This window comes from Plectropomus leopardus, chromosome 23 (genome assembly GCF_008729295.1).
Source record: "Plectropomus leopardus isolate mb chromosome 23, YSFRI_Pleo_2.0, whole genome shotgun sequence".
Classification (NCBI taxonomy): Eukaryota; Metazoa; Chordata; class Actinopteri; order Perciformes; family Serranidae; genus Plectropomus; species Plectropomus leopardus.
The window spans coordinates 2,789,088-2,897,334 of record NC_056485.1 but is presented as its reverse complement, the minus strand read 5'-3'; the positions used below and the strand labels follow the sequence as shown (position 1 = coordinate 2,897,334).

General features: G+C 38.0%; 4 protein-coding genes across 5 annotated transcripts; all 4 read right to left on the bottom strand.

Annotated features, from left to right (window-relative positions):
* Positions 1-11,073: 11,073 nt before the first annotated feature.
* Positions 11,074-27,994, bottom strand: rab1ba (zRAB1B, member RAS oncogene family a). Its single transcript, XM_042512621.1, has 6 exons — positions 27,218-27,994; positions 19,843-19,915; positions 19,634-19,729; positions 15,939-16,034; positions 14,881-15,012; positions 11,074-12,792 (listed from the first exon to the last, which is right to left on the bottom strand). Exons 1-6 carry the CDS (start codon positions 27,229-27,231, stop codon positions 12,598-12,600), a joined length of 606 nt encoding a protein of 201 aa, XP_042368555.1. The 5' UTR covers positions 27,232-27,994; the 3' UTR covers positions 11,074-12,597.
* Positions 27,995-28,763: 769 nt separating this feature from the next.
* On the bottom strand, positions 28,764-41,790 carry LOC121962387 (tyrosine-protein kinase receptor TYRO3-like). The gene is made up of 13 exons (XM_042512648.1): positions 41,776-41,790; positions 39,558-39,711; positions 38,181-38,513; positions 37,710-37,902; positions 36,419-36,510; positions 35,768-35,881; positions 34,928-35,008; positions 34,750-34,842; positions 33,411-33,532; positions 31,792-31,901; positions 31,363-31,522; positions 30,426-30,562; positions 28,764-29,280 (listed from the first exon to the last, which is right to left on the bottom strand). Exons 1-13 carry the CDS (start codon positions 41,788-41,790, stop codon positions 28,944-28,946), a joined length of 1,941 nt encoding a protein of 646 aa, XP_042368582.1. The 3' UTR covers positions 28,764-28,943.
* Positions 39,635-46,559, bottom strand: LOC121962365 (ephrin type-A receptor 5-like). Its single transcript, XM_042512619.1, has 4 exons — positions 46,085-46,559; positions 43,907-43,968; positions 41,776-42,393; positions 39,635-39,711 (listed from the first exon to the last, which is right to left on the bottom strand). The coding sequence occupies exons 1-3, from the start codon at positions 46,182-46,184 to the stop codon at positions 41,791-41,793; spliced, it is 765 nt and encodes a 254-aa protein (XP_042368553.1). The 5' UTR covers positions 46,185-46,559; the 3' UTR covers positions 39,635-39,711; positions 41,776-41,790.
* Positions 46,560-49,749: 3,190 nt separating this feature from the next.
* Positions 49,750-103,909, bottom strand: ehbp1l1a (EH domain binding protein 1-like 1a). 2 transcript variants are annotated; one of them, XM_042512808.1, is made up of 25 exons: positions 103,651-103,909; positions 92,457-92,514; positions 91,419-91,514; positions 91,278-91,331; positions 90,571-90,749; positions 89,821-89,966; positions 87,872-87,940; positions 85,772-86,005; positions 82,136-82,300; positions 79,877-80,086; positions 78,967-79,098; positions 75,996-76,214; positions 75,755-75,814; positions 75,574-75,676; positions 58,619-58,712; positions 57,228-57,394; positions 57,061-57,109; positions 55,971-56,477; positions 55,815-55,869; positions 55,340-55,383; positions 55,128-55,239; positions 54,913-55,012; positions 54,528-54,601; positions 53,374-53,488; positions 49,750-52,302 (listed from the first exon to the last, which is right to left on the bottom strand). In XM_042512808.1, exons 1-25 carry the CDS (start codon positions 103,752-103,754, stop codon positions 52,209-52,211), a joined length of 3,240 nt encoding a protein of 1,079 aa, XP_042368742.1. In that variant the 5' UTR covers positions 103,755-103,909; the 3' UTR covers positions 49,750-52,208. The 2 variants fall into 2 exon arrangements, with proteins under 2 accessions (XP_042368742.1, XP_042368741.1); XM_042512807.1 differs by lacking the exons at positions 49,750-52,302; positions 53,374-53,488; positions 54,528-54,601; ... (6 more) ...; positions 57,228-57,394; positions 58,619-58,712 and adding exons at positions 67,782-67,912; positions 68,001-71,903; positions 72,071-72,520.
* Positions 103,910-108,247: the final 4,338 nt, after the last annotated feature.

The window sequence follows — 108,247 nt, the reverse complement described above, 5'->3', positions numbered from 1 at the left end:
TCCTACCGTCATTCATGACGAGATGGAGTACTCCATGAGTGTCGATGACAGTCTGGATGGAGGGCAAAGCAGCTCCAAGATGTCACAGATTGAATCGTCCCTCAAAAAAAAAAGCCTGCACACAAATGTGCACAGCAGTTATCATATCATCTGAACATCCATCTTTAAACAGCTTACAGTTACTTGCTTACAGTTAGAACTAAATCTGCATCTACACAGACTCAACACTCACAATCTCCCTTCTTTCCTGCATATACATTTCAACTGAATGCACATGTCTGGCCTTTCAACTCTGTAGTACACAGTGACATCATTAGGCCTGGGTATCCAAAGCTTCAGCCCCAAATGTATTAAAAAAAAGCCCTGCATCTATCTATCTATCTATCTATCTATCTCTCTCTCTCTATATATATATATATATATATATATATATATATATATATATATATATATATATATATAATAGGCCCGAGGGACTGGTCTGTATTTAATAATTTATTTATTTAAAGAGGGGCTTGTTTTGTTTTTTTATTTGTCCTTGAGTCTCCCTGAGTGATTTGGGGAAAATGCACGAAGCATTTGTCCCATTAGGTGTCTCAAAATCTATTCAAATTTTAAAATTCAGTAAAACTGTATGTTTTTACAGTTTCTGGCTATGATATATGGTGTCATTTTGGCTATTTTTATTGAGGCAGGCCCACACATTTGGAAGGCATGTTTTCTTTTAAAAAAATCACAAAAAAATGTTTAAAAAAATAAAAAGAAAAAATCACCCAAAATGTTTAAAGAAAAAAAAATTACCAACTTTTTTAAAGAAAAAATAATCATCTCTTAAAAAAAATAATAAATCAGTCAAGAATTCTAAATGGAAAAACTTAAAAATGCTAGAAAGGCCCCTGATAGTACATACCCACATTTGCTTTTAACAGAATTCCAGTTTATTTATATATTTATATCTTTTTCATTTTTTAAATACTACATATATTATGTATCATATTTTTATATACATTTTTAGATTTCATCTAGGTTACTCTAGGTGGACAGCAATTAACATTAATACCATATTAATCTTTACATGTGATCAAAAATTTAAATTTAATATGTGAATGATTTTTTTAAGTGTCTTATGATTGACCAAACATTGACTTTTGCCTGCCATGTTTATGCATTTATGACGTCAAGTCGGCAACTCCCGTTATAAAATAAAGTTATCAATATTAGTACGCTCGCTGGCATGCTTCATAGTTAATGCTTGCCTGCTACAGCTAATAGATGCAGATACTAAAATGTGCAACTGCTAAAAGTAAATGATAGCTACTAGGAACAAAATAACTAAACATATATTTTATTCTCTCAATTGTTGACACTGTTTTCCTGCTTTCCGCCATTTTTGCTGCACTGTAACGTCACGCAAACGTCACAACTCGGCAACTCCAGCATCATAATTCATAAATACAGTATTTTCAAGGACCACATAATGTCAGCATTAAACTGATGTTGATTTAACTTTTTTAGGTGGTTTAAATACATTTTGCGACCTCAAATTGAGCGCTGTCATCTACTGTATGTAACACTGACACTGACTTTGGATAAGTAGCCCAGATAACTTTCATGCTAACCCGCTAGCTTCCAGTGGCTAACTCACCTGGATAATTGGGAAGGAAACGACGGTCGGAGTTTCTCCCGAAGTTCTGTTTCCACAGCTTGTCTTTAGCTCGGCAGTTTTCTCCTTCTCTTACTCTCTAGACACACGACAGCTCCACCGAGTTTATACTTCTGTAAAATTACAATATCAGGCCACACACACCTGCACCCTGCCTGGTATGCTCCCCTAATTGAGGAGGAACCAGCTGCTGCGCACGGCCCTGCCTGTGAGACGTTTACGGAATCTCAGTAAACTGCAGTGTCACACTGTGAGGCATTTAACGCCTGTAAATTACAAATAACACTAACAGAACCAAAATTAAAACAAGTGTTAAGATAATAACAACATAGCTAGCAATTTTTGGTTCTTAAGATGTTCTGAGAATGTTTCAATGCATTGTTTCAGTACTGTTTTCAGTGGCAAGTTTTCTTTTAGTTTTTAAAATGTTCTTAAAGTTAGGTTAACATTTTTTTTTTTTTTTTTATCACATTACAGGAATGTTTCATAAAAACGTTCTGTATTCCCAGGCCTTAGTAACATCCCATAAACATGTTCTGAATGTTGCTTTGAAAATGTCCTTCCTTTGTTCTCATGTAACATTGTACAAACATTTTGCAAATATCACTCTATGAACAGTCACCTCTCATCATCACCAAAACATCCTCAGAATGTTGCAGTTAAAACATTACATCTCAATCAGCATTTAAGGGGGGACATTATCTAAAATGTAGCTATTGTGCTAATTCCGGCATATTTACATTGATGCGCTGATATGTTGCTGATATGCTGATTAATGTGCATTGTCCTAATTCAATAAATTTAATTTAGGAAAAAATAAACATGCTTAAAACATTCTTTGAACATTAGATTCAAATATTTTTATTTAAAACATTAGGGCAACTTGTAGGTAATGTTAGCTAGTGTTGCCAATTTTTTGCCTTAACAGCCCGTTAATATCCTGACATGATTCCAAAATAATAATAATATCCAATATTCATTAAGAGCATTGCTGCAACACTTTAACAGCTGCTCTGCACGTTTCCAGCAGCTGCAGGTGTGCATGCAGCTGCTGGAATATTAAAGCCTGCTAGGAGCCTCTCACTGTAGTAACAGCCAGCATGCAGACTACAGCATGGTAAAGCTGCAGACTCCACTGAGTGGCTCTGAGCCTTGCTCCCAGTTTGCAGCGCCCCCATTGTGCTAAAAATATCTCAAGGTCACCAAGCACCCCATGCCTCCCCAGCAGGGGAGCAAGAGAGAGACAGAGAGATGGAGACGGACAGAGACAGAGACAGAGAGATGCACATCACCTTTTCAGCACCTAAAGGAAATGTTGAACAAACACTGACACAGCCTTCAATTTGTCCACATTCAACAACTCCACAAGGATGTTCCACAAGCTGCACCTCAACACACAATCTTAAATCAGACACTGTATTTTAGATAAGAGCAGGTAATGCTTGTATCTTTTTAATATGTAAAGGTTTGCCTGCAGAGTGGATGCAGAGGGCAGCTGCAGTCTCACCCCGAGCAGCCGCAGGGTTTTTATCTCCAAGCCAGAGCCGGACTCCAAGCAACAACTGACAATATTCAGTGTCAATTATCTCTTCATTTGTCCTGCCAACATTTCTGTTTCTGACTCAGAGATGGAGCAGCCGTCTGCACCTACAGAAGACGTGTCCGGTGTGTGTGGAGTTATTTAGAGGTCCAGAGGGAGAGGCAGGGGCACAAATCAAGGGCGCCCGCCATGTGGATGACAGGCAGCAGAGGAGATGGACAGTCTGGTAGTTGGAGTGATGGATTCTGGGGAGGGACCTGTTTCCTGTGGTGACTCACGTGGACTGTATATGCACCCGCATGGAGAGCATGGTGATATGTACATGTATATGAATGCTTTCTGTAATGCGTGGCAGTCCGGGTCATCACCAGGCCTGGGTGGCCCTGGATCAAATTGAAAATATAAAATAAAGTTATTCTTATTATTATTAATAATGTTAATAGTAGTAATAATAATGATTATGCTAAAATATATAAATAGAGAAAAATATTTTTTTTCAAAATAGAAAAATAAGAGTTGGCCCAAGAGACTGGTCTTTATTTATGAGAGGACGGGATAGCTGTTTTTTGTTTTTTTTAACCCTCCTGACCACAAACATATTTTTATTTACAGTGTCTGGTTATGATAAATGGTGAATTTTGGGGGATTTTTTTTATTTTTGTGGACCTGGGTTTGGAATGCGTTCTTTCTTTAAAACCACCCTAAAAAACAAACAAACATAGCAACAAAGGACAAAAAAACATTGGCAAAAAGTTTTACAGAAAAAAAGGTCAGAGGTTTTTAAAGAAGGCCATAATAAAAATAAAAATAAAAATCCCTACTTGACCCCCCCCCCCCCTTTTTTTTGTACCACCCCCTCTCATCTTATAATTAACAAACAGTCCCTAAAAATGATAATAAAAAACAATCCTAGATCTAATACTTTTTCATTCCATCCATCCTTGACTAAATGTACTTTGTTTGATTTCCCCACTTTCCCCACAAATACAGACTATTTTTACAGCTCCAGCCAATACAATTTTAATGATAGCAGTTGTAAAGTATTGTGTTTCTACTCAGTAATACTAATAACTAAACTACTGATGTTTTTAACATCACATTTCAGAATTTAAGTTAATAAAAACAAGTTTCTCAGGCTAAATAAGGTACCAGAGTGCATAAAAAAACACCAAAATAGAGCTTGTTATTCAAAAAAGAGGGAGGACTGAGCGAAGCCCTCAATGTCCTCAAATCCTTAGGAACAGCCCTAAATGTTTCCTCTGGATCCAACATCAGGACAAATATATCACTCTCTCCCAAGAACATTACTTGGAAGAAAATTATTTTTGTGTTGATTCTAAATGGGATTGTGTAAACCGATGTTCTTTTAGGCTTAAGCAAACAGGTAAAGTTGTCGCATTTGAGCATTTTGGCGCTTCCTAGTGGCAGCATCCTAAAAGACACTGTGGCAGACAGCAGAGGATGCTGCTACCTCACATCAATGTACCAAGAGACAGCAGCAGCAGCAGCAGCAGCAGGCATTGAATCCCTTACTGTGGCTTAACATATTTTAAAATTCCTGAGGACCAGTTATTTCCTCTAGTTTTCAGACTTTTTGAAGTTTCTATTCTTTGTCATTGAAAGTCATCCTGGAAAATGAGCAGATAAATTTAATTCAAAGGAACCATGGGTATCTAGAGGAACCCCAATAGTTCAAGGAATAAGTATGTTATCTTGTTAAAACAAGACAACATCGCCAGTTACATATAATTTATATAATAGTGCAGATGATGATAACATTTTCTATCAGTGCCACACAATACAAAGTCTACAGTATGCGTCTTTCTGTGTGTCATGTAAGGTAGCACCTATTGTCAGTGTAGTGCTGTGGGGCAGTTAGTGGAATGCACTCAAACAGGCAGGAGGTCAAGAAGCTGCAGTGCAGGCCTGTCAAGGACAATGTCTGTGAAAGACAGACTTTAGACTGTCAGGAGGCCAGTGTCCATTACAGAATTGCTCAAAACTTGAGCGATATTTTTAAAATGTCAATAAAACACAATTGCGAGATGAGTGCGTTTCCATTGAGTGATTTTATGTTATTTCTCTCACGGTAACATTCCAAGAAGCATGGTGATGGATGTTCAAAACATCAGCACCTCAATAGCTGTCATTATTTCCAATGACATTATTTTCAAAGGGGACGTAGACATGTTATGGAGCCATAATGGAAAGACGGGCCCCTTACACGTGGGAGCGGCCAAATATGAGGGATTTCTGGGAGGTGATAGGCCACGATTTCACAGGGGAATTGTGGATTAAAAACTTTCCTTACTCAATTAATACTCTAAAAGCTGATTTTCACTTCTACCAAAGTCATTTTCTGGTGAGACATCTGTACTTTTAATCGTAAATAGCTTTATCATTCTATTAAAATATTACGGTTAAAAGTGGGTTCATTTTAAATATTTCAGATACTTTTACTTTTAAATAGTGTAACACATTGTACTGCTTTTTTAGAAAATGGAACATTAGCTTCATCCCCCTCCTCCATCCTCTTGGTGTAGTACGTCAGTGTTCAAGAACCCATGATATTGATACTGTTAAGTAACGATACCAGACCACTTCTTGTGTTGACGTTGATCTTTTCATCATTTTATTATATATATATTTATAATATGTACAGAAAAAAAAACATGATCAAACTCAGCAGGGAGACAGCACCAAAGTGAACAAGCCAAACAGAAAGAAGACAGAAGGTGAGTGACAGGCGAGCTCCTGCCCGGTGCTTTTTATTAACAAACAACACCTAGTGAGTGCCTTTAATAAGCCATTGAACAGCGATGGATGAGTGTGCAAATGACATGGAAAATACCCTCTTTCACCCAAATAATACAAAAAAAAAAAGAACTGAAGAAGAAAAGTCAAGTGTTGTTTCGTCAGAATCACATTCATAAGCAAAAGCCCCACCCTTCATGTGTTTAACCCCACCCTGATCAGATTCCCTACCCTACTCAGTGTCCCCACATACTTCCATGGACAAGACAACACAGTATAGTATTCCATGAATACATTAAAATCAGTAGAATATCAAGACTCGTTGAAATAAAGATTTAAAAAAAAGGAAATCAGTCATCAAACCCCAAAACATCCAGTATATATATGTGTGCATGTGTGTTTGTGTGTGTGTGTGTGTCTTGAGTGTGGAGTTTCAAATGATTGCTTGTTCTGCATCTACTCAGTGAGACTGGCGTGATGCCAGGATGCCAACATGTGTCCAAAAAGCTCGGGAATGTTACACACGGCCCTGCCCCGCTCTACACATACACACAATCTTGTACTTCTGACAGTGTGAGGACCCTCACCCTCACCTTACCCATCACAACTTAACGCCTTACCCCAATGCTTACTCGTGCTGCACCTGACTCAGAATCATGTCAGTCAAATCAGATTCTGCTGTTAAATACGAATATTTTACAATTCCTTTTGTTTTTCCAAATTAAGTTTTACAGTTTGAACAGGCTCAGAAGGACATCAGGTGTGACAACAGCATTCATGTGTTATAGTTAACACGCAAATGCACGACGTCTTTTACTGACATTTAATATCAAACAAAAGCCAGAGATTGTGTTGTATTAAGTTGCTGTGAAATGTAAATCCTCTACTTCTAAGCAAAATCTCAGAGTTTTATAGGGTAGAGTGGCAGAATGGTGCGTTGCAGTCTCTACCAAATTGTAACATGACAGTCAAGGACACTTACTCCAAAGGAAAGTCTGGGGACCAAAATGTCGCCAGAAGTACACTGCAAAGCACACTAACTAGTTAATAAACTATAAATATATTAAAAACGACTGCTCAACTTGAAGCTATCTCAGTCAAGTGAGGGGTCTCTGACTGATGATTCAAACCTCCAACTTACAGGGGGCAGTCCTAACGCTTAACCTAACCAAACTGTGACCTGAACCTTAAAGACAAGTCTTAATGCTCAAGCAGAACTTTAAAGAAGTGAGGAGTGGCAGAAATGTCCCAACATTCCAAAAATGTCCTCACCTCTGTACTTAAAATGTAATGGTCCTCACTATGTACGAAGTACAACCATACATACACACACATTTACTGCTGTTTCCTTCCCTCCCCCTTTAAGTCAGATTCCAGTCCTGCACAGCAAACTACAGCATTCCAGTTTAGCTTAGCAGGGCTGAAAAACACAAGGCTAAAAATACATCAGTGTAAAATGATGCCAGACACACATACACACACACACACACACATACACTTTTCTCCAAGTGATGCCAACGTGATCACGAGTCACTGACGTCACATCAGTGCTTCACTCCGATCACTACAGAATCTAACTGAGCATCAATCAGCCATGAGGCTTCACAGAGAGAAGGCTGTGGTTCTCAGCAGAATATGGACTCATCTAGATTTAGTTTTCAGGAGAACTGTGACGCCTGGGTTGCTGTTGTACCTGACAGGTTTTTTCTCAAGAGAGAGTCAGGAGTGCAACCAAAGCCTGGGTTAGACTCCCTGCTCTGAGTGGAAGGGCCGGTCAGGGAGGATCTCGAGGAATTCATCAGGTTGCAGTGACACGGTTGTCTGGAGGGGAGAGTTGGGAGTTCATACCCGGTCAGCAACCAAAGACCAGTCAGTCCCTGAACCTCCAGACGCCAACAAATGCAACACAAGTGATGAAACAGGTCTGGAATTGAATGCCATTAACTTCTGTTCAGCGTGGATCTCCCTGCTGCGTACAGCAGACCACAATAACCGAGGCAAATAAAAGCGTGAAGAAGGCCCTAATGCTACTTTAATACAGTATGTTCATACAAACATGTCTCCATATTTTCCAGTTCTTTGTAAAACAGGGTAAAAAGTTGCGGCTCAGATTGCTGAGGTCTCACAGAATTTTCACTTCAGTGTAGAGGCCCCTCTGTATGGACGGGGCGATGCTCTTTAACTCACATTCCTCTCAGTTTCCCTGGAGATACCGCTGAGAGCTACCACAGCTACGAGAAGCAGAGAGCGGCTCAGAGCTCTGGGCATGGAAACAACCTAATACCTATAGCTGAATTCGCTGTTACTATGCCAACCGTTCAGTGAATGACCACCGGCCTGTGTTCGGTTAAAACAGAAGGTGGAATCTGTTCACACGTTGAGCGACCGCTCGCTCCAGTTTGTCTAAAGTAATAAGTAATAGGTATAAAACCACAGTAGGAGTTGGCATCAAACGTTTGGTCAAATACTCAAATTATTCTTTGATCAGACAATTTCTGATCAAAGAATAATTTCGCCTTTTTGACAAAAACATGATTCCACCGATAACGACGGTTTAAGCTCTTGAAAAAGATGGTACTTGAGAAAAGATAAGTCTGACATCTAGAATGAAATTTGACACTCAAGTATGAGCAAACTTTGAAAAGCTTTGACAGATCATTGATCAGTCCTTTCAGAATTTTGCAGACTTTTCTGGTTTTGGTGTATTAAATTCCAGATTTCACAGCAGTTTTGACAGAGAAAAAATACATTTGGTATTATTTGAAATAAGCAATGTTTTTATGGGTCTTTTTTTAATAATGATTAATCAGTCGATTGTTAATTTTACCAATAATCGATTAAGGAAAGTTTCTACAATTTGCTAGTTTTTGGCAGTAATTTTTGTAGGAAAATGTGAGACGTTTGCGTCGCACGTCTGCATCTTTACAGCCAAAAACAAGGTGGTGAGTTTGGTGACTTGCAGGAGACTACAGTGAATGGTTGAATTTACTGAAAGTTGTGGTGACTGGACAAAATTACAAGGTCACGCAGAATTGCCTTAACTGTAGCAATCACAACATCATAAAATCCTGAAAGGACAAATTAAACACATCTAATTAAGTTTCTGAGGACGCATCTAGAATCTCCTAAGGATAGGGGATTATGTCCACAGGATTATGGACATGTCCTCAATAACAGATAGGTCTGGACTTTCCGTGCAAAATGCACAGGCCTTCATATACTTCATAAAAGTGCTTGTTGGATCCTCTGACAGCACCTGAAACCACATTTTTTTGACGTTGCTGGACAGTAAGTGAAAGGCCTAGTTCATCTGATGTCGACTGAGATGATAATAATTCTTGTGAAAGACTCAAAAGTAAAATGAAGAACTACACAAGTGGCACAAACTGGAACGCTAAAGCATCAGATTAAGACCCCCAAAATGCACAAGGACATAAAAGACAGGCATGAATCACGTGTCCTAACTGGACGATCTGAGGGAAGGAACAGCAGCTTTTTGGAAGAGCCCACCCCCCTCAGCCAACAGACACACCCACACTGACATCTCCACCTCAGCTTCATCTGCACACAAGCAAGAACCGAATGACAGCCGGCACGCACTGAACATGAGAGTTTACGCTAATTGTACAAGTCGCCTCTATCAGGAGTATCAATGATAAAACAAAAAAACAATAAAAGCACAACAATAATAAAACAGTAATTGTAAGATCAATGCAGAATATTGCCAATCACTTCTGTTTCTCAGCACTCAAACTGAGTGTGTTTCTCACGCTTCCTCATCAGTGTTTTCTGCCCTTGGACTGTGATATTTAGTGTCATTCCAGGAGCTCAATGTTACAGCTTTTCCTCAAATTGCTTTCTTTTTTTTGACAGGAAATGAAGACTGAAAAAGAAAAAACTAACACCATATATTGCAGTTCTCACAGCCACCGCCTCCATCCCAGCTCTACGACTGGATGCGGAGTTAACTGCCTGTGCTCCTCTCCTACCTCAGGTGTTGAGCAGGAAGCTTGGTCAAAGAACCTCTCAGTTAATGCTTCCAGAAAAACTAACGACAGTCTGTCTTTGTAGATCTTTCTCCTATGTGTGATCTCATTTTAGCTTCACACGAGGGGCCTGGTTAATGAGAGAAGCCTTTAAAGCCCAAACCAATTTATTTTAGTGGAATCGCCACAAAGGAAATCAGCACAAAGCTTTTCTGTAGTTTAATGTCTGGGAATTTTGACCTGTGAAGTTGTGCCATTGGCCATTCGCAAACTGTCTTGGTAATTCCTACTTTTTAGGAAACAGAGGGCTGAGGAGTCAAAGACAGAGGCTTTAAAAACAATAAAAATGTGTCTCTTGCGTAAACTGTTAACTTACAGCTAGCAGCCGAGCTAGCTAGCTTGTTAACCATAACTGATAAGAAGTTAGCTCTCACAAGTAGTCACTATGCAAACTAGCTTGTTTCGAGAGAATGCAAAATGCTTTGACAATTATTCTAACTCACAACACTTCTTCTGTCATCCCTGTACAGCCACTTAATGTGTGTTCAGACAGAACGTGAGGTGAATTTTAGCACGTGCAAAATTGCATATAAAATCAATGGAAAGGCTTCAGTAGCCATGAACAGATACAAATTCACCTGTCACAAATTTTTTTAAAAAAGTGTGTCCGTGTGTCCATTTCTAGCTAGCTTACAGCTAAAGGTGACACAAAAGAAAAGAGTGTGGTTTTAAAAGGTACGGAGTGAGTGAGAAATTAACCCTTTGAAACCTGAGCTTCAAAAAAATGGAAAGAAGGCAGTGAGCAACTAAAACATCCAAAGAAACATGAAAATAACTTTTTAAAAAAGTAAGAAAAAGAGAGAATTACCTGACCATATATAAAAAGAACTAAATGACTTAGTTCTTAAAACCCATAATAATTCTGTAACATTATTTCAAATATGCAGTTATGACAATTACCAATAGCTTTTACACAGCCTGCCCCATAGTTTCCCCAGCTTTTCTAAAATAATTTTTAAAATACATTTTTTTTTTTTTTGCAATTTGTAGAACATTTCTTACAAAGTTGCTCATTGCCTTTTTCTCATGTTTTTTAAAGAAATCACACCAATCAGCTCAAGGTTCAAAGGTTAAAATATTTGTGAAAGGTGTCTGAAAACAGGACAAGAACAGTGATGTCTTTTGAGGTTTCAAAGGGTTAATATAATTTATGCACTACATAAACGATCCTAGGCTGCCGTTATTTATCATTCCACGATGTAAGATGGGTGAGTGATGGAATCGTTTAAAATGTGTTTTCATAGTGTTTGGCTCAGGTCACTATGTGGGGAATGTCGGGAACACCCCGACACTCACAATGTCAAGTGCCCCGACTGTGAATCTGATGCCAAGTGGGGCTGACTGCGTGATGCCACTCTGATTTTCATTGGCTGTTTGCCAGCCTCTGTTGTCCTCATGTGCTTGTAGTTGGTATTTCTTTTAAAGAAGACAGAAAATGTGATCAGCACTTACTTAAAAGTCTACCATTTAAAAGTAAAATTAAAATAAATAAAATTTTGAGGGGAAAAAAGGCCTCTGTGCCCACCAGCAACAGGATACTGTTAAAAGAAGATACTTAATTGCATCCTGTGTGTCATTTGATGGGGATGGTACTTGATTAAAAAAGATTATGTAAACATTTTGTAAAACTGTGTAATTTTCTGGTTTCCATCATTTTTTCCAACCTAAACCTGTCACTGCTCACAGCTCTGGTACATTGGTTGGGGTCAAATTCATTTCAATGAAATAACGTGAAAATCCTCCTTATTCTGTCTGAACACACCGTTACAAATCTAAAGTGTTAGCTGATGAAGAGGACAGATGGAGGGAGGCTCACTGAAAGGGCTTTCCCTGCTTCTTCATCAATAAATGGCAATGATGAGACACCGTTCAGAAACACTTCCTACTGTCCACAGAGCGTCTGCAGTGTGTGACTCGACACCCTGTAGCACGTGTGTTTGTGTGTGTGTGCGTGCGTGTGTGTGTGTGTGTGCAGGTAAAAAAATTCCATAAATGAAAAGTTTGGACTGGGGCGAGGCCCTAGGATGAGATCAGCAAAGACAGACAGCCTGAGGAGAGACAGGTTTGGCCAAAAGGCTGCAATCTCTTTAACCTCTGCCACCCCACTAAAGTGTGTTTGCGTGTGTTTGCGTGTGTGTGTGTGTGTGTGTTTGTGTGTGTGTGTGTAGAAAGAGATGAGCTCACTGGTATCTAAACCTAATCTTCAACTGCCTCCATTCCACTCTAAATCAATACCAATCTTCCTCCATATCTGTTTTCTTTCTGTCCTCTTGGCAGAAAGTAAAAGTAGCCTCTCTGTCTCTTTCTGTCCCTCCCTCACACTCTGGCTGTTTGATGGGTGAACAAACACTTGTAAAGTTTTCTGATCTTAACACTCTTACAGTTTACTCCTCTGTCTGGCCAGCCCTCCCTGGTTGTCCGGGCGGGCTGCTGGAGGGGGGGTCAGGGAGTGGTTGAGGGTTACAGGCTGTTATGGAGGGATGGTGAGGTGTGGGAGTGGCAGAGAGGATGTTGGGAACACAGAAGGAGGAGAGAGGGAGATTTCAGTGGAGATGGTGAAGGTGATGGTCGAGGTGATGAAGGCAAGGGGTCTTTTAACAGCAGCCCCCTCCGGACTGCCTGACAGGGGTGCTCTCAATTTTTAAGTTGGGCTTGTCTCCGCCGGCCGTGGCCCCAGGGCCCATGCGCTTCTTGATCTCTGCCGCCATGGTCATGAAAGCCTGCTCTACGTTGGTGGCGTTCTTGGCGCTTGTCTCCAGGAAGGGGATGGCCAAAGAGTCTGCGAACTCCTGAAAAGATGGAAGAAAGTTGGAGTTAAACTGCGCTCAGAACATACAGACCTGACATCGGAGAATGCGCAGTGACGAAAGCACCTGCTGTGTCGCCTCACGTCACCGTGTCTCAGCCCAAAATTTGCACACAAATACACTAAACCAACTGCCAACCAGAAAGTGCGTTCTGCGCCTGCGAGGGGAAATACCCTCAGCAGACGGCAGTTGTACTTATTCATTATTCAAAAAGGGACACTGGAAGACAGCTTTGACGTTTGTTTACCACTTAGCACATTTACAGCATAATGCAATGTTTCAACACAAATCATCTGGAAACAGTTTGGCTAAAGAGCTCAATGACTAAAGAAAAACAACTGTGTTTCCACCTCAATCCCTAAACTTAAGCTGTTTGTTTACTTTATCACTTCCTATTGTCCTCTCGTGTGCTGAGTTCAACAGCCAATCATTGTGACTGCCTTCATCAAGATGCTGAATCGCCAGAAAAAAAGCCAACAAGGAGCAACAATGCAGGACACGCCGAAGCGACAAGTGCCACGGCAGCTCACCAGCAGCTCACCGTCGGCTTGATGTGATGGGCCTTAACAAACCAATGGGCAGGGTAACATGGACCACAAGAATCTCAAGGAAGCTTATCATTTTGATGCTCTTATTTTCTTCAAATTGAACTGATGATGTGATCATGTGCGGCACAAATACATCTGTTGATAACATGTTTGGCTGCTTACATGAATACTGTTGTTAGAAAGCTAACAATAAAACAGATTGCGCCATGTTTACTGTTGCTATGTCCACCTGCTCTATCTGAATAAAGGTTTCACATTCTGTAAATATGGTAAACACATCCACACTTACAGGCAGAATTTCTGCATATCAACAATTAAATCAGTTACACTGCAGAAATGAAACACTTTCCAGTTGAATAACGAGGGGTATGTTATTCATGAAACTAAAGAAATCCTACAATTGTGTGACTTTACCCCAGTTTATTTAATTCTCAGTTAACCCTTTGAAACCTGAGTAAATTGGCTTCTTTTTTTTCTTCTCTTTTTAATGGGAAGAAGGCAAAATGCAATGAAAGAGGAAATGGCCCAATAATGAGCCAGATATTGGTAAAAGGTACAAATAAATTACCTGGACATTAGTAGAAAGCAATAAATAAATACATTAATTAATTAAATAAAAAAGATAGTAAAGATAATTTTAAAATGCATATTTATCCTGTAACATAATTTTAAATATGTTTATATGTGTATATTATATGAATAATTATAATTACTAATAATAAATGTAGCTTTTCCCAAGCTTTTTTCTTTTTTCCTAAATTTTTAAATTTAGGAATTTCCCATATTTTTTTTTTTTAAAGAAATCACACGTTTGTTTTAGGTTTAATACTACTGTGATTTTTAAAAACATTTAGCTACTTGTGTAATTTCTCTGGGTTTGACTGCCCCGTTATGTCAGGCATAGATCAAGGGCTGTTTTGATTGTTACTCATCATTTGTTTATGTTTTGAATAGAGTTTATTACTCATAGGCATTCATTTTGGGTTGCCAGGTTATGGAAAATCCCACCTCTCTATACTCATCCTCATCTCCTCTCTATAAAAACTCAAGTGTGTACCATGTTGGAAATGTGTAGAGAAGTGAAGTTCTGTTTCTGACTGATCACATAGCAGCACTTTCTGATCTGAACAGCTAACCAGCGGTGTAATTCAGTCCGCTTTACTGAGGTTTTACGGATGAGAAAATGTGCCACCAACAGAAAGGGCTGTCTCACAGCAAGGTAAAGGGGTGGAAAAATTTTAGATCTATATTGATTTTCTCAGGTGAGCCTTTTTCAAGTGGCTTAAATAAGTTTTGCTGTAAACCCTATTCCACAGCAGCAGACTGCCTGGCTTCTGTAGTGGTACTTCTACAAACAGAACACGTGCCAACTGATATCTCTATGTAACACACTGACTAGGAAGACGTATCTCATAACACTTAAAGAAAAAACAAATTATCCCTCTGGCTCATCAGAAGAACTGTTCCTCCCTCATTGAAGCCAATAACAAGCCATTGCTGGATGCACAGAGAGCAGTCTTACCTTGGCTGTTGTGTAGTCCACCACCTTCTTAGTGGTCAGGTCACACTTGTTGCCTACCAGGAGCTTGTTGACGTTTTCGCTGGCGTAGCGGTCGATTTCCTGAAGCCACTGCTTCACATTGTTATAGGACTCCTGCACCATGACAAGAATAATAGCATGACTAACCCTGGAGCTGACTGCACATAACTTTATAGGTTTTTAACATCAGCAACTGGCCAGTAATATTTATACAGTTAGAGGGAACTGTAGTTAACAGCTGCACAATCGAATGAGATCCCATACTAGCACCCTGCAGTAATTACCACTTTCTAATGGGTCTAATGTTCACTATTTCACTACTAGACAGTGTCAAGATAGTGATTTAACTCTTTAAAAATGTCGGTTTTATTTTGTCCCAATTATGAAATCTGAATTTTTTTTAATCGTTGCAGCTGTGTTCATGCATATGACATACATTTTGGCAAAATTGTGTATTTTTGTTTAATCTGTGAATTTCAGCTCAGCTGCAACAATAAGTCTAAAATACACTGTGGAAAATAAACTGTTGCATTCAGACTGTTAAGTGTAAAAAATGTGCCTTTGAAACCCATTCAAACTGCAATTTTTGATGTTGGTTAAAAAATGTACTCTATGAAAGTAGAAAATAATATTAATGTCTAACATTTTTTAGCCTGATTTTGAAAAGCATATTTTGTGTGCAGAGCAATACAAGTGTGTGTAATATTAAAGCGGGTTAAAAAGAAAATTTGTTTATAAAGTGAAGTAAGTTTGTTCATTTCTAGTTGATTCCTAAGAGCCAAAATCTTATTCAAATGAGTATACTGATTATTAATTGCCTCTATATTTCATGCTGACATTGTCTCTTTATTTCATTTCCTCGAATAAAACGAACTATTGCCAACCAAATGTGTGCTTGTGTGTAGAATCAAACAATTAACAACCTCACACTCACTAGTTTAAGTTGAGCAGGGTTGGTGCTGAACCTCCAAAAACTTTGAGTACTGAACTTAAATTCAGCAAAGTGACAAAACTAAAAAGTGCTATCAGAGCTGACCTACCTGATCTGTCACATCATATACAACTATGATGCCGTGGGCTCCGCGGTAGTAACTGGAGGTGATGGTACGAAACCTCTCCTGCCCTGCAGTGTCCCACTGAGAGAGACACAAAAAGAGAGCAAGGGAGAAGCAATTAGAGACCAACAAAACACACTGCAATTTCATAAAGAATGTAGGTAAATGGGGTGACGGTGGCTGAGTGGATATAGCAGGTGCCCCATGAATGAAGGCAGTGTCCTTGCCACAGCGGCCTCTGAGTCGACTCCCGCACAAGGCCCTTTGCTGCATGTCTTCCCCTCTTTCTCCCCCTTTCACGCTATTGATCTGTCCTATCTAATAAAGGCTAAAATGCCAAAAACTAATCTTAAAAAAAAAAAAGAATGTAAGTAAATGTATTAAAAGGTCATAACAATGCCCTCCTCAAGACCTGTGAGACACATGAAAGATCTCATATATTGTTTGTTCAACACAGAGGGGCAGTCAGGGATGAAGCTGTGAGATATGGATCTACTGTATACACGTGAAGCGTTAGATTGAATGTTGGAGATGGGGGTCGGTAATTTTCATTGATATTGATATCATTATCGAGACTCCATAACGATTTGAGTCTTTATCTGAAGAACTGTTTTTTCTTTTATTGCTTAACAAGTGACTGTTTGTGAACAAAACAAACATATTTCCAGCCTTCAATAAACATGGAAGAAAATGTTTTGTTAGCTCCAGAAACTTTCATTTTCACACTGAGGTGTTGGTTAATATCTACTGTCACTTTCAGTCAACGTTTCTTTTCTTGATGTTACATTTGAACAAACTGTTTCTGACCCAACCTTGATCACATCACAATGAATCCTTATGAAACCTCATTTATTTAGCTAACTAATGCAAACTCTAACATTTGATTACAATTGTTAACCGACAGGACTTGCTACAAAGTTTTGATGAGCTTCCCACTGTTGCTGTGACAGGATGAATATGAAGACTGTGCCGGCTGTGCAGCAGCTGACGGAGCTGAAGGTGTTTTTTCAACCCGAAGACAGCCGAAGGTTCTGCATTTAGGATTAATGTGACGCACAGTGTTGATGTGCTCGGCCATGAAGGTTCCTCCTTATCTTTTGCTTTGGTAATTGTAACCAAACTTTAGACACACGGTCAAAGCCTCGCAAGCATCTGGCCACCAGGTTTCTTCTTCGCTTGGTTTGATACCCGTTGACTAGCAATTCAACGGCAATGAAAAATTTTTTGGACAACTGATATAAACGAACCAATGATTAGATTTAAATGACCTGAGTGGACTCGAGATGTAAAGACCACGGGGTCAACAGCTATATCGATAAGCTCAAACATTATTGATTTTCCAGTTTTTAAAAAGCAGAACCAGGTCCTTACTAAAAACCAGGTTTGGATCCTAATCTCTATTATACAGTAAGCTTTACTTTTTACTTTTTTCTGTGTAGCAGTGAAAACAATTGAAAAAAAATGGAATCAGATGGAATAATTAGTGAAGAAAGACAAAAGAAAACCTAAGAGCAGCAGAGTAGTGCGTCTCACACCACTCTGCTGCTGTAATGATGAAATTAGAGATGTGTAAATGCTCATTATGCTGAAATTACCACATTCATTTACAAGCTAATAGAGCACAGCTAATGTCACCCACCTTAGTGTTTTTATTAGCGCCCTTTGTCTGGTGCTGCTGCCACAACACTCAGCAATGATTGAAAACTGCCTTTTATTTGAGAAATCATTTAATAATATAACAGGATTTCATGTTAAGTATTTATGGAGAAGAAAAAGGAAATGCTTTGATGTAGAGCAGATGAGTGTGAGTCTGCCTCCCTGGCCAGGTGCTTCTAACAGCACTATCAGCTCTATTTCTGTGCCTGTGAAGGACACGCTGGATTCTTTTGAAGCTTTTTTCAGCCCTCAGTGATTTAAAGTGAGCATTCCTCTGCTGCTGCATGAGCGCGTGGACGTCATCTGACAGCACAAACACAACCTGATTCACTAAACTCAGTTCGGTGACAGTAAACCCAGATTACCAAGTCACACTTAATGAGGGAGGTCTTTCATTGCCAACTCTGACTGAATTATTAACCCCACGATGGCCTCCGCTATTGTGTCAGCAATAAGACGGAAGTGTTTATGTTTTTGTCGTAGACTTGAAGCCAGTCAACACCTGGATGTTAGCGTTAACAGACTGAAACTGTAACAGCAGTATGAGGATTTATCCGCTGTGAGCTGGTAACAAACTAACAGCTCTTCAGTTTAGAGAACATAGAGATTTCCAAGCCGCAGTAGTGCTCCATGGGGAAAAAATGTGACTAAATAGTCACAGTCTGGAGCTCTGCAAAAGCCTTGCTCTCTGTGTGTGTCTGTGAGAGATATATCGCCCACCCTTAATGTGACATAGTTAGGGATGTTACCGTTACTGGTTATCATGATTATCAAAGTTAGTAATATCATAAAAAAAATTAGTTATCATGATAACTGTGTGTGATTACCATGCTTTGAAATCACAGTAGATACTGTCAGCAGGGTCCAGAATTAACACACGCCAAGTGTCACATGTGAGTAAATAATTTATTCGCCACAAACATTCATGCCAAAATAGTCATGTATTATACTATGCTGAGAAGATGCGTTTTGGTGTCATTTGGGGGCGCATGGCTGCGAAACCTGGCCGTCTCACGTGCCACTAGTTCTATAGCACTGTTTAACTAACGACGCATCAGCTGATCCACTAAACCATCACAGACCATCAGCCGCTGATCTGCTGGTAGCTAACGCTGCGTGCATACTTCTCAGGGTTATGAGACATTAAGACGAAGGCCCCGCAGTTTCAACCAAGACGTCAAACTCTTTTCGCTTCTCACATCAACAGCAACAGCACAGTAGCTCCATTTCTTACGTTCTTACCTTTCACAATAAAAGCCCTAGACAAATACACTGCCTCACAGCTTACCAGAGGCTGTGGTAATAAGCTGTTCAACATATTTAGTACTTCAACTTCAGATTCTGCTCTGGCCTCTTCTTTAAGTTTGCATTCAACATAATAAATTATTATCTCAATTATATTTACAGAAACAACTGTATATGCCAAGCAAAAAGCGCAGCACATTTCAACAATATCACGATAATATCTATTATTAATTTTGGTCACGATAATCATGATGTGAAAATTTGATATGGTTTTATCTCTAGACGTAGTATACAGTAGTTGGTCTGAGTGTAATTTTTTCATGACATTTACATTTTTTAGTTTGTAAACAGTGGAAACACAAAGAAGAACCAAGTAAAAGCCCTACAAGGTTCTTAACAGTTCAGGCAATTTACTGAGCGGAAATCCATTTATGTCGTGGTGTGTTAACAGTGATCCATAAAAACAAAGAAACAGAATGAGACTGTGCCGTGTGCTTGTAATTCTGTGTGTATATGTATGAGCAGAGCTACTGTATGTCAGCCTAATCAGCTGGCTGTCTGTGGGGTGGCACAGTCTGTTCTATTAACTACAACAAGATCCAGTTACAGCTCTGTCTGAATGCAAAATGTGCGCACACACTGCACACAGTGTTTTCATAACAATGGTTGGATCGAAGCCCTAGCTCAGGTGAGTGTTACAAAGGGTGCTCTGTGTTTGTGTGTGTTTGAGCGTGTGTGTGTGTGTGTGTGTGTGTGTGTGTGTGTGTGTGTGTCCTCACAATCTGCAGTTTGATGGTCTTGCCATCCAGCTCGATGGTGCGGATCTTGAAGTCCACTCCGATGGTGCTGATGTAGCTCTCTGTGTAGGTGTCGTCCTGCAGGGAGGGAGGACAGGAGTGGGTCAGGCCAGCAGCACAGTGAGGACAGACTTTTGAGGTGAACAGAAATGGAGGAGAAATGTTTTGGAGAGGGAGACAGAAGTGCTTACAGCAAAGCGCAGCAGCAGACAGGACTTTCCCACTCCAGAGTCTCCGATGAGCAGGAGCTTGAACAGATAGTCACTGAAAGAAAAACAGTAAAGTTCAGAACAGGAACACATTTTTAACCCTTAGTGCCTGCTTTAAAATTACACATACTCATATTGCTCTGCGTACAAAAATGCCCTTTTTTAAAATCAAGCTTTAAAAAAATAATGTACACTAATATTATTTTGAACTTTCATTCAGTTTTTTTTTTTTTTTTACTAACATCAGTCCTAATCATATATATCAAATATTCATTCATTTTCAGAATTTTAACCCTTTAAATGCCAGGCTTTAGTCGTGATGCCTCTATGTTTTTAGATGAAAAAAAAAAGAAATTAATTAATTTCAAGATGCTACATGCAAAGTAGATTATCTTTTATTTTTATTATCACTACCTGACATATGTCAATGATTAGCAGCAATATTGATTTTTACACATTATTTTTTCTTGTGCAGTGTCAAATATTAACACAAGAGGCGCTTTTCAAAATCAGGCTATAAAAATATTATACAATAATATGATTTCTACTTTCACAGAGTATATTTTTTCTATCCAACATCAGTCCTAATCATAAATATCAAATACTGATTAATTTTCAGAATTTTAAGCCTTCAAATGCCAGATGAATATTAACACCATATTTTAGGAGCTGAGCTGGAAATTCTAAGATTAAACAAAAATACACTACCTTGCCATTAAATTTATTCCATATGCATAAACACCGCCAAAATGATCAAAAAATGAAGAATGCAAAGCGTGTAAAATGTCCCTAACATTCCCTAACTGCATGTACAGTATCACAGAGCTGCTGTGTCGTGTGCTGACTGTGTCAAACAGTGACTGAAATCATTCTCCTGACACACTTCTTCTCCCAGATCACGCTGGGATGAGATACCTGAACAAGAATAAACTTTTCTGAGCATAAACACAACAAATCCCATGTGACGATCAAAACTATCAATGTGTTAGTTTGTCTCTAAATACGTTGTGACTTTCATACCCTGCCTTTGGCTCTCTGCTGCTCTCTGCCTATTGTTCACAAAGGAAAATCTTGAAAATCAGCTCACAAATATAATATATAATTTCTTTTTTTTTTTTTTTTTTTTTAGATTTGAATCAGATATGGCTGTTAAATATGAAGATTGACTATTCATTATTTTTTTCCCCATGCACTGCCTGCCTAACTTTGTCTCTTACAGAAACACTGCATCCTGAATCCAGAGTTTGCATCAGATTAAAAAAAAAATCATGCACCCCTTAATACTCCGTCCCCGGAGCTGCTGTTTGCTCTCATCTTTAAGTAGTCTCCAAGCAGCAGGAAATGTGAGACACAACCAAGCTGGCTTTTCTAATTAGCTTGTGTCATGCAGTGGTACAGGATTGAGTCCAAGAACCCAAACATGAGTTAGCATTTTTGCATTTCAAGTTTCCTTGTCTTGATGTCAATGGTTTTTTCAATGTTAGATGCCTGAAATAAGGTCTGTGGTTAAAAGCTTAAGAGATTTTCTCATTTCATGTCTCTTGTCAAAGGCCAAAATGCCAAAATCGAGGCCTCAGAACAGGAGTCCACAAATCAATGAGTGACGTCACAGTGGCTTTTTAAAGAATTTCAAATTGAGTGTTATGTCCAGACCGGTGATTTAACTTATCGACTGTTAGTGGGCAGCCCCAGCAATTTCCTAAAACCACTGGCCACTGTAGTATTTTTGGCAAACGTTAACTCAAATAGGAGGAAAAAGTGCATTTCTTGGGGAAGGGATCGATCCACATTTGGTGCTGTAGTATTTGTGGCTGCCGGTCAGTGTGTGCGAGATGGAGTAACACTGGGTAACCCATAGCAACAGTGCAGCTCACTGATGTGTTTTTAATAGTTTCTGAACATCAACAGAGCTCTATGACACAAAGTAATAAATCAGGCTTTGATACAAACTCAGCGCCTGTAAGTAGATATATTCATTATTGATATGGGTCTTATTGTATGACTTGTTGCGATTAGGGGTGGGCGATTTATCGAATATACCTGAGGTATTGCTGCTTGTTTCACGTGCGACATATAAAATTACTGTGTCGCGAACATCAAGTATAAATTGTCATGTCATTTTTATAAGCCACCCGCGTTGGGGTTCTCTCACTCTCTCCTAAGGCTCTCTGCCTCTTACAGACACACACAATCAGCAAGGCTTTTGCAGAGCTCCAACCGTGACTATATTGTTACATTTTGCTACTATGGAGCAGTACTATGATTGGCAAATACTATTAATATCTGAACTGGAGAGCTTTTAGTTTGTTGCCCACTCACAGTGAATGAATCCTCACAGTTAAAGGCGCTGCAGTATCTGTAGTAACATTAACTGTCTGCTAACATCCAAATGTTGAGCAGAAGCTTAAAGTCAACAACAAAAACATCGACACTTAGACCTGAGATGAGCCAGGTCCTACAGAACAAACATGGGTCCCACTTTGATTTCTTTAATAATAACAATTCTTTTCAATATTTCATAATAAAAGCACTTGAAATTCCTTACAGCCATATTTTATTAAATGTTATTATAACTGTAGTGTAATCAGCTTTATTATACTTGATTTAACTTTATTGTAACCACAGTTTATTCAATAATTTTGTATTTTAGTAGTCACCATTAGTTTAAAGGACATTTAAAAAATACAGAGATATATATCGTCTATTGCGATATAACCTTAAAATATCACAGTATTACTTTAGTAGTAATACTAAGTCATATCTCCTAGCCCTAGTTCCTATAACAGACATAGAATACAACCCCAAAGCACCAAGTTTACTAGATGTCCCCTGTTTTATGCTACTTCAAAGGCACTTTGTTTGTGAATGACATAACAGCTTATTTTTCACCAGCTACTCAATCTAAATACTGACAGCCCTGCTTCAAAACCAATTACATTTATAATCATATCTGATGGTTGATTTGATATAAATCAAAGTTGAAGTGAGAAAATATGACACCTAAACAGACAACCTGCTAATCATTTCACTAACAAAGAAGTATCACTCTGTTGGAGTTGCTGAAACAACAGAAACACTCAGTCTGCTTGTGATTTTACAGTGGTGCTACAGAGTGGAGGTTCCTCTCTCTGGCTGAGTGCACACATCAGCTGCAGAGAACACTTTAAGGACAACAGTCAAGCTTAATTTTGTTCTGTCATCAAGTTAGTCACTGAATTAATATTGATTACTAACAGCTAATGTAATCTGCAGCACATGACGTTTATCATTCTAACATGACAGCAAAGGACATTACAAGAAAGAAGTCAAAAATTTCTAGATCTTAATGGTTTTTAAATAAATGTTTGAACCAAACATGAGTAGCAGCTCAACTCCGTCCCCTGCCTTGCTAGCAGTATTGGGGAAACACTGACTTTTAACGTGGAACTGTTTTATTCAGTGTTTTCAGCATCTTTAATCACCTTGTCTGTTTGTTTGCAGAGGAACAGACCTCTGCAGCTAATTTGTCTCCTGGGAAAAATACTCCTGAAGGATGAACACTGAAGAAACTGTAATTGAGATGCAGAAATTGACTGCCATGTTGACGCTGGCAATCTTTTGTTAATATTTTTTTTGACGCCTCATGGCAGAAAATTTCATATTGTATGTTTAAGGTCCACTTAAAAGCTTTTTCTGGACCTTTCAACAGCATCTCATGTTCCTCTTTATCAAATGGCTCCTGCCCCATAAGCCCCAGATAAAAAGCTAGTGAGGAGACGTTGACTATTGATTTTTTTTAATCCAAGTTTTGTTTGCAGGTCAATAATAGAGTCAATAATAAAGTAATTAGTGGGCACAGAGAGTGGGGGGAATGGCATGGTTAACAGGGACCTAGCACATTCTTGTGCCCTGGGGCCCTCCTGCAGGTTAATCCAGCCCTGGGATTGGAGATGGGGATCATTTAAAACTTGACAAGTGCCCACACCTGACCTCCAGCACAGATGGCCTTTAAACCTTAACAAATTGGTTTGATTTCTTTTGAAAAAATGGTAAAAGAGACAATGACCAACTTGGCAAGAAATTGGTAGATTTCTAAAAGCAAAGAAAAATATCCATTTAATTGTAATTTTTTGTTTTGTTTATGTTTTAATTTCTTTTATTTCAACTAGATTTCAAGTAATTATCTTTGCAATTTGCTCAAGTTTTAAGGGGAATATATATGTTGTCTATGTTTTTCTGTTGAGGTGCGATATTCACTCCTACTACCAGTAGGTTCCCAAAATGATGTCCAAACATCCCCCACCCAATCCCTGAGAGGAAAACAACATCACATGCATTTGACACACAGCACAGACAGCTGGAGAGAATTGCCCAATGCCCCTGCTATTCTTGTGTCATAGGAAACTGAGACCTGTCGTGGATCGCAGCCTGACACCCGATCAACTGACAATATCTCCCCAACACTGGATGCAACAGCACTGTTGCAATAAACCCAGTTCACATTTCTGCAGAGCGACAGCTTGTGTTGCTGTGGACTGAACCTGAGGGCCACCAGGACAGCTCAACCAGTTATTATTTATAGGCCATCTTATTAATATACTTAATCTGAGTGATAAGCAGACTATTTAACTGAACCTGCCAGCTAACAACAGTCATTGTTTTAACCTTAATTGCTTTTACTGCCAGTAAAGTAGGGCAGTGTTAGCTTTTCAATGAGTGCCAGAACAACGACAGAGTTTTGCTTTTGATTTATTTAAAAAAAAAAAAAAAAAAACTTTATCTGATAGGTTACCTTACTTTGAGGAATATGAACTGGTTTTCTACCCAAAAAAATATTTTTTTAATTTAAAGAAAGAAGCCTGTGTCCTAAAATATTTTCTAAGATCAAAAAGCCATTCAGCCTGAAAATAGTGGGGGAAAAATTACGTTTAAAAAAATGACTTGGAAAAAGTGCTCAAAAATTATATTAATTCTTAAACATTATTCTTCTTTGTTTTTGATAATTTTGGCTTTAATTTCTTTTTTACCATATTTGGCATATGGAGAAAATAAATGCAATTTTCACTAGGTGCACTGTCACAATCAATGTTGCTGCTAATCCTTGACATATCCTAGGCTGTGATCATCGAAATAAAATCTACTTAGCATGTAGTATATTGAAAAAAAATAAAACAAAATTATACACACACACACACACACACACACACACACATATATATATACACATATCCTTTTTTTCACTAAAAGCATAGTGGCATCATGACAAAAACTTGTCATTTCAAGGGTTAAAATTCAGAAAATTAATGAATATTTGTTAATTATAATTAGGACTCATTTTAATTTTAAAAAATAATTCAATTAAAGTAGAACATAATATTGATGTATAATATATTTGATAGCCTGTTTTTGCATTTTGTATGCAAAGTGGTATGAGTGTGCATATTTGATACTGCACAAAAAAACAATAATGTATAAAAATCAATGTTGCTGCACATCATTCCAGGCTGCTCAAAAAAATCTACTTAGCATGTAGTCTATTGAAAATAACTATTTTCATGTGATTTTAATTTTTTAAAAAAAAAACATAGTGGCATCATGGTTAAAATTTAGCTAATTCCTGAATATGTTATATTTATGATTAGGAATAATTTAGATTTTTTTTAAATGACCCAATGACAGTAGAAAATCATATAAATGTATATATTTTTTTATATAACCTGATTTTGAAAAGTGCATTTTGTGCACAGACAGGTATGAGTGTGAGTATTTGACACTGCACAAAAAAAAAAAAATAATATACCAAAAATAATGTTGCTGCTAATCACTGGCATATCCTGGAATGTGATAGTAAAAAAAAAACTACTTAACATGCAGTATAATCAAAATATATTAAAATTATTTGTCTTTATTTTCATCTCAAAACATAGTGGCATCATGAAAAAAACCTGGCATTTAAAGGGTTAAAAATCTGAAAATTATTCATATTTGATATTTGTAATTAGGACTGCTGCTAGTTAAAAAAAAAAACACCTTTTTTTACGACCTTTTTAAGAGCTTGATTTTGAAAAGTGCATTTTGTGCGCAGAGCAATACAAGTGTGTGTAATAATAAAGTGTGCCCTAAAGGTTTAAATCTAACCACTTATTTATGATGGAGGGGGGTTTGCGTTATCCCCAAGTCACTCAGGGGAGGCTCAGGGAAAAATATTTGTGACTTTGGAGAGGTGCAACAAAACAGTCACACCCAAGCCACCCACCTCCTCTGATAAGTAGAGAACAGTCCCTTACCATGCCGAAGTGTATAGAGGCACACAACATTAAAGCATGTCTAAGGAGAAACAAGGTTATAGTAGTAGTATGTGTAAACACACAGGGGACTAAATATTGTCTGCTAAGGGTGTGGAGGTTTTGGCTAAGCTAGTTAGACAGGGTTCCAGAAGGATTCTACCGTCAGCTCCCGGACAGCCGGTGACACCGCGAGACGTCCGAGAGATTCGGTAACAGGAAGGCGCGTCTCATCTCGTTTCAGGGCTGCGGGTTTGCCGTTAAACATCTGCTACCTGCCCTATCACCCTGCCCTTAGCCCCGAGCAAGGGAGAGAAAACAATGTGGGCATTGCATTTGCCAAATTAACAAACAAAGCCGCATTCAAGACCTGGGAGTTAACTATGTTTTACTTTGGCACCAACCAGTTCAACATATCAGCTGTAGTTAAAAATATAGTTTAATGCCAACTGTGCCACTGCTAATAAGTCTGGCAGTAAACAGGAAGCCATTTCTAAAGGCTGAAATTGACCAAAATAGAACCTGATATGTTGTATTTCTGGCTCACCGAGAACACCAAGCGTCTGAATTATGTACTTTATTATTTGCACCTGTGCCTGTAAAGTCGACACCTATATGTATGTGGAAAACAAACAAGCTAGCTCGTCATTTGAGGCTACAGGTCAGCCATTCCGGCCACGTTACTCCGTTACTTCATGTAACGTTACTCTCAAGCTAACGTTTCCCAATCTAGTTTCGGTATCAAACGATGGCAGCGTTCCCTCGGAGCGATATTTACTGCAGTTTTGCAAACCGGACTGTACATTTTTCCCGTGAAAGGTCGCGTGCTACAGCCGACATGGTGTAAGGCACGAGCTACACTGTCAGCTGACGTTTAAAGAAAACACGTTCGCGAGACTGACAGATTAAAGGAGCTGTCCGCGCCCTGCTCACGAGCCTGCTAGCTGATGTGTGACAATACATTAAAAGCCACTGGAATTAGCCTGCATTATTCATTAAACGTTACACCATAAAATACACTACATAATATCATGAATTCGCTCTGAAAACAGCAATGGGTGCCTTAAGTGTGTTTAATGTAAGGTTAAACTCACTATTCGGGGTTCATGGTTTCACTCTGGCTGTGTTTTTCTGTCGGCGACTCGACTCTTCCTTCCTACTCCGGCAAAAAAGATGACTTGGAGGTCCGGGTATCCGAGGCACTTAGAGGGCTGTTTTACCGTCTCCGTTACTGTCCAGTGGTCGTTCCTCTGTCTTCGACCGTTATTTTTTCATATGTTTTTGATTCTAGCGGACATATCCCTGTTTCAACACGTTAGGCTGTTGTATTTTACTCCTATTTTCTGCCTTTCTGTGTCCGTTGCTTGCTACAGGCTCAAGATGGCTGCGCAGGTGCGGTAGTGACGTAAGATGACGTGTCACTACTCAGAAATCAGGATGAATCGAGAATTAGAGCGGTGCTGGGATTTGTAGTTTATCAGAAAAAGTATGTCAAAAAACAACTACAGTAAAACTTCAGTTAATAGGCCGGGCTATTATTTTCTAGAATCATTTAACTCAACAGGCTTTGTGACAGATGTCTATATGGGACAGGCTTTTCATTCTTTCACACAATACTGTTGCTCATCAGAGATGGGAGATGCAATCAAAATATTGATTTAACCCTTTGAAAAATGGGCAAATTGACTTTTTTTTCCAAAAACATGGGAAGAAGTGGGTAATGAGGAACAAAAGAAGAGATGACCCAGAGGTTAGCAAGAGATCTGTGAGAAATACAAATAATTCCATGAAAGTTTGCAACAACAAAATAAACTTAACAAAAAAAAGAAAACCAGAAAAAGTGAAATAAATAAATATAAATCAAGAAATGACCTGAAAAAAATGCTTAAAAATTATAATTCTGTAAAATAATTTAAAACAAATAATTCTGATAATCACTAACTACTTTTCCCTCGCTCTGAGAACAATTTTCATTAAAGGTTGACTCAATATAAATGTGCCATATTCACTGAAGTATTTAAAATCACAAATAAATGAACATGGTATACTATCATATCAAATGTGTTGTTTTGCTCATCCTGTCATACTATTGTCAACGCTGACAACCTATAGGTTATTATTTACAGTGCATCTGTGGTTCCATACATATCTATGGAAGACCATAGAATGACACAAAAGTAGAAGTGGCAGTTAAAAATTATGAGATGGTGAGCTTTGAATCATATAATTTTGACCTACCTCATTATTATAATTATTTTGACCTCAATCAGTCAAAAGTTTGACTTACAACCTCCTACATTTAATTTAGTATACAAGATCATAAGATCAAGATCATCATTTAATATAAACATGCTCAATTTTCATGTTTTTTTATGCACTCTGGCATTGTATTGACAATAAAATAATGTCAGTGTGTGAATCAGCTGATTTTTAATGTTGATCAGAAAATGGTTCGGAGGGCCACCCCGCACACTGTCACAGCCCAGATTTGGCCTGTATGCCATAACTTTAGTATCACTACCTTAAGGAAATGTATTTCTTTACACTTATTTACTTATGTACCTTATCTAGTTATAGATTTTTTTCTAGTAACAATTATACAAAACAAATGTATGAAAAAATTAAAAAGTGCAAAACAAATTTTCTCTGTCCTTCTTTCGCTCTATAGTAACTTTCATTAAAAGGGGGTCAAACATGATGGTCAGATGAGGGAGGCCTGTGCCCCCCCCCCACACACACACACCCCAAACACACACATACAGAGTTCATTAAAGTTCACTTTCATAAAGAATCTTGTAACTTATAAAAATGCTGTCTTCTTCAGTGGTCATCATCCCAGTTAACTGCTGAGCTAGTGATGTGCTTTAGGTAGCCATCCTCTACCTCCACATCCTCCTCCCTGGCTGCAGCAGGACCCACAGGAGAAGGCAGGTAGACATTTTCCCCTCTTCCCCCAGAATCTGCCAGTGGATCCTGAGAGGAGGCGGCCCCTGCAACAGCAGCAGCAACCTCCAGGCCATAGTTGATGTAGTTCGCCTCCTGGCTGGCCTCCAGCATCGGCAGCTCTGACAGAAGAGCTTTCAGGGTCTCGCCCAGTTCCCTGAAGCAAGGCCTGCGGGTCGGCTCCTTATCCCAGCAGCTATGCATGACTTCATAACTGTGTTTTGAGTGAATTTAAGGGAGAAGAGGAAAGAAGGTATGTATAAATATACATAGTGTACAAGAATAATAATATCTATGGCTTAAAATAAAATAACAAATTGATATTTCCCTTTTTAATTAAAGAAAAGTACAGGGAAAAATAACAACATTTTGTGTAGAAGATATGTTTTTGTCTTTGGCCCCACAGGGGGTCCCAAACCTTGGGTATGAGCATCAGTAGGACGAAAAAATTAAGAAATCATGTATGTGAGAAGATACATGAGATAATCAAGACAATTAACAATTAAATGCATAATAAAACAATAATAATATAATTGATATTTAGATAAAGACACATTAAAAAATAAATTTAAAGTAAAACAGGTAAATATATTGGACAATGTCATATTGCAGTCACATGGTTCATTTAAAAGTCTCTTTAATTAAATTAATTTCTATTGCATCAATTATTTATTATCATGCTTCATATGCATGTGTGTATGTGCATGGTAATGCATGTTTGTGTGTATGTACCTATGTATATATGTGTGTGTATGTATATATTTATGTGTGCATATATAAATATATAAAAATATATATCTATATATATATTTATATATACACATATGCATGTATGTATATGTATATGTAAATATATGTGCGTATACATGATGGATGGGTATGTAAGTATCTAAGTATGCGTGTATGTCTACATGGATGGATGTACATATTTGTGTATGCTTATGTATTCATATGTATATAGTATGTATATGGATGTGTAAATATATTTTAAATGCATTTTATGTTGTCTACCTTGTTTTTTTTATACTGTATGTATTGTGTTGTGAAGGACTTTGTACATTGTAACTCTGGTTTAGAAAAGTGCAATGGAAATGCTGTATTATTATCATTATTATTATTAAAAACACACGATTTGAAACAAGTACTTCTGCAACATAATAGAAGAAATAATCATTAACACTAAATATGATTTAGCTTTATAAACATTATTTTCTAAATATAAAGCTTGCTTGCAGTTTTCAGAGCACTTCTTGCTGAGCTGCTCATTGTCTTTTCACGTTTTTAAAAGCGTTTTAAACTATTCGCTCAGCGTTAAAAACTGATAATGACAAAAAGTCTCTGGAGAAGCGCAGGAACCACAGCTTGTGGTCACAGTCATCAGGTGGTTTGAGCCGGTGTCCGGACAGCAGCAGGTCCAGCAGCTCATGGTTGTGGACTCCAGGATAGGGAGTCCTCCCTCGGGACACAATCTCCCACATGGTTACGCCGAAAGACCACTGACAGAACAGGGACAACACGCTCAAGGTACAGCTTCAGAAGTACAATAAATACTAAGATCAAGAAATGAGAGTCTGAATGTCAATCTAATTATCTAAAATACAAATTACTTTTATTATCAATACCTACAAAAATAAACACAAACCTAAGTGATCCCGCCCGACTGACCCTGCTGATTCTAGCATTGTTGCAGAGAAACAGGACTTAACCTTGTCTGATTTTATTATTATCATTATTATTATTATTATTACAACAAAAAAATTACAATATTTTATTATCTTTGTATTTATATACTTAGTAATTTATAAATGTATCTATTTCTCCATTTTTACCTTTCTTTCTCTCCAAAATTCCAGAATGATGATATTATTATTATTATTATTATTATTATTGTTGTTGTTGTTATTGTATTCATATATTTATTAATGAATCTATCTATTTTTCCCCTTGTTTACCCCTTTCTTTCTCTACCAGACTGCTTCAGAATAATTATAAAACAATAAATTAACAATAATAATAATAATAATAATAATAATAATAATTAGATAAGACCTGTTTTAACTGTTCTTATTTCATGTTATTGATGTCATGTTTATTAGTTTTGTAAGTGATCTGTCTTTTGTCGTGCAATTTCAAAAAACAAAAATAAACATAAAAAAATATAAATACAAAAAAAAAACAAAGCAAAAAAAAATGAAATATGAAATGATAAGAGTCTGATCTCTTCTGTATCACTTCTGTAAAGCAGTGTATCATATAACTGTCTGATACAGTGATGTTCAATGCGGACTGAACTCACCACGTCACTCTTGGTGGTGTACACTGACTCAGACAGGCTCTCCATGGCCATCCACTTGATTGGCACACGGATGGCCACTTTTTGACGATAGTAAAAGCTGCTGTAGATTTTCTTGGATAGGCCGAAGTCAGCCACACACACCCTGAGGTCATCACCCAGCCTGGGAATTTAAAAAAAAAAGTTTAAAAAGTGCATTTGCTTCATTAGCACAGGTAAGGCCATGCTCCATGTTTTTTTTTTATATTTTGTCCCAACAGCCCACAGTGTTTCCTCAGTGTGCTTTCTTAAAATGTTGAGCAGCTTCCTCCCCAGACACGAGCTGTGCTTGAATACCAATGTGTGAGCACAGAGACTCAGTGATATGTGAACAAGGAGTTGTTGATGTGCAACTCCCCCTCTCCTCTCAGTGTCTCCCTCTGATGGACTCACATGCAGTTGCGTGCAGCCAGGTCTCTGTGCAAGAAGCCCTGCGAGCTCAGATAGTCCATCCCTGCTGCAATGTCCACCATGAAGCGCAGGAGACTCTGATGGGGTACAAACTGGAGGAGAGGGGGGACAAGGGTGTATTCTGTGATTTATTCACATAGTATTTATGACTGACAGAGAAATTAGATAACTGAAATGTCAGATATGTTTGTAAGTTCAACAGGTTATTGTACTTAACAAATCTCACATTGCATAAAACTGCTTGAGGTTAGGATGTGGCTCCAACACTACAACAGCAAAGGACCCATTTATTTTACTAAAACCTAAATTTTTCCCTTTGGTTTTTGGTTAATTTTGGCTGTGTTCATGCATTTTTGGCAAGGTTGTGTATTATCGTTTAATCAGTGAATTCCCTAACTCAGCTCCAACAATAAGATTAAAATACACTGTAGAAACTAAATTGTTACATTCAGACTGTTAAGTGCAAAAAATGCTCCACTGAAACCCATTCAAACTGACAATTTTAATCCCAAAGCCATCAAAGCATGAAAGCATGCATTGTATTATTTCTGGGTGTCATTCTGGGCTTTTGACTTGAAATTTGTCATTTTTACTATTTTCCACCTGATGGTGTCATTTTTAACATATTTGTCATATGGAGAAATTACATGTTATTTCCACTATTTGCACTGTCATAATCAATGTAGCTGCTAACCATTGACATATCCCAGACTCTGATAATAAAAATAATAATAATAATAATGTACTTAGGGGGCACCATGACACCAGACAAATCGAGTAAAAGGAAGAGCTTTCAGAGTTAAGGTTTAGATAGAAATGCAACAGGAAAACCCATCTAGACGTGTAAAACAGCCTTGACACGCGCTGAGCGAGAGCAGCATTTGAAACCCTGTGAGTATGCTTATGTGAGGACATTCTAGCCAATAGAGACATGCAAACAGTGTGCAGGGACACAAGCACTGGTCAGTTTGGAGGTGGGAGTGGTGGGACAGGATGGGACCAATGTCACCAATCACAGATGAAATCAATGAGAGGGTTTTTTAAAGAATAGGAAAAAACTGGGAGTGGAGAGAGGACATCTATGTCTTGGTGAATAGAGCAATTAGTATTCAAATGTTGGGCACCATCACTGTCTCTGCCCTATTAGAGACACACAAAAAAAATCTGTACTCAGACATGATTGCAGCTCCCATGATGACCCCCACTAGAATTTCTTAAAGCGGGTTCTTAAGGGTTAATATAGCAACAAATGATGTTGACATACAGTGGTGGAAAAAGTGCTCAGATCTTTTCAGTAAGCACAGTAATACACTGCAAAAATAGTCCTGCATTCAAAATATTACTCAATTAAAAATATAAAAGTATTAGAATCAAAATATTCTTAAAGAAAAAAATCCTCATTTTGATGTTTACCATAGTTAAAGATTTGGATTTTTCCTTTATGTACCAAAAATTAAAAACAAAATTTCAAAATACCTGCCCAGCACTAAAATATCTTATTTACAACCAGTCTGTTTGACCACTGGTATGTTTTTTTTTTTTTTTGCCTTGACAGATATTATTTTAGCATTTACTTGAGTATAATGTTGGTATCATCTCACCATAGGAATTTCACCATATCGTGTAGCAATGAGGAAGCGGCGCAGGTCTCTGTGTTTCATGTAGGGCAGGATGACCAGAGGGACAGGCAGAGGACAGTCCTGCTCTCTCTGCAGCGTAACCCCTGCAGGACAAACACACACATGTGTCAGACTTAGTGTAGTTTTCTCAAATCCGATTTTCTGTCAAGTGATTTAATGATGGCAAAGAAGTATCCCGTTTTCAAATGATTGAGGATTCTAACTTGGCAAAGGGTTTAAAAGACTATTATATGAGGTCATAACTGTTGAGTCGCAAGTGAAGCAGATTCGCCAAAATGGCAACTTTGTTGTAAAATGTGTCAGTGTCTAATCTAATGAGCTATTGGTTTTACAACCAATTTACACATACACAAAAATGTTTTTACAATGAACTCTAGAATGAGAAGCATTTTCTGATCTGATAACACAGCAGGACATCATTTATCTTTCCAAAAGCGAAGCAAATCACTGCTTATAAAATAAATCACCTCTGTTAAGTCACAACATGATGGTTAAAGGGACAGTTCACACCATAATCAAAACTGCATATTATTTCTCTTAGCTGTAGTTCTAGTTATCATTCTATATGGTTTTGGTGTGAGTTGCAGAGTGTTGGAGGTATTGCCCTTAGAGATGTCTGCCTCTCTCTCCAATTTAATGGAGCTAGCTGGCACTCGACTTGTGGTGCTGAAGTGCCTAACAAAATACATTTGAAAAACGCAACTGCAATGTCTTTTTCCTGAAATCATGACCTGGTAACCCAAGATAATCCACAGACAGTGTTGTGACCAGTTTCATGTAGGAACTATTTTCTTTCTGAACAACTTCACCCACTAATTGATCATGATGCAGAAGGAAGCGTGCATCTACACATAGCTTAGGCTCAAGACAGCTGAGGATGTAATTGGTGTCCTCGGCTGAGCTGTAATGTTAGCGAGCTCAGTGGTGCTGTTGAGCAAGCAGTAGATGCAGGTTCTTCCTTTCTTTCGATAGGAAAAAATTTCTTTCTGCCGAATTACACCCACCAACTGTAATGCTGCGCAGAAGGGAGCATGCATCTCCTTTGAGCTCAACTGGCATCACTGAAATATTGTTTACATGTTACAAGCTTCTTGTCCATAAGTAGATGCACTCTTCCTTTCGTGCAGTGATACCAATGCAAACCGAGTCCTAAACTAAACCAAACTGCATGCAATAGATTCTAGTATACAGCGGTCACAACAGTGGATGTATCTGACACATCATTTAAAGAACATGTTGTTATAGTCCAATAGAAGACACCAGACAGTTCAAAATCTGTGAACTATGTAGTAAATCTTACCGAGTAGTTGGACCACATTTTCATGATCAAAACTCTTCATGATCTCAGCCTCTCTCAGAAACTCGTGTAAGTCCTCCTGGCTGTGTATTCCAACTTAATATGGAACAGAGAAAAAATTACCAAAAAAGAAGAAATAGCAGAGTAGAATTCTGATAAAAGGGATGATTTTAGTACTCACCTCTCATGGTCTTCACAGCTACCTTGATGTCCATACCTTCGTCTGGCGTATAGATCCCTTCATAGACTGAGCCAAACTCTCCTACAGAACAAAAGATAAGGACTGAATCTCACTTTTATGCCAAGGTGAAATACTTTTAAAACATGGATAGCTTTTTAAATTAAGCCAATTGGTTATTTGTTTTGAATAATTGGATCCATGTCTATAACAGCAAAGTCTTTACATTGATTTCACAAATCAGTAACCTTGTCGAAGGTGTCCTAAGCTGTAGTATACTGAAAGAAATAAGTCTTGTGGTACACCTACAGACTCATGGTCATATCATAAAAAATATTTAGTTTGATAAAGATTTATACCCTTGGTCCTAACCTTAACTAAAATCCTGGAGTCTGATTACTGCTCATGCTAATAGCATTGTATGAGGGATGGCAATAACAATTTGTTATCATTCGTGGTCTCCAGAGGATAAAACCCAAAGACTTGGTTCTTCTCTGCTTTTATTTGTCGTGCAACCAGCAAGCAAAAGACTTTACTATTTCACTGAAATAGTTTTCTATATATTGGATGGATTGGGACAAAATTTAGTATGGACATTTAAGGTTCAAAGATGATGTTCCCTCATGACATTGGTAATCTCCCGACTTTTCCTCCACTGCCACCATGAGGTTTGGAGTGGAATGCTTTGATTGCAATTGGATGGATTGCCATGAAAGTTGGTAGAGACAGTCGAGGAGTCATCTTGACATGTTTGTGGTATTATTAACCCCTCTGAGAGTTTGTACAACCACAGTGCTGCATTGAAGCTAAAACAGGATTAATGTTAAGGAACCATCAACTGACCTTTGCCTAGCTCTTTGCCCAGGGTGAGCGTGCTCCTCTCCACCAGGACCTCCTTAAGACTTTCCAGCAGCCTGCCGCTCAGTCCCTCCAACAACTGGACCACCCCCTCTACCACTGAAAAAAATCAGGGAAAATCAAAAGATTTACTATTCAAACATCAAAATGAAAAGGCACCCACGCACACACACATACAACAGGCATTATCAGCAACATTTCAGCAGAGGCTGATCTTTTTAAAATACCAATACAAAGGTAAGTAGATAATAAAAATAGTTACTCAGTCATATCCAAATTTGTCAGTAGGTAAATAGGAAAACATCTATAAGTGTACATGTGTATTTGTGCATCCTGTGCTGTTAAAATCAGCTTTTGGTTTCATGACAGTCAAAATGTAGGAGCTTAAAAATAAGTTGAAGTAGGCTTTGATAGGATATTAACCATTATATGATCTGTGCAAAAATGTCTAGAGATTGATTTGAAATCGAAATATAGAAATTTCTTATTTATATAAACTTCAAAACAAGGCAATAATGCCTTTTGATGTTGTAGAAACAAATAACTTTTCAACTTTCATTTTGAGAAAAGAGACATGATGATGATTTGATAAAATAAACACTGAGTACTGACCTATAACTGTTCAGATATACTTACCGTTGGCCTGCTGGGGTGCAGCTTCCACTTCCTGTGGACGTCGGTAGGAAATTTCAGCATTCATCGGCAAAAGCTCTACTTCCTGCTCAAACCTGTAGCATAATAGTGAATTCAGGTAAAACGGGCCACTTTTTTGTAAATGATTTATAAGACTATAAAATATGCTATGGATGAGATCTATTGATGATTTTATAAACTGTCCTGAGTCTTTTAAATATTTATATATTAAAAATGTGAAAAAAAAATTAATTGTTTTGAAATTATAAGAGTTTGAGTGTTGGCGGGTGCCCTCTTGAGCCATGACTCAATGGTCAGGTAAAATGGGCCAGTGCAAAAGAGAACACCACAGTAGCTAATGAGTAACTTTCTGTGCCAGGTCTTAACATGTCATCGAGTCAGGTCATGTGGTCTTATTTTGAATTTTCTTTAAACACGGTCTTTTCCCTTCTTGCCTGTCCTGCCATACTGTCTACAGCACATCATTTAAAAAAACATTTTTAGAATTTTGCAAGATAACATAACAACACCTTTAAATCCGTTGCAATTCTGTGTTTGGCCCATTTTAGCTAGCTAGTCAAGTTAAAATGGGCCAGTACCTAAAGTCGATTCTCACAAAAATCAAAGTTTCTTCTCCAATTTCAGCTTTTCTATTCAAAATAGTGTGTCAAAACATTGTTTTAATTATTTTCTTTGTTGATAATTTTACACATAATTGTTTTATCATCCTTATTGGTGCTGAGTGAAATTTGCTATGTCAGTCTCACTCACCAAGCAGTTTCTCTGAGAGACATCATTCAACGCTCTGCCCCGCCCACCTTTGAGACTTCAGACCAATGAAAACCACTGATAAATGTCAACTAGTGTTATAGCAACAGTACAAGATCGGTTATTGAGATTGTCTATAAAATTTTAAAGAGCTATAATGCTCTAGTCTTATTTTGCCCATTTTACCTGATGGCCCATTTTAGCTAACTCCACACAATAATTTTCATTGAATTATCAGCATATTTGTCTTGGAACTTTATTGATCATCTCCTAATGTTTAAATTGTGTAAGAGGTCGCCCATACACATGAAACAAAAGACAATTGGTCAAACTTACAGTCACTGGAAAATGTAAATGTTAAAGGAAAAAATAAAATAAATATATATGTATATTTTAATAATCATTTAAGGGTACACTTGCTCTAGTTATTTTGATTATTGCCACATCTTTCCCAAATCTCAACATCTCAGCTCCACAGTGGCTTTAAAGTAACCAGAAAAGATGCAGAAGCTGAAGGTCCCTTTACCTGAGTTTATTGTCGTTGCGCAGGACACACACAACAATGAGGATCACAGCCATGATCAGCAGGACGCCGAATAAAACACCAACCGTCAGCCACATTGAGAGGCGGCTCTGTTGCTGAGGAACTGAAGGAGCTATTTCGGGCTCTGAGACGTTGAAGGCTGGGGTCACAGTGATCACCACAGGTGGAACTTTCCCTGTAAGAAAACACAAATGTCTCCTGTTTCTCGGAAATAAATAGTACTTAAATAATTTTGTTAGCTTTAAAGATGCACTCAACAAAGCAATAGAGATGAGTTACTGACTCAGTAATATCAGTTACACAGCAAAAACATCTAAAGTTCTCTAAGATTAGCTAAAATTAGCCAATATTAGCTACTGGTCTTTCCTGTAAATGCAAATTTGCATGCCCCACATGTTTGTGTCTCACTTTCCTTCAACTATCTACTGTGCTGACATCACTCAGTCTACATACATCTGTGCATAGTAACAGTGGCCGTGGATGAAGGTGGCGCCCCCTGCAGGGTGGATACATCATTCCAGGCTTGCACTGACAGTCTGTAGTCGCACTGTGGATTCAGTTCTGTGATGCTGACTGAAGTGTAGGTCAGCCTCGCTGAGTTTGGCAGAAAAACCACATTGTCCTCACATGCCTCCCACCAACTGCCATCGTCTGCCCCCTTCTCACACTTGACACGATACATGACTTCCTGTCTGCCTCCCCGGTCATGAGGAGGATCCCATGTCAGTATCAGCACAGAGTCATTGTGATGATGGGCTGTTAGATTCACAGGAGCAGAGGGCGGCTCTGTGGAGGGCGAGACAGGAAAAGCAGAACATGCTTACACTTCACTAAGTACATGTCAACAAGATCACATCTCCAGGTTCAGTAGAAGGTGAACAACCAGTGGCATTAATCAATATTACAATAAATACATAATCAAACTGCATCATATCCATGATAACAGTAATGCATGATATATAGCAGTTATACGATATACTGTATGCATGGATTACTGAACAGACCTACCAGCACAGGCCCAGAGGCCCAAAGCTCGTGGGCCCCTGACCTTCATTCGCAAAACGTCAGTTAAATTAAAAAGTGCCGACCAGGAGGAGAATCAAAGTTGCCACAAAGAGACACAGAAACAGACACAAACACAAACAAATGGACAGGAACTGCATGGAGACACAAAATAATGACAAAAAAAACCCATAAAGAACACAGAACAACAGGAAGACAGCTGACAACAAAGTGACACAAAGTGACCAAAAAAGACATCAAATTACTTTAAAAAGGCACCAGTAGCCTCAATAAGACATAAAGTTAATAAGACCAAAATGACTATAAAACTACACAAAACAACCACTCGGAAAAACCAAATGACTACAAACATTCACGTTTCAAGAAAAAAAAGGCATAAAATTATCTCAAAGAGACACAAAAGAAGCTCCAACACATTCAAATGTCTTTAAAACTACACAAAACAACCACAAAGAGATACAAAATGACTACAAAGGGACACAAATCCCCAAAAGATCCACAACAACTACAAAGAGATACCATATTTCTACAGCCACCTGTTTGTCTTGCCTCTGTGTAGAAGAGGTGGTGGGGCCTTTTGCATATCTGTGCCCAGGAGCCCATTGTCTCCTAATCCACCCATGCTTTCAAGTAAAAATAACAAAAAAAAGTGATGTCCATTTGTGTCTGCTGCGGTATTGTTGCTGACACTGATAAATTGTCAAATTATTGAATTCCCATAGGAGCTTTAATGTCTAACAGCATTTATTAGTTAAATAATAAGATGACAGGTGTTTATTTCCAATAAACCCACTGGGTGTTTCTTACTGGTGCAGCCAAGGTCATCAGGGTCAGTGGGCAGGCGGCTGAAACCCTGCAGACAGTCGCACCTCTGGGATCCCTCCCCTGCGTCCGCTGTTCTGTGGACACAGTCGGCATCCTCCGCTCTCACTGGCTGCTCTGTAGTGGCCCATCCTGCATGCTGGACGAACAGAGAGAGTGATCGTCTCTTTTCTAAAGCTGATCAGAGTGTTTGTGAAAGCTTTATCACCTCCCACCATGGAGGTTATGTTTTCCGTTCAGCTTGTCTGTTTGTCAGTAGGAACAATGTAAATTACCTTGCTTTTAAACATATAAATATTATTAGCATATTTTCTGAAATTTTTGATTACTTTTTAATTTACTCCTAATATTTTTATCTCTCCTTAAAAAAAGATTTCCAGCTCATTTTCTTTTTTCAGGTTTCAGAGGTTTTCATGCTTATAAAGGGCATCTGAATGCAGTACAAAAAAAACTGATGATGGTCCAGGAAACACAGAATAACTACAAAAAAACACAAAAACTGCCAAAAAAGACATGGAATTATATAAAAAAGACAGAAAATTAACTAATAGACACCCAAATTTCTGTAAAATTACACAAAACAACCACAAGGAAACACAAAATGACTCCAAAAGCTAGAAAAAAAACCCTAAAATTGACACTAAATTACCACAAAGAGACACTAAATGACTACAAAGTGACACTAAATAAAGTATGGCAAAAAAAAAAAAAAAAAAAGTCATAACTGCAGTATTCCAAGGTTTTTTTCTTCTTTTTTTAACAAAAGAAAGAATATGTCAAGATGCAAATCACAGATACCAGTGGGATATTTAGCTGGAGGTTTAATGGGGGCAAATGTTGCACTAATAATCAGATTATTGACATTTTTTGAGCAAAGTCAAAACTCCAAAGAGATTTGGATAAGTCGCATATTCAGCCTCACTCATGTACGGCCTTAAAAATGGTCCTAAACCATCAGTCTGGTGTTGGTTCATTAATGCTCTTGTGTCACAGGGAAGAATGACCACAAAACCTATAAAAATTGAGAATTCTATCTGCTGACCACTGCACAGGAAATGTGTCAAATCGAGGAGAAAAAAGATTATAGTGAAGAGGATGTGAAAGTCATCTTCAGGAAAGTCTATCTAAGAGGATTTTTGCCAAATGTGAAATAATTCTGTGAGATGCATCATCACATGACTTTCAACTTGTTAAACTGCTTGCTGTTGCAGAAACATTGGACTAAAATAAAATGTTGTCATGGTGACGTCTGTGGCAATTAATATAGAAACCAGATTGTTTTTGTTCTACAATGACACAAAACGTTCCAGGATAATTCATTGATGTTTTTTTCCTCATTGTGATTTTTTTTACATTCTGTTCTTCACTGAGGCTCCTCAGTGTTTGGAAGCATATAAAACAAACAGGAATTATTTAACTATGCACCATGTCTGATTTCAGTTAGGAGTTAAAAATATATGTACCAAAGTAAAAACTATGAATAAAAAACATACAAACAAAATAAGTTTATTAATATATTAAAATATGACTACAGCCTAGCTTCTTAATTTAAGGATTAATTAAGAAGCTAGGCCTGGAAAAATTACCTAAATAATAGTTTAGAAATATAAAAAACAATTTAATAGAAATCAAGGAAATAATGTAAACATAAATAAAAAACATAATTTAAAAAATGCTTATGGTTCTGTAACATGATTTTAAATATCTTAAAAACATTTTTAAATCTACTAATTTCTTGGTATTTGTGGAACATTTCCTATGAAGCTACTCATTGCATTTTTTCCCAGTGTTAACACAAAATAAAGAAATAACAAAAAAAAATATAATAATCTTCTTATTATTATTATTATTAACATAATTTTAAACATGCAGATAATGATAATGATTATGATAATCATTATAATTTCCCTCACTTTTAAAATTCTTATCTCCGGACACATTTTCCTCGCTTTTTACAAATAATTTTCTAAATATACTAATGATTTCTTGCAATATGTGAAACATTTCTGACCAGATTGCTGATTCCATGTTTTTGAAAAAATTGCACAAACTTGCTCAGGGTTCACAGGTTTAAAACATACACAAAAACAGTGGTTTTAAAGGATAAATATGTTTTTGATGTATTAAAAACTCAATTTAATGTTAGTTTAAAATACATTTGTAAAATTTTATATATGAAATAACTGAAAAATAATTTCCATACCTTGACAGGTGTCATCTAAGACTTGTCGCCCGGGTTCACAAGTGCATCCCCCTGCAGAGGACCCCACACTCCATCCACAGTGCACTCTCTAACAGGGGGAGAAACCTCCACAGCTCCCTTCACGCAGGAGCCCATCAGGGGACCCGACAGGGCCCCTGTCCCATTAAACAAGGCCAGGTGAGCCACGATGTCGGGGCACCTCCTGTAGTAGAGTCTGATGGATGCGAGGAGCACACACGCTCCTGAGTAGGAGAAGGCCAGCTGGAAGCCTCGGAGGCTGACGGGGCCCAGGCTCAGGGCCACGCTGCGGTTCATGTGGCTGGAGATCTGGTTTGGAGTGACAGTGACGGGGAACGGACTGGAGGTCTGAAGGTCCAAGACTTTCCAGCCATACTGAAATCTTGGGAGAGGTGTGTTTGAGTCAAAAAGGTGAACCTGCAGAGGGCCGAGCTGACTAGACGGCTCCTCTTCTTGGGTGAAAGACAGATCCATCAGCAGATGGTGGGCGTCTTTCCGCTCCATCCACTGACTCATCACTGTTCTCCGTATGCTTTTTCCACAGGCCTGGAGCACCGGCACTCGACTCTGCGTGCCCACTCTGAGACGAACCTCGGTCCACTGTGAGGAAGGGATAGATGCAGGAGAGCATCGGTGAGAAATGGCCCAAAAATTGCAAGACATTAGTAAAAAAAAAAAAAAAAAAGAAGAAAAAAAAAAAACCCAAACACCAAAAACCTTAAGAAAAATATAAAAAAATAAATATAAAATAAAATAAAATAATATTATCCTGTGACATAATTTCCAACAGTCTATAAAATTATAAGAAATGTATTTATGATATTAGATTTTTTATCTTATGAAAAAAAAATCAAAAAAAATCACACACACACACACACACACACACACCTAATTTCCAGGCCATTTATCTGTCCTCTTTTGTTGTTGTTTGTTTTGTTGTTTGTTTTGTTTTGGGGGGTTTTTTTTTCAATAAATTACACATTTTTTTTACAAAGTTAAGCACTGTTTTTTGCCCCATATTTGTAAAAGAAGACAAACCAGTTTTCTCAGGTTTCAGAAGTTTAAACTGCATATGAGCTAGTCATGTTTTCCATGTTAATTAAACTCACATAACTTACATTGCTTGCTTGAAATGTTTTTAACCCTTTGAAACCCAAATCAACATCATTGTTCTTGTGCTGCATTCGAAATGCCTTTCACATGTATTTCAACCTTTTAATGAGCAAATTGATTTTAAAGAAATGATAAATTAGGAAAATGTGACTGTGTGAATGTAGTAGTAGTAGTAGTGGCAGTAGTAGTAGTATTTTTTGTTATTTTTGATATTATGTGATAACATTTTGTTTAATGTCAGGTAATTTTCTTGTAACTTTTAACTTCTTTCCATATTTTGAAAGAAATTGAAAGAATTGCTCAGGTTTTAAGGGTTAAACATTTGCACCCTGAAATCAACTGAAAGCAACTTGAAAATAAATATTGAGCATTTGCAAGAAATAAGTAGATTCAGATTTTTTTTTTTTTTTTTTAAAAAAAAGAGAAGTATATTTATAATTATTTGATTTAAATCTATTTTACAGAATTATTATAATTATAAGCAGCATCAAGCAGCTGTATTTCCTTTTATTTATTTAAATTATTTATAAGTTTATTTAAACTTCCTTACATTTACACTTTTTAATAAATTTTTGTTGTTTTGTTTTAATTTTCTTATTAGCTGCTCATCGTCTTCTTTCCATGATTTTGATAGAAGTCAAGCCAATTTGCTGAGGTTTCAAAGGGTCAAACTGCTAAAATGAACGAGTCATATGTTAATTATATACCACACTATACAGTTACAACTGCCATAAGATACAATAAACACTATAACACATGTGTGTTTATGGAGCTAGAAATTAACATTTGGGTAATGTATGGAGGACCACAAGTGTCAGGAAAATAGTAATTAATTATAAAGTTATTGTATTAAAGTAGGTATTAATATATTTCTTTGTGTCTATAAATAATTAGACTAAATAACAATGTCATTATTTATTAATTAATAAAATTGTTTTGAGTGTACACAGTACATGCCTTATCATGAAATAAACACTCATCACTCAGCCACAAAACTTACTTGTCTCGGGGGATCAGAGGTCCATTCCAGTCTGCTCTGTTTATCAGAGTGGAAAAGTTCCACTAAACAAAGAAAAAAACAAAGTCAGCTTTGTTGAATCACGCTAGATTTAAGATTTGCACAACATCGAATCATTCAGTATGAAGCTGCTCTTGATTTAGTATAAAAATTCCCCAAAGTGTTCTCATCAGGGTGGTGTCTGCTTCCTCTTTTGATAAAACTTTTGATAGAGGTCATTAGATTTTTACGGAAGCCCTGAGAGGCAAATGAGAGAGAAGAAAAATCTGGTTAGTAATTCTTTTTTAGTTTAGATCAGACTCACAAACTGCATCACCAGATTTTTATTTTCTACTTGCCTCTTGGGTAGATTTTCATTTGCCCTTGAAAATGGAAATCTCGTGATGTTGATATTTTGGAGCAATGTGGAATAAGATTTTCAAATATAAGATTTCTCTTTTTAGCCATTTTATTCTCAATGGGTTGAGTAAATATTCAAATAATTGACAAAAATTATTTTTGAAAAATTAAATGATGCATGAATTGTATTTATAGTTCTCTATATTTATACCAATATACCAACTGATTGGTTCAGAGTATATTTTGTTTAAAATATCTTTGAAATAAATATTTTACACTTTAAGTAATTGATTGACATTTCTCTTTTACAGTCATGTAGCTACCTGATGAGTTGTTCAGTGAAAAAAAATTGTATGAATTTGGTTGTTTTTGTTTTCACCTTATGTAGTTTGATTTCTGATTGCATTCCCTTATTTGTTATTTTAGGGCAAAACTGTTTTACAATAGTTATTCATTTTTATTTGTACATAATACTTGTATTCTTAGTTTTTTCAAGATCATGTAAAGATCTTATAAGAAAATGTACTTATATGTTTGCATTCTCTTAAATCTGATTTAGCATTCTCTCATGATAGTTTTGACTGAAACACATTTTGCATCCTCTTGAAAAAGCCATGGTACTTTCCTGTCAGCCCGCTCTGTAAACATGATATTCATTGGGTCCAACCACAGATGGTAGATTAGATATCAGAGCATGCTGGCAGGTAACTATGAAAACCTGAGTAAGTACTTTTTTTGAGAGAAACTGCATGTTTGACTTCACTATGTGTATCTTTCAGTCATAGAAAGTTGCCATTACTGATTAAATTTTTAAACACAAGACATGAGTGGTTTAACAGTATAAAGTAGGCAAAATTAGCTGATATACATTTCAAAGATGTTTCTGACAAAATAAACTCTAAACCAAACAACTGGTTAAAAAAATTTTTATATGAGAAAAATGAAGAACTATAACAATTACAATGCTGCAATGATGTGAAAGTCCTAATAACCCAACAAAGTTTCACTTTTGATACAGTTGATACATTTGAATTGAACTTCACTTATTTATTTATTTATTTATTTATTTATTTATTTAGTGACTATTTATTTATGCATTTCAGACTGTTTTTCTCAATAGTATATAATTTTTATTACTTTTAACATTTTCTATCTATTACTATATTTGTGTTGTTATCCCTTTATTTACCTTTTATCTACTATTTAGAATATTTATTTATTTATTCCTTTTTATCTTCGTTTCCTTAGCTCATGGTTTTAATGAATATTCTTATTTAGTGCTTTAATTAATTACAAAGTCTTTTTTTTCTCATTCATGTGCTTGTGTGTGTGCGAGAGCGCAGGGGTACTTCTGTTTTCTTGTACGAAGCACTTTGTGTTACAGTTTTGCATGTATGAAAAGGGCTATAAAAATAAAGTGATTTTGCTGACAAAACTCATTATCAATTTTGAAATGCCTGCCTTTTGCACAAAATATTACTCTAAATATAATATTCTGTATAATACTTGACAAAAAGCTGTAGTGAAGTGGGCTTTTATACAAATAACTAACTGGTGGGATTTTATTTTACTTTGGTAATGTACTTTTTTTTACTAATATATAATTGTGTACAGAAAGACGACAAAAAGAAGATGAGCATATAATAATATCAGTCATACAGTGTACTTTTTAATCAGACTGAATGAAAAACAGTTTCCTGAATCACTTCCTGACAGTCCACAGGGACGTGCCTCACACTGTAAGTATATGATAATAGTTGAAGTTTCATGTTTTTTGGAGAGATGTTTTTTGGCGTCCTAAATGTAAAAATGAACACTCACCTTCTTCTGCTTGATGCTGTGTGTCACAGCCGGCTTCCCACGTCCACAGCAGGATGACAGTCGTCCACACACACCAGGGGACAGTGTTACTCTCAGCCATGTCTCCAGCTCTTTAGAGGAGTGTATCAATATCCAGTGTTGCCACTTCCTCCATCAGCCCGTCAGCTCCTCACGGAGTCAGCACAGTGACTGATGTCCGTGTTTACATCCACTTGTGATTTGGCTCAGAGGAATGTTGTAATTAAATAGTTGAAATGAGCGTTCCTCCTCTGTTAGATACACCTCCCCCCCAGGACCTTCTGACTTCCTTCATTTCTGTGCTGCTGCTTTCAAGAAGAACACAAAATACTCCAGAACAGACAAAACAAAGAAATACTTAAAAAAAACACACACACACTTAACGGAATGAAAGCCTAGATATATCTCGACATGACAACTAACATGTACTGCATATAACTAAGTTTATGTATTCTCTGAATGTTTTTTATTACTATTTATATTTTTATTGGAAGAACAATGTAAGGCATATCAATCACAGAGCACCCAAGCATTCCTCCATTTTTTCCATGTTGTCTCCCCTCACCGTCCCACCCTCCATTAACAGAAATCGCACTGATGGCAACAATCATGACAAAATGTATTGTCGCCATGACACCAAAATTCTCAATACTATACACACATAAGATAAAAGATAAAATTATAAATACATATTTGGATAAAAAAATGACTGAAAAAATAAAGCCCACAAACAGAAAAAACAGAAGAAAAAAAAAACCTAAGCAAAAAATGAAAAAACAAAAAGGCTCACAGTAAGGGCAAAGAATCAACATCATTTAAAGGTCTCCAAATGTTTTCAAACGAATGAAGGGAACCTTACAGGGAAAAAAATATTTCGTCATATTCTTTGACATAAAAAAATGTATGAAATGCTTTGTTATAATTATACACATATACCTACATTCATATGCAGTATATATTATAAGTTTATGAACAAACTTATAGATATCTATGTATTCAACACATATATATACATATAGATATAGATCTATGTATATATATGTGCGTATATACACATAAAAATCTCTTTACTAGTTCTATAAATTCTAATTCTAATACTGCAGTTAAATTCATTGATAACTTTGTGGCAGCAATAATCATTATTTGTTATTTTAACATGAAACTAGGATGAGGAGTGAAAAAGTGGCCCACACTGACAAACTCACAGAGGATTATTACTAATTATCACCCCTCCCCTCTACAGAGCTTTTTAGACAGACATACAGTCGTGGAGGTTTACCTTCCAAATTCAGCCACTTATGAACATTAGGCCCACTGTCTTTCTTTTAAAGAATTAAAAGTGCGCACATGAGCATTGACAGTAAAGCAGATTATAGCGGATTAAAGTCAAACATTGGTTTAGAATGACTCTGGCTGAATTCAAAACTGTAACATTTTGATGACGTTAAAATGTGATTTAATCCAATCTAATCCTAGTTGTTGCAACCAGTTCAAAGTGATCTACTGCAGCCAGCCTTCTTCTGTATTTTCTTTGATTTTTTCTTCTTGCCCAAAATCCTTTCCATCCAGTATTGGGCAACACTTTCTCACTTCCTCTTTCTATTATTTCTCTCTTCAGAAACGTTGACGTGAAGGAATTTTTGCTTTTCTCATCTATTTTTAAGAAGCATTATTCTGCCACACGTAGTGTAAAAAAAACAAACCTTAAATATGAATTGTCAAATAACTTAAATGTGAATTGATTGAATTTGATTGTAACAGAAATTTGAAATGTTGAATTGAATTGAATTTTGAAATGTTAATCTATGTTTGTCAGCTTTTTCAGTTATACTCTGTAATCCGTTGCTTCTCAGTAACTGAAAATGGTTTATCATCTTGTAATTCAAGGAAAAACATTTTTTTCCCTCATTAGAAAAAGCATTTCTAATTCCATCAAATAATCGCAAAATTAGTCTTTAAAAACAGCATCAACAATTTTTTAAATTACTAACACCAAACAACAGGACTGTTTTCCCTGTGGAGCTTTTTAGCCTCTTTAAGCTCATTGTTTTGGCTTTACAGGCACAGATCTACAGTGTGCTTGATTATCAGCGCACTCATGAACTTTGTTCCTGCAGTAGAAGAAGGAAGCTGTTTCTACAAAGAAAAAAGCAGATCAGCCAAATAATACTTAGAGACAAATTTAGCAACTGTTGTGGAAAAAGAGGAACATTTAGCCTGTGAAGTGGCCACATTATTTTATACATAGTTTAGAGAAACCAAAGCTAAAATATGACAATATGACAGAAAACAACTTTTAAAAAAAACAAAAAAAACCCTCCAAATTTCAAGGCAACAACTTTCAAATTATCTTGAGTAGGACAATTTAACCCTTTAAAACCTGGAATCAACCTCAGTGTTTTGTGCTGCATTCAGACACCTTTCACACAGATTTAAACCACTGGAACCTGAGAGAATTGTTGAGAATTTTCTGAAAAAATGAGGAAAAGGCAATGAGCAATTTGGCAAGAAATGTCTGTTGAAAATGTGTTGAAAAAATGACAAGAAAATGATGTGAAAATTAGATGTGGGGAAATTGTAAGATATTATCCCCCCTCTAAAAAATGTATACAAAACTATATTTATCATTCTGGCAATTATTTAAAATTACAGATAATCCAGCAGTTACAGAAAAATAATATTTTGTTTCTCACACTGTCTTAAGGTCACTTTCTTGTCTCTTGTTTCTTGTCTTGTTTTTATTTTTTAGTAGTCTAGTTTTTAATTTTTTCAGGTAACTTTTTTTTGTAAATTATATCTAATTTCTTGCTATTTTTTGGGCCATTTCATAAGATAATCATTGCCTTCTGCCAAAGTTTTGAAAGAAATCAGGCAGATTTGATCAACTTTAAAGAGTATAAATTTACTAATTGGCTTTGAGTTGATCTCGCTTAATTTTTTCATCTGACATCTGTCAACATACCTGAAGAAGGTTGTATTAGGACCCAGTTGGGGCACACAGGAAACCAGGGACAGTTGGCAATGGTGTTTACTGTTATGACTCAGCGGGTACAGGTCAAGAAGCCAGCAGGTTAATACTCACAGAACGTGCACACAATGGCGAGTGTGGCGACATGGTGAAAATCTCTGGACCACAGGAAACCTGAACACCTACACTGAAGTGTCATCATCGGATGGTAACACCAAACAGCCAGAGCCAAACGGGAGTCAAGGATGTGAAAACAGGCCTCATGGTCGGGGACATAAGGCTGGTTTGTTTACCGGGAATCAGACAAAGCAGGCAGGCAGGGTCGACAACAAGAAATCAGTCTGAAATATAGTGCTGGAGAGTCTTGCATGAGTGGCAAAGACAACAAGAAACTGTGAGGCTGAGGCATATTTGCTGGCTGAGAGTAATAAGGAACAGGTGAACAGAGTTGCCTTGTTGAGGTGGGCGTAGCTACTGCTGAGGAGTGGGAAAACCAGGGTAAATGGGAAAATCCCGACTGAGAGCTGGGTGGGTTGGCTAGTGGGCCCTAAAAATATGAGCCATGTGCAGCGTATAGAAATCAATATCAACCTCCATTCTGAACCATGCCTTTAAACCGAATACCGCACATCAGTTTAATCATTTTACACAATATTATGAAATAAAACTGCATGAGATGTTTAAAGGCATTCAACTCTTTTGTATTTTCCAAACTTTACAAATAGTGCAAATGTAACATAAAAACCACAAATAAAAACAGCAATCCTTTTGACAAGTTGTAACTAATTCACACAGTAGTGGTCAGAGCTGCTGCAACCAGCAAATATGGCAACATGAGAACTGCAAACCTTTGAACGCAAAAGAAAACCTCACGCCTACACGACATCCTTGTACTGGAGTAAAAACACATTTCAGTGCAAAAACAAGAAGAACAAAGAACAACATCCTGCATGAAGAAGTCTCAAAGAAATGTTCTGATGTCAGTGCTATGAATATGAATACAGTCTCTGTGTAGTTTTACGGAGAGGCTAAATGCTGCTATGAACATTCTCTATACAGATGGAAGTAACATGCTACAATAACAACGGCTATAAGCTTTGGTTAAAATACAAACCAATATATATGGCAGACATACTGTATCTGTGTGGCTGCTTTATCACTTGATATGTGTTGAATAAATAGTAAAACTTTAAATTATTCTTATAATTTATTTAGAAGACTCTGCTCTGTTAAATGGTTGTTTTCCTTGACTTTGCATTCCTGTCCACCTTTATCCAGTCTCACAATATGATGTAAACATTTCAACATCTCAAACACCAAAATCAGACTGCATTAGATTTCTTATTTCCAAATATCTACTGTGATGACGAACATCCAAACACCAGCGCAAAACATAACTAAAATTCAGTTCCAATGGGGTCACCATGGGTTGAACATCTGCAATATAACTTTTGCTATAAACTTTGTTTTTTTAAATGTGGCACATTCTTCAGTAAGGCAACTGTGGTGACTAACTATATGTTAAAACAATGATAAAGTTAAGTGTCTCTGCAAATAGACCTTTGTTGGTTGTACATGGTCAACATGCTTTAACCATGACCACAATCATTCCATGACCTTAAAGGGGAACTGTATTTTCCTATGTTTTGTGTAAGTTGACGAGCGGGAACACTCGTTTTTGTTTTCCTCAAGAAAGAGCATTACATCCAGCAGCCATAAACAGGCTGTAATGTAACCACTCTGGGCAAGTGCACTCCATCAAATAACATTAAAATGTTTGTTTTTGCGACACACAGGCTCAGACTGTTATTATAAGAGTTTGACGACATTATGCAAAGGATCCCTACAGAGAAATGAAACATTTTCTCTGATATTTTGCAAAACCATTCTGTTTGTGTAACCAAGTCTTGCTAAAGGAGAAGTTTCTTTCTGAAATCTCGCAGACTTTTTCACGCTGTCGTAATCAGCTAAGAATTAAAATATTATATATATAATATAAAATCTTTTTTTAGATTACACTTTCTGCACTCCAATACAACAAACTCTTCCTGGCACTCTTCTCTCCAACTTTCACTGACGTTTCCACCGATGTTTTTTCTGTAACAAGTCACACCATCCGAGATTTCAAAACTTCTGCTTGACCAAGACCAGCAAAGGTACGGAAAATGTCCTGTCCTGTAATGTAGTCCATACTTATAATAACAACTTGAGCCTGTCAGTGGCAAAAACGCTTTTAGTGGACGTAAACTGACTAAGTGCACCTGCCCAGAGTGGTTACATTGTAGCCTGTTTTGCTGCTCTCTCAATACTGCACCAATTTCAAAAGTTGTTGCCTCCACGAGTCATTTAGACACCAAAAAATGGGAAAAAGGGTCCCAGTTGAACAATACCAGAATTTCCCTTTGACACTATTCCAGCCTCTCTTTTTTCTTTGTCCCGTGGTCGTTCTGGGAAGCACTGACAAAAAGATGTCTCTCTGCTGATTACGGGCGATAGACCCAAAAACAGTCGTATGGATGGTTTAAGAAGGCAATGACAAAGTTTATAACATTCCATTTGGAGCAATCTTGGAACCTATCCCTAACGGACAAACGCTGGTCAAACCCGCGCTCCTATTTTTGGTAGCTCATATCTGCACCAAACATTTCCAGTTTCTCACACACTTTCAATCAAACACACTTTTCATTCACAATCGCAGACTGTAAAAATAGTCACTAAACACACAGACACTGCAAAGCAAACAGTCCAAAGGAAGCAGCTCTCTGAGGCACCGATGCAGGATGGACAAGGCGATTAATTTGTGGAAATTACACTACAGCCCACCTCTACTGTCTTTGTGTTTGGACATAAAATGGAGCCTTGTGCCACATTTTAGGACACTTAAAATGCGAGGCAGACCAAGCTAAAAGCTGATTCAGAGCTTAAACACAGATGACATTTTTTTAGAGTCTCATTCTTTGGGCTAACTGAGTCTCCACTGAAAAGACTTCCACCTCATACTGGTTCAGATGAACCGTCCTCGTGTCAGCTAAATGTCCTCTACCTGCTGACTTTAAAACCATACCATACACGACCGTCCCGTCACTGGTTGTGTCTTCACTCGCTGTCTCTCAGACAAATGACCAGAGGATTACAGCATCACTGCATCACACACTTCTCCTTCTGCTGTTTGGCGTACTTCCTCCTGCGCTGCTCCAGGCCTCGCTCCAGACGCTCGTCCTCCTCTAGAGCTCTGGAGACAAAAGGAGTGGAGGAGAGTCACGGGTATGTGTTATAGGCAGCATTTAGACATTCACATTTGACTGAACTTTTAAGGTTTTACTCGTTTTAAAAAAGGCGGTTGCTAACAAGTGGCTAAATGGGACTACAGTGTTTGTTGGGGACATCTGATCTCATCACACAGGACACAGACACTCATTAAACCCACATGTCCACCTTTACAGCTTTACAGTGTTGCACTCAAACCTGTAGAAATATCTGTTTATAACACACAAAAGTGGTGTTCATCTGTTAAGATTATCATGCTAAACAAAACGTATAAGTCTCATAAACTTATGTTACTTATGTTCACAGAGCTTATTTTTGGCAATATCCGAAAAACCCATAAGGTTTTTGAAAAAGAAACCAGTGCGACGCTAACTTTCTGGTTGGCCTACAAAAATAACTCATCTCTTCACCACTCTATAAAGGTGTTCTTCTACAGAGCTGTGAGTATAAATAAACAAGAGGACGATGGTGAACGCTAGCACAAGAACTGACAGCTTTGTCTGGATGGACAATGAAGTGGGATTGTTACTTGAAGTGTCGCTGGAGAAGCACTTAAACTCAGTAGAGTCAGCAGCACAAACACAGCTTGGTAGTCCGCCATTGTCGTTATTGTTCTCCTACTTGCACATGGCTATTTATCATACGATACGATACGATACGATACCATACGATACCATACCATACCATACCATACCATACCATACCATACCATACCATACCATACCATACGATACGATGCCTATGATACAATAAGTATATCATATATATTTGTCTGTGTATATTTATGTATTGTACATATTTGCCTGAAACGTAATGCGCATGTACCAAGTGCGGCCATAACATCACCATTCTCACAGGATCCGTGCATTACCAGTTTGCATGGCGACAGACAGTGGCGACATTTTCAAAAGTTTGCTTTTTTAGGTTCCAAAATGCCGTTGTCCATCTAACAAATGTCTGATGAAGTGAATTATATTTGTGTGTACAGTTCGTGATGACATGCAGACTGATGTACCAAACAGTTAGTGTGTCTCACCCTCTCTCCTTGGCGTCCATATTGTGGACCAGTTCATCCCTCTGGTTGACCAGTGAAACCAGCTCCTGAAGCAGCAGCTGCTCTCTGTGTTTATGGGCCGAAGTCTTCTGACTCTCTGCAGCACAAATACAACAGAGAGGATCAGAGGATCACAGGTGTGAGGCACGAGAAAGCAAAATGCAGCCCACATATCCTCGGTTGTTTGTAAGCAGGAAACTTGTTCCCTCGCTAGTGTGCAAAATACAGGAGGTGTCAGGGAGGGTCTGACCTTTAACCCTTTGAAACCTAAGCAAATTGGCTTGACTTCTTTCAAAAACATGAAAAGAAGCAACAAAAGAAATTACACAAAAATTACTGGAAAACAAAAAAAAAAAAAAAACAAAAAAAAAACACAAAATGACCTAAAAAGTTGCTCAAATTAAATGATACATTTGAATATATATATATATATATATATATATATATATATATATATATATATATATAAACATGATTTTAAATATGTTATATGTATATAGCTATAATAAATATACTGTAGTTTTCTTGATATTTTTTCCTAGTCTTTAAAATGTTCTAAAATGTTAAAATGTTCTAGTCTATATGCAAAATCAAATTCTTTGCGAATGTTAGCTAAAGTTATCTTGAAATCACGCTATTTACAAGCTTTTATCTTACCTATTTTATTTATGTTTTATCTATTTTCTAATCTTTTATTTGTGGTTTTATTTCCTTTATTGCTTTTGTTGGTTGTCATCTATTTGTTTTTATTATTTTATGTTGACATTTTGCATGCTGTATCTTGCATTTTTTTTGTCCTCGTAATAATTTAAACCTAACCCATCCCTTGTTTCTGCTGCTTTGCCAGTCAAAGCACTTTGAAAACTCTGTTTTTAAAGGTGCTATTTAAATAATGTCATGATTAATATAATTTTTTGTTAAAAGGAGAAGTTGTGTGAGCTGTAAAAATATCCCTCAGTGCTGCAGTCACACACATATTTAAAGGCACTTCTTGTTATGCTGACGTGACAAGCTTTAGACTTTCCATTTTCATCTCATGCAATCTGACACAAGGTCATGACGCAAGGCTACAACATGAACATTTGACCACAGCGTTCGGTGTGGGCCGCACGAGATGTTTAGCGATAAAGTCGTACCTTCTATTGCCATCATGTCCCTCAGCTCTTTGTTCAACAGCTCAAACTTTCTTTCCAAGTCTTGTTCCTCCAGCCTGTCAATCACAACAGATGCATTACAACATGTTTTCAAATTTCCATTTTTTCAGAATAATTTAAGTTTCTCTTAAACCAAAATGGATGAGGTGCCCCTGTGATCATCACTGAATCGTAGAAATTTCAACAAAATCAACAATTCAATGACAACCATACAACTCCCTCTGCTGAAGAACACATGCAATGATCGAAAACTGAACAACTTCTACCAAACAACCTTATGGTGGGATTGTTTGGTCAATTGTGTGTACCGTGCTTTGCATTCAGCACTTTAAATTGTATGTTTCCAGCATGGTTGCGGATGTCTTACAGCAGCTGCAGGTGGTCCTGCCTCCTGATTAAAGCATTCTTCTTGTTGACCAGCGTAAACCATTCCTGGATTAACCTCTCCTCCTCCACCTTGTCACTTCCTGCAGGACAAATCACATGACAAGACATACTGTATAGTCCCTTTGTTGAGCTTCTCTGTTGGATGATTGAGCATTTATCTGTGACCATGAATTGATTATCTATTGATTATCTTACCTGTTTCCAGTAGCTGTCTGAGTTTCCTCTCGACCACACCGGCTCTGTTGTCAATATGATTCTGTTCTGCTTCCAGGGCTTCCATCTGACTCATCACATACTGGCTAGGGTCCTGCAAATATTAAAACACATATACACACACACACGATTACCTACACAGTTAGGGACACGTTGAGATATTGGACCCAGCAATAACACCAATTATAACTGACCTGGCCTTCTGGTCTTCCCTCCTCAACCACAGCCTCTGTTCCTTCTGTGAGACACAACACAAATTAGCTCTACCACCTGTATAAACAGAACAAAGCTTAACAACATCAAACAACAGCAAACGACAACTAGAATTGACCTTTGCCTTTGACAATCAAATTTGTAAGTTCATTCTGGAGTCTAAGTGGACGTTTTTGCCAAAAAAAAAAATCCCCTCAAAATGTTCATGAGATATCACATTCTCAAGAATAAGACAGATGAGGTGACTTTAACCTTTGACCCATGACCACCAAAATTTTATCAGTTCATCATTGAGTCCATGTGAATGTTTGTGCCAAATTTAAAAAAAAAATTTCCTTAAAGTGTTCTTGACATATTGCATTCACAAGAATGAGACAGACGAGGTCACAGTGACCTTGCCCATTAACGTAATATATAATAACACATATGTAGCATCTGTTTTTGAGAAGGACTAACCAGTTTCTGACTTCCTCCGGGAAATTACACTCTCCTCTTGCCCTGATACGACCTGCTGACAAAAAAAAGGTCCACATATATCAAAGATAAGTAAAAGAGAAAAATGTAAAAAAGGATCAAACAGGGGTTAATAAATAAGGCAATGAGGTTCCATACCACTGATATGTCTGCTTCCTCTACTGAGCCACTCCTCCGCTGAGACCTACGCTTCTTGACCAGATCAGCATCTTTGACATGAGAGAAACCAGTCTTGGACAGGAAATGAGTCCTTGGTGGTGCCACTGGAGCCCCAGCGGCCCCAGCACCCTGCAGCCGTTTGGTTCTGGGAGGTGGGACAACATCCTTGGCTTTGCCGTTGGGCTCTGCTGTGCCTGCAGTCCCGTTAGTCTCTAGACTTATACCCTCCTCCTGCAGCCTCTGGGTGCAGTAGCGGACGGTTGCTTCGGGGTCCTCCTCCTGGCTCTCCCGCTCCCCTGCTACTGCATAACTGGACTCGCTGCTGTCCCGGTCTATGTGGAGCACACTGAGCTCCTGGCCTGTGAAATGGGTGCGGATCTGGTTGAGGTAGGTCATGACAATGAGGCGATCAGGCACTGCCAGCATAACCATGTCTGAAGGCTCCATCAGTCTGGAGATGCCAAGTTCAGCAAAGCCGTCAAAGGCCTGCAGTTTGTAGAAAAAAAAATAATGGATGGATCAGATTAGTAATTAACCCTTTGAAACCTGACGAAAATTGGCTTGATATCTTTCAAAAACATGCAAATAAGGCAATGAAAAACTGAATGAGAAATGATCCAAATATTATCGAGAAATTTGTAAAAAGTTACAAAAGTTAAAATTAGCACAAATACAAAAAAGTAAATAAAATCAAAAACAACAAATGGCCTGAAAAAAAGTGCAAAAATAAAACACAATGCTAATAAAAAAAATAACAACAATATTATTAAATACACATTTTCCTTTAACTTACTGTCATATATAATTTTCTGGATTTTTTTTCTTTTTTATGAGAATTTTCTCTGTTTTTTAGGCTAATTTTCAGGCAATTTCTCTTGTCGCCTTTTAATAATTTCTTGCAATTTGTGGGACATTTTATGCCAAATTGCTAATTGCTTTACTTTAAATAGAAGCAAATTGCTAAGGTTTCAAAGGTTTAAATGCTTGTGAAAGGTGTCTGAACAGTGTTGATCCAGGGTTAAACAACACATGATAAAATTATGCTAATCTTATGAAAAAAGCCAATCACCTTCTTGTTGTTGTGCTTGATGTCATACGGGTCCAGCATTTCATAATTACTGCACAAAGAAAAAATTAGTCAGAATGAACACATAACACAGTGTCTGCATTAAGGGGAATAAAATACCTTTAAAAAACAAACAAAAATGCAGACATTTATTTTCAACTGTTTCTTACATTTTTCCTGGGTGGAAGTGATGTAAGATGGCACAAAAGGCAAGGCCGTTCCTCCAGGAGGTGCTGAAGTTTGTGATCTTCACTCCTTTGTGACCCTGTGTGACTTCCTGACACCAGTCCAGCAGAGACTGACTGGATGTCACTAAGCTGGGACTGGGTGAAAAGCCCTAAAACACACACAATGACAATGGGGGATGATTGTAATATAAATTACAGATAAGACACCACCTTATAATCTTGAACTATCAAGTGAGTCCGTGTCTATAACTCCATTATGAACCATAATAAAATTGCTTTTTCACCATGTTGGTGCCATAAGAGTAACACATTTGACATATAACATATTTGGCATTATTGCCAAGTAATAGATTCAGCAGACAGAACGCAATATACAGTAAGCATTGTTTTTGATTTGTGTTTCTGTGTGCCTTATTAATGTAAGTCCCATATTCACTTCACTTTTTAATTTCCTCACCACTCTGTCACTAACTTTTTCTGAGCTGCTTGGTGCTGAACAGGTGGAAAGTGCTTGCTGTTGCTGGAAACTAGGTTGATGAGAATGAAGTTTGTGGGTCAGCAAACTGAGGAGGACTGCAAAGTTGGTCATAATTCTTCACACTGAGCAGGGCTGGAGAATGGGGTGGTTTCTGGGGCTCTAGCCAAGAATGTTTTCTCAAAAGCCCTGATCTTATAAGTACTAAAATACATTTAACTTTGTGTCATTCAGATAATAACAGGGTGGCTCAAGTGTTTGCGTTCAGGTGCAGCTTACACTGACACCCAAATGGCTTGACTCAGTCAATCACGATTGGGTCAAATTAGCCTTGTGCTTCTAACAGTTCTCCCTGTCATTGTGTGTGTGACGCTTGGCGCTGCAGTAGTCTCATGAAAAACAGAAACATAGAAAGAGAGGTTGAGTTTATAAATACGCTGTGCGCAGCTGTACAATCAAATGAGTCAAAGTTGTCGTAAAGTTAAAATGAATGAGGAAAATTGCATGGCCAATCAGAATTCATATTGATTGGCTGTATATGCGTTGAACTGTTGCGATTGCAACATTGCAAAATCCTGGAAGGACTGATTAGAGACAAAATAGGGTGAAGGCTCTACTGGATGATTTTTTTCTATCATGTTTTCCCCAAATTACGTAAAGACTTTTGGGAATTGTATTATCCCAAATGGTTTGAAAAACAGAGCATATAGCGAAGATAAATAGAAAAAAAACTCCCCAGGGGAGCATGCCAACAAACTCCCCTTGGTTTAGGCAGAGCACCAAATGTTTACAACATCTGGATCAACCCCTGACTCCAAGCAACATTTCGCACATTATACAAAGCTGTGAGTACACTAGTGTATATATTTATACATTGTTAACTGCAGCTTTGACATACCTCCAGAGAGGCAGCTGCTTCTGCAGGTCTTTTCTGGGGTGTTGTTGGTTCACTGGCTTGGTGGAGGCCATAAACTTGTGACTTCTCCCTTTGACTGGAAAGACACACAAAAACAAAGCAAAAATAGAAATAAATTCCACAATCTCTCTGATAGCATGCTTGTCAAGAACAACAAAACACTGGTTATCAATGATTTTGCAAATCATGTTGCAAGTGAAAACACAAACATGGACCATGTTAGATAATTAGAAAATACAAGGACATGACCTTCTAATGTGTAGAGAGTTAGTCAGTTATTAGTACACCCCCCCACACACACACACCTTGATGTGCACTGACTAATCTTACCTGTCTTCCTCTAAACAACCAGCATCTACATCTACAGACACAAATCCAAAGTCCAACTCTTCGTCCCTCATTTCCTTCCTTGAGATTGTTCCCATTGGTTCACTGTCTCTATCATCCTCTACATGCAGCCAGTCAACAGGAGATGATGTTACAGTGGAATCAAGGGACCGATCAACCTCTGCTTCAAGGTCTTTCTCTATGTCAGCTTGCTCAGGTACGGCCTCTGCAGCTCTCTCTGAGTCATCTGTGGCAACAGGTTTTTCTGTAAAGGTCCAGCCTTCAATGATTTCATCCAGTGCCTTCTCAGTGTCTTCTGCAGAGTCTTCCTGGTGGAATTCTTCTTCTCCCATTGCTTCTAGTACTTTCCGCTCCAACTCTGATGCAACATCATCTTCCGCTTGGATTGTGATAAAACCTCCTTCAGAGATAACACTTGAATCCAGCAATGTTGAGCCTTCATTTGTTTCTTTGCTAGTGGCAGGTGAATAGTCTTGGTTTCTCTGAGATAATTCCACTTCTAGGGGGAATACATTGTCTACAGGTGGTGTGCTATCTGAGTCAGTTGTACTGAGACGTTTCTTGGCCCGTGGTAATGGAACAGGCAAGCTTGACTGTTCATTTTGTAGTTCTGCTTCATAAACAGTGGTGTCAGTTGTGGTGTCTGGCGGACAGGGAGGTGGTGAGCCAGAAATTGTAATGTCATCTGGGAATGACCCACTGAGACGTTTCTTTACCCTTGGTTTGGGTACAGGCAAGCTTGAAGCTCCTGGTGCCTTCTCTGAAATATGACGATCCTCAATTTCAACATTACTTTCAATAGCCAATTTGCTTCTCCTCAACATTACAGGAGCCACTTCCTCCATAGATGTACAAGGTTGTTCACCCACAGGTAGAGAGGGGGAGCTTTTGCTGTGTTGCACCTTTGATAATTCCTCAGTTGTTGAAGAAACAGACAAAAGACCACCTTGCCTTACTGCTTGTGCCTCTTCTCCATGGGAAGTCCTAGATGTGCTTTCTGTGGGTTTAACTTCTTCTGGGAAGGAGCCACTGAGATGTTTCCTTGCACGAGGCCTTGGGATATGAAAAACTGTTTGTTTGTCCTCATCTGCTTTTGCTACCTCTGATGCATCCTTTGATTTCTCTGAAGATGGGATGTCAATTGAATCAGCAGCTGTGTCACCAACTATATTTGAGTGCTTTATTTCTTCTATAACAGTGTCAACATGGACTGGTTTTACAGACTCCTTATCGGCCTCAACTTTCCCAGATTTGCTTGAGGGCAGTTTCTTGCCACGCTTTGGGAGACGAATCCTCTTGATGATTGAGAGAGAAGTAGTTTGAAACTTCTCTGATGTGATGCTCTCAATTCCTTCAATATCAGAGGAAGGAATTATGTGAGAGGCCTTTATAGATGTATCAGTGTCTTCCTTGGGCCATTCTCTGGTACAAGTGGTTTGGTCAGTAACCTTTAAGCAGACCAGATCTGTGTCTGCCTGTAGAGTGTCACTCCCAACCAAATCTGTTTCTTGAGAATGTTCTGTGGTTGTTTGGTCTTTTCTTCCCATGGGTTGTGGAGGGATCATTTCAGTGACTTTTTGACTGGGTTTGTCAAAGCTCTGTAAAGGTTCAACAGCACCTGAGACATCAGACCTTTTCTCACAAGGTAGAGGAAGAACAGGATCAGTCGTTTTCAAAGAAGAACTGACTTCCTGTTGGTCATTAATTTTTGGAACAACTTTCTCTTTAGTGACACTGTCTTTTCTCCTCAGAGGCTTGCAAGGGGCAGTTTTCTGTGAAGTCTCAGGTGGCAAACTACCATCTCTTCTTTTCACACGAGGAGGCGGGACAACATCCATGGGTATTTGTACAGACTCAGCTTCTCCTTTTTCTCTATAGTCACCTGTGTATGGCGTTAATTGAGCACCAGCACTTTCTTGAGCATGACCAGTCTGAGGTACTCCAAGAGGAATGCTACTGTGCCCTTTCATTATGCTGCAAGATGGGGCAGTGGCAGGTTGTGTGGGGATTATCTCAACAGTAGCGTTGTTCTTTACAGACTGGATTGGAACAACATCAGGTGACAGCTTGACTGACAAACCATCAGATTTTTGTTTGCGATCTGGTGTTAAACTATCCTTCCTTCTGAGTGGTCGTAATGGAGCAGTGTCTTTTTCTTGATCACTCTCTTTCTGTTGAGGTTCTGAAACTTTTTTCCTGGGCTTTCTGCCTCGCTGAGGGACAACAATATCAGCTTGTGGTCCAACTGGACTGATGTCCTGAACCTCTGAGGGTTTATCCATGAGTACCTCTCTGTGTAAATTGGCATCTGTCAGTGACACACTTGATGCAGGTTGCAGGGAAGTGGCAGGAATTTCTTCTGTGATTGTTTGTTGGGGGCTTAAGGAAAAGAAAGGACAAGCTTCAGTATTTGCTGTTCTTAACTTTATTGCATAGTTATACCATGCAACTAATCTCCAACGATTTAATCTGCTTGACCAAAAAGACAGCAACCAAACCTTAGGACACATTGTAAAACAAAACCAACCTTCATTTCCAATATTCTGCTTTACTTATGTACATGCACTCTGTCAATACAACAACATAGTAACACATTAAGGACATTAAGACAAAGCTGCCCTGACACCTATGTAAAGCGCTACAAAAAAGGCAACGTTACCATTCCACATCACATTGTCAACATTTTACAGCCATTACAAATAGCTGACATCCTAATTTCCAGCATAATAAGTGCCCGTAAGCAGAACAAAAGACAATGTTATCACCAAAACTGCAGAACATATACACTATCACACCGTGCAACCAAACACTTAACTGGGTCATTGTGCCCCAGCACTCACCCTTTGTCCAGCTGTGAAGAAGTTGACACTGTTCTAACCTCATCCTGTTCTGTCCTGTTGTGTTGCCTTACTAGCAAATTTTCAATGCACATTGATGTTTGAACAGAGTCCTGCTCTGTGAGTGATCTCTCCTTTGTATACCCCCTATCAAGAGAGGCCTCTTGTTCCTCTAATCGTTCACCATCTTCCTTTGATATTTCAGTGATATCTGCCTCTGTCAGTGGTGGCCATTTCTTCATGTTTGCACAAACCAAGAACCCATCATCACTGCGGGTAGTTGGTGATGGAGACGCTGATCGGTCACCCTCCAAGTCCCACATGTAAGGCTCAGCACTTGTTGGGTATTTAATGTTGTGTATGGCGTGAATGTCTTCAAATGCAGCCTCTGTCTTCTGTGTGGGAGTAGTGTTGTCGATGACATGTGTTGAACACTCTCCTGAAGGGGTCACTGTCTTGTCTTTCCAATCCACAGAAGACACAGCCTCCGCTTGATGCTCCACTTCAGCTAGAGTAGAGTTAGACGGCCCCAAAATGGATGCTACTGTTTCATAACTGTGAGACATGGATAGTGGAGTGAGTAAATGAAACCTGGAACCATGCAAAAACAATGGTTTCAATGAACATGTAGCTAATTATGTAAAGCAGTGAGGACTGGCGAAAGTCAAATACATTTTCGTGCAAATGCAGTCCAGTTTTTACGTTGCCCCAAACTTTGAAGTGTCAAAGTCTGTTTTCAAAGTTACTGAGTTTAATGTATAATTAAGTGGACTATGAAATATCTCCACTGATTTTCCAAAAATGGATGCACACCATGTTGCATGCTTCACACTATTATCTTCAGTCTTACACTTACCCTTTGTGAAAGACACCCACAATAGCCTTTACTAATCCTGATGCCTCTTCCTCTTTTGCTGACAGAAAGGTTTTTTCCTTCTTTTCTGTAATTGTTCCCTCTGCCTCCAATACTTCCCAACCCAAGACCACTGGCTCTGATGTGTCCAATGGTTTCTTCCCTGTTTGGCCTTCCTCTGCTACTGTGCTCTCAATGTGTAATTTGCTGAGGATCCAAATACAATGGAGTTTAAGACATGATCCACAGAACTCAGGCAGCAACACAGTACAAAATGTAATGAAATACAGATGCTGAATTTTACCATGCACTGTATTATCAAGGTATAAAAACTACTGTTTATTGGTCCAAACACTCCATGCTAGGCAAACACTAAACTGACCACTTTCACAGCAAACAATGCAAGAGCACTGAGCTCTACTACTTACCCCTTATCTACACAAAGGTTTACGTTTTGCTTTGCATCGCCTTCGAATTTCACCTCTGTCATAAAAGCATAGTAAGATATATGAAATTAAACAAGACAAAGAAAGGTAAATGTGAACGCCATCCTCACACTTTGATGTCTCACCATATGCAAGTGCTGTGCTTGGGAGGCAAAAAGATGTGGGGGGAACATCAGGGATTCTTGTGTCTTTGAGATATGACTCTGCTGACTGTGCAAGAGGCAATTCTTGTGACGTATGCTTCTCAGTAGAACAAGGAATTGGAATAGTCATTGCATCTTTCTCTGTGGGATTCAACTGTGAAATGCTGGGGAGCCCAGGGACTTGAGTCAGGTGTGGGCATGATGGAGCCATTTTGACCATGTATTTTATTTCATCTTGTTCAAGTTCATCTTTGGCAGGGAATTTTGCAATGAAAAGAATCCTTTCATTCTGCTGCCTCTTAAACAGTGACTTGCTGTGTGTTGTCCTAGGTTGTATATCTGTACATTCAGAGTTAAGCATCCTTGCTGATGGCAAACCTGGGATACATGAAACACATGGAGCAGATGTGTATATGCTGACCATGTTTGGTGTTCTGTTTGCAACTAAAGCAGAAGGAAAACCACATACTCTGGCTTCTTTTGGACAAGATGTCACTAATGTCACCATGCCTTTCATTTTATAGTATTGTAGATCGTCCTGTCCAGCAAGTGATATAATCATTTCTGCCCTCTTCTCCTGAGGCTTTAGCAAGATTGGTGTCGTGTCATTTAACCACCCTGTGCTTGGGGTTGCTGTCATGGACGCAAATCCTTTGAGATTCGATGCACTGGAGCAGCAAGGGACGAAGCTTATCATATTGGGTTCAATCCTGGGTTTGGTTTGAGGTGCAGAGGGGAACCCAGGGATCCTGGCTGCTTCTGGGCAAGATGGTGCTATGGCCAACATCATCTTTGTAATTTCTACATCTTGATTTGGATTGTGTATCACAAAAACTGTCTCCTTTGATAGCTTATCACACAAAGTGTGTGGATCCAGAATCCATTGGAAGTTGGACACCCCTTCAAAGGATGCAAAACCAGGAAGAGTGGATAATTTGGGGGAAATGGGTACAAGACTCAGCATATTATAACGAGGAACAGATGGGAAGCCTGGAATCTTTGATGCTCCTGGGCAAGAAGGAGCTAAAGCAAGCATGTTGTGTGGTTTGTCTATGTTAACTGTTGAGCTGTTAATCCTAAACTGAATGTTCTTTTGTGGACTGTGCATCAATGAACCCAGTTCAGCACCCCATCCTTCGTCCTTGTGCCCTTCAACTGATGGAAATCCAGGTATGACAGAAACTGTAGGGCACAAAGGAAGAAGGCTGACTACATTTAGGCCATAATACACTTTTTGGGGATTTGGAATAGATGGGAAACCGGGAATACTTGACACTTTAGGACAGGATGGCACACAGGAAACCATATTCTTCATTATCTTTTTGTTGTCCATTGATGTGCTAAGTATGACTGTCTTCTTTGGTAGCGTCTTCAGTAATGACCCCTTTTCTGTTACCCATCTTAAACTCATATCTCCATCAACTGATAGGAATCCAGGGATTTTGGAATCTTGGGAGCTTAATGTCAAAAGGCTGATCATATTTGGTGAACAATAAACAGTAAGAGGATTTGGATGAGAGGGAAATCCTGGTGTCCGTGCCTGTTTTGGACAGCATGGCATGAGAGAAACCATTGCTTTCATAGCTCTCTTATCTCCTTCATGTCTGTCAATAGATGACACCTGCTTTTCTTTCAGTCTTGGTTCAAGTAGTGGTTCCTTGCTTACTGTCCACTCTTTTGAAGTACGAGATGATGGAAATCCTGGAATTTGTGACATTTTTGAGCATGAACTTGAAAAGTTGAGCATATTTGTCATGTCAACAACATTATTCATTCTAAGTTTTGGCACAGAGGGAAAGCCAGGGATGAGTGATTTTCTTGGACAGCTTTGTGCAAGAGACACAGCTCCTTTCGTATCTTTGTCCATCTTGTTCTCCAGTAGTAACAAAGACTCATTTTTAATTTGCTTCGCCCATAGTGGTTGATGAATGGTGTCCCAGTCTTTGCTTTCAGCTTTCTGTAATGAAGGAAAACCAGCCATACATGAGGTGGCCGGGCAAGATGGAAGGATATTGACTATACTAAACTTATTACAGAATACCGTAGGTTTAAGAGCAGATGGGAATCCAAGGGTAGAAGCTTCTTTTGGACAGGTTGGGGCTAAAGCTGGCATGGCCTTCATGTCATCATTGTGTGGACTCTCTTCAATCATGACTGCAGTGATTTTTAGAGGTGTCACCCTCAAGGGTTTGCTTTCTCTCAAATGTTCTGTCAGTGATGGAATACCTTCAATACAAGAGGTTTTGGGGCAAGAGTTTAAAAGGCTCATTATATCTAATTCATGATCTGCTACAGCAGATTGTGGGACTGAGGGGATGCCTGGTAGGCAAGAAAGTTTGGGGGAAGTTGGAACCAATGCACCCACTGGTTTCATTTCATCCTTTTCTTTTGGTGACATCATCATGTCAAGTTCAGTTTTCATTTTCTTCTCAAAAAGTGGCTCCTGTTGAGATACCCCAGGTCTGTCATTGGCTTCACTGATATATAGTGAACCAGGTATGTTGGATACATTTGAAGAATCGGGATAAGCACCCCCCATATTTGGTCCATAACAAACTACACTGTACTGTGGTGCAGATGGAAACCCTGGATTTCTGGCCTCTCTCGGGCAAGTAGGTAACAGTAGAACCATGTTCGTCTTGTTCTTTTTTGTTTTTTTCTTCCATACATTTGGTAGAAATTGTCCCTTCATTGTTGATAGTCTCTCCCAGATTGGTTTTTGATCTATAAGCCAGTGTTTTTCTTTAATGGGTAATTTGGACGGCATGCCAGCAATGTTTGTCACACTGGGACAGGCTTCCAAAAAAGTGCACTGTTTGTACTCAATTTCAGGTTTCACATGATATGGCACACATTGTGTATGAGAGTGGGAAGACTTTTTATCCACCATTTCATTAGCCTTTGATGGCTTATCCCAATCAGACTTGCTCTCCAGCAGGCATTCATTTGTTTGTTTAGAAGGAGCAGTGAATTCATATATGCCACTAACTGTTGGGGCTATCGGCAACAGATCAGCCAATCCAGCCTGTGTATTTGTCTTCACTTCATAAGCTCTGTCTAACACCAAGGTAGGAAGCATGACCATGTCTTTTATCATTTCCATTTCTTCCTCTGATGCATTTCGAGTTACCTCTGTAGTCGCCTTTGGTAACTCCTCCCATTGTACGGTCTTGTCAGTAGGACATATTATTGTAGCTGCCTTTGGTAGTTCCTCCCATTGTATAGCCTTGCTTGTCGGGGATTTTTCTAACTGTTGCTCAGCATTATTTATTTGGGTTTCGGATGGGAGTTCTGCTGCACCAGCAACAATTGGGCATGATGGCTGAAGTGCAACCATGTTTTCATTTCTAAAGAAAAGGTAAATACAAAGTTAAAGTCAAAGTTACTGTTGGAAGATGCCAAAAAAGTAAAAATGTATGACAGCATTCCAATACAATACACTGTAATTCTACATATTCTTTTATCACAATACAAGCCTGGTACATTGTACTTTGATGAATTAGTGAGAAGAAGTGCTTTACTGTATATTTAACTTAATTACATATGAAAGCCACATTGGAAATAAAACTGTATATCACTACTCATCATTCTTAAAATGAGTATTTTACTCTCATGCATGCAAAGTCAACAAATGCTGTTCACTCCAAACAGCCCGTATTAAAACAACCCACCACTACAGCTAAAAAGCACCACCACAAACAGTACATCATGTCACAGCATTAGCTTCTGGTTATAACAGCCAGTGCAGTTAAGCCAGCATTGTTACTAAATGAAAAAAACATGTTCAACAGAAGCTTTCCTCACTGTATTCCTACAATACTCAGTGTTGTACAACATACAAATAAAATGTAAAGCAACGGAAAATCACTATTGAACTGTATCTTTCCATGAAAATAATTATTGATTTCTTTAAATATGTATTTATTAATTTATTTATGGTTTCACTAACCTAGTCCTACAAGTATTCCACTGCTGTTTCATTATCATTCTGTGTCTCTGTGGCAAACCATTTTACTCAAATCACTGCAATTCTATTATAAACAGCAATGAAGTCCACCTCAAGAAGATATTATAAATTAAAACCATGCAACACACATCACTGCACCCCGATCAAACTGACAAGAGCAAAGGCCATGTTTCTGCTTCTCTCATACTTACCCACTCTCAGAGAATCTAACACACCCTTGATCCACAGTGTCATGACGGGTAGTAATAACATCCATTGACACTACTGACAAAGTTTTATTTCTCTCCTCTAAGGGCATGAAACCATGACCCTCTGCAGTCACTACAGCAGTCTCTGCTTCTTTGTCAACAGTATCTCCCTCCTCATACAGTGATATCTGTGTTTCTTGAGTATCCTTTTGACCCCAGAGACTGAAACAATGGCAAGTGACACGAAAAAAATTCAATGAATTTGGTGAACCAGAGAATAACTCAAAGCTACACAAAGTATGAAACACATATAACAAATGCAAATTTTGCCATGAATTAATCAGCCAGATAGTGTTGATGTAAAGCAAATGTATTATTGTGGAAATGCATCACATTGTTGCATCACTGTGCAAACCAAGGCAACCCACCTCCTTCTAATAGTCAAGAATAGTGGCATGTCAGGAACGGAGTGCCACATTCTGCAATGCAAGTTTCTGAAAACAGAACCGAAAAGCATGTTTCAAAAACTAACCAGCTGACATCACAGAGAGAACTCCAACTCCAGCTATCCAACTCACTCACCCTTTTTCTAGAGCAGCTATTTCTTCAGCCTCATTCAGTATCCAAAAGCCCCGTTCATCTTTTTGTACCTCCAAAGCTGAGCACACATCAGATTTTGTTTTCTGAGTGTCGAGATCTAATGTGGTTGGACTGGCCTCATCCCATAACATCTCCATCCCATTTACTCTAGAGGATGGCTGGTTCACGTTGATTTCAGAATTTGATGATGGTAAGTTCTTGACTGGGCAGGCTGATGACTTAATTGTCATCTTTTCTTTTACATCCTCTGGTACATCTTGGCTAGGCATTACAAACTGCATGGATTCCTCTCTGACAGAAACAATACAAAGGGAATATTCTTCCAGTGGCTGTTGTTGAGTTGAAAGGTTTTGTCTTTCTTTTCCAATTCCTTTTGCTCTTGGCCACCTCTGTTCCGAATGGTGCACATGTGTTGATGGTATTCCAAGAATCGAGGCTTTCTTTGGGCAAGATGGCACAATATTTACCATACTCGGAAGCCGCTCTTGGTCATGTGTTGGCACTACTGTGAAGCCAGAACTGAGAGCGATATTTAGACACGAAGGTTCAAGTAAATCAATTGCCTTCATCATATCTTTGTGGGAAGGACTATACTTTGTGTAAAATGAACAGCAGTCTTGTGTCACCATTGGCCAGCCCTCAAATTTAGAATCAGAGATAAGTGATACTCTTGAGGGGAAACCAATGATACTTGACTGTCTTGGGCAACATGGCAGCAAATGTGCCATGTCTAGGTTTTTTTCCACAATCCCATCAACAGCTTGGGGTCTTGGCGCTGATGGAAATCCAGGGTTCAGGGTTTGTCTTGGACATGATAGAAGCATACTCAGCATTATTTCTTTGTCCCTACATGACATTTCCCTAACTTTAAAATCTTGGTGAACAACTCTACACCTTCTATCGAATGGGATTTCCCAAACTACATCCCTGTCCACACACCAGCCATCATATTCTTTTGTGCTATTCTTTGCAGGTAGACCCGGAATTTTACTGTGTTTTGGGAAAGTGGATAATGACTTGAACATATTGAAAGCCTCATTCATCTCAGCTTCTAGTGGCTTCTCTCTTGCTTTTGAGGGAATTCCAGGAACATATGAGTGTTTTGGACAGGGTGGTAACATTGATACCATAATTCTAACCACTGCCCATTCTCTAAAATACATCTTGTGGTCATGTATTACTGGCAGCCTTTCTGGCTTGTCAAATGGCCTTTTCCATACAGGCCTTTTGTCGACATTCCATTCTGCCCCGTCATACTCACTGTGGAATCTTGAGGATATTCCACATATTCTGAAATATTTTGAACAAGTAGGCAGCAAACTGATCATACTTGGTATTCCTGCCAACATTTGACATGGTACTGATGGAAAGCCTGGTAAACAAGCTGTCTGTGGGCAGGAGGGTAACATTGATACCATATTTATGATCACATCACTTTCAAAATAAAACATATTTACATTGTGTACATGTAACACATCTGCCGACTTCTCCCTAGGGAGAAGTAGCGGCTGACTTTCCATTAGCCACTCCAATTGTTCAGTGGTGTGTCTAAGTGGCATTCCAGAAACTCTAGATTTGTTTGTACAACTAGGCGATAAATTCACCATAGTTGAGCCATCTGCAAATGTTGATGTCAGAGCAGAGGGAAACCCTGGTACACTGGCATTCTCAGGACACGAGGGTAATATTGCACTCATATTTTCAGCTGTGTTCTTATCCAAACCTAAAACTGCATTTAGAATCTGTACTTCCTTTTTGATACGTGGGCTATCCCACTGCAAACTTTTAGGAGAAAACCATTTATTGCAGCTGGTCAAACCAAGTTTTTGTCTAGTCTTTGAAGGCCAACCAGGGATTTTACTCTGTATGGGGTATGAGGGCATTATATTAACTATACTGGGTTCTTGTCGTGGAGCAGAGGGTAAGCCATATACTTTGGCTTTTTGTGGACAACTTATCAACATATCTACCATATCTTTGGGGTTATGTGTGTGTTTAGGCATGCACTGAACAATGCAAGTTTGTGTTTTCTTCTCTGGTTTCTTGTTATTTAATCGCCTCAAGGCATGCCAATCTCTGTTCTCTGAAGTGTTTTGATCTCGAGATGGCATACCTTGAATTTGACTCTGTTTAGGGCATACGGGTACAAGACTGACAATACTTGGCAACAGCTTCTGGGGTCTTGTGGGCATACCAACGAGGCAAGTTCTAATGGGGCATGAGGGCAACATTGCCACTGAGCTGAACATTTCTCCTCTGTCTAGAAACTGAGCAGCACCTGAGGGAGTAGCAAGAATAAAGACTTCATCTTTACTCAAGGGCTTCTCCATCAAAATGTGCCTGGCTATATCAAAACAGTCACTAAGTGGTTCCTTGGAGGGTAAACCAATGGCTCTAGCTTTTCTTGGGCATGTAGGCAAAATATCAGCCATGCTAGGCTCTTGCCTTGGTGGAAATACAACATTGGGCAAACTGGGTTCTTTTCTTGGCACGGAGGGAAAACCTGGGATGGTTTCCTTCCTGGGGCAAGATGGAAACATATTTACCATATAGTTTATATGTTCTTTATCCTCATATGACTTTTCCTGAACCAGGACAGGATTAATTCTCAATGGTCTATCTAAAATGAACTCCCTCAAAATATGCCAGCTGTCCTGATATGACATAACTCTTTGTCTACCTGGCATGCCTGCAATAATTGTCTGTTTGGGGCATGTAGGTAGAAGACTGGCCATACTTGGAGTAATTGAAGCCATCTGCAATGGTGCAGAAGGAAACCCTGGGACACTGGCCTTTCTAGAACATGTTGGCAACATGGCCACCATTACTTTAATCATATTAGTACCACTGAGAGCTTGTTCCTGAACGCACAACATGTGTGAAACAAAAGCTTCTTTTATCTGCAATGGCTTCTTCCACAGAGAACATCTGTCCCAAACACTCTGTTCATATTCAGTCACTGATTCAACAGAGGCTAATCCTGGAATCTTGCTAATTCTGGGACATAAAGGTAAAAGGCAAGCCATATTTGGCTCGCGTTTCAAAGCTGATGGGAACCCAGGAATACTGGCAGATCTGGAACAGGATGGTGTTAGGTCAACCATTTTTGCAGTGCCTGCATTGCCCTCATGAATGAAACTAACAGAGTCTGTTAGGAGTAATGAAAATCTGGTGCTGGGTAACTTCTGAAAGAGTAATGTCGTGTCATCAGGCCAAACTGTAAGTTGTGACTTGTGTAAAGATGGCATGCCAGGAATCTTGGAATATTGTGGGCAGCTTGATTGTAGCTTAATTGTACTTGGCACCCCCGCTGTTCCTTCACTTTGAACTTCAGGCTGTAAAGTGGACACTGAATGAGAAATAGAACTCCCTGTTGGACACAATTGCCCTAGTTCCACCTTTGATATGAAAACACATTTTTCTTCTGTACGGACTTCAGAGCTTGGTAAAACAAGTTCCTGTTTAACTCTACTATCTCTTTCGCTTAATGGCCTTTCATCCAAAGACAAAGGCACATTTTCAGATCTCCCTTTCTTTATACAATGTTCTGGGTCCAAACCATGTACAACAAAGCTTTTTGTTGAAGACGATGCAAAATCCTCTTTAAATTCTTCTCTTTGTTTTGATAAATGATCTGTTGTGACCTGCTGTGCTGAGAAAAACCCAAAATCTGAGTCCAATCTTGGCGTAACTTGGTCTGAGGCAGGTATTGGGGCTGGATCTGTTATTTTTTTAGTGTCTCTTTGTGGTTTTCTCCACATTGAGTTTTTCGCAATTGACTGTTCTCCAGACTGTGCTTCAGGTGTTTTGTTCATCACCATTGGAGGAAAAGCAGAATTGGCATTTTTGAGACAAGATGACGATGAGGCAGCCATGCTCTCATTTCTGAAGGAGTAAAGTATACCACAGATTGATGTCAAAACAAAAGACTTAAGTGCTATAAAAAATTTAAAAATGCAAAATGTAATGTACTTGCAAGTGTTAACATTGAACTTAGATGCATTTTCAAGACTACTGAATTTGGATTTAACAAAGCACCATGCTACACTTACCCTGAAACCATAGTTATTGCTTCTTTTTTATGGAACGCTCCTATCCTTCGTATCGGTTTTGTGTCAGTGGTTTTAGCAGTTAAAGGCGAGTGCAACAAAGGTTCCTCAAGTGATCTGGAAGAGGGTTGGGAGTTGGTAGGAGACAGGGATTTATGTTGAGTAGACTCTGGTTCGGCTATCTGATTCCCTAACTGAATGGACATCTTGGACAAGTGACTTCTTGGCTTAACCGGTGGCCCCTTTGCTGAAGCAGATGTGTACTCTTGAGTATCAGGGTTTTGCTTAGGTGCAGAAGTGAAGGGAGGAAGTGTTGGCTGGATATTAGGGAGCATCCTTATTTGCTTTGATTCTGTTTGTTCCATCTGCGTTTTTGGCATCTCAAAATACTTTAGCCCTGGGGCTACAGGTGCTCTGTGACTAAGGGGCAGAAGTGAGGCCATGCTCTCAGGTCTGAGGGACAAACAAATGAAGATCAGAGTTACGACGCAGAGAACGTCTCCACCGTAGTAATGCAGTCCATATCCAGGCCAAATTCACAGAGTTCCACTGAACAGCACACAAGCAAATGAGCAACGTGACACTGAGCAACAACTAGCAAACTATAGATGGCAAAAATGTTCAACAATAGATTCAAACCAGAGAGACAAAAACAGTGTTTTGTGATAAATCTTGGAAGGAATAACCAGGTCTTGCCAAGCAGCAGAAGCCTTGAAAATACATTGAAACAACACTGCCATATCACTAGGGACTTTTCTCCATCAAAATATTTCTGACTAAACTGCTTTTGTTTCCGTTTCAACTTCAATGCCATATGCTTATCAATTTCATACGCAGCTGAACAAGCAGCACAATAGCACATTTTTGCAGTGCTGAAACACAGCCACAATACTATAATCTGTAGAAGCTGCTTAACAGAGGGCACCAGGGTCTTGCTTCACCAGATTTTACAGGGAAAATAAAGGAATACATGGAAATTTTAATTTCGCAAAACTGTTACTTTCTATCTTTGAGTGCAACAAAGTTCTATACTAAACCTAGAATTATTTCAGGCATTCCCAGAAGTGCTTTCAAGCCAAGCAAATGATAAGTTTGTTTGTTTGTGAGATAAAGTATCAAAGCCAAAGCTGGTAATCCAAACCTAACCAATTAATGGCAAATGCATGCCAAAACATGCTACACTACATTGGCTACCTTAATGTTTTTGTGACCCTTGTGTAGACAAGGTCATTGTTAAAGCTACATTAAGTGTTATTCTACTACTACTGTAATTTTATTGTTGTTGATGACACCTATTGCATATTTGTCTGTCCTGAAAGAAGGATCGCCCCCTAAGACGCTCTTCCTGAGGTTTTCCCCCACTAAAGGGTTTTTTAGGGGGAGTTTTTCCTTATCCGCTGTGAGGTTCCAAGGACAGATCTCCAAACAGGGTCAAGCAATATGATCTTACCCAATTCGTAAAGCTCCTGAAACACCAAGCTGACAGCTGACAGCTGGTTAAAGTAATAATAATAATAATAATAACACATTTTATTTATAGAGCGCTTTTCAAGGGACTCAGTGACGCTTTACATAGTAGAAAGGATCAAAGAATACAATTAAAAGCATAATAAGATACCCGCTATAGAAATTGATCACATAAATTAAACATAAATGGTAATTTTGAACAGGTGGGTTTCTTGAATAAGTCAGGCCATCGGCAAATATCTGTCGATGGGAATTCCTTTGAAGTCCTTATTTCTTTTAGTTAATTAGTTATTTTGTCAGGTGTATGCTTTGGCAGATATGTGTATATGTAAGTGTGCATACATATATGTATGTCTTTATGTGTATATGTGGGTGTATGTATATGCATATGTTTTATAATTATTGCTTTTGGTTTTTGGACAACACCTTGTGCTTTTGCATGAAAAGTGCTCTACAAATAAAGGTTTATTATAATTTACCTACAATTATAATGAATCAAGTTAAATCATCTCCCGCCTCATCATAGCCCAGCTATACTCAACTTCAGGTATTCTTTGCCAGACAGCTTAAAGAGCTGACATCCCTGTAACACTGCAGTCTGCAAAAAGAGGAAGACTACATACTGCAGGCTGCATTCTCCAACATAGAACCACACAAGCTACCATTTTAATACAATCAATAACTTTGGTCAGTGAAGGGTCAAACAGCATAAACCCACATCAATTTAGACAGAAAACCCGAATTAATAACAGACTGGACCTCTCAACAAACCTTATAATCAGCCAGTGCATTTATCCCTTGACTCTGAATAAAAATATAGACCTATTTCCCTCAGTTGCAATATGTAAGCATGGAATAGACAACAGTATCATATGTGATGTGCAAATGATTTGTTAACAGTTATGATTACTCAGAAAGGCTGTTAGTAACATGTACATGCAGTGCAATTAGTGTTCATTTAAAATAATATTACTAAAAGAAAAATCTACTCCCAAATCCACTATCACTGTTAAATTCATGTGGCAGCAATGAGCTTTGCATTTACTGCCATGGCATCACTGGTCATTAAGTTAAAATTCACAAATAGAATTGAACAAATGCTGTGCACTGCTAAAAGGAAACACAACACAGGAACCAGCTGCAAAACAGATAAAAGGGCTTAGATTTAATGGGTATAACATAGACTGTATGACATTTTATAAGACATTTTGCATTTGTTTCAATTCTGTATTATGAAAACCTTTTTGTTGATTTTTAATTATTCTTCTTTTTTTATTTAAATAATATTGAGACAAATCTATCTCCATGCACATACACTGTATTTGTCTCTGTCCCATCTGGGAGTTACTTTGTGCTAAATAATTCTGTAAAGCACTTTGTTACATTTATTTTAATAAGTACATTGTAAATGAATCAGAACTTTGACAAAGAAATGCCAAATTAAGGTCCTCTTAGAAGTTTTATCGTGCCCTACGATAAAGCCTAACACATTCCCCATTAGTGCATTGTGTTCTCATGACAGCTCCACCTACTGATGAGAGTATGCTCAGTTATTATGACCAAACTGCAACTACAATTAAACTACACCTAAAATTAGCACGAAATTAGAAAAAAGTTACAGGGAAATTACCTGAAAATATGCACAAAAAAGGAGTTTAAAAAACAAAACAATAAAATGACTTAAAAAAGTTCAGAAAATGAAAAAAAAACTGTAAAAACTGTAGCAGTTTTAAATACATAACTATAATAACTATGAACAGTTTTCTTTTTTCCCTCTATTTTCCCCTTCTTTAAAAAAAAAAAAATAATAATAATAATTTCTAGCAATTTGTGGGACATTTCTTGCCAAGTTGCTTACTGACTGATCTGTCCATCCAGGTCTCAAAGGGTTTAAAATGAATACATCCGATGCCACTAATTGATGCCATTAACAGTGTTGGAGGATCCAAGGGTGGATCATTCCTTTATAGCCATGCTAAAAACACCATGTATTAAAAAACACCGAACCCTATAAAAAGCAGCCGTTTATATTTACTCACCCTGCTGATGCTTTCACAACCTCGATTCCAAAATGTGCATCTCTTTTCCGTTCTGAAGCCCTGGACAGCTCTGGCCTCCTGAGCGGTGGTCTGGGATCAGGGCCTGAAAAACATATAAAGTTAGCCATGTAGACATTGCATAAAACTTATTCTACTTATTCTTAGTTGTGTCCACGCTCACTCGTAGGTGTTGTACACTGGTTGTCCTCTTCACTCAGCGTGCTCAACTGTCTTTTGAATTCTGAAACAAAAGAAAATCACAGAAGAGATAATATTTAATAAGCAGGAATTAAGTGTTTGGCTGCTTTATTTAAAACAGCCAGCAGAGGGAGACATATTCCTGTAAACTGGAGGGGTTTAGTCACTCTGTGCTAATTCTAATCAAGCAGGAACAACATGAATCATTGTTCCTGATTCTGTACCTGCATCTTGGTCACTTTGGGAGGTTATGGCAGTTTGGGAGATATGAGGCTGAGAAGGAAGAGGAGGAGAAGGCCCAAAGAGCACAGGAGGAGAGGAAGGACTGAAAGAAGCAGGTGTCTCTACTGCAGGTGTGACCTGGGGTCTCCAGGAAGGGACAAATCCAGAGCCTCCCTGTGGTCTCTGCTCCATAGACGGAGCAGTGGGCACAGAGACTAAAGCTGACAGAGAGGACACAGAGTGGGGCAGAGGGATGATGGGGAGAAAGAGGGAAGAGGGGGAGGAATGGAGGGTGGAATATTAGTGATAAATAGCTAAAGTATGCTTTCCGAAATCAGCTCAGCAGGCATTTTCTCCATTGTTAGTTCATGTAGCAGTCACTAACAATGGGTGAAAGGGAGAGCAGGTATTGCAGTGCATAGAAAAGAAGCAGAAGAAGCAGCGCATGAGAAGCAAAAAGTTGTATTTACAGTTTACAAACATGTCTGTGACAAATTAGCTTCACACACATCCTCCCCCCAGCACGGAAGATCTCTACGATCAGCACAGTTTACAGATTGGAGTCACTGGCCATTACACAAGTTATGATGTTGCATTAAGGTCAGAAAAGTGAAAAAATGTCACAGTGAATTTGACTTTTGACCTTTTTTGATATAAAATGTCATCACACTTGTGCGAAATTTAGTCAATTTTAGCATGTGAATTTTTGGCCAAAAGCATGCTTTGTAAGGTCACAGTAACCATGACTTTTAACCTTTAACCACCAAATTCTAACCAGCTCATTCTTGAATCCAAGTGGACATTTGTGCACATTTGAGGTCTTTTTGAGAAATGGCATCCACAAGAAAAAGAGGAGCTCAAGTTCCCCCTGACCTTTGACCACAAAGTCCAAGTGGACATTTGTGCCAAATTTGAAATAATGCCCTCAAAGTGTTCTTGAGATATCGTATTCACAAGAATGAGACATACAAGGTCACACTGACTCTGACCTATGACCACCAAAATCAATTTGTTCATCGTTAAATCCAATATGGACATGCTACACACATCGCCATCTTGGTAAGAGGATGATATTATTGGCAGAGTAAACAAGGCAGATGCAAAAAGAGATTAGTAGATGTCGAAGACTATTTTTTTAAAAGCTAGGGAAAAAATGTCCAATGAACTATTTTCATAATTATCAAAATTATATATTTCAAATTATTTTACAGAATTATTATAATTAAAAGGGTAAATTTTTACCTTGTAATATTTTGTTTTACTTTCTGTTTTTGTTTTTTGTTTGTTTGTTTTATTTTTAAACTTTATTTTTACTTTTTTGGGGGTAATTTTCAGATAATTTTCTACATTTCACAGATTTCTTGCTAACCTCTGGGTCATTTATTCTTTTGTTGCTCCTTACCTTTTTTCAATGTTTTGGAATAAAATAAAGCAATTTTGCCCAGGTCTCAAAAGGTTAAAATAATATTTTGTATTTCCAACTTTGCTGTTACAGTTTTGTGTCAAAGAAATTAAAAGCCTGTCCCATATGGATGCCCATCTCAAATATAAGCCTGTTGAGTTCAGTGATTTCAGTAAATAATAGCCCGGGCTATTAACTGAAGTTTGACGGTAAACAGAGTGTGTGTTCATGGTAATGACATTCCCGACCCCCAGTGCAACATTGTTGCTCACTGGTGTGTTTTTAATTGTTTGTGGACAACAATAGAGCTCTATGGCACAGAGGAAGAAGATATATCAGGCTTTTATACACACACAATACTTCTTAGTAGGTCAATGCATTGTTGGTTTGGCTCACATGAGATTTGTTGACAAGAGGAAAAGTATAGAATATCACCAGATTTACCATTTAATTTATCAAAGAGACTTTTGTCTTGTAGGATCAGACTGTAAAATGTTTCCTCCAAACCAACTGCTTGTAGCATGAATATACAGCAGTGGCTTACATATAGCATGTGAGTCAATTTCAAATTTAAATCTGAATTCAATGAGCCATAAGTTAATGTCTTGACTTGTCTTCTTATGTGCGAGCACTGTCAAGCTAGATAAGATAGACCTTAACCCTTAGGGACTGTTTGGTGCATTTATGTGCTTTTCATTTTTCATTTGTTGATCATTTTGGCTGTGTTCATAATACACTTTGGAAACTACACTGTTACATTCAGACTGTTAAGTGCAAAAAATGCTAAATTGAAAGATTTTCAAACTGGCATTTTTGATCCCATAGCCATCAAAGAATAAAAACATGCATTGTATTATTTCTGGGTGTCATTCTGGGCTTCTGCCTTGGATTTTTTTTACATTTTTACTAATATAATCTACTGATTTCATTTAAAAACCTGGCATTTCAAGGGTTAAAATGCTCTCTTTTTTTACTATATTTTACATATGGAGAAAATTCATGCTTTTTCCACTGGGTTCACTGTCACCATCAATTATTACTGCTAATCATTGACATATCAAAGGCTGCGATGATAAAAAAAAAAAAAATAATAATAATCTACTTGGCATGTAGTATATTTAAAATAATTCATTTTTTGTGTCTGTTTGTGGTTTTTTTTTCATCTAAAAATATGGTGGCATCTTGACAAAAACCTGGCATTTAAGTGGGTAAAATTCTGAAATAAATGAATATTTGATATTCATGATTAGGACTGACGGTTAAAAAAAAAAAATTAATGAAAGTAGAAAATATATTATTAGTTTATAATAATTTTTTACAGCTTAATTTTGAGAAGTGCATTTTGCGCACAGAGCGATACGAGTGTGTGTAATATTAAAGAGGGCCCGCAGGGTTAATGTTGAATTTGACAAATTAAAAGTGTATATTAGTAAATTAAATGCCAGCACAGGAGAGAAGGCTCTGGGTTTAGATAAGGACAGAAAATGAAAGGACACAGGAGTCCAGCAGGCTGAGGCTGAGTAATGGGAGGATATGAGGCTTGAGCTGGGTTAAAGGTAGCATAGCATTACATGGCGTCTCTGTCTGCAGCACTGCAGGCTGTCCTGGATCACTGGCAGAGGGATGCAGAAACTTAGGAGAGAGGGCAGGCTGTGCTAGAGGGGCCTGAGATTTAGGAGGCCTCCACTCACTCTGCCAGGAAGCTGGGAAAAATAAGGAGAAGGGAAAAAGAAAACAGAGAGGGAGGTTGGAGGGAAAAACACAAGTAAAGGTGCAGTAACAGGTGTAAGAACTGAGAGCCTCTGACACTAAGCGGGTTTCCATTACAGATTTGCACAAAACTGAAGCAATATTCTCAAAATGTGGATAAAACACAAATGGGACTAAGGTTCCACTGAGTGATGTTCTGTGAGGTCTCCTTCGGCAACGACATCCCAGTAACCATGGCGATCGATGTTCAAAACATTAGCAGCTTTATTTCTATTGCAGCCACCACACTAGCTGTCATTATTTCCAATCGAAGGTCACGTGGGGGTGTTAAGGAGCCATAATAGAAAGGCGAGCCCCTTATACGCAGGAGCAGCCACATATGAGGGACTTCTGGGTGATAGTCCACGATTTCACAGAGGAACTGTGGATTCAAAACTTCCAGATGATCTGCTCAACTTTAAAGAGTTATGTGATGCAATAACAGCTCTTGTAGCTCCTACTGCATCATGAGGGAGCCAGTTCCTACTGACAAGCACATAGCCATAGCATCATATGACCTAGAAAATCCCAAATATTGTTTCCATTACAGTTTTGCAAAATATGGCTTTTTCAAGTTGCCTAAAATACCAGCACATACAAGCGTAAACATTTGTGCAATGAACGGGGTTTTTTTTCCAAAATTGACATGTTTCCATTCTGTATTTTATAATGCAATTTCAATTTTCTCAGTTTGAGGGTTGATGGAAACCCGCCTAGGATCTTTCCCTGTACCTGTCTCAGGGGCAGACGGCAGGCTGGTGGGCCTGGTGAGGGCCGAGCCCGGCTCCCCCACAGAGCTGAGGCGAGGTTTGGGAGGTCTGGAAGAAGGAGGCGGTGGAGGTATACAGGGGAAGGAGCTGAGAGGAGCTGAAGATGAAGAGGAGGAGGAGGACATAGAAGGAAAGGAAGGACCAGTCTGTGCTCTCCAGCCACTGGGAAAGGCTGACAAAGGAAGACGGGAGGAATCAAAGAAAAGAAAAAGGGGGTTGGAGAACAAAAGCATGCTAAGACTATTGCTGCATCCACATTACAATCTGAAAGAGTGCAGTTTTTAAGAGACATCATTTTAAAAAGCTGTAAACAAGTAAAAAAATAACGGTGATAACAGCACAATTTCCTGTGCTTTAAAGAGTCACAGGCACAGCTGTGACTAATCAGCATTAATTCCACAAGTTGCTTCCTAAAGATATTTATTAGCAGCAGGAGCTCATGTCTGTTGCTGCGAAGCGTTGTCATTGCCAGGTTGTCAGACACAGACGCCTTGCCACCATCTTCCTTTAGCATCTCTATGTAACACACAACTGACAAACACTGTAACATGTGGCTGATGTTTGACAGTCAAAGTCAGGTTTAAGCAACCTCTTTGGTTAGGTTTTGGGTTAAAATGACTAAATCTGTCACATAATGGACCCAAATACGCAACATGATCAATGCCACCATGTGACAGCTGTACATAAATTGCGCAAAGTTAGGTAAATAATACATGGCTAACTTTTAGTTTCACACAGTACATATGTATGTAAGTAAGTTATGTTAAAACAGCTGATTTTTGGTTTCACAAGGGACAGAGGTGTGAAGCCAAGTGTTGTTTTAACATAACTTACTTAAAGCAATACTTTGTTTTTCATTCACATGAGACGTAGGTACATAAGTTACCTTTAAACAAAATTAACTTTTAGTTTCACTCTGGACGTAGGTGTGAAACCAAAAGCCAATATTGTTTTACCATAACTTAAATAATTTACGCAAGTTACTTTAAGCAACAGTGACTTTTGGTTTTGTATGTGAAGTGTTGCGTAAGTTATGTTCAAGCATGAGAGACTTTTGGTTTTGCACTGGACATATGGATACATACTGGACAATGTAACATGTTATATACATGTTATATTAAAAAAAACACTGACTTTTTGTTTAACAAGGGACGTTGGTACGTAAGTTATGTTAAAACAAAATTAACTTTTGATTTCACTCCGGATGTACTAGGTGTGCAACCAAAGGTCAATGTTGTTATCTATGTAACATGTTATATATATGTTACACAGATATCAACATTGACTTTTTGTTTCACACTGGACATATCTGGGTACAAAAGTTGCGGCAGTACCTAAGCTACCTAAGTTAGGTAAGTTAGGGGCAGCTGGGGCTCAGAGGTAGAGCGGGTTGTCCTCGACCGGCTCCTCAAGGCAACATGTCCAAGTATCCTTGGGCAAGATACTGAACCCCAAATTGAACCCCAAGTGTGAGCGCGTATGATTGATTACTGAGTAGCAGGTGGCACCTTGTACGGTAGCCTCTGCCACCATTGGCGGGTTTGCAATTTATGTCTGATACGTACAATTTCACAAGGTGTGAAACCAAAAGACAACGTAACCGATGTAAGTTACATAAAATAATACTGACTTTTTGTTTCACCTAGGATGTTGGTACGTACGTTACGTTAAAACTAAATTAACTTTTGATTTCACACTGGATGTAGAGGAAACCAAAAGTCAATGTTTCAACTTAAGTAACTTACATAAGTTCATTAAAACAAAATTGACTTTTGGTTTCACACTTGATGTGTTACATAAGCTATGTTCAAAGAACACTGACTTTTAGTTTCACACAAGGATGCGGGCAGCAGGTTACGTAAGATGCGTGAGTTACGTTTAAACAACACTGACATTGTTTATTGTTTGGTTATTATTTGGTTTTAAAAGAGACACAAATTGTGGACTCCAGGGAGGAAGACTGTCTCTCTCATTACACTACATCAGTTGCTCTCAGCATCAAGTATTGTAGCAGGCAGGTTTACATTGAAGTTAGGACGTGACAAAGCATCGGTTTTTAACAACCTGGGAACGACAAGACAGTGATCTTTTCTGTCTAATGTGAAAGCAGCATTAAGCCCTCCAATAAAATCAACACCAAAGAACAGCATCATATGCACTGTATTTTGGATAGTCTCGTCAATTAAAAATGATCAGAGTATTTGATTGCATTGTGTAATACCTGTTTGTGAGGTATCAGAGAAAGCAGGATGATGGAGAGATGGATCAGAGGGTGTAGAAGAGAGAGAGGAGGTGGAGACTGCTTTAGAGGGGGTGAAGGTAGAGAAAGCCTCCCAGCCCTCAGCTGGAGAGGAGGCACTGTGGAAGCTATGAGGCCTTTGAGGAGCTGAAGGAAAAGAAAGATACAGGAAGTGGCAGAAAAGAAGGAGGAAAAGAGAGAGCGGGAAGACAAACCAAAAGACGGAAAATGGTGAGTGGAACTAGAAATGCACAGAATCACGAGTGACAAGTGCTATTCTGAGAGTCCCCAGAAGTTTACTTTGTTTTTAAGGTATAACTTTGGCAGAAATAAACCTATGGGTTCCCAAACTGAAACTGAATCTTCAGTTTATTGTTTGATGGTATTTCAAATTATTAACCCTTTGATATTTGGAGCAACAACACTTCTCTTGCGGTGTTTTCAGATGCCTTTTACGGGTATCTAAATCTCTGAACCCTGAGAAAAGTGATGCAATTTCTTTAAAATCATAAGAAACAAGAAACTTGGTGAGAAATGTTCCACAAATTGTATAATAATATAATTATAAAATATAAATACAATTAAATAATATAATTTGTATAGTTAGATTTGTATTTTATATATATATATATATATATATATATATATATATATATATATATATATATTGTTAGGGAAAATGTCCAGGGAAAATGTTAGGGGGGAAAAATCTAGGGACAAATATACTTGTAATTATCATATTTACATATTGAAATAACTAAATTATTATATATTAATGATATTAATAAAGAACTACATCCTTTTTTTTTTTAATTTTCAGGTTATTTTATTGGACTTTTTCTAATTTCTTGCTTACTTTTGGGCCATTTCTTCTCTCTTGCTCAGTGCGCTCTTCCATTGTTTTTGAAAGAAAGATATCCAGTTTTCTCAGGTTTCAAAGTGTTTAGGCAAAAGAAGACCATTTACATTAATCGCATAAAGAATGCACAGAGATAGGTGCATTTTGCCATACTGTTGAATGCAACCATCGCATACTGCCATGAATCCAGTGTTCCTGCATGCTTTTGTGGGCTTTCACTCAGTTGCAAATCGTAGACACTTTCTTTAGTTGATTATTGGTAAATTTAACAATTGATTAATCGTCATTTGAAAAAAAAAAAAAAACTTATTTCAAACAATACCAACTGCATTTTTTCCTCTGTGAAAGCCCACAGCAACATGTTTCATATATACTCTGAAAGCACTGCATGGCCAGTCAGTTAATCAAGCAAATTTCATATGTTCAATTAAATTCTAAATGATCAATTAAACTGTACAGAACAGGCAGAAAGGCATATGAGAAAATACAGATTAATAGGACTTCAAAACTCTGCACAAAAACCCTCATGAACTAGTATCCTCCTTTAATATACCAGTGTGGCTTTCAATCCACAGCTTTGCTGTTCCATTAGAAGTTGAGATGCTTTCCTAATAAAATTCTGTGGTAAAAGTTGTTTCCCACTTTACCCTTAACCCTTTAAAACCTGAGCCATGGGTTTCATTTCTTTCAATATCATGAGATGAATGCAATAAGCAACTTGAGAAGAAATTAACCCAAAATTGGCCAAAAAAAAATCAGTAAAAAGTTGCAAAAAATAACTTGAAAATGAGAGAACAAAAAGAAAGAAACAAATGAGGAGATGGCGTCAAAAAACTGCGTAATAATAATAATATTTCTAAAAGATACTTTAATAATAATAACTGATATAGTTTTCTGGACATTTTTTCATTGCTTTTAAAAAATGTTCTAAATTTGCACTTGCATTTATTCCCCAAGAAGAAATCAAACCGATTTTTTTTTTTCAGGGTTCAGATGTTAAAATACTTGTGACAGGTGTCTGAACGTAGTACAAGTGAAGTGATGTTGATCCAAGTTTCAAAGGGTTAAAGGAATAGTTCATCTTTATATCTTCATCTTATACCGTTATTTTAATGTTGCATTTTTTATTCATAAAAAGGTGGTATGTGGGAGAGAAATAAACGAAAAAGGAAAACGGGATGGAGGCTGGCACTCCACCTACATACTATACACACACCTAACATACCAGCCTTCACATCAACACCGGTCTAACACTGACAGAAAATCACTCATTGCTGTACGGTGCGGCTAAAATGCAGAAAGCTTTCTTTTGCGAACCACTTTACCTTTTCAGCACAGTTAAGAGCATGACTAAGAAAGAAACAGAGCGATCTATTCAGCGTGACTTGACTGGCCTGGCAACAGTCCTGTCTGGATGTGGATGGAGAAAAGCCAAAAGCACTAATTTACTGACAGCAGACTGTTGGTGTGCAAATTAAGCAGGAAAATTTTTAAAAAGATGCTGACGGGGGGGCGCCTGGTGGCTCAGTGGATAGAGCAGCGCCCCATGTACAGAGGTTGTATCCTTGCCGCAACGGCCGCAGGTTCAAGTCCGGCCTCGGCCCTTTGCTGCATGTCATCCCCCTCTCTCTCTCCCCCTTTCAATTTCAAACTGTCTTGTCCATTAAAGGCAATAAAAGCCCCCCAAAAATGGGTAAAACTGTGTGAGGCTCAGGAGATTCAAAATAAGGGCATCATCTTATCAACACAGCAGGAGATGCCTCAGAGCGATGAAATATGTATAGCATGTTACATAAATCCAGATCACATGTTTAAAGTCATAAGCTTGTTCTGTTTATGTAATCCCAAGAACCCAGGTGTATATATGTAAAACACACACTGACTTCTCTGTAGAAAAATTCTAGATGGATTTGATTATATTTCAACCCTTTGAAACCTGGGCAGATTGGCTTGATTTCTTTAATACAAATATCTGTGAAGAAAGCAATGAGCAACTTAAAAAGAAATTACCCAAAAATTATCAAGACAGTAGTAAAAAGTACAAAACATGACCTGAAAATTAGCACAACAAACAAACAAACAAACAAAAGCGAGAAAGTAAAAAAGTTAAAATACAATGCAAAAAAAACCCAAGGAAATGACCTGAAAAGTTTTTCAAAAAGATGATTGCAGTAATTCTGTAAAATATTTTTAAATATATAGTTATCTTACTTATAAATAAAGTTTTGTTTTAGAGATGTTTCCCTTGCTTTTGAAAATAACAGTTTTTCAAATTGCAAATTTCTTGCGAATTGGGTGTCATTTCTCATCTCATCATTTTCTCATCATGTTTTCGAAAGAAATCAGACCAATGTGCTCCATATGAACGGAAAACTGACTGGGCCAAAATGCGTGTCTCTGATGTAGGCCTGCTCCAAATAAAGGTCGACAATTTAGTCCAGATATAAAGTAGAAATATTTGTTATCTAACAATCAGTTTCTTAGTTTTCAAATCAATGCAATGACAAAATTCTCAAATACAGCCAAAACAAATATCCTCGAACTATACATTTAAATTTAAATGTTCCGTCAACACAACAAACTCCACTGAAATTCTGAATTATGGACCTTGAGTTGGTGCAACAAGATGCTCAGAATCATGATCAAATGCATCAAATCTTCCTGGCTTACAGAATAGAACCTTTATTTACTAAAAAAAAGATAAATCTAGTAAAATAACTTGACCTGAGACCACAGGATGAGGAATATCTGTTGTATACCTGATCCAGCAGCAGGCTGGAAGATTTTGGGAAGTGCAGGAGGGTGAGCGCGTGTAAAGGCCGGCAGTGAGTAGGCATAGGGAGAGGGCCGAGCCTGCTGGGCAGTGCTGCTGGGGGGTCGTGTGCGTGAAAAGGATGGAACAGAGGGGTCTGAGGGTTCGGGCAGAGGAGGACGAGATGGGACCGAGATGGTGGAGGAAATGCCAGATGTTCTCCAGTCCATCTCTGAGGTTACTGGGTGAGAGATCAGAGATAAGGAGAATGGAAGGACGGGATGAAGAAAAAAGGATGGAGAGAGAGGGGGGGATTGAAATGAAGGTTTGAAGGAAATGATGAAGAAAATAGCAGCAGTAAAAACAGAATACAGATGTACAGGTGAAAGTGAAAATGTGAGAATGAAGTTATGCAGCATGTTAGAGGAAACTCGTGAGAAGAGGAAGTGAAAAGGGGGAAGAGGAATGAAAAGATGAAAAGAGTGGACTTTTGAAATGGACAGTAATAGCGTTCCAATGTCTGTTTGCTATTTACATGTCATAAAAAGTAGGCTAAGCTGCTGGCAATGGTGTCTGTCTGTGTGTGTGTGTGTGTGTGTGTGTGTGTGTGTGTGTGTGTGTGTGTGTGTGTGTGTGTGTGTGTGTGTGTGTGTGTGTGTGTGTGTGTGTGTGTGTGTGCGTTGGGGGGGGGGGCAGATGTTGGGATTGTATATTCTTGCAAACCACGAATATGTTACCTTTATTTGATGTGTATCATATCGATGTGACTAAAGTGATGTAGTATGTGCGCTGATTTTGTCATCTGGAGGAGGGAGTAGGGGAGGGGGATGTTGTGACACCCCAGCAGGAAGCCTGGTAAGCTGCAGACTACATGATGTAAGTAAAGTCGAATTATTCTGACTAAAACCGCACTTTTGAAATACATGTAAACATGTTAGTCTGACTGAAATCAGACTGACTTGAATTTCTTGAAATCGGATTAACACACCCAGATAACGCTGCTGGAAGTCGAGGTCGAGGTATTCCATCATGTAAACACCTCAGTCTGACTTTAACAGGACTTCTGAGGAGGTAAACATACTTTAGCCACCTAAAAAATTCAATATCAGTTTAAGTGTGCACTATATATTTGAATATTTTTTCCTCTTAAGCTTCCACAACAGCTGATGGAGGCAGCGGCAGAGCAGCAGCAGCTCCGCCGTTCAGTGGAGGAAAATGGTTTTCTCACTTTGGTGTTTTTGATATAACAGCTTCAAATCCCTATGCGTAAGGGCTGTTTTATGGCAAAGTAAATCACTGAAAATGTTCTAAATATAGCGTACGCTTAACTGGTAGTGATTAATCATGAACAACTGATCAGTTACTGCAGAGTTTGCTCAGCGCTGTTTGATTATCTGTACTTGATGCAGCAGTTTTTCTACCACAAAGTTATTGTTAATAAACAGATACGACTATGATTTGGTCCATGTTTTTTTTTTTATTGTTATTGTTGTTTTATATCTTGCGTTTTTGCATATTCTGCATCCCTCTTTTTCTCTGTATATATTGCTTACATATTTATTGGTCTATATTCTCTTCTGTATGTTTAATATGCTGCTGGTTACTTAAATTTCCCTCGGGATCAATAAAGTACCTATCTATCTATCTATCTATATCATAGACTGTATAAATAATATAGCTTCACTGCAACTAGCTGAAAGAGGGCATATCTCCACCTGCTGTGGAGGAGTCAGACGTACTTCATCAATAAATGGATTCTCTCCTGGTACTTGTATACTGAGACAAGGACAGTAGTCCAAATAAATAACAGAATCAGGCTGTAACTGTGTATGTAAACATACTGTGTGTTTACTACTGTGATAGTTTCACAAAAATGGGAACTTTAAGACACAACGTGACCTTTTCCTAATCATGAGCAAGACTTTTTTGTGCCTAAAACTAGACTCACGTTAACCACAGCGATGTTAAAACGCAAAGAAACGTTCATCTTGTATATTTCCGCCACATAATCATGTAAACGCATCTGTGGTTTGCAGAAACATGCAATTCCAACATTTATTATGGCGATCGTATTGGGACTCGTAAATCAGGGAACGGACTCAGTTACCTGTGGGGCCTGATTCAATGGCAGGCCTCCATGCCAGATCATGAACTCTGGTGACAGATGCAGCAGAGGCTGTTACAGAGAGAAAAGGGAACAGCAGACAGAACCATTGAGCCAAAAAGGAACCGGGGTTTAAATAGGAAACAAAAGCGGAAGCAGCAGTGACAGAAAAACAGTTCAGAGAGAGATTAAAAAGGTGAGAAGGGAGATCCTCGCCTGACCCCGCACAGCTGATACAGAGCGAGGCTGACAACGCAGCAGGGTGTCCAGTCTTTCCCAGAATTCATTAGAACATGTAGTGTAGAAGTTGCAGTGTACGTTCCCTAGCTAAATCCAGCCCAGCAACACTTAATTTAGAACAGATTACTGTGGCAGCATGCTCAGGGCAGAGCTGCTGTCTGGACACTGTGACTGTGTTTATCCGATGTGGACATTAGAATGGAAATATCTGGCAGACAAAATCTAAATCATGACACAAACATTACAAAAACAGTGTCCTCAGGTACCAGACACTTCAATCAAATGCTTTTCAACTTTCTCAAGATTATTTTTATCCTAATTTTTGACACATTTTTGAACAAATTATCTTATTATTACTTACTTACTTACTATTATTACTGCAGGTAATTTTAGAGGTAAAAGGAAAGAACATATGTATTTATTGTTATTTAGTGTTTGTATTTCTATTCCTTCTCTCATTTCATGTAAGTGTCTTTCAGTATTTTGTATTCGTTATTTTGTATTTGGTTTGTTTTTTTACTTTTAGGGGGTTTTTTTGCATTTCATGTAAAGCATCTTTAAGTACTTTAGCTAGGTTGATAGGTTGTTATTTCTTATAAACTGATTTTTATGGTTTTATGCGCGTTTAGTGTTTTGACTTATAATTTATATTTATTCTTACTTTATTTGTTTTGTACCTCTGTAACTTATTTCCAGAGTTATGGTATCCATGTGCTCTATACTGATTTATTTCATTTTTTTAAATTTTTATTCATTTATTAATTATTATTATTATTATTTATTTTTATGTTTAGAAATATATATATTTCTATATATATTGTTAGGTTAAGTACATTTTTAGCACTCTCGCATGTAAATCACTTTGAGCTGCATTTTATCTATGAAAGGTGCTACATAAATAAAGATTATTATCATCATCATCATCATCATCATCATCATTATTATTATTGTTATTGTTATTATGTGGTATTATATGGTTATTAGACTGAGTTAGGTTAATCTACATTTTGTCAAGAAATAAGTGCAAGTAAAAGTGTAAAGGATCTCAAAAAGCTATCTGGCTTTGGGGTGCGAGTCCCGTCTGTTTGTGCAAGAAGGGAACACGCCGTCTGCTGAGTATAATACACTGACTATGGATAAGTAAAAAAAATAAAACATTTTTAAAAGAAAACACACGGTGAGCCATCGTTTTGTTACTATGATCCATGTTTGTGGAACAGCCTGACTGAAGGCCTGAGGGCAGCTGAGGGTGATAATATTTTGAAAAGCAAACTCAAATTCTACCTTTTTAGTTTGGCTTTGAATTTAACTTAATCTATTGACTATTTATTTATACATTTTAGTCTGTTTCAGTTTTACTACCTCCTATATAATTTTATTATTCTTAACATTTATTTATTGTCATTTACCTCTTATTTACAGTTTGAGCATTTTACTTATTATCACTATTATTTATTCATTTTTAATCTTTCTATTTCTAGGCTTTAGCCTGCCTCTGATGTTTCTGAGTACTCCTTAATCACAAAGTCTTCTTTTTATTCTTCTGTTTGTGTGTGCCTGTGTGTGTGTGTGTGTGTGTGTGTGTGTGTGTGTGTGTGTGTGTGTTTTAAGTCACTGCTGAACACCTCAGATGAGGATTTCTTCTCAGACTTTCTTTGCATATTTATTTGATGTAATGGCCCTGTCATCCTCCAGTATGTCCCCAGTCTTACCAGCAACATGAGTAGCTTGTCCGCTTCCGAAATGGGCCCTCCTCTCTTCACCACCTTCATCATCACTGTCATTAAAGTCATCGAGGTTTCCAATGTCACTCTGTTTCATGCTCATGAGACTGGCCAAACTCTGCATGTCCTCATCTCTGTGGAGAAGAGACAGGGACTCCTTTAAGAAGCAGCTCGAGACTCATTTCTTTGCTCTTACTTTGAATTAATTACACTTTCTATTTATTCTTGTCGCATATTATGGTTGTTATTTCTTATCATCTTGTTTTGTGCTTTGAATGTACTTTAACTGCTTTTACTTTTGTTGTTTACTATTTCTTTTATATTTCTATTTCATCTGTTTTCCACATCGTGATGGTATGCATGTGCCATGTGCTAATTATTTCACGTCACGTCACGTCACGTCACGTCACGTCACGTCACGTCACTCACGTCACGTCACGTCACGTCACGTCACGTCACGTCACGTCACGTCACGTCACGTCATTTTATTTATCTTATTTTATTTTATTTCATTTATTTTGTATTCTTTTTATTCATTTTTAAATGTATTTATTCATTTATAAATATTTATACATTTCTATATATTCTTAGGTTTTCATTTTTAGCACTCTTGCATGTAAATCACTCCGAGCTGCATTTTATGTATGAAAGCTGCTTTACAAATAAAAATTATTACAGCTTTGAGGACTTAGTGCTTTCAGTTTAGCTTATAGACATGCTGCCTGGAGGTTAACTTACGTGGCTTTGCCCTCTTTGAGAAAGACACAAGACAGGTTGAGTTTCAGCGTGGCTTCCACCACTTTGACGGACAGCGGTTTGAGCTTCAGTGTGACATCAAATTGCGCCGGCGTGGCACTGGCAAACTTCTTCATATTGACGTCTGCTGATGCCAACACCTTCCTACGGCCTTTTGTCTCCTAATGAACAAAAAATAGAAGATGAGGAAGTCAGGAAAAGAAAAAACAGCAGAAAAAAATCCTTCCTGAGAGTACATTGTTTTACAATTAACCTTGAAAACTGAGCAAATTGGTTTGATTTATTTCAAAAGCATGGTGAGAAAGCAATAAGAAACAAGACGTGGTCCAAAATTCTGTAAAAAACTCAGTAAAAAAAAAATGAAAATAAGAAAATAAAGTAAGATACAAAAACAAACAAAGTATATTTTTGTATTAGAAGTGTAGTTTTCTGGACATTTTTCTCTTTTTTGGGATTATTTTCTTGTAAAACTTAATTTTAGGTAATTTTGTTGTCATCCTTTAATCATTTCTTGCAATCTGTGTGACATTTCTTCATAGTTCATCAATGCCTTTTTCCCCATTTTTTCCAAAGAAATCAGAGTCAAACCACTTGTGAAATGCATGTAAACCCATGTCTATCCAGGTTTCGAAGGGTTGAAAAATGAAATGAAGTAAAAACTAAGGATAACACAGATTCTGCACACTCACATTTTCGATGACAAAGGTCCAGTCCTTGTCTTCAAACTCCTCTGCAGTAGGTTCCTGTTGGCAGATGAATAAATGAACTCCATTTCCCATCTTTGATTCAACTAATTAATCTGCAGCAACAACAGAGACTAAACCTCTTACCCTGAAGAGTGTGACAGTGATGTCTAAACTCTCTGGAACCTGCCACAGCACCAGGCCTCTGTATGGGTTTTTGATCCCCGGCTGCCAGCTGTGCAGCTAACAGAAAAGATAACACAAACAGTCTCAAAGCTGCTGCCAGAGTTTTCCACGGACTGGACTGTACGTCCTCTGCAGAGCACACTGTAACGCCGCTGTTGGTAACTTTTATCAATCAAACTTTTCGGTCATATTTGATGAAACCGTCACTACATGCACACAGTAATACATGAGCCAGATAGTGAGAAAGTTTGTGATCATGACGTTAAAAACAGCTGTGTCAAATTGAAGCACTGTTGACTGGACAAGCCGAATTTCATGACAATCGACTCAGAATAATGCAAGTTACAGTCAATTCTGTGGTGAAATTTGCATCTCTCAAAACACATGTATTTATGTGCCAATGGATCTCGACCTTATATGACGCCTGCACAGACGCATTGTGGTGAGCTTAAAGCAGTGGCCAATGAGGCATCTACATTTCTACATACATCATCCATATGTATCAGACACATGTACATGTCTAATAGCAAGCTCTCCAAACTATATCTAGGTCAAATGAAAAATGTCGAGGAACTCTGAGTCTTACGTTGTTTGTTATTATAAAAAAGGCTAATGAGACCACAGGTCATGACTGAATGCTCCGTGAGACTCCTCTCTTCTGGTTGGTTGCGTTGTTTAGCCACAGTAGATTCTTGCAAATTCAAATAGAAGCACTACAAGGAAGAGGAACATAATTCTTTTTGAAGAAAATCTTTCTCATGTACAATATACTAATGTGTTGATGTAGTAACAGTTTTAGCAAATATGACAAAAAAATGATTGTCATATAAGTTACCATCTGTAGTTTGTAGCTAAAAGACAGTTTATCCTCTTGGAAAATTTCTAAATCCAGAACAATATTTTATAAAAATTAAGTCATTTCTGCTTCAGGAGTTCCGATTATCTACAGTATTTGAACATTTCTACCTGACTGTCATGTCTTTCTCTTTGCCTTGTTACCTTTGTGCTGTGGCGTCTGTTCCTCCTGGTCCACACCACTCTCAGTTTGTCTGGTTGCCTGCAATTAAAACACATTTTAGTGCTTATAGTGGGGGATGTTTTTCAGTCACCATCTACTGTAGACCAGCATCAATACGGCATAGAGACCATTTCCACACACACCCAGATAGATATGCTAACAAGTTTCTGACAGGATGTTTCAGTTCCATTTTTGGTCCAACTGTTGACATTTTGATAGTCATTAAAGCTTCCCAGTTGTACGCCTCAGTGAACCAGTGAGGCTGCACTTGCAGTTCACACCCATGTCCTCTATTTAGTATGTGACCCAACGTCTCCCCTTCTCTTCCTGAGTTATGGTGCTGAGTAATGGCCAGAAAAATGTTTTTTTATGTCACTGTCAAGCTGACCTTTGAGCTTTTAGATATAAAATATCATCACATCCTCATTTCATTCTACCAGACATTTGTTTGAAATGTTGTAATAATTCCTGTATGAAATATTAAATTGTGGCCAAAACAAGTTTCATGAGATTCCAGTAATCTTTGACCAATAAAATCTACTCAGTTTATCATTGAGTCCAAGTGGATGTTTGTGCCAAATTTGAAGAATTTCCCTTAAAAATGTTCTAGTGATATCAAATACTTGAATGAGGCGCACAAGATCACAGTGACCTTAGACCACCAAATTTTGAATCTCAACTTCGACCTATGACTACCAAATGGTTGTCAGCTCATCGTTGAGTCAAGGTGAATATTGGTGCAAAATTTGAAGAAATTCCCTTAAGGCTTTGATGAGATATGACCTTCACAAGAAAGTGCCAGCTGATGAACAGACAGACAACCAGAAAACATAATGCCTGCAACCATGGCATGGAGGCATAAAAAAAACATAAAACCTGCAAATAATTGATGAAAGTACTGCATACCACCATGTTCACGAGTTTATGAGTTTCTTGTCATACACACAGATTCTGTTTACTCTTTCATCAAGGCTAGACTAGACATCTACCAAACCTTCACCAAACCAAAATCTAAACATCTAAAGACAAATAAATCCAAAATTTTGACAGATAGATATACAATGGACATTTATTAAATGTCATTTCAACATTTAATAAATGCTCAGAGGGGGAGGTTGCATCTGAAATCAGTCCCTCATTCATGCATTAACTATACTCTACATAATAAACAGTCAATACTCTTCTTAAGTGAGCAGAAAAATTGAAATTTTTGACATTTCTGAATCTTGATTATTCGTGTTATCACTGACACTGCATACATGCCATAAATACTCATTTTTAGTTGCACTGTGGCAATTTTGACGGCCCTAGAAAATGTATAGAACTCACACTAAGAATTGATTTAATACAAAGAAGGAAATTCATTTCAGACATATCCTGGGAGTCTCCAACCACACCACCAGCTCTGTCTGACTGTACACAGGGACAACATTGCTACGAGCTAAATGCTAATGTCAGCGCGCTAACATGCTCACAATGTCAATCTCAAAATGCGGACCAAAATTCAGGGGATTACCAAAGTGATCAGAATGCATCCTGTGGGAAACATAACTTGTCATAGCAGTCCATGGGACGGTATCATCTGATTTCATGTAATCTAATTATGCAGTCTGTGGAAGAGCAGACTCAGGAGAGAAACACACCGCTTACACACAAACCCGTGTGTGTGTTTTCAAAACACTGAGCTTAAGAGCTCAGCCAGGAGAAAATGAAAATCTTGTGACTGTGTGAGCAAGACGTTAGTGATGGGGAGGAGAAACAGCTGGACTGCATGTCTGCCAGCGTAAGAAAAAACAAGAGAGAGGAAGAAACTGCGAACATATTAATGAATAGTGGGAGACGCTGCACTGACTTCAGAGGCTGTAATGTACGGAAGCAAATAAGGGTCATTAATATCTGATGTTCGTAAATCATTTTATGACCCAAATTAATGTTTCTGAATGCATAATAATGTATTGTAGCTATAGAAATATTTTGTGCATGCGTGGGAAATGTTTGTGCACATAAAAATAATTTGCGCTGGTAAAATGTTTATGTAGCTGTAGAAATATTTTCTTTATGTGGAATTAGAAATTTTGCATGATTATTTTCAACACTAAGGTTTGACTAAGTCAGATATCCCCTAACCCTAACCCAGAACATGTTCCACCTTTGCACAGTGACGGTGAAGTTACAAGCTTCAAGCTACAAGCACAAATTTTGACCCTCATTGCCTAGTGAAAATCAAATCAATGGGTGTACTGTTTACTTTTTCCATCTGGAGCATGCTGGCATCAACATGGAGGGGCCCAAGGCAAACTGTTCGCAACACATGTGGGCTAATTACAACGGTTAGTACGAAGCATGCTCGAAAATTTTTCTAAAAGACTTCTCCTGCAAAAATTTTGGTACGCATACACAAAATATTTCTAAAGCTAATGAAACATTTTACATGTGTGGTATTTTTACACATGTAGTTTTCAGACATGTACAAAAAATTTTCTACAAAAAAATCTATAAAACATTGTCACACGTACAAAAAAATTCTACATCTACAACTTTTTCACACATGCACAAAAAACTCTCCATCTACAAAATTTTTTCACATGTGCACAAAAATATTCTACATCTAAAAAAACGTTTTCACGCGTGCACAAAAAATTCTCTACATCTACAAAACTTTCACACGTGCACAAAAAAATGTATATATCTACAAAACTTTTTCGCATGCGCACAAAAATGTATACATTGACAAAAACGTTTTTACATGTGCATAAAAAATGTATACATCTACAAAACTTTCACGCGTACATAAAATATTTCTACATATACAAAACTTTTTCCACAAATGCATAATAATCTCTCTACATCTGCAAAACTTTTTCTAACATGTACGAAACAACAATCTGAACAATCAAACATCTTGAGAACTGTTTTACACGTGCACAAAAAAAAATCTACATCAACAAAACTTGTTCAGATGCACAAAACATTTCTTCATCTACAAAACTTTTGTCAACCATTCCCAAACATAAATCAGATAACAATTTCTGAAGGCATTTTTTTACAAATATTAATGACCCTTATTTGCTTCCATCGAAATCTCTGCTTCCATCGAAATCTCCGTCTCTTACATTATCCTGTGAGACTCTGAAGTGGCGGCCTGTTGTGGGAACGCTCTATGCACTTAGAAAAACAGAGCCAAGCTGTGGATGATGTGCTTGCTGTGAAACAGCAGTATGGCTTCAGGCCACATTACAAACATGTTTCTGATGGGAGAAATAAATAAACATTAAGTGGGGTGATCACAGATTTTAAACAGAGTGTGAGAGTGTCACAAACAAGGAATGTAAGGACAGAGTCCATGCTGGGGATTAACTTAACATTATTTATTAAACTGAGGTTAACACAAACTAACTATAGAGTGTAGATCAGCAGTGTTGACTGCTGAGGTTGGCCAGAGCAGCCTCCAAGACAGAGAGACAGACTTCACAAGAGACTCTACAAATGGGAATATTCAAGACCAGACTTTAAACACATGCTATGTTACCCGACAGGATTCTTTGTCTCTGATCCCTCTCTATAAGTGTCTATAAGTGTTTATAAGGGTTTCTATCTACATTGTCATTTAAGAAAATAACTGAAAAAATTGAAGTGTAAATAAGTATAAATGCCAAAGAATTTAAAAATAAATAAATAAATAAGGCCTCAGCTACAGTACAAACACTTCAGCCATGAAACATGGTCGATGTCACATCATACTAACTATTTTATCATACTCCTTCTTTAACCAAACTGTCCGCTGTAAACATCCCTCACAGCAGTTTACAGACCGACTTCCTGCTCAACTTTGCTCAATGTGCAATTAGAGATTATCAGCAACATTTCTGGTGTGCTTACTTTCACTTTGACCTTCAAATAATCTGAATAAGCTCTTGGTTTGTTTGATTTGTCTGACTTTTCTTGATCCCTCCGACTTTGTTGTAGTAATGTCCCCATATCTCAGTGATTACTCTGGTTAGTACAGTTCTGTCATAAGTGATAGAAATAACGTCCAAAAGTACAATAAGATATTTTAACAAAATTACCGCCTCATGTCTGTATGCCTCCCATGCCAGTCAAGTTGCACTTGAATCTCATATTATTTTTTTTTTCATATTTAAAACATGGATTCTTCACACACATCTTACCCCTCAGCAGCACAGAAGATCTCTACAATCAACACAGTTTCAAGATTAGTGTCACCAATCCAGTATCTGAACTCATATCTCCCGTTCTGTTTCCCTTTAGCATATGAATTCTTCAGTGTTTTGTGAGGTCACGGTGACCTTGACCTTTGACCACCAAATTCTAATAATTGCATTCTCCAGTCCCAGTGGATGTTCAGTTTCCTTTTAACTCTCAAATTGTGCAAATACAAATAAGAATATAAAATATGTCTAATGCAAACACGTATTTGACAAAAATCCAATTTATGGCAAAAAAAGTTTTCACACTCGCATGAGGTGGTATTTCAGGCGATTCAAAAAAGCCATATTTGGCAAAAATGCAATGAAAAAACACTTTTTTGACTTGTCTAGGTCACATGATGCTAAACCGAATATGTTGGGGTTGTGGACAAAACAAAACTACAAATTCCTTTCAAGAACTCAAGAATAAGGCAATGAGTGTCTTTAGCGGAAATGACCCAAAATACTGTCAAGAAATGACAAAGAAAAGTCAAAAACCAAAACAAAAAGAATGGATAATGCTAACAGGTAACTGCAGTAAAAATCCATACAGTTGGCCTTTAAGGAGCCCGTACCGCTTGAACTGAGGACACTGGGCCTCCTTCTTATGTTGCACGACTCTCAGAACTAATGCGTGGATTGGTGAGAATAGTTATGCGAGAGAGAGGAGTGAGAGTGAAAGAGAGAGAACAGAAATAGACAACGCCTGACTCGCTGAACTTCACAGAAGCTTAATAGCAATCCTCCACCTGCTGCTCTATTTATCACAGACATGTTCCTGTGCTGTTGCAAAACGCTGACCTACAAATTCACCATAGTGTTTTGAACCCCGTTAGTCTGCAGATTAGTGGTTTACAAACTACAGCTCCTCAAGACAGAATACACACCAATATATTATAATTATATTACACGCTCAGATCAGACCCGGTCGCTGCAAATCGAGTGTTTGTTTTCATCGGTCTGAAGTACGAGGTGTTTGAGCTTCACCATATGAGGGAATGCTGGCCGGTGTGAGGGAAGCTGTTGATCATACAGCTTCTAAATAGTGTTTCCCAGACTGTCTAAACACGCTTACTTCAGTGTAGGTGGATTTTGCTTATCTGCTCAGGGAGACGGCCCATCTAGCCGATCCACATTTCACACATTCCTGTCACAGAGTGTAGAAAACACAGCGGTACTGTCTGTGATGTCAACCATAGGTCACCCATGAGTTCAATTTCATGCTGAATTTTAACGCCCAAACACACAGATGCTTTCAGTTATTTTATTCAATTATTATTGTCCTTCTTTTTACGACTGTGTGTTTCGCACGGAATGACAGTGTGTGTGTGGTGGTGCCTGACAACGGGAAGGGGAGCGGGGATTGTTTTTGTTTTGTTTTGTTCTTTTGGTTGTCTTGTTTCTTTTCCATCATTTTTAAGTTGTCTTGTTTTTCCCCTTATTTTTTCCCCTCTGCAATCCAATTCCTAATAATATAAACAAATAATAAGCAGCAATTTAAAAGGCACAGTTCAGCCCAAAATCAAAAACACGTATTTTTCGTTTTACCTATTAGGCTATTTGTCAGTCTAGATAGTTTTGGTGTGATGCTGATTGCTGGAGATATCAGCCGTAAAGATGGCTGCCTTCTCCCTAATATAATGGATTTAGGTGGCACTCGGCTTGTGTTTTTCACAGCGAAAAAAAAAAAGTTTGAAAAACTTTGAAAAAACTCATGACCTGGTTACTCAAGATAATCCACAGACCTTGCTGTGAGCAGTTTTATGTATTTTCTTCTTACCAAAACTACTCCTGTCAACCATAGCACCACGCAGAAGGAAGCGTGCATCTACTGCTAGCTCACTTAGCATGACTGAGCTAGCTAACAGCTCAGCCGAGGAGGATGCTGTTAATGGTTACATCTCACCTCAAGAGCGCAAACCTCTTAACCATGAGTAAATGCACACTTCCTTCTGCTTTGAGAAGCTACTTTGAAAGCTAAGTTGTGCGAGCTATCAATTAATTCACGCTGGACGAAGCTGAACTACAGCAAAGTTACCCTGGCTAGGAATTTAGACTGGCTAATGAAAACTTCTAAAAAAAATAAATAAATAAACAAATACTTTGTGAAAAAAAACTTCAAATTGGTAATTTAGGGCTCCATGTGATACAAAATTATTACAAAATATAGCACTTAAGCAGTAAAATTGGTGCCCGTAAAACCAAAACAATTAGCTTAAAGAAGCGAAAAGGTTTTTAACTATTTTTACTATTTTGACTATTTTCTCTCTACTGAAGTACACCCACCAACCGTATCACTGCACAGAAGGAAGTGTACATCTACTCATTGCAGAGAGGTTCGTGCTCATGACTGTGCAAGATGTAAACATTAATTGCGTCCTCCTTGGTGTACTGTTAGCTAGATCAGTGCTTCCTTTTAGAAAATAGAAAATAGCGCCAACCAACACTCAGCAACTCACACCAAAACTATCTAGACTGACAAATCGCACTAGAGATAAGAGGAAAAACGTGTGTTTTGTTGTGGTGGTAAACTGTCCCTTTAAGTTGTTTTCCGACTGAATGAAGACACTGCATCCTCATTCAGTTCAATGAGACAATTCCCCTGAAGCTGGTGCTCATGCAGAAGGCCCTGGCAAAATAAAAGAACCTGACTCAACTTTTACTGCAATAAAAGATCACGTGTTCCTGAAAAACACTGCAACATCCAATCAAATACATGCAAGTTCTTAATTTTTTAATTTTAAAACATGAGCACTGTTACACTGAGCTATCGGTTACTTGGCAATCGATGAGACAGAGGTTAAAATGGTTGTTACTGTGAAAAATATCCTGTCTTCTAGAAGTTTTTACTATTGTGCAATGATGTGGTGTGACAGCTGAGCATTTTTGGAATCATGCTTGTTCACTGTCTCTAAAAGGGATATAAGACATGTTGTAACTTGGTCGTTTGGTTGTTTGTTTTAGAGACTGATATTGATCTACAATATTGAAAAATCAAAGAGATTTTTTTAAAGAGAGTCAGAATGCAGACTGACATCTTTGTAACTTTTTTCAGTGCAGTGACTTTGGTTTTCAGCGGTCTAAACGTTGTTTTTCCTGCCAGATTTACAGGAGTCACTTTCGTCATAGATGATGATGCATATAAACCTTCCGCCTAATCGTTTACACACAGTCTAATGAAATGACACATGATATGTGGCTTCAGGCTGGTGCCGGCTGCCCTGTTCTGTGGTGTTCGATAAAGTGGGAACATGTACAGACGCAGCCTCAACAGGAGCCGCTCTGGTTAACACTGTCAGAGTCATTGAGAAAACACTCTGGGTTTGAAACCACTGTAAACCTGAGAGTGTAAACATTTCAATCTAAACATCTATTACTCACATACAACCAGATGGTCTTTAAGGTATAAACTTCCCGTTAAGCCCCAGGACATAATGTTTACTCTGTGCCATCTCTATTTCAGTCAATAATTGCAAACTTACGGAGGTCAATTTTTACCAAGACAATATCTTTTTTAAAAAGATGAAAAGTCAGGACTGATTACAGTTATAATACTCTCAATTATGAGACACTAAATTAAACTTTAACTTCTTATATCAAACTTATGACTCTGTGACAGTTATGAGATACTAAGTAATTATAATAATAAAGCATATCATAATTTAGATTGATGTCAAAATTATGAAATAATATGAAGTAGTAATTGTAACCAACTAATATCTTTTTGTATTTATTGTATTCATTTATTTTTACTTTATTTAACCAGGTTGCTTTTTGAGGCATATACTATCAATCAAGTTTTTAAAAAAATCTGACAATAAAAAAATATATTGGCCAATATGTTTTTTGTTTGTTTGTTTGTTTTTTTTTTCAGTACAGCCTGTAGCATAAACACGCTTTTTTAAAAACTAAGAAAAAATGGACAAATTACGATTTACAGTTAAAAAATAAATGTGTTGTATTGGCTTACATCTATACTGATATATCTGCAATGAGTTAATATCGGCCAATATGGGCTCTAATGGTAAGTCACAATTTAGATTTTTGGTGTAAAAATTAAGAGATGTTATATTCGACTAAGTTAGTAGCATAATTTTGACTTGAAAAGACAGACATTTGACTGTATCTAAGAATAATCGGTCAGTTTTGACTCCCTAAATCCAAACAGCAGAAGCACGTGAAATTCTGAGTAAATTGTTTTACTTGCTGAGTGCCAGTTGTTACTGTCAGATAATAAATGCATATTTTTTTCCTGTTGTCAAAATCATGAGAAAATACCTCAAATTTTTAAATTACAGATAAAAATAAACATATGATTCAAAATTGTTAGTTAGTATTTAAAGTTAATGTTTTTGTATAGTATCTGAATTTTCACAAAGTTTTGCCTCAGCTTTTTGTCATCTTGACCAATTATATTCAATTAGGAAATTATGAATAATTTAAATTTAATCATTTTTGACTTGTCAAGCATTATTTTTGTGATAATTTTGGCTCTCCATTAGTATTTTGATTGTTGTCATTGCTAACATCTATACTTGAAACCATCTTAAGAAACCACCTAAAACACAACACCTCAGGGACTCTCGCTAAAGGATCCCTTGCTCCAGTAAAATAAATAGTATCAGAATTTTGACAAAATTTTGCCTTAGCTTTTTGTCATCTTGTCCAATTATCTCTAATTAGGAATAATTTCAACTTGTTTCCAAATATGAATAATTTCAACTTAAAATTGAATAATTTTGACTTACAACCATTATTTTTTTTTTACAATCTTGACTCCTTAAGTGATAAATTTGGCTTACTGTATTTTGATTTTTCTTTTTTGCTAACATTTACACTTGAAGCCATCTTAAGAAACCACCGAAAACACAACACCTCAGAGACTCTCACTAAAAGATCCCTCGCTCCAATAACACAAATACACTATTAACACCATAAGCACATTACATTGTATAATATATCTTTACAGTTTGTTCTTGCTTCCCAGTGAAATGTATGTGTAATTAATGCATTGTTGTGTGCCACACCCTAAAGGGAGAGCACAGCTGCAGCACAGAACAGGCCAACTTTATCGATTCTCACACTGTATGAATAAATCCCTCTATGACTGAAACATGTTGATACCGGTCAGTCAGTGTGTGTGATACTTTTTTTGGTAGATAACAGTGACAGGAAGGTAAGCCACTATACAAGCCAGGGCTGGAGGATTGGAAAAACATGCTGACTCCTCTGTGAGTAATGATCATGGAATTAAAGGAACTCCTTCAGTGCCAAGACTCAAGCAGTCAGACCAACAGCTCCAACACTATCAGTTCTTTACGAATCTAATCTACACCCTAAACTCTACATGGAGGTGGGCACAGTTTGCTCCAAACCCCAAGTTCCCATAAGTAACCTGCCTTTTAATCTGACTGTGAGCAGGCTAAAAAATGACAAAGTGACACATATTCAGTCTTCCCTGAAACACTAAAAAACAGATTATCATTCCAACTCCTCACAACTTGCACTGCTATCTTGGACCATTTTTTGTTGACACAGTCACCCCTGAACAGCCAGCAGAGCTCTTTGCTTGATGGAATTGACGGGACCAATCGAACAAAATGGACAGGAGCGAATAATTCTTGATGTGTCTATTATGCTGACTTCATATGCGCCTTGGAAATATCGTATTTAACGTATTAAGTTAAGAACACATGATTGTAATCAAAAGTCAAAATTAGGAAATTTCAATGATACCCGAGTTGTCGCGTTTGCGTGACGTTTCAGGGGCAACAGAAATGGCATAAAGGATGGAAACAGTGTCACCAATTGACAGAAAAAAATTATTTACTTCTAGTAGTTAAACATTTTAGTATCTGCATCTATTAGCTGTGGCAAGTATGCAAACTTTTAACTCTAAAGCAATGGTCAATGGTAAGAAACTTTTTTATTAATTCAATATTAAATAACATTTTTTGATCACATGTAATATGGTAACATGGTATTAATGTTAACTGCTGTCCATGTAGAGTGACCTAGATTCAATAAAAAATCTATAAAAATTAGGGATGATAACAATTAACCAATCGATCAATCGGTTGTTAAGAATTTAATTGAAGTAGTAGCAGTACTAGGGATTTGGGGGGTGCAAATGTTTTGCCCCAGGGCCCCCTTACAAGTTAATATGCCCATGGCAAGTAGTCAGCAATGTCAGTGGGAGGCACTCTGGGGAGGGGGGGTGATGACCACATCCCCTCTCCACCTGCACACCTGACACTAACTGAGCTTCCAAAATAAAAGGCTACCGCTCGTTCCTACAACCAGGTTATTTATTCAGCATGACTGCAGGCTGGCCTAGATATCAGGATGTCATACCACATGGTTACAACCACACAGGCTCAACATTAGAGAGCAGACGCGGAAGTGTCGGGGCGTGCTCTGTGAAGGAGCATCACCATATTTTTCATTTTGCATTATAAACAAAAGTAAAGCTTCCGATTAATAAATACCTCTCTAACAGAACAATTCACAGCGTAAATGTTTTGCTTTTTTTTTTTTACCCTTCAATACCAATATCATAGCATTAAAACGTACTCCACGTAATGTAAACTGTCAACTACCATAAGCGTTTTAAAATCTTCCAACTTTTACAAACATGTTATGTTCGCTTCCGCCCCTCTGTGACGAAAGGTAACACTGATGTAGAAGCAAGCTAACCAGTAATAGGTTCATTTAATTTTTTTTAAAAAAGTGCTTGGCGTATGGGGTGTGAGCTGAACATGGTCTGACTGATCCCTTACATGCCATTTTGTTCTGTGGCGTACATGTAAAGTAAAATGATGATATTTCTGAATGGAGTTTGGCATCACTTTCTCTTCCCAAACACAAGTCCCTTTAACATTTGAACACAACACATTAGACTAGCTTTGCCAAACACTACTCATATTTACTAAATTAGCTAGAAATAAGTGTTTTCACAGTTACTTACCATTTCTTCGTGCACTCTATCGTCAGCTCTTGAAACGAAGCCGCAAACTGGAACTTGGATGCTCTCTTCCCGACCCGCTGCAGCCGCTTCCACACCGATGTCATGCTGAAGCTTGTCGGATATTTCTCTCAAACACGCGGTGAACCGAAATTAAAACGAAGGGACAGTGTGTCCCCGCCACCGTGTCCCTCCGCCGGGACCTCGCAGACCGGGAAAGTCCACCTGTGTGGCTGTCAGCTGCGGTGTGTGCTCCTCTCCTCACCGGCGTCCACTTCAGGCTGCAAAACAAACACACGCCTCAACTCCCAGCTAGCGTCAAGCTAACCGGAACAAGCGGAAACACGAGATCGAGACTTTCAAAATAAAGTTGAATGCGGAACTAGAACACAATACAATAATGTAATAATGTCCTGAAAATGTAATAAAACTTGAACTTACCTTGATTGAATAAGTACTAAAGCCCATAATGTAATAAACTGACAAATAATGTCATGCTAGCCTCCTGAAAACAATGCAGTAATATTCATTTGAGGTGTGCCTGCACATCTTACATTTCCAAGAAAAGCATACTGTAAAACATTACATTTATTATATCATCGGTTTTGAAAAAATAACCACCTTAAAGGTATTATTTTATTATAAGTAAAAATGTTCTTTATGAAAATACCAGTCAGGACATTTTATTAGATTATTGGTCAAGTTACTGAATTTCATTACATTTTCAGTCAGGTTGAGATAAGTTTATTACTTCTCCAGGCATTGTTACATTTTCAGGAAAGTGTTACATTATTGTGTGCTACAAGGATGTCTGATACATGTACAAAAAATAAAGACAGTTTTTTATTCCAGTTTCAGACTTTATTGATAAACCAGGAAATTATTATAACAGAGTTTATTTATTACTTATTTAGGTCAGTAAAATTATGATAATCTGAATTAACATTTTACATTCTTTCTTTACTTCACTTCCTGTTTTAGCTGAGTGCATTGCAGCAGACTTGATGCAGCAGATAGTTATTGGGCAATACACTATGCTTTACAAGTCACACCTACAATGACTTCATATTCTGCAGAATAATCTAACAACAATAATAATGGGATGATGTTGAGACGTGACGTTTTAGCTAAAATAAAAACAGTGATTCTGCAACACATATAACAAGGATGCAACAACAATAACAGCTACTGGAGATGAAACGCCAGAATGTTTTAGTGAGGAAACTGAGCAGAGAGCCACAGGCTGCTGTTTGACCCTAAATGATTATTACAGGGATTTTTCATCGGGATACAGGTATACACATGTAATTTACTCCAATTCATGAATGAATAATAGTAGGTGCAGATGATTTCACCCTGCCTGTGACTTACAAAAAAGACTGTAACATGTAACAGGTGCAGGTGTGAGCAAACAGCCCTGAGATGAGTCACTAACAGTTGTTAGTGAGTTCCCATGAAGCTGCGTTTGTGGAAATCATCGAGGACTGACTACAAAACAGAAATTACCTGTGTGCGTGTCGGGGAAAGTTTCCCCGTGTCATGAGTCCCCTCAGCTGCAGGGACTTTTCCACTTTAGCCCTCACTCTATTTATATCTGCCGCTGACACATAGAGCAGCTGGGACTATAATGTAGCCTCCAAGAACACACACATAGACACACACACACACACACACACACACACAAAGATAAACACTCTGTTCACACCCTGAAGGATCAAACTTAACCCTTTCAAACAAGAATTGACATCACTTTTCTTGTGCTGCGTTCAGGCCCCTTCACCAAGTTATTTGACCCCTTGAAACCTCTGCAATTGGATTTCTTTTGATAACATTGGGGTAAAAAAGCCATTACAAACTTCACTAAAAATGGCCCACAAACTGCATGAAAGTATAAAACTGTGACATGAAAATTACCCAATAAAGCTTTTTAAAAGAGGGGTAGATAATTAGAAAATCACCCTAAAGATAAGGAAAAATGTCTTGAATGTAGAAGTTGAAGTACTTTTATTTCTCAACACTTTTTAGGTCATTTTCTTTTTTATTCTTCTTTTTTGTATATTTTCAGGTAATTTTCTTGTAATTTTCTTTTACAAATTTTTCGCGCATTTTTGTGACCATGTCTTGTCAAGTCACTTCTTGCCTTCTCCCCATGCATTCAAAAGAAATCAACCGATTTCCCCAGGTTTCAAAGGTCTAGAAACTAGATCTCATATCTGGTGTTGATTTTTTTGTTTTCATCATTGCATCTTTATTGTGTTTTACAAATATAAAGTGTATTTATAGAACTTCAAAAGAAGGCCCAAAAACACTGATTAGTGCAGCGTTAAAATCTGTGATTACACAACTGCATGCAAAGAAAACTCAAGAACTTTATATTTTTTCAAAATCACATCTAAGAGATTTCCACAAGTGACATGGTCACAATTACTTAGCATTTTAATATTATTGTAAATAACAATAACAACAATAATAAACTTTATTTCTAGAGTACTTTTCTTAACAAGGTTACAAAGTACTTTTCAGAAAAATAAACAACGCAATGATCACATATTAATAATGGGTTCGTCTCAAAAGTAGCGTACAATAGCTGTGGATGGATGATAAAACCTAGCAAAAGCAACATTCATAAATGCTTTCCTTAAAAAAGTCTTAAAAAGGGATTTAAAAGATGCTAATGATGTTGTGAGTCTGAGCTCAATGGGCAAAGTGTTCCACAGTTTTGGGGGCTCTAACAGCAAAAGTCACCACTTGTCACAAGCTGAGAACGGGGAACAACCAGCAGAGCTACGTCACCTGAGGCAGTGCCCAGGTACATAAGGGGGTCAATAAATCCTTAATGTTATTTGGAGAAAGGCCATGTAATGCTTTAAAAGTGATCATTAAAATTTTAAAATTCGATAGAGTATGTAATAGGCAACTAGTGTAAAGGAGTCGAGTGTTTGAATTTTTGAGTGCCTGTTAAATTTGGGCGGCAGTCAGTTGGAGAGGGTGAAGTGAGTTCTGACTGATTCCAGTATAAAGTGCATTATAATAGCCCAGGCAACAGAAAATAAAAGTAAGTACTGTATAACCTTGTGTGGGTCCATGGGAGACAAGAAAGATCTAATTTGAGAGATCTTTTCAAGATATTTTTAATTTTCTAAGTTAAGTTTAATGTTAGAAGAAGATAGTCTAGTTTTCTAGTAAGAGGTAAGAATTAGAACCAGTGCAACCAATGTCACTTTATGGCTTCTGGCAAGTTGAGAACTGGGTCAAACTCTGAATATACTCTTATCTAGTTCCTAACATTCAATACATTACAGGAAGGAGTGTTTACATTAGTCTTAGCACCCATGCATAATAGAAATATGACTTTTGTTTTGGAGTAGCATAAGGAAGCTGTCTGGGTCCCCTGCTTTTCTCATAGCACATGCTGATAAGATCACACCATACAATGAGCATTCACCTCCACAGCTGCCGTGGTTGTATAGAGTACTGCTGGGATGACTTTTATAGGTCACACTAGATGTTAACATCTGGGCAGGGACTGCCCAATGTCTTATACCCACCTGTTCGTAGTTTGGTATAAAAGTACAATTTTGGTTTAATTTATGTTTTTTGTTTTTGTGGGTTGGGAAAGAAAAACATGGTTTTCTTTCTTTCTATATAGGCTTAAGTATTTCCATTTTCTGCTATTTAAATTTCATGAAATGTAGTGGAAGTATGAATTGAATTAAATGAGGTTGCTGAAAATGCAATTAATCACAAGTGCAAGTATCCGAAAACTGCACTGAAGTACCGTACTTGAAGTAATGTACTTTGTTACACTCCCAGCATGATGTGGCTTTTCAGAAGATCTCTGTTTTGTCATAGAGCTGATTAGATTGCCTCCAGTAACTGAAATTAATTCAAACAAGTAACAACTATCATGTTCACTTTTCAGTGTTTGGAACAAAACAAATAACGTAAAAATCAGTTCCGAATTAAGCGAGTTACATGAGTTATTTGTTTACGGGCAGATCTTGACCTCCCTAATAGACTGCCTGCACAGACACACATCAAACCGGAAACACACTATATACGTCTCAATATCTATGTAAGCAACTACAAAAAGCTAAACTTGATTTCAGGTCTCTGGCCTCCTGCGAGAAAGTTTGATGCACTACTGCTTACATCAGAACAATTTTAGACAAATAAGATGGCCAAGAGGAAGCACATATGGACTAAATACAAGCCGGCCAAGTACTGAGCCTTGTGGGACTCCAAGTGACAAAAAACAGAGGAAGACACAAACCAACAACTACTATGTTGTATTAAAGTATCAATCCCCCAGGTGGACAACAGTAATGAGACCAGATGTACTGCATAAAAAGAGACATGAGCTCCTCATTCTTGCAGTCCCACATGGCCCGATCCCTGTACATACTGTCCCTGTCTCCATCTGATGTTTCGTGATTCATGTGGCAAGTCCCTTGTGTTTCCATAGACTGAACCTCCCTGTCAGTGTCCCTGCATCCTCCCTGTCTCCCAGCAGTATACTCTGCAGTCACACTGGGAAACAGCTGCATTTGGGTGGGTAAAAATAAAGTAAGAAAGAAGGAAGAGCAGAGGGGAGTCTCCA

Bases quoted from the DNA above. Each gene is read 5' to 3' on its own strand.
- rab1ba (XM_042512621.1), bottom strand. The intron at 19,730-19,842 runs GTAAGCACTTCT...CCCTCCCTGCAG, and splicing joins GTCTGCTGCTGCGCTTTGCT to GACGACACCTACACAGAGAG. The intron at 15,013-15,938 runs GTAGGTCAGCTC...GTCATGGTGCAG, and splicing joins TATATGATGTGACAGATCAG to GAGTCCTATAACAATGTGAA.
- LOC121962365 (XM_042512619.1), bottom strand. From the start codon at position 46,184: ATGGCTGAGAGTAACACTGTCCCCTGGTGTGTGTGGACGACTGTCATC. The intron at 43,969-46,084 runs GTGAGTGTTCAT...TTCTTTGTTTAG, and splicing joins ACAGCATCAAGCAGAAGAAG to TGGAACTTTTCCACTCTGAT. The intron at 42,394-43,906 runs GTAAGTTTTGTG...CCTTCCTCACAG, and splicing joins CCTCTGATCCCCCGAGACAA to TGGACCGAGGTTCGTCTCAG.
- LOC121962387 (XM_042512648.1), bottom strand. The intron at 34,843-34,927 runs GTGAGTACTAAA...TTCCATATTAAG, and splicing joins AGCTGTGAAGACCATGAGAG to TTGGAATACACAGCCAGGAG. The intron at 29,281-30,425 runs GTGGTTCCTGCG...CTCAAAACACAG, and splicing joins GATGACTGTGACCACAAGCT to TTATGAAGTCATGCATAGCT.
- ehbp1l1a (XM_042512807.1), bottom strand. From the start codon at position 103,754: ATGACATCGGTGTGGAAGCGGCTGCAGCGGGTCGGGAAGAGAGCATCC. The intron at 79,099-79,876 runs GTACAGGGAAAG...TATTTTTCCCAG, and splicing joins GCCGTCTGCCCCTGAGACAG to CTTCCTGGCAGAGTGAGTGG. The intron at 75,677-75,754 runs GTGAGCGTGGAC...TATGTTTTTCAG, and splicing joins CCAGTGTACAACACCTACGA to GCCCTGATCCCAGACCACCG.